Source organism: Tachysurus vachellii, chromosome 15 (assembly GCF_030014155.1).
Source record: "Tachysurus vachellii isolate PV-2020 chromosome 15, HZAU_Pvac_v1, whole genome shotgun sequence".
Taxonomy (NCBI): Eukaryota; Metazoa; Chordata; class Actinopteri; order Siluriformes; family Bagridae; genus Tachysurus; species Tachysurus vachellii.
Window position 1 is genome coordinate 6,372,057 of NC_083474.1, and position 144,179 is coordinate 6,516,235.

General features: G+C 38.1%; 8 protein-coding genes and 1 non-coding gene across 12 annotated transcripts in view; 2 read left to right on the top strand and 7 right to left on the bottom strand.

Annotated features, from left to right (window-relative positions):
• The window catches only part of med13b (mediator complex subunit 13b), a 22,617-nt gene extending 15,530 nt beyond the window's left edge, over positions 1–7,087 (top strand). Inside the window, exons 20-30 of the mRNA XM_060888819.1 lie at positions 429–795; positions 912–1,128; positions 1,246–1,437; positions 2,065–2,288; positions 2,368–2,510; positions 2,600–2,758; positions 3,096–3,254; positions 3,339–3,499; positions 3,941–4,105; positions 4,326–4,426; positions 6,209–7,087. Coding sequence (XP_060744802.1) covers positions 429–795; positions 912–1,128; positions 1,246–1,437; positions 2,065–2,288; positions 2,368–2,510; positions 2,600–2,758; positions 3,096–3,254; positions 3,339–3,499; positions 3,941–4,105; positions 4,326–4,426; positions 6,209–6,341 — 2,021 coding nt within the window. The 3' untranslated portion in view covers positions 6,342–7,087. The remainder of the gene's footprint in view (positions 1–428; positions 796–911; positions 1,129–1,245; positions 1,438–2,064; positions 2,289–2,367; positions 2,511–2,599; positions 2,759–3,095; positions 3,255–3,338; positions 3,500–3,940; positions 4,106–4,325; positions 4,427–6,208) is intronic.
• A 15,531-nt stretch (positions 7,088–22,618) lies between these two features.
• On the top strand, positions 22,619–35,329 carry auts2b (activator of transcription and developmental regulator AUTS2 b). Of its 2 annotated transcripts, none has more exons than XM_060887773.1 (13): positions 22,619–23,303; positions 30,304–30,617; positions 30,726–30,955; positions 31,184–31,228; positions 31,400–31,495; positions 31,774–31,845; positions 32,080–32,109; positions 32,201–32,272; positions 32,443–32,584; positions 32,861–32,941; positions 33,031–33,114; positions 33,240–33,426; positions 33,978–35,329. In XM_060887773.1, the coding sequence occupies exons 2-13, from the start codon at positions 30,524–30,526 to the stop codon at positions 35,074–35,076; spliced, it is 2,232 nt and encodes a 743-aa protein (XP_060743756.1). In that variant the 5' UTR covers positions 22,619–23,303; positions 30,304–30,523; the 3' UTR covers positions 35,077–35,329. The 2 variants fall into 2 exon arrangements, with proteins under 2 accessions (XP_060743756.1, XP_060743757.1); XM_060887774.1 differs by having other exon boundaries at positions 30,726–30,934.
• A 51-nt stretch (positions 35,330–35,380) lies between these two features.
• On the bottom strand, positions 35,381–44,278 carry zgc:112083 (uncharacterized protein LOC550461 homolog). Of its 3 annotated transcripts, none has more exons than XM_060887775.1 (10): positions 44,131–44,278; positions 43,588–43,744; positions 41,571–41,797; positions 41,191–41,302; positions 40,938–41,090; positions 40,350–40,424; positions 39,770–39,890; positions 39,527–39,665; positions 39,294–39,421; positions 35,386–36,188 (listed from the first exon to the last, which is right to left on the bottom strand). In XM_060887775.1, exons 2-10 carry the CDS (start codon positions 43,736–43,738, stop codon positions 35,786–35,788), a joined length of 1,509 nt encoding a protein of 502 aa, XP_060743758.1. In that variant the 5' UTR covers positions 43,739–43,744; positions 44,131–44,278; the 3' UTR covers positions 35,386–35,785. The 3 variants fall into 3 exon arrangements, with proteins under 3 accessions (XP_060743760.1, XP_060743758.1, XP_060743759.1); XM_060887776.1 differs by lacking the exon at positions 44,131–44,278 and adding an exon at positions 43,945–44,107 and having other exon boundaries at positions 43,588–43,768; XM_060887777.1 differs by lacking the exon at positions 44,131–44,278 and having other exon boundaries at positions 35,381–36,188; positions 39,294–39,418; positions 43,588–43,781.
• Positions 44,279–47,157: 2,879 nt separating this feature from the next.
• map6b (microtubule-associated protein 6b) lies at positions 47,158–57,338 on the bottom strand. The gene is made up of 3 exons (XM_060888219.1): positions 56,414–57,338; positions 54,104–54,323; positions 47,158–48,515 (listed from the first exon to the last, which is right to left on the bottom strand). The coding sequence occupies exons 1-3, from the start codon at positions 57,088–57,090 to the stop codon at positions 48,309–48,311; spliced, it is 1,104 nt and encodes a 367-aa protein (XP_060744202.1). The 5' UTR covers positions 57,091–57,338; the 3' UTR covers positions 47,158–48,308.
• A 1,402-nt stretch (positions 57,339–58,740) lies between these two features.
• thap12b (THAP domain containing 12b) lies at positions 58,741–64,331 on the bottom strand. The gene is made up of 5 exons (XM_060888433.1): positions 63,982–64,331; positions 62,327–62,447; positions 61,651–61,758; positions 61,064–61,100; positions 58,741–60,975 (listed from the first exon to the last, which is right to left on the bottom strand). Exons 1-5 carry the CDS (start codon positions 64,068–64,070, stop codon positions 59,111–59,113), a joined length of 2,220 nt encoding a protein of 739 aa, XP_060744416.1. The 5' UTR covers positions 64,071–64,331; the 3' UTR covers positions 58,741–59,110.
• A 230-nt stretch (positions 64,332–64,561) lies between these two features.
• Positions 64,562–64,633, bottom strand: trnap-cgg (transfer RNA proline (anticodon CGG)). Its single transcript has one exon. It is a non-coding gene; the product is annotated as a tRNA-Pro (tRNA).
• Positions 64,634–66,430: 1,797 nt separating this feature from the next.
• Positions 66,431–91,402, bottom strand: dyrk1ab (dual-specificity tyrosine-(Y)-phosphorylation regulated kinase 1A, b). Its single transcript, XM_060887898.1, has 11 exons — positions 90,615–91,402; positions 78,525–78,721; positions 76,871–76,963; positions 75,721–75,909; positions 75,118–75,265; positions 74,753–75,039; positions 74,517–74,663; positions 73,943–74,083; positions 73,558–73,861; positions 70,428–70,552; positions 66,431–69,879 (listed from the first exon to the last, which is right to left on the bottom strand). Exons 2-11 carry the CDS (start codon positions 78,642–78,644, stop codon positions 69,286–69,288), a joined length of 2,148 nt encoding a protein of 715 aa, XP_060743881.1. The 5' UTR covers positions 78,645–78,721; positions 90,615–91,402; the 3' UTR covers positions 66,431–69,285.
• A 5,302-nt stretch (positions 91,403–96,704) lies between these two features.
• alcamb (activated leukocyte cell adhesion molecule b) lies at positions 96,705–117,337 on the bottom strand. The gene is made up of 16 exons (XM_060888549.1): positions 117,128–117,337; positions 106,654–106,760; positions 105,118–105,334; positions 104,961–105,025; positions 103,866–103,953; positions 103,599–103,775; positions 103,065–103,189; positions 102,248–102,380; positions 101,654–101,766; positions 101,446–101,572; positions 100,467–100,582; positions 99,739–99,871; positions 99,293–99,322; positions 98,958–99,066; positions 97,604–97,719; positions 96,705–97,413 (listed from the first exon to the last, which is right to left on the bottom strand). The coding sequence occupies exons 1-15, from the start codon at positions 117,180–117,182 to the stop codon at positions 97,632–97,634; spliced, it is 1,683 nt and encodes a 560-aa protein (XP_060744532.1). The 5' UTR covers positions 117,183–117,337; the 3' UTR covers positions 96,705–97,413; positions 97,604–97,631.
• Positions 117,338–143,096: 25,759 nt separating this feature from the next.
• The window catches only part of zpld1b (zona pellucida-like domain containing 1b), a 5,555-nt gene continuing 4,472 nt past the window's right edge, over positions 143,097–144,179 (bottom strand). Inside the window, exon 10 of the mRNA XM_060888455.1 lies at positions 143,097–143,266. Within this exon, the coding sequence (XP_060744438.1) occupies positions 143,097–143,266 (170 nt within the window). The remainder of the gene's footprint in view (positions 143,267–144,179) is intronic.

The window sequence follows — 144,179 nt, forward strand, 5'->3', positions numbered from 1 at the left end:
TCAAGGTGTTTTGCCATCCTGACGTTGACCCTGTGTTCAGAGTAACAAGCAGCCTGTATCTTGTCACACAGTTTATCTCCTGAGAGTGTATCAACTGCTTCTATTGTTGTGTGGGCACTTTCCAGGAATTTAGAAGCAGCCAGAATACATAGTTTGCAGTCTGTTATATGATGTATACAAATACATGCACTAACAATCCCCCTTAAGTTTTTTTTAATATTTCTATACAAATTTAAGAAGTGGTCGTATATGACCGTATAAGATAACCCAACATTAAATTTTAATTTATATCTCATTTTTATCGCTCAAATTGTAAGAAAATCTAAAAGGAACTTCATACAAAATGGATAACCAGCTGTTGTCTTGACACTAGCTAGTGTGAACTTGAGGTATACAATTTGTAATTATTTGGATTCTGTTCTTTTCAGCTCCATACCTGGCAGCCCAGTCTTTAGACAGCTCTTTGCTCTCTCAGCGAAACCCTTCCTCCTCCTCTTCCTCCTCCTCAACATCTTCACAACCTGCCAGCTCCAGCAACACCTCCACAGGCCCCCAGAACACCTCCACTGCCACCAGCACCTCCACAGCCAGCAGTAACAGCAGCAACCCAGCACCCACCTCTGCCACCTCCGCTAACTCTCAGGGTTTGGGAGGCATAGGATCTAATAAGGCCAGTTCTCTCCCTCCCTTTGGAGCTCAAGGAATTCAGCATGCTGGAGCCCAAAACACTGGCACCATAGGGGACAATACATCAGCCGCTAGCCAGTCACAGACTCACCCTGAACCCCCTGAGAGGTATAATGTTGGCATAAAACACTGCTGCAGTATAGATAGAACATGATAAATATGACATGATTCAGAATATCTTATTCTCTGACATACCAACTGATAAGAGCATTGTCTTTTCACAGCACTATGGAAAGGGACAAAGTGGGAGTGCCAACGGATGGAGACTCCCATGCTATTAGCTACCCCCCTGCTATAGTGGTCTATATAGTGGACCCATTTAGTTATGAGGACACAAGCAGAGGCTGCAACGCTAGTGTGTGGAGTCTAGGACTTTTGTATTGCTATATGGAGATGCTGCAGTTTTTACCTCCACATATAAGGAATGCTGTGTCCGTGCAGGTGAGTTGAATATTTTGGTCTGTGTGTGGTTTTATTATTTTTTATTTATTTATTCACATTTTATAAACAGTATTTTTAAACACTATAAAACTGATGACATGCTGTATTGTCATTCAGGTCGTTCCCTGCCAGTACCTGCTGCAGCCAGTACGGAGTGAGGAGAGGCATATATACGCTCAGCATTTGAAGTCCCTGGCTTTCTCTGTGTACACACAGTGCAGGAGGCCTCTCCCTAACTCCACCAACGTCAAAACACTAACAGGTTTTGGCCCTGGACTTGCCATAGACACTGCATTACAGAGTTCTGAGGTACGTTGCTTCTGATTTCCCATTTGGCTGACTGGAAATTTCTTTAAAGACTACAGTGTCTTTATAATTGACCACATTTGTCTAAAAGTGCTAACAGGGTCTTTTATATTTGTGTTTCCTGTAAGCAAGTTTCAAGTATCCATCAATAGGGGTGCATACTTAATCACATTTGCATCAGGTTCCTTATGTTTGGCTTTCTCTAATTATTTATTAAAGTTTATTGGATAATTTGCTTTCCTTCCATGTCACTCTTTTTGTTAGATTTAACTTTGATTACGTTCTGGTTTGACGTTTGCTTAGACATTTATTTTGAGTCTAAATGTCTTTGAATTCAGTGGCTTCAAAATATGCTTTGATTCTATTTTTATAGGTTAGTTTGCTTGTATTATTATGTTAGGTTTGTTACTTTAATTTAAAAAAACTTATAATTACTTTATAAGTTTATTGTTTCCTTCAAGGGTGCAGATAGGCTTATAATTAATCTGAAATTAAAATAATTCAAGTTTCAAGTGCATTAAACCCATTCTGTTAAATTAAATTTGCTAAATTGTTGATTTAAAAATCATCATAATTTTGTTTTTTGTAAAAATTGAGTATTGAGATGAGTTTTCTGTTTTCATGTTATAGAGGGCAGAGTTTATTCGTCTCTACACACCACCATTTGTCCTGGCTCCAGTTAAGGACAAGCAGACAGAGCTGGGTGAGACCTTTGGTGAGGCAGCGCAAAAACACAATGTTCTTTTTGTGGCCTACTGTTTGTCTCACGACCAACGCTGGCTGCTGGCCAGCTGCACCGACCAGTACGGAGAGCTGCTGGAGACTTCTATTATCAGCATAGATGTGCCCAACAGGTATGTGCTTAAACGTGGCCTTTTTAGATTTGAATTTCTATAGTTAATTCTGTGCAACTGAGAGAACTACTTTCCACAGAGCCCGGAGGAAAAAGGGCTCAGCCCGTCGACTCGGTCTTCAGAAGCTGTGGGAGTGGTGTGTAAGCCTGGTCCAGGTGACCTCACTGCCTTGGCGAGTTGTGATTGGCCGGCTTGGTAGAATGGGTCATGGGGAGTTACAAGGTAGGTAACATTTTATATCACATACTTTGGTTCTGGTGCATGGTATGGTTGTTCACTTTTTAATGTATGGACTGCTTAATTTCTAACAGATTGGAGCATCCTGCTAAGCAGGCGAAACCTGCAGTCTCTGAGTCGTCGCTTGAAGGAGATGTGCAGGATGTGTGGCATCTCATCAGCCGACAGTCCCAGCATTCTTAGTGCCTGTTTAGTTGCCCTAGAGCCCCAAGCAACATTTGTCATAATGCCAGGTGGGATCTATATGAAGGATTCAAGCTGAAAGGAAAATAAATGCTTATAATTGTAAAGGTTTCCAAGTCTGCCAGAGTAGCACAAGCATAAAACTCAGTGGAACTAAACTCAGCTAAAATAAGTCGTAGATTAAATCCATGGGTGGATTAAGTCCCATGCAAAGCATGTACTTTCTTTTGTTGTTTTTCTCTGGTTTAATCATATAATAACTTAAGGTGAAGACTCTTGGAACTATATTATTGTTATTAAGGAAAACATTGTGGAACTGTTTTAATGACCTATGCTATATAATTAGACACTTCTCTGACTATCCCATCTTTTTATACCTATGCATAGACTCTGTATCTACTGGTTCCGTGTTTGGCCGTAGCACTGCTCTGAACATGCAGACTTCGCAGCTAAACACCCCTCAGGACACCTCTTGCACCCACATTCTGGTGTTCCCCACCTCTGCTGTAGTCCAGGTCATCGACACACCCTTCAATCCCATTCATGGTCAGTCCCATTTGTACTCAAAGCCCTCAGAGGTCTAGTTGACATTGTTCTTGTTCCAGTCCTTAATCATTTCTCTCTTCTCAGATGCATCAGACGCTATGGGTGGTATGGATGGAATCCTGGACCTGCTTGTATCAGAGAACGATGTGGACCCTGACCTCATTAATATATTACCCAATTCTCCTACCACCTCCCCAGTACACTCACCTGGCTCACACTACCACCATGGAGGAGATGGCAGCAAGGTTTTTCTTTTCTTAACTTTAATATTATGTTATGAAAAGTGTTGTCTTTATGTGACAAACAACCTGTTAGTCATTACCTGAAAAGGGTTGTTAACACAGTTAACAATTTGCAGCTCAAAGGTTGCTGTACACAATCAAGAGCTATTTTGTATTTCATCAGTTATCAAAAACAAACATGTTTCTGCTCAGAGTGTCATCCTCTGGAGTCATTCCTTCACGTATATCAGAAGAACTTCTATTGTGGCTTTGAAGCAGTGCTGATAATGATGAATAAATGCAGTTTCATAAATTAATTGTATGGTGTCAACCGTTTCAAACTGCCAAGTAAATGGTGTATGAACTTTTATTTTGCGCATTCTTATTAAAGAAATGAATTAAAAGAATTAAATGTACGCGTTATGAAACACCATTTTGCTCAAGGTTTGTGTGTGTCTGTCTCAGGGTCAAAGCACAGATCGCATGGAGTCTCATGATGAAGCACCCAACATCCTGCAGCAGCCAATGGCACTGGGCTACTTCGTGTCCACAGCTAAAGCAGGACCATTGCCTGACTGGTTTTGGTCCTCTTGCCCTCAGGCCAAGAACCAATGCCCCCTCTTTCTGAAGGTTAGGCATTATGCATCTGTTTTCTCTCAGATTAAGAGCTTTGTGTAATGTTGTAAATTTTTTGTGTCAATTTTTACAAATATTAAGAGGCTTACATTTTGTTTAGTGATTGCGACACCCCTCAGACACAGCTTTGGGATAAACTTGTTTTGTCTCAATAATTTGCAAAATATGTATGTCATCAGTAGGTGTATGTGACTTGTGCTGTTCTGTTTTTCAGGCATCCTTACACCTGCATGTCTCCTTGATGCAGTCCGATGAGCTGCTGCACAGTAAACACTCCCACCCTCTTGACTCCATCCACACCTCAGACGTGCTCAGGTAAGTTAACATTATGTGTAAATTATCATGTTAGACTCCTGATTATCTCACTCTTAAACTATATCATCTAATATTACTGAGAAAAAAAGATCTGTCAAGCAGTAAAAATTTTACAGAAATAGCATCAATTAAATTTAATTTAAGTAGGTTAAGTTTCTGTAAAGGAAAAAACTTAATACAGTAATACCTCGAGATACGAGTTTAATTCGTTCCGTGACCTTGCTCGTATCTCAAATTGCTCGTATCTCAAAGCAAGTTTCCCCATTTAAATTAATTGAAATCCCATTAATCCGTTCCAGCTCGCAAAATTCCACTTCAGTTGTTTTGTTTTGAATATGAAAAATGTACAGTACCTGTATTTATACATGACAAATATTGTATAAAAACATACAGTAATAAAAGAAGGTTAAAAAAATAAACTGCTTTTACTTTACGGAAGATGCGCACGGAGGTTGAGGGAGGAGTAAACATGCGGAGGAGTTAGGAGGAATTACACTTTCACTTTCGTTCGCACTCTTAATGCTACTTTACACTTAAATGGAACTTAACTAAACTTCACTAAAATTAACGAACTTAACTGAAATTCTCTGAACTTAATTGCTACAATTTCTGTTTTCTTTACATTCATTTTGCTTAATTTTCTTCATCGCTTTTCTCTTCACTTGTTTTTGCATTTTTTGACACTCTTTCCTCACTAACATCTGCCTTTCATTTTAATAAAAACCTGTCCGGTCGGCATATCAGATGCGGTGTAGTCGCACAATTTAGACTTTTTTAACGGATCCAACGCTCAAAACGGATCCGCAGCTGGCCGGCACCTCACGCAGCGCCTTTGCGACTCTCCATAGGAAATGAATGACTTCCGGTTTATCGGCCGTCGTTTGTCGTGTGCAGTGGAAAGGCGGCTTTAACCGAGTGACACGCGGGAAGCTGAGGCGGGGGAAACAGAGCGCACGTGGTTGTTGGGGATCTTTGTTTCGGTGGCGGATGCTCGTATCTCAAAAATTTGCTCGTATCTCAAGGCAAAAATTTGGTCGAATCTCTGCTCCTATCTCAAAAAATTCGTATGTTAAAGCACTCGTATCTCGAGGTATCACTGTATAGCCAAAGATGCTTCTTTGTATCTGCTCTGGTGAACAAAAGATATATAGAGGATATTAAAGAGTTTAGTTTGCCGTAGAGTACTCTGAACATAAATGTTCTGCGATGTGGTAATTCCCTTGCTGGTATCCCTTCTTTTGTTGGTAAATTATTAAATTTTAATATTTAAATATTAAATATAAATTATGTAAAGAAATATTCATTTTGCCATATAAAAGTGTTCAACTGTTTATGATAATCAAAAAGGTCACCAGGTTTTAGAACAAATGTATTACTTTTCTACTATAAATTCATAAATATTAAGGTAAAAGGGTAAATATATCATTTGTGAGCAAATAATAATAATTGTCGTTATACATTTTTTATTTAGTAAATTTAGCCATTTATATTCTCTAGGAAGGACCAAAAATTTACCATTAAATTTATTTTACTATTTTATCAGAACAAAAAAACAAAACAAATGGATGCCATGTTCTGCACATCTTTCCAAATTCTTTCCACACTAGGAAGATGGTGTTACAGCATTTAATTATTAATTTTTGGTCAAAATTCTTATCCTATTGGAAGCTAATTTTATATAATCTTTGTAATGTCTTGATGGATCTCTGTGGATTTTTATTAAGCTGTATATTAGACAGCTGAGAGTAATTTTTTTTGTGTCTACTTTTTTCTGCTGTGTAGGTTTGTGCTGGAGCAGTACAACGCCCTCTCCTGGCTGACCTGTGACCCTGCCACGCAGGACCGCCGCTCTTGTCTCCCTGTGCACTTTGTTGTGCTTAACCAGATGTACAACTTCATCATGAACGTGCTGTAAAATCATCACTTGTGCTGCACTGCGACTGCAGATCATAGCACACATCAGACATTCTGGGCACTTGGGAAGTGCAGGGATACATTAGCATTGCCAAGAGTCCATCTCAAAAACAACTGGAGCTAAAGGGACTAGTCTACTGAAATGTTCTTTTTATTGACCTGATATTTTGGTCGGGGTAAGATCTTTTGCAAATGAAATGCCTGCATATATCTTATTTATTGTACGTTTTTAAATGTGTAATTTCTTAATCTTTTATAAATATATATATATATATATATATATATATATATATATATATATATATATATATATATATATATATATATATATAATATCTGAAGGTACATGTTGCCTTCCTATAAAATTAAAAATGCTCTAACATGTATGTAATTGTCTTAATTGCAAGGCAAGGACTGACAAGTGTATTTGCAGTAGGTTGCTTTTAGAGAAGTATTTTCTGAGAGTGGACAGACAATTTTTATTGCCATGATGTACAAATGAAGTATGCTGAAGCTGTTCTTAGCCTTGTGTGGTGAAGACTGCAGGATAGGCTGTAGTTGCAGAATACCTGTACAGCGATTTAATGTGTTCAAATAAGAGAACAAGAGATACATTGTCAAATTATATATTTTATATCAGATTTAGAGAACTGTGTGTGTAAATATCTATATAAAATGTGTACATACAATCTTGTGCCGCTATGAATGGTGCAGCCAATTTTAGGAATAAAGTGCATCAACCTAAAATTATTGTGGTTTTCATCATGCTGTAATTTTATTGTTTGATGATCTTTTTGAGATGTTGCAGAATGGCTGTTCTTTAGCATCAAACTTATTTTGTTTGTAACATTAAACTTATAATTTAGGTAAAATTCCTCTTCTTATTCCTCCTATAAATTCTGTTTGTAAAATGTTAGAAAGCCCTGGTTGAGAGGTAAAACATATCTTTCATCTTCAGCATTCTGCAGAAGTCTTTACAGTGGGTATAGTGCTTTAGGAGTAATTATGAATAATGGTGTTTGGAAATCTGCACTTAACTTGTTCACACCCCTGTAAAATGATATCCTGGGTGTTGAAGCTTTTTTATTAAGCAGCTGTTATTGCCATCATGTGGTATCTCATTCTCTGATGTCAAGAGCTACAGTGAGTCCATAACTGAAGTAATGTGACTTTGCCTGGGGCTCCATTATTGCTCTCCATTATGATGCCTGAACTAGTGAATCTCTTGATGCATTTTCTTTTACTGCTGTAGTGCATATGGCTTTTTATGGCCCTCTGTGGGTTACTACCAGCATAAGTCCATAAAACCTTTAGCTTTTTATACTAATGTAGGCCTTTAAAATGGTGTGGTCATAGTGATGTAGGTGGAATTTTAACTAAACCTATCATATGGCCAAACGTATGTGGACACCTGAACATTATATTAGTTGAACATCCAGTTTCCATGGCTGTCCTCTTTTCTTTTTTTTCTTTTTTTTTTTTTTTTGTGCTGCTGCCATCACATTCTGCACTCTTATGGAAAGCTTTCCTCTAGGATTTGGAGCATGGCTATGAAAAGCTCCCATTCAGCCACAAGAGCATTAGTGAGGGGTTGAGGTCAGGGCTCTGTGCAGGAGAACTTTCTGGCAACCTTGTCCTGCTTTACAGGGCCTGGGTCACCTCAGTGTGTTCAGGTTTTTTCTCTCCACTAATTGGGTGTATTGAATTGATTACAACTTTACATAGTCCTTTTTTCCGCCTCCTCTCATCCTTAGAAGCTGCAAGACATTAAATCTTAAACCTGCTAATTCATTATTTTGTAATGATTTGAAGAAACAACTTACAGGTTTGGAAGCGACGACGAATAGGCATGTTTAATTAAAGACTTGGCATGGAAATGATGTACATAATTGTATTAGGTTTATTTCACACTCCTTTTAAATGTGGGAGGATATTCCTTCCAAGTACAAGAAAGAAAACCAGTATAAAATTTAATTCTGAACATTAAAAACTCTGACTCTTAATTTCTGTAGGTTTATGTTACAGAAATGACTAGTGCTTTCAGAAGTGAGGCAGACATATATAATAATAAAAAAAAAAGATAGAGTACGTAACTTTATAGTGTTCCCACATTAAAGAACCATGCCCAAAATTTCACATTTCTACCCACAGGTTTCCAACCTTGGTCCTGGAGTACGCATTAGTGTTCTTGCTCTAACAAAGTGGAAAGGGTTGTTAATGATCTTATTGACTGCATGAGCTGTGTTGAATGACAATGTAAAAGAAGGGATGTTATTCTGGCACCATGGTGGGGGACAGTAGAGCTTCACCTGTGATAAGTGACAGCAGATGGCGCTGTTGTACCTGCTTTAAATTTCAGTTATATTTAACTAGTTACCATTTGGTTAAAAACAAAATGTCTTGGTTTTTAAAATTGAACGCTGTCTTATATAATAATAATAATAATAATAATAGAAGAAGAAAACTAAATGAAACCATGAACTTATGTTATGAGCGTATCAGTGAATGAAAGAGAAAAATACTGCATTTATTTGGTTATCGATTATATAATTGAATTCTTAATACAGCTTTCTATGAATAGTGTCAGTGTGTCGTTACTCAGGTGGCTTTAGTAGTAGAGAACCGCGTTTTCAGACATCAGCGCTCTGACAGCTGAGCGGACCCAGGAGAGCGCAGCCTATCGACCGCGTGTCACTCAAACCTCCGGCTCGCTGTTCGTACAGAAACTCGTTAGGCCTTTAATAGGCGGGTTCATGGCCTTGGCTCCGACCCCGGGGGAATATTACCTTTGGCTTCTCGCCGTGCCGTGGGCTTGGAGAATGGACTGATAGAGGAGAAGGAGTAATCCGACTCCTATAATTGCCTGTCTGGGCTGACATTTGTAGTTAGAGGAGAAGGGAGGGCCTCCCAGACCGCAGGGATAACAAAATCATTATCTGCGCGTAATGCTACTCTGCTACAGGGATATGTCTCGTCATTTAACGTTAAAAAAGGAGAAAAGAAAACGTGACGCTAATGTATTATGTCGCATAGAAGCATCTGGCTCCCTGCAGTCCGTAGCCTGTAGTCTGTCTATTCAGCCTCTTTATGAGCCTGTTATGAATGTATCTGATTGAGGGACTAATTTATCTCTGCCGAACCGTTCGCTTGAAAAGAAACGTTTTTGCTGCCTTATGAAATGTAACCCGCTTTCTTCCCGATTATCTTGAGAAGGAAGAAGGGGAAAAAGGCTTTTTCTTCACCCTTAAGCCATTGACTTAACATCTGGGTCGGTATTCATCGCGCATAAGCGACCTCTGAATGGCCACGGTCTCTGTGTGTGTGTGTGTGTGTGTGTGTTCTCTCTCTCTCTCTCTCTCTCTCTTTCTCTCTCTCTCTCTCTCTCCCTGTGTGTGGTGTGCTCTCTCTCTCTCTCTCTGTGTGTGTGTGCTCTCTCTCTCTCTCTCTCTCTCTCTCTCTCTCTCTCTCTCTCCCTGTGTGTGGTGTGCTCTCTCTCTCTCTCTCTCTCTCTCTCTCTCTCTCTCTCTCTCTCTCCCTGTGTGTGGTGTTCTCTCTCTCCCTCTCTCTCTCTGTAAGTGTTCTCTCTCTCTCTCTCTCTCTCTCTCTCTCTCTCTCTCTCTCTCTCTCTCTCTCTCTCTCTCTCTCTCTCTCACACACACACACTCTCTCTCTCTCTCTCTCTCTCTCTCTCTCTCTCTCTCTCTCTCTCTCTCTCTCATGTTACAAGCCCCCGCGCGACCTGGCGTTAAGTGGCTCAGGAAATTGCTCTGACTCCCCCACATCAGTCAGCCTATAATGGCGGCATCGTGTTGCCTTCGAAAAAAAATGAATGGCAATAAAAAGGGGAGATGATAGCTGTCGAGGGTGAAGAGGGAAGTGGAGTTTTATTGAGCTTGGCTGCCTCTGGGTGGATGTGACCTGGCACGCTTCAGGCAGAAATGTGCTTTGAGCTGATAGATTAGGACAAAATGGCCGCAAAGCAGAGGCTCGGGAGTTTAATGAATCGCCTACAAATTTTGTTCGCAGTGGGGGAGACGTGAACTCAACAGTCACGGGTGTTTACTGGAGAGGATTAGACAACGTTTTTAATCACGTCAGGTTTCTGTGGCTTGTCCTGAAAGTCGACAAGCATTTCCCTGAAAGAAAATGGCCTACTTTCATAAGAAAGTCGAATTTATTTCAGGTCGATTCTTGTTGCAGACTAAAAAGAGTGAACCTTTAAGATTTATGGGATTTTTTTTATCAATCTCAATTTCCTGCCTTTAGAGAAAAGAAATCCATTTTTAAAGACTTGGATATAAGGTTTATAATCAGTGAATAATCTGATAAAAATCTGATATATCAAAGATATTTTGGTTTAAACTTCTTGCATCCACACATTGGTAAACGTTTTCCTACATAGCTGTGTCAATGGTATTAGTCTTTGCTTTATCTCTAGGGATGTGGTAGCTTAGTGGTTAAGGTGTTGGAATACTGATCAGAAGGTCATGAGTTTGAATCCCAGGTCCACCAAGCTGCCCCTGCTGGGCCCCTGGGCAAGGCCCTTAACCCTCAGTTGTATAAATTTTAAGTCATTCTGGATAAGGGTGTCTGATAAATACCGTAAATGAAATCTAACTAAAGTGATCACCTCGACAGAGCTTAAGTCCTTTTTTCCATCATTTTGAAACAGAGGGTCCAGGGAAGAATAGCCAGGGGTCTTTGTTTTTCTTTATTTTGTTATAGATTGAAATCACATCATAAAAGTCGTTCGGCCGTTTTTATTAGTAATTCTTCTTCTTGCATTGTATCTGCACTGTATTCTGTAGTCTAGTGTTACTATGTCGGATTTCTCTTTCATGCGATGAATGTTATTTTGAATGTCACTTTTTGTTTTTCGGAGAAAAAACCTTACATCCATCCCTCGTCACAGTGACATGGCCTTTAACTTCTCACGGAAAATTAGAACCAGAACCTCTAAGGACATCACAGATATTTGAATATAAACATAGTTAATGTGTTTAGGGATGGAGGTTATCTTTAACATACAGCTTGGTTAGCGAGCTGCAGAGCTCTATATACCTAAAGAATGCTGTAATGTTTTTGAGACAACAATCTGTGTGTGGCAGGAAGACATTAGCATCCTGTTGAAGAGTCAGGACAGAGCAATCACTTAGGGTTCAAACATTAATATGCTACATAATGTTGCTATCTGTTAGACTGAATTCTGATAGAAAAATTGGATATTTCTTGCAATTAACTAAAAATGTATTAAACATACTGGTTTAAGGTCATTGGTGAAGTGGTTGGTTAAAAAAAGGCTGACATTCATTTTCTGGCATTGAAAAGAAAGTGCAGTGATAATGTTGACGGATCATGTTTTATTAGCTATTTCCTGAGGGAGAGGGAGAAAACACAACCTTCCGGTAAATTGGAACGATTACAGTCAGAGTAACGATTTTTATCAGGAGCAACGTTATGTGATATTCTTTTGCATCAGCAGAACCTGAAAATGTCTTTCATATTCACTTGTGGTTGAGTACACGAGCCGTAATTGGGTTATCAATAGGTCATGTTTGGAGGTTTGTATTATACATCTGTGTCATTTGTAAGCTATTTCACACAATGTGTGTGTGCGTGTGTGAGTGAGTGTGTGTGTGTGTGTGTGTGTGTGTGTGTGTGTGTGTGTGTGTGTACACAATGTGCCAGCTGTTTGGTGACCCATGAGCGGCGGGTGGGCAGAGGACCCCATTAACCCAGCTTGAACTGGGCTCAGTTTTGCAGATTAAGCAGGTCAGAAAGAGTGGAATTAGCTTCTCCTGGAGAACATCTGATCGCAAAGCCTCATCCAATTACAGACTTATGTCCAGCAAATAAGATCCGTGAGTAAACAGACACCGAGTACTCTTAGCCAACAGGAGCCACTGGATAAGGGCATGGTAATTAAATTTTGATGCCAATTAACAGGTAATAATAATGCATAATTAATCAAAACAGAAAATGTATGCAATTTTTATTGTGACAATGTTTCACATCACTGATGCCAAATGACAAGTCTGAAAAAGGAAAACAGACATAACGAGTCGGTCAGTATTATGGATATCATGAGTATTAATGTATGATTACTGTCAATTACGCTCAAGCTCATGACACAAATTAACATATAGTCCATTTTTTTAACATTCTATGTTTTTTTTGTTTGTTTGTTTGAATGGTACTTAGCTAATAAATGGATGATTTAATAAATGGATGACGTACCATATTTCACTTTATAGGACTTATATTGGACTTTAATTGAGCACAAGAGAAGTGTTGAACCCAGATATTGTCCATACTAAAAAAAAAAATCTTTTCAGAAACTGCAATAAAATTGATCAGAAAAAATACTTTTGGTCTAAATACTAATTGAAACGGTGAGTTCTCAGGGTCTATTCTGATATTTACCAAGGTTTAACCTGAAATATTTTTCAGAAATTTCGCAGAAAGCCAAACTTTGTAGGGTTATACCTTGTCCTTGAGGAGCAAGGCAAATAATACATCAAGGTTATAGATAGATTTAAGTCTATACTTGTGAGTTTACTTTATTAAAGTCCTGCTGTCTTTTTGGTACATGTAGGTAGGCTCTTAGAATTTAACAGTATGCTTGTATTGTAACTAATAACAGTAAAATTGTTGCCTGCATTAGTATTAGGCAATAACTAAATATCACACTCAAGTTAAAACAGAAAATTACAGATTACATGTAATTTTAGGAAATATCTGTGTATATAATTACGTGTATAAAATGCAGCTTACCTTACCTAAATGAGACAAATGTGAATAAACACTATTAGACCTCAGTGCAGCTAAAATAAAAAAAATGTGATTAGTTAAAAGGTGTTGATTATTTTTTATATATAACATATAAAATAGTAATGCACTTACTCCAGTATATCATATTTGTAGTAACACCCATTCACAGGAGTGAATTATATTATTATTAATATTATTGTATTAATAAATTATGGTTATTATTTTTTAACAAAGGACCATGTATAACCGTGGAAATGTGTAATATATAAACGAAATATAAAAATATTATAAAATGAAATATAATTATGTGGAAATGTTAAGGAAACTCTGAGTTAGTTTTTCACATTCAAGCCATTAGGTTGTTGATTATTTTCCTAAAACAATACACCACTTCATTCATGTTTTATTGCTTATATAATAAACAGTTAGTATGAATGTGACAAGATAACATCCACAGATTAATTTCAGTCTTCTTTGTTTAAACTTCAAGTTCAAATGGGATTTTCTCTTTCAGGAATCAGAACCGTTCAATGTTTCAGATTACTCACTGTAATTTTAACTGGGTAAGATCGTAAAAGAGTGGAAGTGACAATGAAACATTTATTAATCAAGTCCATATTTTGAATAAAACTGACAATCAACCGGTCTGCTGCTTTTCTGTAATTGGACTGAATGTTTTTTAGTCGCCTGTGACACAGCTTGTGTGGGCCTAATTTGTCCTCTCTCATCTCTGAACAGCTTGAGCATCAGTGTTATCTTAGACATTTCCCTCCTCCGCTTCTATCCTCCCACCACGTTCCTTCAAATTCAGCTGACAGGCTAACCAGAGCAACCTCAGTGATCTCCTTTGATGTCGACTCCTTGGAGAGATGTGAAATGGGGGAAAAAAGGCGCTCGCTCCAAAGCACCACTGATAAGGACCTAATCAGCTGCCGTGGCGCCTTCCATTTAGTGCACCCTGTGAAAAAAATCATCTGTCACTGAGCTAGCATGCCGCTCGTGTCAGACTCCATATTCTCCTGTCGAACGGCTAATTTCTCACGTGGCGTAGAATTTATCTTCCTGCCGAAGCTGTCCTGACAGGTTTGTTATCGGTTGGCCTGCTCGCCGAACCCTGGGGAGATGAGGCGTAGCTATTAGCCGACGGGAATCGGAGTGCGTAAATGTCAAGTAAGCTGTCATTGCTATGAGGGAAGCCAAGAGACTGTGTTAAAGGCTGACATATTCAGTGTGGTAAACACCATGGCGAATCTCACCTGTCACAAGCCATTTGTAATATTCCATTTTAGTTGTTGGTGAAAGCAAGAGGGAGATAATAGCTTGTGATGGACCATTCCTCATGAAGGATGTGCACTGTTCTTATGAAATTCCACTCTCGTCACTAAAACAAGAAGAAATTATTTGTAAGATGCTTTTTATCATTAAGCACGAGAAAGCTGTCACAAAAAAGTGCATAAAACCACAACAGCTGGCGAATATATAAACAGAATATATATACCATTCCATTCCTGTGTGTGTGTGTGTGTGTGTGTGTGTGTGTGTGTGTGTATATATATATATATATATATATATATATATATATATATATATATATATATATATATATATATAGTTTTTTCCCATTTGCTGATACCCATACTCATCACTTGCTCTTTTGGTCAGTTCATAAACCTTTTGTTCAATGAGTAGAAGCAGCTCGTGCCACCCGCCTCTGAGCTAATGGATGACCCTTCAGGGCATCTTGCCTTGGCCTCTGTTAGACTGCAGGTCCCTGATGGACAAACACTGAGAGCAGGGTTAATTGCTTCTTGCAACACAGAATTATCAAAATGATTGTAAGTAAGGTCCTACTGGACCTTCTGACCATCAGTCAACAAGAGCATTGAGAATGATCAGAGTCAAGTGGCTGGCACAAATTTAGCTACGTTCCCATTTGGGAAATTATTCCAGTAATTGAGGGAGAGAGATACATTTATTGTTGTCCCAAGGGGAGAGTACACATTTATTCATTCCTAATTCAAAGCTTGTCAGAGCATACTATAATTGTCAGTGTTTTTGTTCTCTGCACCGATGTGCAGTGCTGGATGTCAGCATCATCAGATTGAAAGGAGTAATAGTAGTGACTTTTCACCTTTCCTGGGGAGGACCTTCAAAAAGCCTGGACTAGATATTTTGTTTGGAGCTTCAGTTTGAAGTTTCTAGATAAATAGAATAATAACTAAACAAATATTAGAATAGGAAATTGAGTAGACTGAATTTTTCATCAATAAAATATATTGGTAGTCATCATAAATATGCCTTTCCTTATGAAAATAAGTTGCAAGGAAAGAAGAAAGCATGAGGGGAAAAACAATTCGTAAGTAGTTTCTTTCTAAAAACCACCCGATCCTAATTTTTTTTAGGGGGGGGGCAACCCTCAGAGTATCTCCATATGCAGGCCCAGAGTTTTGTGCTATGCTGTTTCTGAGTGCTGAGAGTCTTCTTCAACGCAACATGTCTGAGTGCAACTATAGAGCTGACAGATGGTAAGCATCCCAAGGACGTTGGCAACGCCAAGCCTCCCACAGAGCTATCACAGAACACAATTTGTTTCGCCGCGACTGTGTGCCAAGGTGTCCTCAGCAGTGGGCCAGCTATGCTCTGTTCTCTCTCATAAGCATGCAGGAGCAGAGCAGAGAGAGGTGCAATCTCACCAGGCAAAGAGCCTCTTCGGCGAGAAGCTCCAGGCTAGCAATCAAGGCGTAAGCCAACACACATATTGACAGCATTTCTAATGCATTCCTGATTATGCAGCTTCTTCCTTCACAGTTTGATGGAAAAAGTATTTTGGCCAAGACAGTTTTTGGCATCTTTATAGGCTCCAACTAAAAAAGAAATGAGGCCAGTGCCAAGTTGACTATCTTTTCTATGCTACACACTGAGAGCTCTTGCCCAGATTTTCAGTGAAAATTACCACTCCACATGCTGACAAGGAGAGTTACAGTTCTGCGTTACAGATATCTGTTCCATATTGGCATCCCAAGCTGCTTTGCTTCTTTCCGGTCGGAATGGCAGAGGGCGTTGGTGGCCACGTCCCGATCTGTCTCCATAATGTATGAGCTGCTGGAGAGGCTCATCATTAGGCTCCGGCGGTGTGTCTCGGCCAGGCTGGAGACGGCTCCTGGACAGAGCTGTAAATTGGATGGGCTGCCCCTGCTGAGCTGAGCGGCAGAGTCAGTGCTGTGCGAATTAGGGAGCTGTGCGAATTGGCGCTGCTGTCAATTATAGCGTTGGCACGGCACTGCCACAGCAAACGCACCCGCTTCACCGTGGCTGTCATTACCAGCACTGGCAGACTCCCAGCCCTCTGTCATATGCGCACAGTCAGGGCGCCTCCGTCTGCTCACCACGCCGGGCATTGGGGAAGGTGGGGGTAAATGGACCTTGAAATTGATATTGGGCGGGAGGACTCACAAGCTCTTTTATTCCCCCATCCACCCACCTACCCAAAATCCACAGGCGAAACGCAGAACTAATTTCCAAAGGGGTTTTTGTTATTTCACATATATCAGCCTGCTATTACGGTAAATGGCATGCCAAAATGGATGCCCAGCTTTTTGTACTTGTAGAATCTATCATTAAGTAGCATTAAATCTGGCATTGAAGTTTACATAATTCATTGAACAGAAAGCGTGTGAATGGAAAAGTTCAAGGTCATTTATAAGATCTGGTTAAAGTTGATCGATTCTTGTGTATGTGTATAAACTGCACCTAAACAGGCCAAAACTGGGAACACCTTCAAGATCAATATGTTAAACCTTCTGAGATTTACAGTGAAATATAGAGATGTCTGCTCCTATCTGGTCAAAACCATTTTGTGTGTGTGTTTGTTTGTGTGTCTCAGGCTTCAGTTCACTGCTGCCAACCGAGAGAGGGTAAGAAAGAGCTTTCCCAGTCTGTCAGTTCATGATTTCTCCCCTGTGTTTTCATCGACAGTACACCAGAGGCCATTGTCACAGATGACATATCACCATTTGCATGATTTTGTTTTTTTTCTAGGGCTATTTGAATGTACTTGGACCGTAATTTGTTCTTGGCTGATAATATGACCCTTAGCGAAGCAAGATCATGGGGCGACTGAAGTGATATTTTCTGTTAATGACGGTCATAGATCATTTTTGACGGCAAGGGTTTAGAGGCTAGCACATCGCCGTGGCCTCCTCAGGGACTCAGCTGCCATAAAGCAGCGAGACATAAGGACCCTGCGGAGAGCAGAGCAATTTCACAAGCTTATCCGGAGACCTCAGTGGCTTGAGGCTGCGCCTCTCACTGTCCTGGTGATTAATACCTCCCAAGTCCCATCATCTTTCTTCATGCTCTCCCTGGGCTGGTGCACTGCATTAGCGCTGGTCTAGATGTCCTCAAGGTGGAATGCTGCAATCATTTTCAGCATATAGGGCTACTAGCAGGGGAGTGTGCTGTGATTTGAAATATGGAGAGATCAAGCCATAGCACTTTAACTCTACTGGTGGAAAAGGAAGGGTGGGCCACCTCTATATGCCAAAGAGCAAGGGTACATAGCAGTCCAGATTGAAAACTGTAGGATGCAAAGGTGAGGGTTAACTAAAAAGCTTTATCACAGCCTGCAGCAACAGTTGCTCAATCTGCAGTTTACAGCTTTCCACTGATTGATGATCAAGCCGAAACTGGATTTAATGTGTGTGTATGTGTGTGTAGGTTTGGGTTGCAGAATGGATTTAGCTGCAAAGCAAAGGTGAAGATGTACCTTCCAACCAAAGTGACATGAAAATATGACATGGTTGATAGTTTGTCTAGGTCCTGCCTCTTTTTTAAGCGTAAAATCTCTTATTCTGTATCTTTCCTTATCCTTATTCTCTATTGTGTTTTTCTGAAAGATTTCTATGTGACGAAAAATGCTGAAGAATTTCACCTCTTTGCTGTCTCTCCACTTCTATCTGCACTCATGACTGCAATGGGAGCTGCGTGATTATGATGGAAATCTCACAAGCCATTACCATGAAGAGGCCGGGCCCGATGCAGACAGCTTAATGGGCTCATTTGTAATTGGTAGGGGGCAATGACTAAGCTACCATGCTCTTTGTCTGATGGAGTATAGAGGCATGCATGCAAATGTGACAAATGAATAGGGATGGAGCCTCTCAGGTTTTTTCCACTTCTTCATCTTTCCAAGCCAGCAGAGTGACCTTGAGAGACTATGCAATAGGTGTTAAGAATCAGCATAAAGGGCTGTTAACACTGGGGGTAATGAATGGAAAGGAGCAATTCAGGACATCTAAAGGGCCATATTCATTAGCTGTCACATGTATTACCTCCAAGAAGAAGGGTGATGTGCAGAGCAGCCAGTAAAACATGATGGTAGTACATTTATGTTCATACCCACATGCACCACCAGAATGTAACATAAGCCTGCTGCAACATGTTTCCAATCCGTTAGCAAATTCGACACTGAATATACAGTTACACTTGTCAGCGCCAACTGATGGCAAGAGAAACTGGGTGAGGTCCTTACAAAAGTCAGAAATATTTCACTTGTCACTGGTGCAGATAGCTAATAATAAGACCTGCATATTTTAGCATTATGCTCCAGGGACCTTATAACTTGATGAGAATATTCAGTTTTTTGGGTTTTTTTTTAAACTTCGTCATGAATAATCTTGTTAATGTCGTTCATCAGCCTGGCAGGCAGGAAAAATACGCTCCTTTGTTAGAGGTGCTTTTTTGTGTGTGTGGCATTGGAAGAGAGCCTGTTCATCACAGATGTCCAGGGAGAATTACACAAGTGGCTCGTTAATGAACGGCTGAGCGGTCTCGGGAGGAGGCCACTGAGGCAGCTCTTTAATGAGCTGGGAACCTAAACACTGCCAAAGTTTACCCTGACCCTGCCTCTTAGTCCCGGGTCAGTCGGAAGAGCGATTCAATTCAGGGCCACTGAAGCAGAGGGGAATGGCATCACGCTGATTTTCCCTTTTCAGCTCCCAAGGCAGGAATAATGCACTTTTGTGCCACGCATCCTTGGGAATTATGGCTCCTAATTTGATTAGGCGAGATTTGATTAACTGGAAAATGGGGATTTCACTAAAACTTTCACATGCTTAATTTATCCAAAGCGGAGCAGACGCAACATTGTATCATCCAAACCAAAGGGCATATGGGAAGCCTTTTCACTCGTTAGATGGGCTTTGAAATCCAAGAGGACTGGCATTTCGCTATGGTTCTCAAAGAAGTCCAAATTCCTTTGATTTACTTAGGCTAGCGTTGATAATCATTTGGCAGTGCCATTTTCTGTGGGCCAGTGATGCTTTGCAGTCATTTAGAATGCATAAAAGAACCTTTGCTGACCAGGGTCTTAGCATACATTCACTCCTGATGATGGATTGGGGCAAGAATTTTAATTTGTAGAGGCTAGAAAGGCAGGTCGTTTAAATCTTGACCTGAGTTTAGCCCACGCTTTACAATACACAGGGCTGATATACTTCTTATCAAGGCTGACTGGCCATTAATAATAGTCAATAAGAGTCACAGGCCATTACATCCGAGCGTTTATGGAGGACATGTGCTACTCCAGAGGGCCACTATGTCTATTAACAGTTATCTACTTTAATCAGCTCTCTGTCTCTTTGGGCCATCAGGCCAGACTTGCATGTTGAAATTAATAGCCAGACTCGGGCTGAAGGCTAAGACATCAGTTTACTCCTCCTCCAGACAGAAAATCGGTGAAAGCAATCAGGCCAAGCTGCACTAATGACTTTGCCTTTGAGGCAGGTCTATAAGATTTGCCTCATATTTTTTCAAAGAGATGAGCATGTTGTGTTTTTTGGTGAGTTTGAGGGCGTACTAAACTGCATGCGACATTGTTATGAGACCATTCTGGTTCATTATCATAAAAACATGATTTAGAAAGGATTCATGCAAATGGGCACTCGGCTCATCAAGAGACTTGCGCATTCTCTCTGCAGCTCAATTTCCGTGATTATGTGTGCCTCAGGTTTGCAGCCTTTGAGAATAATTACACATTTATTAGAAACTGACAGTTTTGAGACATGCAATTGTTTCCTAGAGGTATTAAAACAAATGTTGAAGAAATAAGGCTATTGGAAAGTTTTGTCCTTACGCCTCAGTGTCTAATGAATGAATTTAATCTTATTAAAGATCTAATAGCTAGTCAAAAGAAGATGATTTGAAAAACTGGTTTGGAAACCAATTAAGCATCTTCTCTACTTAGAAAAGAGATACAAGGAGTTATAAAGCCATGGAGCTTTATGTCTGAGTTTCTTAGCAGGCCAGAGTTTGGATGCAACACTAACATAAAGGACCATTGTTTTAGTTGCCAAATACACAAGTTGTATTTATTCACACAGTTTAATGTTGACTGGTTTATTTCCCAATTGCATTTCTTTTGCATACAATCAAAAACCAGTGCCAAAAACTGATTAAAACATTCTGCTTTTAATTATTTACTGACTTTAATGTTCATTTTCAAGTGTTCTTACACAAGCACTCTCTAGCACAGAATCTAGATGATGAACATTATCCACTTATTATCCAAATCACATGCAGGAGAACAGGAACACAGTTCAGCATACAATATTACACCACTGTATAACAGAATGTGTTTTACTGCCAAACAAACACTTGTATGTAAATGTGCTATGATAGTAGAAAATGCACATTCTATCAGAATATTTTTGTTAGATAGGTGTTAATTGTCCTTTTTCAAAGAAAATAACCATAACCCAGGTATTATCGGTATGTGACAGCTCTTATAAGATCCAAGCCTTGTTAATCCAACAGCAGCACACAAGGTTTTATGTACAGTATGTTTATTTATTGTCTTTATTTGATATTTAGGATTAAACTCTGATTACAGGGGATCTGATGATGTAGGACAGAATGGTTTTAAATCCCCTGTTGTCACTCTGATCTTTTCTACTCTAAAAGCTGAACAGCAAATCAACTATACCATCAGTCAAGCCTCCGGCAAATAAAATTGGAACCATTTTCTTTGGTGATGGAAGGAAATGGCAGTCGCCTGCCGTTCTCTATCCTTTTTTCCCCTCCCTTCTTGATCAGCCTCCCGGTGTGCGCCATCAGCCGAAGGAAGTGGAGGCCATTTTTCCTCAGGCCTGTCGACTCGCCGAGGCTCTGCGTCCCGCTGAGGAGTCGCGAATAACAGCCCCTGTCTCAGCGGGAGAGACCACGGCGCCTCCAACAAGGCCTCGCTCTGTTCAGGGCCTTGGTGAGATGCAATTAGACACCCCCACAGGGCCTGAAAGAGAGAGAGGGAGGGACCTCCCTGCTGGCCTGGACAGCCTGAGGGCTTTGAAGTCCTCCGCCATCTCTCTTCTGCTCTATGAGGGGCGCCGTTAGGGACGAGAAGCCGTGGGCAAACTGCTGCGCATGCAGCTTGCCTTTAATCTTCACCTACAGCCTTTTTTGGTTAGATGTTATTTGACCACAGGCTCATTTCCCTGTGGAGAAACTGGGGGATATTGTGTGATCATGGCCTACTTTGTGTTTTTATATGCAAAGTCTGGTAGGAAGAAATCCAGAACCTGTGGCCTGATCTTGTAGAGATTTGGCCACTCATCCGAGGAGTTTCATCAGTTTAGTGATGAATTAGATTAGTGGTCTTGTGTCTTCAACATTTCACCTCAAGTCCAATAGAAATTTAACCGTGTCATTTGAATAACTGCAGCCTTTATTAATAATATATTTATTATGCTTATTTATTATGCTCTTTTCAGCCATCACCATCACAAGCCGTACTGCAGTAAGAAGAAAGAGCAGTTGTTGGGTGTGGATGAAGGCTGTATGAGCAAGTGGTAAGGCTATATAGGAGTTTATAAAGACTACACAGCAGGCTTGAATGCCTTGGCAGTGGCCATCTTAGCACACCACTATTAATTATTATTGTGACGTTGTGTCACTTTACTGAGAGGTCTCTTTCTGTGTGAACCAGAAAATCCTCATCACCATACTGAGCCTATTCAAACTCCCCTCAGGCCATCACCTCCTTCTAATTAAAGAGGACAGACCTACAGTCTACAGGCTTGTCTATGGCCATGTTTCATATACTGGTGAAGGCCAAATATCCCCACAAGGATAGGAATATAACGATTTTGTCCTTGTGGGGACTTCTGACCTGTCCCAGTTCCTTAAAAAGGAAAACCTTCTTTTTTGATACTCAGTTTATGATTAGGGTAAAAATTCAGGTGTAGACGTAGCTTCAATTAGCTGCAGGTCAGAGACATCGACGATCCTCACATGGACGGTCCTCACAAGGATGGTAAGCTAAATAATGTGTGTATGTGTGTGTGTGTTATGTGTGCGTGTGTGTGAGGGATAAAGGGCATGACTCGGAGCAGGTGTCTGCTGTGCTGGTCGGTGTATTGCGCTGCCTTCACCCTGCTGGGCGGAGGGACGGAGTGAAAGAGGGAGGGAGTGAAAGAGGAAGGGAGGGAAGTGCACTACTGAGGGTGGAGATCGAGACGGAAGTGCAGAACAGCATTCGTTTTTCAGCGATCGATCGTTCGTCTGCGTGCTGCCTACCTGCGTGGCGGAGACGCGCTTCGGCGGGAAAAGCGCTTCCTTAAGCGTTGGACGCGCGCGCGCCCTCACGTAAAAGAAGGGCGGCCTCACGCGCTGCCGCTGCTGCTTCTTCTTCATCTTCATCTTCTTCAGCGGACCCGGATTTAATGTTTCACATGTAAGCGATCTGGGAGAAACCCGAGCCTGCGCCACTCCAGGGATCCTTTTTGTTGTTGTTGCTGTTTTTTTTAATGGATATGAGCTTTCTTAACAATGGACGTGGTAATAAACGTCGTTTTCCGGTCTTAATATCCTGCTAAATCCGAGGAATAAAAGAGCGGGGAAAGTCGTTTAACGGTCTCGTAGCTCTGCGGAAACTCTCCGACTTCTGAGCGGCTTCTTTTGTCCTTCCCAACACACCAACTTTCTTTCTCCACTCGTGGCTACGTGGGCTACAGCTAGAGTCAAAAACACGCACGCGCGCACGCACACACACACACATACACACACGGGAAGACGCACGGAAGGATTGAGAATAAATATATACTTTGTTGGAATTTGTTGTGTGTTTGTGGATTATAACGCAGAAGAGGAGCAGGCGGAACGTCATGTCCCTCTTTGTACTGTTTTGTCTGTGAATTCGGTAAGTAAACATCAAAATGGCTTCAGTCAAATAAACTAGACGGTAAAACATCGGGATTTTAATATAGACAGAAACACGTTGAAAGAAAAAGGTTTCATTGCCAACATCAGACCTGCAAACCTACTTCACTGTTTACTTGACATAAACTGTCATAACTACTAACCAATAAAGATTCAAATGTTCTATACAACAATAACAACAACAACAACAACAACAACAACAATAATAATAATAATAATAATAATAATAATAATAATAACCTCATATATGTCCTTTAACTCTCAACCTTCAACTGTATTTAATACCATTTCTTTGTTATTACCAGACAGTATGCTATCTATCTATCTATCTATCTATCTATCTATTCTATGCATGCCATTAGAGTTTTAATATCAAATGAATCCATGTACTTGGTTCTGGAGAATGCTTTGAAACACATTTCTGTTTATTTCCCAGACAGGACATCATTTGGATTTTACTTAATGCGACAATGCATTATATTACAATAATATCTGAACTAATTGTTCTGAGGTTTCTCTTCGATTTTCTGCATACAATCAAACCATGTGATAAGAAAGAACCCTCAGTTTGCTTTTTGATAGACTGAAATACACACAACTCGTCAAACTATCATGTTTATGTGGCTTAAAATATCACGTAAAGCCAATTACTTGAAATTGTCATAACCTCCGCAGTCAACATTAGCACAAATTTTCACACAGCAGACAAGAGCCCTGTTATAACCTGAACATCCATTAATGGCAAGGTCATTTTAGTAGTTCCTCACCATGATGAGTTCTTTTGATTCTTTTTAACCAAGGACAGCTTAGCTGAGATTTAACCGTAAATAAACTCACAAGTTGACTAAGTGCAATTATTTACCCTGTTCCTTTCAGGATGTTCTTTTCAGTGTAATTTATGAGGCCCTGAGCACTCACTAAAAGCTGTAAACATGGTGCTTCTTAGGATATGTGATGTGTTTTATAGAGACATTTAATATTCCAGTAGCTTGTGAAACAAGTCCTAGTGTGTTGACATTGCTATAATAACGTTCCATTAGATTGATTATTCGTTGGACAGCTTATTAAAGTCTCCCAAAGTTTATAAAAAATGGGCATACTTGTTCTGATAAAAAAAGAAAAATCAAACTCAGACGCCAGACTTTACTCCATTTCACTCAAATCATCTCAGATCTGTAATGTTATTGTGTGTCTGAGTGCTGCTGAAATATAGAAACGTTATATCTCCTATTAGCTTTGAGCAGATGGCATGGTGAGAAATCCCCAAGGACCAAGGAGAAGACTGCAAAATGCAATATCTTGTTAACCAATTAGTGTCCTGATAACTTAAGGAAGTGTGTGTGGTAAGCCAACTGTGTGCTAGTAATCGCTAAAATAATTGGATTGGAAGACAGAACCATTACTATGAATCATGTCAACATTAGTGAAGGTTACAGAGACTTTGTTACTCATGACATTTTGATAAATGCAGTTACTAAAATGCATTTAATAGACAGTCATAAGAGGTAAAATACGACCACTGAGGTAATACATTAACATTTGCTTTGTGTTGCCTTTGCTCTTTAAGACTGTGAAAACCGAAGCACTTAAGAACGTAAAAAGATTATGGTTATACGGTCTCCAGTGTTGGTTAATGGTATTTAGGTCTTTAAATTAGAGACGGTGCTTTAAAAAAGGTGCTGTCTAGCACATGTGTCAGCAGGAGACAAAGCCTGGCTTGTGACCCCAAACACTGAAAGCAAGGCCTGCTGGGATTCCAGGGTCGGGGTGACCATCAACCTGCTGAGCCAGAGCTCCACGTGAAATGCTAGTGAATGCCGATACCTTCCTTTAACAGATAACGCCAGAGGTGTGAGGCATTAAAGACCTTCCTTGTGACTAAATGCCACTGTGCAGGATCTATAATTGGACGCAGAACCCAGACTGACTGGAAAGCATTTTATTTTTTCATAGATTTATCCAGTTGCATCATATGGTATATTTGAGTCTTGCAACGCCTATGGGCCATCATAGTGCACTTGAGTTAAAGGGCATTTTCTTAAGTTACAGCCAATTTTCCTTAAAGTAATTCTTGGAATCCACTTTAAAAGGACAGCTGTGACGATTACCAAGCTTTAAACAGCAATCTATAGAGAACTATTTTCCAAATATAGTCTTATGTGATGTAACACTTACTGCCTGTATGTTGTATGACTCCAGTTTGATTATCCCTGGTTTATGATATCTAATATCACATGGTGCAGCCACTGTAACAGCGTCACTGAGCAATGTTAGTCGCTCTGTGACTGATAGCACTGATCTCTAAAGCATGTAAGCTTTAAAAGGTTTAAAAGTCATGGGTTCATGCTCTGGTTGGTGGTGGCCTAGTTACATTAGCATTCTGTTGATATGGGATATGTGTCTGTGCTGTTGGTATGGCGCTTCTGCTGAGGTACCATTTAAAGTAAGATAAGGTCCCAGCAGAGCTAAACTGCAGCTCATCCACTTGGCTGAAACCCAGCTGTCAAATGCTGACAGCTTCCCTCAGCGCAGAAGTCTTACCTTGTCACTGCCTGGAATAACTGGAGCGGCTATTTGTGGAACTGTTTTTTGGCCCCAGCTTCGGTATTGCTCACATTGTGTGGCAGCTGGCCATGGACGAAGGTTTTTGCACCTTTGTAACTACTGTGATCTATGTTTATTAAAAGGACATGCAGAATGTATCCATTCATGTAGGCTCACATGGGCTCTACATGATGTACTGCTTAAGGTGTTGAAATCTCATGTGTCCTGACATGGACACCATTAATGTTGTTGCAACCCAATGGTAGCTTGTATATTCTATTTTTATTTTAATACTTTGTCAACAGAAAACTCTTTGCAAAGGACTTTTGGAAAGCCTGTTATAAAATATGCCTGAAAGCTTTTGATACAAAATCCATTTCCTGCACATTCAGGGCTCTAAATTTTCCAAGAACTATTGTGAGGCATTCCAAGAAAGTGAGGCATTTGGCCTCTACAGATTCATAGCCAGAGCTCTTAATGCGGAAAAACCAACATGCAATGGAATGTCAAACCTCATTTAAAGGCTATGAATGGCCTACTCATACTGGAATCGGTGCAAATATGTACAGCAGTAAAACTGTTATGTTTAAATGTGTAACCTGGAAAATATATATATATATATATATATATATATATATATATATATATATATATATATATATATATATATATATATATATATATCCCCAAATATCTCATGATTTCAAGTTTGTCCTGCATACATTTCAAACACTACATTTAAAAAAAAAAGATATGATACAGGGCACAATGCCATAAATGTCTCTTTTTTTTTTTTTTTTAACCACAACTCTAGAATAACATCTATTTTTAATTTAATATTAGGGATTTCTCACAAAAGCTTTCTGTTGCCAGGCCAAGAAGGCAGAGCTTTAAGTGCAGACTTAATTGCAACTGGCTCATAGATGATGCATAGGAAATAACCCATCCAAGGCCACTGCATGATATATTAATTCTCAGTCCAGCAGAGACATAGGTATGAATGTTAGTACAGATGGATCCTGAGAGACTGCAGAGCCTGCACAGGGTTCACATTGTTCTCGTGGTAACCTGAGCTGAGCCAGGCATCAGTGAAGGGGAGGGAGCGATGGTGTGCAGCCAAGGTGGACTCTGTTGAGAGATCAGCAAGACAGCTGCTCATTCGGGAGCTTTCAGCGCGGCTCAAATAAATACTTTGACTACCTAACTTACGAGGGTTAAGATCCCACACACACGTTAGAGCCGCAACTGCAGCAGCTCGTCATGTTGGGCCAGTGGAAGCAGCCCAGCCCTTTCTCATTTGTAAGGTCATTCTTTAAAGCCATCCATTATAAGGAAGGAGTGGAGGGAGTCCCTGGGGTCCTCTGGGCTGCAGATTGTTATACTAGCGTACTAGGGGGATTGGTTTCTAGGAAGCAGGCGGCACGACACATCCCAGAGGCATTGACAGCTATTGTGTGCATGCCCGCCCTACATCACTGCCGCTAATCTCTAACTGAGAGAAACCTGACCGCTAAATAATGGAAGAGCTCAATGCCAGCGCACTCACCTATTTCCTGGCATGGACCAATTTGCTTGCTGCAATTCATGTGTTCTTTTCAAAGTCTTCTGTCTTACACAGTACATTGAGAAAGGGATTATCTTCGATGCCAAGGCTGTTTTGCTCAAGTAACCCAGTATGTTTTATTGAATGCAGCCAAAGTTTTCTCAGGTCTAGATAGTCTGTTAATAACAACAGTACAATCGTGTTGAAAACGATGTTCGAAAATTCTTATTTAATTTGGTGTGTAAGAACTCAGTGCCTTGTAAATTGTGATTGATGTTAGTAATGTTCTGTGGTGCATTCGACATCAAACAGACTTAGTGTTGGGGGAGTGTGTTTTCTTGCCAGAGAGCGAGAGAGAGAGGCAGAGACATAAGGGAAGTCTTCGCTTAGACTGTGTGTTACCCTACACCACAGACAGTGAACTTTCAGACAGAAGTAGAGTATACAGAAAGAGCTCCCTGGTGCCTTATTTGAGAGACATAGAAATCCACTGGAGGAAAATTTCATTAACCCAGCTCGTTACACTCTAGCTGGACTGCAGACGTTCCGCACTTAAAGCAGCAGCTCTGCAAAGATGTAAAGTTTGCATTGCAGTAGATATCTGTGGAGGACTCAAAGGTATAGATTTTAACTAAATTAAAAACCTTGTGTGTCTCATAACATATTCTCCTCTTTACCTTCTGATATATTTCGTCCTGTTCTCTAAATATTATGAACTGTAGATCAAAGGTTATTTTATTGCTTGTAAAATAAATACTGGAAAGTTATTCAGTTTAAGTGTCTGCTGCACTGGAATGCAGTAACTTCATGTAATACTCAAATGTTGGACATATGTTGCTGTATATGTGAGAACAGTTCTGGACCAGATGCCCCTTTAGCTGACTGGGCCTCATTCACAGCTAAACTAAAAGCAACACGAGAAACTATCAGCGTGCAAGAACAACTGTTTCTCTGTTTCGGTCATTTGCCAGTTGCACTTAGGCAGTTCTGTCCACAAACCACCATGTAGCAGGAGATTTTACAGGCTGTCCCTTGTCCACTGTTGCCAGCGTAAACACTTTTTTACTCTCCTCTCCGTCTTTACGCAAGCTTTACCTCAGACCATTTTTGAATCCTCTGAATCTTTTCTTTTGTGTACACAGAAACCTCTTGCAATGGCTCCTTCACAAGATTTTCCTGTCACTCTAAGCAAGACAAAAATGTAGAGAACAAGAGTATTTAACCTTCAGCTAATCTCACCTTTGTGTGATTGGAGGGATTAGGCCATTAGACTCAGCATGCCTGGGAGGTTTAGCTCAGTAATGGGGTTGATGAATGACAAAAACTGCTTGGACAAGAGAGGCGCCGATTGAAATAGGAAGACACATTTGCTGGTGGGCTGACAGCTTGAGAAGCTTAACCCTAATACCTAACCTTCATCAAAGGAACATTAATGTACCATGACTCAAACTGGAAATAAGCACTTAGAGTCACAATCAGGAAATTCAGTAAAGTGGCAGCATCAAATTTTCTAAACGTCTAAAATGGTTGTAGTAATACTTCAGTCAGTATTTGATTTCAGAAATAAATGCAGAGAACTGAATTTAAAAGGTTTAAATGGTTTGAACAAAGCAGAAAAATGCAGCTCATCAGCTCACAATGTATTAAGTAAATATTCTTTTATAAAAAAAAAACCCTGATTGGGTTTAATTAAACATGCAAGAGCCAAAACAGAACAATATATCATTATTTCTGTACAATCATCTCTTTTATTAAACCTTGGAAATGCCACAAATCAACCAGCTCCACAATTACACAAGCATCACAAATCCACCAGCTCCACACTTATACAAGCGCCACAATTACACAAGCACCACAAATCCACCAGCTCCACAATTACACAAAGGTGCACTAAAGATTATTTTGTGGTCTATATCTCAAGTGCTTTGTAGCACAAAGGCATGTTCCTTGAGGCAGCGGTGCTCTTGTCTGCTGTTCTTCCTGGCGTTACCATGCTCACCCCCCTGTGGTTGCATCACCCCGCTCAATACAAACTGTTCACCAGGGGAGAAGCGACGCTCTGCAGAGGAGGAATAAGCTGTTCCTACTACTCCCTCCTCCATGGACCCCTGGTGCTTCCCAAAAGGAGCTTTACTTTAAGAGAGCCTAACCATCCATTATGGACCTCTCAAAAGACCTTTCACTCTAGATACAACAGGCTCCAGGAGGGAAAAAGGCCCGAATTGACAGCCCTACACAAAAGAGATTTACTGCTTATCTTCATGTGCATGAGTGGCATTCAAAAAGAGGTAATTGCAGGTTGTATACATCGGCAATCCTCCTGGGATTTCAGGCCTCCGCCCCATTTGCATTCACTATTGCCGCTCCCCTGGGAAGGTCCAGTAAATGTCAAAGTGACACCAACATTAGCCATTAAATGCTAGGTTTACTTTGAGTGCAGCAGAATTAAAAGAGCACGGCAGCGTAATGTCATGGAAAAGGTGCCGCAATAAAAGCAGAAAGGCTCGCTTTTATTTTCCTTAACCCCTGCTTTATTAGCTCTTTCAAATGACATGGCCCTCCCTGCCATACCCTATTCTGTTGCTTTTGTCCTGGCTGCATTACTGCAATGTGCTCTGCCCTGTTTAACAACATTAAACAGATAGCATTATACTAACATCCTTTCTTGGAACAACATGTTATCAAATGTAATTAGTGGATTATTAGTGGCCTCATCCTAAATTAGGTTATTGTCCATAATGCAGTCTCACTACACTGAATGAATTTATGTTCCAGTACTAGTCCACAGAGATGGGCAATAAACACTAGGGGTATAAATTGTGATACTTCAGCAAAGTTGCATTAAAGCATGGAAAATGTTTGTACTGACAAGATTTCATTGTGTCTCTTGCAGATATCAGTGATGTTAATGATACTACAGATAAAAGTCCAGACGAAATTGGGTTTGGAGATTTTACGCAAGGAAGACTAAAGTTCGGTCCTCTTTCCTGGTAGCAAAAGAAGGCACAGGAAAACATAAAACATCTTCACACACTAACTGTGCAGGAGAAACTTCCGAAGTAAAAGCTGTCATATAAAAGCCCCTGTGCTTGTGGGATCAGCAGGATTGCACCATGTTTTCTCCAACTGCAGCCTTAGCTCCTCCTCCACTCTTAACAGGAAATGCTCTAGCCGTGCCCGGTTCTTCTCCTGCAGGTCCCTATACAGGTACATCACAGCATGCTTTCATTTACATGTTTTACACTCCAAATGTGTGGATATTTGTGAAATATTGCGTTTGTCTAAGCTAAGTGTGCATTATTGTTGAAATTACAGAGCAGGACCTTCTGCGCCAAGAGCTGAACTCACGCTTCCTGGCCTCCCAGAATGTGGATAGAGGAACTCCTGTGGCTGCTCCATCGTACCTGCGCACCGAGTTCCACCAGCACCAGCATCAGCACCAGCACACACACCAACACACACACCAGCACACCTTCACCCCTTTCCCTCATCCGGCCATCCTGCCAGGTCCTGTAGCACCCCTGGTGCGTACCACCACCAGACATGTGAGGATGAGCTAACCAGGCTGTGTTTTCTTCTCCTAATGGTCACATTTCTAAATGTATAAATTAATTTGATTGCACTGGAGGACTAATGTGACTATAGTTAGTGGTTCTGTATTAGGACCAGATTTGTATTACAAATCTAGTGGATTTGTTGTTGCATATCTAGACCAAAAACATTGGATTTGAACCTCTGGTCTGTAAAATAACATTTTCTTCTTTTCTCTCCAGTTTGACAAATACCCACCAAAGGTCGACTCCTTTCACAGGCACAATGTATGTCTTACTTTTCATTCTACACATAGTGGCTTTTAACTTCTGACTAGATCAGGAATTTTTTCTGTTCATTCATTTCAGTTCATTATTAAAATCGTATTTGTAGTTAGAAAAATTGCATTATCACTCACCTTATGGACTAATAACCCACTATTCCACCATCTTTCACAGTTACTTCAGTCCTATCCTTCAGTAATGCCGGGAATGCCCCCCATGGTGCCCCCAACAGGGATATTCAGCTCTCTGCAAGGAGCCTTCCAGCCCAAGGTAATGCAGCTCCACATACACATACTTACAGACCAAGTTATCATTTTATTTCTTTATTTATTTTTTATTTATTATTAAAAGATCCTTTTGCTCAAAATTACACTTGGCTATATTTATCTTTGATAGTGTTTATAAAATATTAAATATTAAAAGCCTTTTCTGTGATGAATGCTATAGACTAGCTGACTTTGCAAATGATTTACTTTTTTTTTTAATATATTTTATAATACTCCATGATACAGTGTGCTTTGTGTGACCTGTGTGATTTGTTATAATAGGCCTCCAACCCGATCGATGTTGTTCCCGGACCAGGGGCAATGCCCCGTCCACTAATACAGAAGGAATCCAGAGTAAGCTTTCAAATAATATTATTGTGTATTGAATTATAGCTTCAACGTTCTGATGGAATTGGCTTGTCACATAACTAAACTATTTAGATGGTTTCTGGTCTAAGAACAAACTGAAACGAATAAACCGGCTATTACACAATGTGTATGCTGAGGAACATTTCAGTCAAGCTGATATAAAGTAAATAAAAAAAGTGAACAGTAAGTAAATAATATTTTATGCTTATTGTTTTCCAGTTGATGGACTCTGCGTGTCCTACACCAAAGGTAAGAGCTGCACGTTTTCCCACAGATAAAGCATTATTCAGCCATCTGTACAAATCGGAAATACAGTAATTTCCTTGTGTTTGCTATACAGAAGCCAGGGAAATGGTGTGCGATGCATGTTCACATTGCATGGCAGGTGTACCACCATCAGCAGAAAATAAAGGTATGTTAGCAGATCAAACACAGGCACTGTAGCATGACTCTTATCATGTTTGTTTTGGAAGCTATTGTTCCTTAAGCCTTTCTCCATCTGTGTTTACCAGATCACTGATCTTGGGCTTCTGTCATAGCTACTAGAGCACTAAGCCCCATTCTTGTCTGTGTGCATTTCAGAAGCAGATGCAAAATGAGCCACACAAGCTAGACTTTGGGTTGAAGCCAGAGTTCCTGAGTCGACCTTCTGGTTCAGGCCTCTTAGGAATTATCCAGCAACCGCGTGACTTGCCCCGCCCTTCCACTATCTTTTCCAATGCTGGTAAGTCATGAGGCTCTGTTAAACGCAGTGACACAAAAGCAGAAAAGAAATTATGGACATTTACTATATAGCAGTATTTAGTGGAGATCTAGGAAGTCTATAACAATTTTCACATTAGCTGTGCAACATTTCTAGATCTCATGATCAATTTTCTGTTCAGTGAACCAGACATGGAAAATGATCTGGGCAAAATAAATAAAAACATAGAATATTTATAGTAAATATATATATTTTTTTAAATATAATAATTATGACTGACAAGTGTTCTGTTATCAGGTTCCACACACCCTTCGGTCTCTCCCTATGGATACTTACCCCACCCTCACACCAATCTCCATACCCCCCCCTCTCATCATGGTAAGACTGGGTTCCCATGTAATTATTGTTTAATTCTCAGGTATCATTGTGAACACACATTTAAACATTGTATTTGTCTGAATATGTAGACCCCCTGAGTAAGCCACCAACGTATGGAGGTCTGGGAATACTGAGCTCCACAGCATTCGGAGGGCTTGGAAATCCCACAATAAGTAAGTAATCAAAACCTGATTTTTTTTTTTTGTTCGATCCTTCTTTTTATAGGCCTTTCTCGGTGTTGTAAGATGTAAGTCTGCAAAACCACTTCTAAAAATACTGAAATCTTTGCTCCAAACAGCAAGTTCTGCACACGGTAATAAAGACAGTAAAGCAGCGCCATCTTCAGCAGGACCTCAGGAGCCCTGGAACAGGCTGCAGCAAACACCTTCTTCTTTTCCTACACCCCCTGCTTGGCCCCAGCCCCCTGAACTTGAAAGAGTAATGGACAAGAGAGACTTTGGGTTGAACAAAGAAGAGCACGAAAGGTCTGAAATTATTTTTTTTCTTTCTATTTATCTGTTCTGTTTAATGGAAATAGACACCAAAGGCACTCATACGGGCTTGTTGAACATCCCATTCCAGATTTAGTTCCCCTTAGCTGTTATAGTAATCCCCACCCTTCTGAGAAGGCTGTCCACTAGATTTTAGAGCGTGGCTGTGGGGATTAACCCATTCAACCACAATACCATTAGTGATGGATAGTCAGGTGAGGGAGCCTGGGGTGAAGTCAGTGTTCCAGTTCATCTTAAAGGTTTTCAGTGGAGTTGTGTTCAGGGCTCGTTACAGGCCACTCAGGTTCTTCCGCTTCAACCTTGAAAATATGTTTTCATAGGTGTTGCTTTGTGCACATGGACATATTGCCTTCAGGTGTCCACAAACATTTGGCCACAGTGTTTTTCATTTGTTTCCTGCATGCACCTTTGAGACAAAGAAACATACTGCAGTAATACAGAATATTTATGCATATAAATATTTTTATGTAAAATAAATAGACTTGCTTCCCGTTTGCTTACAATGCTTTACCTCCTTTCTGCAGGGACACAAAAGAGAAGTTAAACATGAGACACCTGTCACCTGCTAATACAAGCCCACAGAGTCATAAGCAAACAGTACAGTCTTCTATAGACACTCCTGAGCCAAAAGACAAGGACAAAGCCAGAGAAAGAGTACAATCTCAAGAACCCCCCACTCAGAGTGGAGAAACAGAGGATCAGAGGCACAGGGACAGCCAGCAAGAGAAGAAGGAGAAACCTGCTAAGGGTGACCAGCGTCCTACAGAGGAGAAGTCTACTTCTGAGGACACTTTGTCCCAACAGCAACAAAGGGTTCGAGTTGAGAGGCGCAGTAGTGATGGATCACAGTGGGAGCCAGATGCAAAGAGAAGTAGACTGGAAACTGAACACACAAAGAGTGTCCAAGTTAAAGTGAAGGAGGAGAGGAGAGAGAATCAGGACTCTCCTGAAATCAAACCACCTTTGAAAGTCTTGGAGAAACCAGTGCAGGACCGAAGAACCCCAGGCATGCATCCTTTGCCCATGTCATCCATTCCTGTGCCTCTAGGAATGACAGGATTTCCACATGGCCTGGAAAGGACTCGTTTAATGTCACCGCTTGTTGGGATGAGCCCACTGTGTGGTGCTGAGCGATTTCCATATTCTCCACAGCATTGGGATCCGATTCGGTGTATGAGCCGTGGTCTGGACATATCTCAAAAAGACCCTGTTGCCAAGGAGCTGCTGCTGAGGGGCGACCCACTGCAGCGTGTTTACCCACGCGAGCCACTCCTCCACCCGCTGGCGCTGGAACAGCAGCAGAGGTGCCAGCTGGAGGAGCGCCATCGCCTGGCACTGCTGCGTGAGGAGAGCGAGAGGAGCCGCCTGCTGGCACTACACCACCACGCCACCCTCGAGACCCAGCTGGCACATCCCGGCCTCCTGCCCGGACCCTATGCCAGCCCGCTGTTCCCGCGCCTAGCGCTGCCTCATTCTGCACCCTACGGCCCTCTGAGCAAGTCTCTGCCTCCTGCAGGCTACATGCATGCCCCTCCACCCCCTCTGCTGCCTGGAATACCCATCCGGCCTCCTTCTCCCAGACGGACTGCGCCACTGGCGGACAGAAATATCGAGGCACCATGAATGGGACATAATGCAAGCCTCGCTGAGGCTGAGCCAAGCACTTCATGTCAAATATGTGATAAATATGGAAATGTACAGGGGCAAAAGCATCTGGGCTGTTGCCTGGATCCAGATTAAGTCTAGATTTTCATTTAATTGCAGTGTCAGTGGTGATTCAGAGTTCTTTTTTTCCAACGTCCGCTACTCAATTCATTACCAGGCAACTGGCGCATCATTTTTTTGTGAAAAAAATTAAAAGAATTTTAAGAAAAAAAAGACTTGTTTATTTATTTGGTTTGATTAATATTGAGTTAACAACATTAGACAACTGGTGCAACATTTACAATACAAAATAAATATAAATAAATAGTGTTGTCAGCTAATGTAAACCGACTACATGTTCAATTTTTTTTTTTCAAAACTATTATAAACACTGTAAAAACCCATAAATACAACGCGTCATCTAAAACAACTGCAAAACAATTTAAAAAGCAGATGGATGTCAACAATCTGAATCTACAATCAGCATTAGAAACAAAAATTCCCAAGTGGAAAAAGTAATTTATTATAATAAAATCAATTGTAACGATTTAAAGAGGAACTTTTAAATAGCCTAAAGTTGCTAACCTGCTAAGAAAACCCAAATATTTTGCTTTGCTTGTGTAAGACTAAATTAGATGCAGTACAACAGTAATGGTGGTTTGCAGTGATTTGTGGATGTAACATCTCCTCACACTACATCCATACCCAGCCCTCGAGCTACAGCCGCCAGAGCTCTCACTGCCCCTGACTCCATCCCTGAGTCTGACGTGTTCTCTTGATCCCTGTTCATCTCCGTCACTGTGCTCAATATACAGTACACTGGTGCTCTGTCCTTTACCGCACTGTCGTTGTCGTTCATAAGCACCGTCATGGAAGAGGAGGAGGATGAAGACGAGGGGTAGGAAGACTGTGTTGGAACATCGTTCATGCTTTCTGCCTGTAGCGCTGGTCTCTTAGTCTGAGAAGTCGAGCCCGAGAGCTTGCGAGGTGTGCGTTTTTCTGCCATGTTCTTTATTAGCTCTTCTGTTACCTCAACAGTCTCAAAGCGCACCATGTTCAGGCGCAGGTAGCCGTCCTCATCTTCTTTATACCTGCTCATCATAAAGAGATATTTAGTCAAATACAGGACATGAATATACGATTTATTACTATATAAAAATGACAACACTGCAATGGGTATTCTTTATATAATATTTCTAATATATCTAAATTGTATATACAGTAAACAAGGAATCATCAGATGCAGACCAGGTCCGGAATACAGTAAAGTATTGAAAAACATTGTATCAGAGCTGATGAACATTTTGGGAGAGAGAAAAAAAAAAAGACCATTTTGTATTATCGGCTTATTATCTAATATGTTTATGTAAACTCATCAGAACAAAGATAGCTATAGGGCTAAAGCAACAAGTATCGATATTGATAAATATCCATCTATACATATATAGATAAATGTGTGTGTATAGATGTGGCAACAATGCAATTCATAAAATCGTGTAGCTACAGCTCAAGAGCTTCAGTTAATCTTCACATCAGAGTGAGGGGGAAAAAAAATTGTTGTTGATGGTTGAGTATTTCACAAACTGCTGATCTCTTGGAATGTTCACCCACAGCGGTCTCTGGATGATGGCGCAAGAAACAAAATGCATCCTGTGTGTGAAAACTTTGCAGGCTGAAACACTTTATCGATGAGAGGGATCAGAGGAGAATGATCAGAATTCTATAATAACTCTCCATAAGGTCTTTTTTTCAACCATGGTGAGCAGAAAAGCATCTCAGAACATGCTACAAATCAAACCTGAGGTAGATGGGTTACAACAACAGAAGACCACATCATGGCCCACTCCTACCAGCCAAGAACAGGAATCTGAGGCCATCATGAACAGAGTCTCATTAAAAAAAAAAACAGCAAAAGACAAGGTGATTTTTTTCCCCCCAGATTCGGCAAGTGTGTGCCCATATTAGTCACAGATGCTTGTTCTTATCTGCCATGCACTGCAGGTTCTGATGTTGTGCATGTTGAGATACTACTCTTCTCAGCACAATTGTAAAATGTTATATATAATTCCACCCACAATACTGTTGCTCACTCAAAGTTTCTTTTTTCCTTTGCACCATTCTGTGTAAACTCTAGAGACTGTTGTGTGTAAAAATCTCAGGAGATCACCAGTCAGCAGTTTCTGAAAAATTCAAACCAGCCCATCTGGCACCGACAATCATGCCACAGTTGCCAGTTTGTCACGGAGATCACTTTTTTCCCCCATTCTGATGATTGATGTGAACAGTAACTGAAGCTTTTCAGCTGTATCAACATGATTTTATGCACTGTGCCGCTGACACATGATTGGCTGATTGGTTATCTGAATAAACCTGCAGGTGCACAGGTGTTCCTAACAACGTTGGTGGTGAGTGAATATGAACGGCATAACAAGTGAAGGCAAAGTGTCTTTGACGCCCTCTAGTGGCTAAGTGCAATATAATTTTAACTCCACCCATTCTCCAGTAAGTGAACTGAGAATGACCCAAATGTATTTCAAGTTACAACCCCACAAATTACTTACATGAATCGATTTGTCTCAGTTATTTTTCCAAGAAGGTTCTGAATCTCTTGAGAGCTCTGTAGCAAAGCATTGTCTTGTTCTGTTGTATACTGTTCTAACAGACCCTCAGTGAGAAGGTCCTTGTAGTTTTCAGTATCTTGCTCTTTTTGATGTGCTAGCTAGCTTCAGGGCTGTCAAGTATCATGCATTAAGAGTGACAGTCACGCATTTTGGTCTTTTGTCACGCTCTCTCGCCACACATTGTATTTCTCACGCAGAAAAACTTTTTGACTATTTATCATACATTTGATATGCCGCAGCCCCCAAAATGTATCTGTCCGCACTGCTGCCTCTATGGAACCGGCAGGAATCAAGCGCGTCTCCCCTGGAGCTCTTAGCCGAGCCTGGCACTTATCAGCCAATCAAAAAAAGAGGCTACAATCAGAAACTACTGATTGTTGCCAATCAGATACTATTGTTTCTGGGTAAGATTTAACGCAACAACCAATGAAAAAAACATGCATTAGAGAGGGTATTTTCGATGGGGGGGGTGGAGGTTCCCACTCTTGCCTGTCTTCAAAACTTGAGAGCCCTGTAGCTTATTATTGCTATTTACTAGGAATCCATGTTCTACACAAGTGAAATCGCATAAACCAAGGCAGTTAAACACAAGATAACGATCTATGATTTACTGTGTGTCCTTATCTCATGCTTGAAGTAGCTTGGTAAAATGACCAAGTCTCTCCTTTTTAAACCAACACCGCAGACAGAATTAACACTGTATAAAAGAGCACTTCTCTATTCAAATGGGTAACCTTCTGCTTAGAGCTAAAACAAATAAACTACTAAAACATGGAGACCAGCAGAAATGAGGGGAAATGTTTACCAGTATATTTGTCACAATACATCAGTTACGTCAGCTAGCTAGCTAGCAGACAGGAGCTTATTCAGTCAAAGACAACATAAAAAAAAAAAAAAAAGAAAGATTACTTGCTTGGAATTTACCATTTTATATATTAATAACTTTGTACTTTGCTCATGTGTGCTCCCAGTATAAAAAAGAATGACCAACTTGTTAGCTAAGAGTAGGACCTAGTGTCTGATTAGCGTTGTGTACTGCTTATGCTTTGGCTCCAATTTTGACCTACTGAGCAAACACAGTTAAGGTAGCAGCTTTCAATACAACTAAATTTATGTTTCAAAACTGCAAAACTTCAGCCACTGGGCTCGAGACATGAAGTCAGAAAGAGGAACGTTTTCACAGACTGTTTTACTGAGTTGGACTTTGGTCATATCAAACTGATTACATGACTTATTAAAAAAAAATAATCAACAAAAAAACAGTATATTTAAATGTGAATGGACTGAGAGGTATGATTTCATTCTCCCTGAATCACGTTCAAAACTAATGCCTCATCTTTGGTGGTGGTTGTGGTGGTGGTGGTGATGTGCCACTATAAAACTAAATATAGCCGATTCAAATTGCATTATTTATAGCCGTCAATGAATCATTAATGGTAAAGCGTTAAAGGGTAACTGTTGTCTCCATTCTGTCAGGTTAGTTATTTGTCTGAAGGATTTTATGGACCTGTACTTTCATAAATTTTTACTATACTATACTTTATACTATACAAACAACTGAAGCAAATGACATACCTGAAGCGGGAATGTCCTGATGGCCATTTGAGCTGATGTTTCTTTCTCAAGTGAAGGGTCAGAGTGTAACACCATGAAAAGTTCTTGTCACACAGATGACATTTATACCTGGACACCATGTTCCCCTGCTGGAACAGTAATAACACACCGTGTTTAAAATCCAAACGTCTTGAGATGTGAAATGGCAGAAAAATGTTTTGTGTGTGTGATTATGGTGCCCCCAGCTGGCTAACCTCGTGTACTCTTTTATAATGCTGTTTCATGGTGTGAGCCATGCGAGAAGAGTACCCGCATCCCTCTACCGTGCAGTGGTACGCCGCTCCTTCGTTGTGGGTCTCCATGTGCTTCCTCAGATCATGCTGATTCTTGAAGCTGAAGAGCAAAAGTAAAATATCCACTCCAGTCCTGTTGTTTTTATAGGTTTACAGGGTAAAAAAATAGAAGGTGTGGGAATAAGATGAACATAATCAGGCTACCTGCTCTCACAGAAGTCACAGGGGAAAGGGCGCTCGTCACAATGGCGAAATTTGATGTGGATCTTCAGGGTAGAGAGGGATGTACACGTCATGTCACAGAGTGGGCATTTTATGTGATTCACTTTAAAAAAAAAAAATGGGGAGAAAAAAAAGGAAATAAATAAAAGGACAAAGGCTCACACAATGCATGCCCATTGAAATGTTTTGATACAGTGGTTCTCATTTCTGGTTCTGAACTAACAATTTAGCATTTTTGCCTATTGTTACACAGACAGGAAACATAACACTTACATATAATTACAAAACACTCCGGCAACACCAAGGAGACTATAATAACAGCAGGAGATAATTACATCCTCAGTGTTGTCTATTTGAGTACTTATTAAGCGTGCACTGTCTTGCCATGTTCAATCATCATATTAATTCTCCAGACTCAAAGCTCAGTTGTTTAATCTCGAGGTCTGTAATACCGTATTTCTACCACAACCCCATATGTCTATATACTATTACTTTGATCGCCGAGAAAGTTTATATCACGTTTTGGATTCTAACGGCTAACATGCTCTGAAGATGAACACACCGTGCTGCCGTACGTGGTCTCTCAGCAGTCTTTCATTAGCAAAGCCTTTATCGCAATGGGCACACGTAAGAGAATCTGAAACAGAAAACGTTATTGAGCAACCAGCACATTAACATCAAATTAACATTCAAACTGTCAGAGTGGACTTCAACAATATCTGTGCATGTTTCAGATAAATAACATTGCACTCGCTGTCTTTTATATAACTCTCAGAACTTCATGTTACCTTGGAATAGAATCATTAAAACAACAACTTGTTATATTTACCTTAACTAACATTTCACTCATTGATTAGAAACTATGAAAAATGTAATATTAGCTCCGTAGAAGGCTCTCAAGCCAATAAAATCTGGAATATTCTAGAGGATTTTCTGAAGATCATGGGAAGAAGAAAAAATAAATTATTATTTCTCTCTCTTATTTCTAAACTAATGTTGTGAAATTTACACACAAGCTGTTTTTGAAAAGGACAAGCTCGTTGCTCAGGTTGATATTTTCTGGAGAAAAAAATCAACGACATTTTAAAGAGTTATGAGGCTTAATTTGTACCTAGTTGTGGAACGGTATAGTATGCTTGTAATTACTGACCCTCTGGCTCAGCTTGTCTTTGAATGTGATCAAAGAACTTGGTGTTGCTGGAGAACATGCAGCCACAGGTTGGACAGGCCACCAGACGCTCCTGAGTGTGACTGCGTAGGTGCTCGCGCAGCCGATACTTGATCTTAAAGAAGGCGTCACAGCCTGAAACGTACCAAGCCTCAGTTAACTTAAGAAGAAAGCAAATATAATAAAACAACACGATCTTCTGCTGATATTTCCCTGTCTGATACATGCATGTTACCTTTCCAGCTGCAGAAGAGAGCCTGCTGTTGATCGGGAAGCGGCTGTAACTCCGTGCAGTGAGCATGCATGTCCACATGGCGATAAAACCACTCGGGATTGTTAAAAGAACTCTGCAGAAAGAGACAATTTGCTTGAGTACGTAACCACCTCTACTTTTTTCTTAATGAGTTTTGAGTTCCGGTTTTGTCTTCCTCATATCGTCTCAGGGAGTTTTCTCCTCGCCACTGATGCCCCTGTCTTGCTCAATAGGAATAAATTAAATATTAATCTTCATCATTTTGATTCTGAGTTTTTACATTCCAGTACAGCTCCTTTGCGACAACATCCGCTGCTCTATAGAAATAAAATTGAACTAATGAAAATTTAGCTCATACTAACATCACAGTGTTCCCACTGACACACGAAGCCTTCAGAGATGTCTGTGACCAGGTTGTTGCTGTGCAGATCCTGAGAGCAGCTCGGAAGCTCAGGATGGGACTGGAGCAGTTGAGTCCCGATGAACTTCAGTTTGCTGTGGAAGTTATGGAAGTGTGCATGGGCAATGAGCTCATTAGGACTTCCCATAGCAAGGAACTCACAGCCCTGCCACAAACACTGATAATCATCTGAAAGAGAAAAAAGACCATGCGTTTTGAGATTTTTCTGGCCAAGAACATCAACAACTTCTCACCTGAAGCCATGATATGTAGAAAACAATGGGAGAAAAACCAGAGGGTAGAATATTGCTTTTTATTTAAGTTCTTAAATGAAAAACGCAATACCTATAGCAAGCATCTTGCTAATGCAGCGCTTCACATGTAATCAGAGTGTAACTATAACAGCATGAGACCTGTGATGAATCAGTTGTAAAAATCTACTCCTTTTCTTGAGAAAAAGAAGCAACAATGTACAAAATTTATTTTCCATATCAACTTTTTTTTTTTAATTAGGCCTCTAATGCTAAGTTCTATTCAATATTTGGATGATTCCTTCCCACGATCATGAAGCTTCATGTCCATGATCCACAGCAGCATGAAGACGAAGTCTATAGATGAAGTCTATAACATGACTTACATGAGGCAGCTCGACACAAAAATACAGGAAATCCTCTCAACAACACTTTCTACACTTTTACTGAGGCCACAACTTAAATGCTTTGTTAAATGTGTTCCACATTTCTTCAGGTTATTTGTAAGAAATAACCTTTGCACCTTTGAATTAGTCTCTGAATGAGTCTTTTGATTGTTCACTGTTTAAAGTGGTATACAAATAAAATTGAACTGAACTGAATTGTTAAGTAAAAGTGGCAAAATGTGATGCATAAAAAACCTGCAGCCACTAACACACTAATTCTGTGCTCATAAAGGATGTAATCTGGTTAATGATGCATTCTTAAAGACATTAAACTTAATGCTACAAGGAACACCACAATAACAGCTAACTGATCTGATCTAAAATGTAAGACAGCATGATGTAATATATGGGTTGAAAATATAAGAAACCTGTAAAAAATGTCTTAGCTGATTGCTCGGCATGTGCTGATTACATTAACAACAATATCACCGGCTTTATCTGTTTATCTTTCAGGCTGCTGGTCTGTTTGCTCAATCACACAATCAACACTATCAGCCAACATCTTGCATAAAATTAATTTTCCATGGAGTTGTAACAGACAAACGCATAGCAACGTGAATATAAACTAATACCAATAACACTATTTTTTGTTATGTTAAACTAGAACTTAATTGGCGTACAGAAGAAAAAGACTTATGTAAGTGTTGCTGGAACTAATTATCAGGTTGTTCCACTTTTTTTTCCTGAACTTTCCTCCTTAACGAGTGGTGTAGGGAAGTGATTATTATGCTTTATACTCTAGTCGTGTATGATTTAGCGAATGAAGTAAAAAACACGCTTGCTTCGTGTGGACAGCGTTTTACTTTGCCGTATAAAAGGACCATGTAGAAATCCCTACACACCTGAGACTCCTACGGATTACAAAACCGAATAAGTTGTTGGCACACACGGCCAAAACATCTGTGATGCTGTGATCAGAAACTGGGCACTGATAAATAAAAGACAATAAAAACGCATTTTTCAAGAGCTATGCACCTGCATATGGAACATCAAGAGGATGTGTTGATGTAGACAGTAAAATAAACATTGTGCAGCTCAGTTAGAACAACTCAACAGTAAGAACCAAATGCCCCTGATTCGTTAATGACATCACTAATACCCTTGCTCAAGGGCACCTCAGTCGTGGCCAGCCCCAGACTCGAACCCACAACCTTAGGGTTACGAGTCAAACTCTCTAACCATTAGGCCACAACTTCCCCAGCTTTACCCAGGTACGTTCCCAAGGTAGGTTTACCTACGAAGACGCAATTTCTGTACCATTTCTTGACTTTAATTGACTTACCCAGCTCTTCCATGGTGTCTCCATCCCCAAGATGCTCCTTCAAATGTACAGACATGTGATCACTCAGCTCCTCCATACTGTGGCCCTTAAATGTGCACGATGACCACTCGCATGTAATCACCATGTTGGAGAGGTTTATTTTTTTTGCCATGTTAACCTAAAAAAGGAACGAGGTAACTTAGTAACGAGGTATCTTGGTAACGTGGTAACTTAGTCACCTGGTAACTTAGTCACGAGGTAACTTAGTAAAGTAGTCACGAGGTATATTAGTAACAAGGTATCTTAGTAACGAGGTATATTAGTAACGAGGTATATTAGTAACAAGGTATCTTAGTAACGAGGTATCTCAGTAACGAGGTAACTTAGTAACGAGGTAACTTAGTAACGAGGTAACTTAGTAACGAGGTATATTAGTAACGAGGTAACTTAGTAACGAGGCAACAACTCAAAGATGTTCTAGGCATATAACATAAACATATATGCAACGAGCTGAACTAACAACCTGAACCATATATTAGCGCACTAATCAAATTCAATTCTTACCGTTCATGGGCTAAAGTAAAATGTTATTTATTTATTTATTTTTACAAAGATTTTGTTAAAATTGTATTCGATAGTATGAACCGAACAGAGCAACTCAAATCTACTGTACACTATTATCCCTTAAAACTGAACTTGGGCGCGGGATAATGGCCGAATCTCAATTCCCCTACATTTGGATAAGAAGTGCACTATTTTGAGTAAATACGTTATCATTGGCTGTCTCATATAGTCCACTAATATAGGCAGCCGCAAACGATTTGGAAAACGGTCGGATTTTTCGTCGCAGTTTGATCGCGTCATCAGGCACAAAAACAAAATAAGAGTCCCCTGCTTCTTCTTCTTCTTCGTTTTCTTCTTCTTCTTCTGTTGTTTTTATGGCGGGTTTAAATAATAATTTAAATAAGTTAAATAAAAATAAATAAATCTAAATAAGTTAAAAGCTAGTTATACGCACACAGAAGATCAAATGCCAAGCCTGTCCTGCGGTATGTTTTTCCTGCTTGAACACACCTACTGTTATATTTGAATCAGGTGTGTGAGAGCAGGAAAATGCTGTGTGCAGGACATTTACTTTTAGACTAAACTTTATGCTGATTTTTATTTCATTTATCATGGGTTTAATTTAATTCTATTTTATTTGTATAGCACTGTTAATTATGGACATTTTTTAGCTTTACAGAACATAAGAAATATAGTACAAAAGGTTTAAGATTATTTAAAAAAAAGCCAATATTGTACAAAAGATCAACAACAAAAGTTCAAAATCAGTGCAAAAGAACATAGCCTGTGCAGTAACAATAAAATAAATACTAGGCAGGACACTACACCGCACACACTGACTATAAAGGACAGAACAATCAAGTGGCTCATTTTTAAATAATTAATGTGTCAGTACAAATTAATTTAAATAATTAGTTAATGAGGGGGCACGGTGGCTTAGTGGTTAGCACGTTCGCCTCACACCTCCAGGGTTGGGGGTTCGATTCCTGCCTCCACCTTGTGTGTGTGGAGTTTGCATGTTCTCCCCGTGCCTCGGTTTCCTCCGGGTACTCCGGTTTCCTCCCCCGGTCCAAAGACATGCATGGTAGGTTGATTGGCATCTCTGGAAAATTGTCCGTAGTGTGTGAGTGTGTGATTGCGTGAGTGAATGAGAGTGTGTGTGTGTGTGCCCTGTGATGGGTTGGCACTCCGTCAAGGGTGTATCCTGCCTTGATGCCCGATGACGCCTGAGATAGGCACAGGCTCCCCGTGACCCGAGGTAGTTCGGTAGAAGATGAATGAATGAATTAGTTAATGATTAATTTAATTAATTTGTCAGATTTACCCTTTAGAATTTCACTGGTTAAAAATCTATATAAAATGCAGAAGTGCAATATTCAAACTGGCCACAAGATGTCCTCGTTTTCAACATCACAGAAGGCGCATACTATATTAAAGAGGTATATATTATTAAAAATGTCAATTATTTTAGACGTCAGAGGATAGAATTCATTACCATCTTTTTCCCTGCCCTAATGAGTAGAAATAAAAAATAAAAAAAATTGCAGTGGATCTGCTTGTTAGAAATAATCCGTGTAAAAAAAATATAAGTTGGTCTAGTCAACCTTAAACTAGAAGCTAAGTTTAATTAGAACTGAATTTAATTGAAAGTATTCAATGATGGCTATGATGATGACAATTTTGATTACATTGTTAAGAATGGAGAGAAGTGGATGGACCGTTATGAAATCGACTCTTTAATAGGAAAGGGTTCATTTGGACAGGTAATGTCCCTAACAAATATTTTTCATTTGTAGATGTCAACATTGTCATTCTTTTACAGACTTACTCATGTTTTTAATGTCACTTCTATTTTTCGACAGAACTAGTCAAGTCCAACTAGACACTATACATTATAGACTCCACATACAAGTGTTTTGATTGCTGACCTTTAGATATAGATTTTGCCTTGGTTTATATACCAATTTAATGAGTTTGTATAAATTATATATTCTTTCTTTTTATACATGTATGTTTTAACTGTTTTGTTAATATCTCTCTCTCTCCCCTTCTCCCCCTTCTACCCCTCTCCCTCTCTCCCACCCTCTCTCAACCCCCTCCCCCCTCTCTTCCACATCTCTATGCCACGCCCAAGTCTCTACTCCCCAGACAAGCCCTAATCCCCTCTCTTTCCCCCCTACCACCCCTTTCTCTCCCCCTCCCACTCTAACCCCCCCTCTCTCTATGCCACACCAAAGCCTCTTCTCCCCTGACACGCCCTACCCCCTCTCCCCCATCCCATGCCCAAGCCTCTTCACTCCAGACAAGCCCTACCTCCTTTTTCTCCCCACCACCCCTACACCCTTCTCTATGCACGCCCAAGCCTCTTCTCCCCAGACAAGCCCTACTCCACCCCTCTATGCCACACCCAAGCCTCTTCTCCCCAGACAAGCCCTACCCCTCTCTCTCCCCCCACCCCCCTCTCTATGCCATACCCAAGCCCCTTCTCCCCATACAAGCCCTAACCCCCATGCAACACCAAAGCCCCTTATCCCCAGACAAGCCCTACCCCCATGCAACACTAAAGCCTCTTCTCCCCCAACCCCCCCCCCCCCCCCACCGCAACATCCAAGCCTCATCTCCCCAGACAAGCCCTACCCCTGTTTGAAGTCTTGTCACTTGTTGGTGCACGGTTTACTCTCTTGATTATATACGTGTTAATATTCACAGATAACCCTTGGTTTATTTCATTTTAGGTTGAAATGAATGTTAAGTCAGTATTAAGACATGAATGTTATAAATTCAAATCTCAGACCTGCTATTGGGTGTACTGGGTTCTTAATCTTCAATGACTCAGCTATATCCTTGTAGATTATTATTCATCTTAAATCACCACAATTAGCAATTACTAAAATGGAGAGATGGAAGGCTGAATCCACTTTGTATATTTAAAATCAAATAAATCAATATATCACAGACACTGCTTTAGTGATTTTATTCAAGGCAAGCGAACACCACAAGAACATCACACATACAAATACATCGCAGTTGCAGTGGCATCAGGTGGTGTGTTCAGGCACCAAATTCTCTAATGGACAGCATAGCTTGAAGATAGCACCCAGTGAAGTGTACACAGCATGTTTAAAGAATGGTGAAAGAATGTGCGCCATGAAGTCTACAGGTTCTCCCATCTTGTGACCTACATGGCTGGGATGATAATGACAAAACAACGGTTATCAAAAATTAAAGAGGCATACCAAAGCCATGCATCCTCCTGCAAGACTCTTTCCACCATTTTTATTGGCAATTTTAACAAAAATGGCTTCAAACATCATATTCCTTAAAAAGACCAAACAGTAATGAGGTTATAGCAGGTAACTTTAAGCCTAAAAGAGTTGTTTATTTCTCATTACACAGCACACAGCAGATCACACTGGTATGTCGACACTTTTGAAAATTTCAGTTTGAAAGAGTTCGGGTTTGATGCTACAAGAACACAAAAACACAGCGAGGCTGGGTGACACTCACATTCTTCAGACTGATAGGTGGTGTCTGTATTTTATAACAATCATTTCTTTAGTTTTCATGTATATACGGAAAGATTTCATAATGATTTCTTAATGTTTCAGCAGCAGTTTTGATGACATGATGAAAAAGCAGTGCACTGGACAATGAATTATGACTGTGGAAATTCATGCACTAATAATTTTATCGTGTGATAAAAGATTCTAGAAATCTGGCTCGTTGTTAGTGTTTGTCGATGTATTTGCAATACCATTTTAATAATTAGTTAGTGGGATGCTTGGAAGATGCTAGGAGCCAGATATATGTGCAAATTAATGAATACCTCTTATCAGTACATATTATATATGATTTAAATCCAGTTGGGGTATGTAATAAGTGTTTGTATAAATATTACGTGATTAAAGCCCAATGGTAATAACTACAAATTTCTTATAGTACACTGCTAATCAAACATTTATGGTAAGGGCAAATTTCATGCAGTAAAGCTTAAGGCTTGTGTAAAAAGATTGGTGTGAATTATGCAGTGATGCCACATTCAAGGCAAAGCAAGCTGTCAAATCCAAATCCACAATCCATACGTGAAAGCCTAAAGACTGAAATTGGGCTGAAATAAAAGTGAGTCTTCTAACAGCAGAGCACAGACTACTTTCACCCAAATCCACACAGAATTGCATTTATTTTTTTCCCTCAGCCAGTCTGTTAATCATTTCTTTACTTTTCTTGGTGACACCTCCATCTGGCTTTAACTCCAACTTGCTCACAGAGCTTTTCTTCTTGGCAGGTTGGGTGCCAGTGTTCGGCCTTGCTTTAGCTTTACTTGCTGTTTTACTATGGCTTGTCATCTTTTTGGGTTTGGAGTGGGACGCGACAGGCTTCTCTGACTGTAGGCACAAAATTCAGATATTTAGCACATTAGCTCTAAACACAAAGACATGAGTGTTACTTTAATTATTAACCACATACTGCACTAGTAATATAAATATATTACATGCATTATGACTTCCAAATTAAATACAAGCAGCTTGTTTTTTCTTTACAAACATCTATTTATGTATTGTGATCACATACATGAAAAAAATCTGTAAAAATTGGTAAAGATAAAATGGGTTATAAAAGTGTCTTCATGTTAGAGGTGTGCATTGGGATTAGGATTCTATGGGACCAGAGCAAGCATATATTACTGTCATGCGGGTGGGTGCAGGCGGTCAGAAAGTTTGTGGGACCAAGAAAAGTAATGTTTATTAACATGAGTGCAAATTAGACAAGATTGTGTTCATTCATTCAGTAAATGATTTTGTTGTTTTGTTCTTGTAGAACCAACTCAATTCAGTAGAAAATATTACAGTTGGGTGTGAACAAAAGTAGTGGGAATGTGTAGGATTGGGATTTTAATAACAGCCCAGCACACACCTCTATCTTGTGTTCAATTAGCTGTATATCTCACACTAAAATATATGTTTTGTTATTTTAACAATTCTACATGTGCTACAAATATTGTCACCCTTGCTTCTTATTTTTAATACTACGTGCACTTTATGTGCAACCTTCCTTTGCGACTAAGTCTTCCCCTGTAATGTTTGATGAGACTAGAGAATACAGAGCAATGAATCTGAGTCAACTTCTCATTACAGAATGTCTCCAGATACTCCAGAGTCCCGGCTCCATTATCGTCTCTTCTGGACTCTCTTCTTCATTTCACTTCAAAGGTTTTAAATAGGTGTACAGGTCACGGGACTGGAATGGTCATGTCAAAAGCTTGATTCTGTAATGGATCATTGTAAAAATCATTTGTATGGATTTGGAAATTATTTTGGATTATTGTCCTGGTAGAGGCAGGTGGAGTTTCATTTACAATCTCTTGTTACATTATGGACATTATTATTAGGATACATGGACATTATGGTGCCATGTATCCTAACTAGTTAGTCTCAGTGCAGCTTAATTAAGAGAGTAAAACCACAGGTACTCCATTATAACTAGCCATAGTGAATAGGTTCCTATCTGTATAATCAACCTCCTTTTTACATTATATCTACCCTGAGAGTTTGCTGTCAATAAACCTTTTTTATCCTAACTGAACAGAGCAGGTCAGATTTATGTTCACAGAAGAGAGACCACTGGGATTTTATGAATTTATTATCTGATGGAACTTTAATTGAAGCAAGAGTGTGCAGAATAAAGTTACTGACATCAGGACAATCTAAAAATTTTATGGGCATCCTTAGGACACACCAATGGACACCAGTGCTGAAAAAACCATCAAGCTGATGAAGAAGGCTTTTTGACTAGTGTTCATAAAGGATCTCAGCAAAAACAGTTACAGAAATGAAAGCTTGAGCTTGATAAGCTTGAGTTGGAAGAGACAAGTTACGTAAATCGACTTTGGGCTGGGCCGAAAGATGCTCTGACCATTCGTTCAGGAGAATTCAGGAGAGTTCGGGGGGGGTTCTTTCACTTTAAGAAAATCCCTGCATTCCCTTCATGGGGCAGTATTAGAAAGCTCCGGTCTACACTTGCTTCTTTAGTGTTGCATGAAGATCTTATTACAGGGATTGGAGGGTGTGTTGCACATATAGGGGAATCTCACCCCTCAGCCTCCCCAGACAAGTCTATGCCACGGTTCTGAAGGAAACAGAAGAACAATGTGGAAAAATGGGCCGGTTTTAAAACTACCCACTAGGAAAGGTAAAGGCTAACACATGCTTCCTCCTGGATGCTAGCCAACTGCTATTACATACTTCCTTAAAAAAGCTAGCTTCCTGTATGATTTCTACCTGCTGCTCATGGCAGGGCACATTCAGAAGAAAGCACGATCTGCCCTATTCCACACACCTGAGCTCACATATGCCAGTCACTCTGTTTGACAAAATTGAGAGCTTGTACTTCCTTTCCCACCAGGCCACCTTGGCTGTGGCCATGGATGGCTCCATCTTGGATCCCCACAAACACTCTTCAGTTGTGTCAAACCGTTGACCCAATAATGTCTTATTAATCTACATTTCTATTCTCACCTTGAGCTGCGTGTAGTGACTGAACAATGTGAATTCAGACAGTTGCTGGGTTTACTCTCTGTGATAGTTTGAGGAGATCAGTAAATGTGAGAGGCTACAAATAGAGCTGCACTTCAAATCAAGAGAAGATTGTTGAGTTGGTTCAGACACCTTCTAAAGATCATACGTGTCCCAGGGGCTGGAGACCATGGTGCAGACCCAGCAGCCAGAAAATATCTCAGAATTGGCTTTTGAAAGTCTGTGAATCCAGGGGGGCACTGTGGATTAGTGGATAGTACGTTTTCCCCACACTTCAGGGTTGGAGGTTTGATTGTGTGTGGACTTTACATGTTCTCCCTGTGCCTCATGGATTTCCTCCAGGTACACCAGTTTTCTCCCACAGTTCAAATAAATGAATTGAAGGCTGATTGGCATCTCTAAATTGTTTGTAATGTGTGAGTGTGTATGCAATTGTGTGTGCAATTGTGCCCTGCGATAGACTGGCAACCTGTCCAGGGTGTACCCTGACTTATGCCCCAAATCTCCTGGCATTGGCTCCAGGTTCCCTGCGACCCAGTATTATAAGCAGTCTAGACAATGGATGAATGAATGTCTGTGAATGCCCAGAAAAAGCTAGAATCTGTGGGTGGGGTTAGAGTAGTCCAGGCTGACCATATTAGCTTGCTGGCCAACCCAGAAGGGTAAAAGGAAAATAAATAAAGGAATGAATAAATTGTTTAGCTAATTAAGCAGAAAAACTATTTTCCTGAACATTTTTACCCATCTTTACCAAGGGTACCAATATTTCTGTGATTAACTGTAAATGTGGAATAAACACAAATATCCACACAGAATAGTTCATTCAGAATTGTTTCATTCTGATTTGTTATTCTCTTGTTAGTGAAGATATGGCAGTCATCTGAGTAAGAAGCCCTATTTCAACATGCATTTGCAGATGGCATTTTTGTCCCAAGAGACAAAAATGGCTGCACTGCATGTGTCATGTAAAATCTAAGATGAAAAACTGCAGGATAACATCTGTAAGTATGAATTAACCACTACAGAGGTACTGATGAAAAGGAGTAAATACATAAATAATTATATATAAATAATTAATTTTTTAAAGATGTGCATTATGAAAGTTTTGTGAATGTGCTTAATTAATTATTGCGCTATTCATTTGCATTAAAAGTGGAAAAATAGGGCCCATTCATAGTGAATTTCATTTTGGTGACGTGCAAATAAAGGAGTGGCCTTTTCATTGTAAAGCTGAGCATTCGGAATGTGTGCATTCAATCCTCCCGCATGACTGCTGATATTCATTTCAATCAAATTTAACAGCACACATGACTACTGCTAAAACCTTCCATCTGTACACTTTCCATTCATACATTCATCCAACCACTTAGTATTAGAAAGATCAACCTATCTATCCATTCACCAAGGACGGAATAAACTGACTATTCATCAGCCTGTACTTGCAGTTTTGTGTATAAATCTGTGAGATATTTAGTCACATGATTAGCCAGTTTTGGGCTGTCTAACTTGCGGAGGGATTGAATTTGACCGACAGTGAGAAAGGTCTAATCATCTCAGCCGTGGTGTCGGTGTGCTGGGCTGAGATGCTTCATGTCCTCCATGCTTTGTGTATAAAATATTTTTTAAAAAACCACACCTGACTAGAACAGACTTACAACAGAACGTCTGTCACTGTCTGAACAGCCCTATGAGGATGAAAAGATGGGCTGCATAAATACAACTACACACATATATCAGATCTACTGTACCTGTATGTGCATTACACAATTTCACACCTAGATAGTAATAATTATATACAATCAATTTAAAATTCTATACATCACTGTTAGTGCATAAGTGTGTATACATTTTTGCTTCATCATCAGCTGTCTAACAGAGGCCTACAGGTTTTGTGCCAAAATAGTTTGGTATTTAGAAATATCGATGATTCCCAGGTGAAGGATCCATATACAGTATATATAGCATGATGCTATATGATTTACCATGCGGTCTTGCCAAACATGTCTACAACATTTTTCACAATTATTCTTATACTTTTTGACACATTTTTGTTTAAATCTGTGGTTAGGGATAGCAAGGGCTGGGCTGTCCATGCAATAATTCTGGAGCTGACTGTAATATTTAGGTGGGCTTGGATTGTTTTTATTTTTGTGAGACAGGGCTTTCTTCTAGCTTACCTCATGGCCTAGATATGTAAAGGATACTAGAGATTGTTGCTGTAGGAATTGCCCAGCACTTGACAGATATTTCTGCAGGTTATATAGACTTTTTATATCTACTGTATTTGATAAATCTTAATTACTAAATATGGTAAGCTTTGCACAACAGTATTAATAAAACTATAACTAAATCAGAAAGAATCTAACAGAGATATAAATCTCCTTTACAGAATTAGTTTTGGCACAGAACCTGTAGCAGCCCTACACTCAGCAAATGGCTTGAACTAACTTTATATGGTTTAATTACGCAATAATAAAATTCAGTACATATGTAATTTTGAGTCAGGGCTGGCTAGTATAAATAGGCTAACAGGTATAAAACCCCAATCTCAAAAAATATATACTATATGGCCAAAGTTTTGTGGACAATGACACCCATGTGTGTTTCTTCCCCAAACTGTCACTGCTTGTGATTTTTTGATTGTCTTTGTTGTTTTTTGTACGGTGATCTTGAGTGTTCAGAAAGGCGCCTTTAAATAAAATGTATTATTATAATTATTATTATTACTGCAAGTCTGGAAACACACACAATTGTATAAGATATCTTTGTGCCTCGGAGGCTAATCCTATACATGTTCCATCATGACAATGCCCCTGTGCACAAAGCAAGGTCCATGAAATTATGGCTTGCCAAGGTTGGAGTAGAAAATCTCCAGTGTCCTGACCTCAACCCCAAAGTACACATGGGATCAACAGGAAAACCCCACAGCCATGCTCCAAAGTCTAGTGGAAAGCCTTCCTGGAATCGGTGGAGGTTATTACAACAGTGGGATGATCAAAAAGTGTATATGGGTGTGATGGTCAGGTGTCCACAAACTTTTACCATTAGTATATATATAAATATATGCTTTCACTCTTAGCTTTGACATTTCTTTGTGTCTTAGTGTCAAATTCTTGTTGACAAAAGGCTAAAATCAGAATAGATTTTACCACTGTGGAACAAGCACCAATTAGGTTCATAAGGAAAATGCACAGTACGGTGTGAAGGACTGTGGCTGGGGCTAATTTCTTTCTAGCCCAGTCTGGAGATTTAGACATCCTATCAATGAATCTCAAAACAAATATTTACTCAAAGTAAAATGCCCACCTGGATTTGTGTCTATATTCAATATTGTGACTTAGAAGTAGAGTTATTTGATTATACTTAGTAAACAACCTATTTGCAGAAGCTATTAAAGGTGTCCTTAATGTTGGACTGACTGCACTGTACTACTTGCATACCTTGCTGGATTCTTTCATGCTGGGCTCATTGTACAGGCTGCGTATCCTTCGGCGCTCCAGCAGTTTGTTATCTGCAGCCTCTGGTTTTGACTGTTCTCCTTTATAAGTGGCGCTGTAGCTCGTCTCCAGATTAGCCTTCTCCTCCATTGACAATTTGTACTGTGACTTGGCTTTGATCGGTTTTACAGGCTTTACATCAGTGTACGCCTTGAATTCCATCCTGAAAAAAAGCATCGTATTCGCTGTACATTTTCTGACTTTGACTTCCCAGAAACATTGCAATAAGATCAAGAACAATTGTTGCAGACTTTGAGACAGAGGAGAGCTTGAGAGAGCTTGACACAAAAATAACATGTAAACTTGTTTTGGTATTGTGTTTTATGTACCTCATATTTCTGACTGCTTCCTTTCTTTCCATTAGTATGTGATATTTCATCACAAGAGCTTCCTGAAGTACAGGAGTGACAAATCTGATGTAGTATTTTGAGACAGTACACTGGTTTCTATTTACTAAAACAGGCTTACATTAGGGCTGGGCGATAAAACGATAACGATATGTATCGCGATAGATCGATATCGATAAAAAACGTGTTCGATAAAACGTTCAATATTTTTTATTCTTCGTCAGAAGAAAACAGAGGTTGCGAAGCAAGATTGGTTGCATTAACAAAGACACTCACTCTCTGGTAACCCAGCAACATAGGGAGTGACACAGGGATGCACTTATTTCCAGGGATTTCAGAACAGCGTAACAGATATTGCATCATCGGGTAGGCGTGGCCTATTTGATAATCTAACCATAACCCTAACCCTAACCGTAGTTTTTGGTTGTTTATTTGTTTCATAAAATAGCTTAACTGTAAGATAATAAAGCATAATAGATATTAAATATAAAATCTACCTGTACGTAGGTATACGTTTTTTTGAAAAAGGGCATTTTTCCAAGACCTCCATAAACACGCCCACTTTACAGCATGGTAACGAAACCCCTATAATATAGTGAATGCTGGAGTGACACTAACAGCCAATCATGTAACAATAATCAAGTTTGGTTGCGCCATATCGTGGTCTCGTGCTGGTCTGCTGGATTCCTCTTCAGTAACTGGAGACTGAAAATGAGCGCAGCAGTGAGGAAATTGTAAATAAAAGAGGAAAAGTCAGCTCGCCAGTATGGCAGTTTTTTGGATATTATGTCGTCTGCAAATTATGCAATAGCACTAAACTTGCACTAAATTCTCAGGTTTCTCTGTTTATATTTAAAACTTTGCACAATTTTATTACACTTTAATGCATTTCTTACATTTTCTTTCATTTTGCACCTTAAATGTTAAGAGATAATTGTTAAGTGTTCTGCTGGAAAAAATATCAATAATTATAAAAAATCATAAAGAATATCAATAATTATTGATATTTTTTATGACCCATTTAAAATAAGGACCAGGAGAAAAATATATAACCTTTAAACATTTAAAATAAAAATGTTTAAAGGTTATATATTTTTCTCCTGGTCCTTATTTTAAATGGGTCATAAAAAATATCAATAATTATTGATATCGACCGATATGAAACACTGATATCGTGATACAGTTTTCAGCCATATCGCCCAGCCCTAGCGTACATACTGTGCACAAGGCAGTCGAAACTGTAGTCAAATATGCAGTCAAAACTGTTTTATGTCATAATATATATTTTAAAAGTAGTAGTTAGTATATTTTAGTCATTTAGTATTTAGTCATTTTTCAGCTGTGATAGTCTGATAGTCTGTACTAAATATTACAACAGACTGAACCTTAATGCCATTTAAACCACTGATGTAGGGGTAGAATAGAATCTCAGGTTTTCATGTTGTACTGACTGTAAATAGTAATTGAAAAATTATACATCCTAGAAAATGATTAGAATAGCTGAAAGTATGTAAAGTGAAATAATATGCGAATATTATAATAATATTTTTCTTTTACAAGAAATAATACTCATTTGCATAGTGCTGTCAGAATCTCTAACACTGCTACACAATCCCATCTCCTGTGCGCTTAAAGCAGTTTTGGTCTTCTACTATTCTTAAAAACTTAAGTTGCTTCACACACATGCAATGGTCCTTCAACTTAGAGCAGAGAGCCTCACAGGTTTGTGCACAGTGGAGCCTTGTGCAATGGGCACAGCCTTATAATCATAGTGTGAAGTGTATGTGAAAGAGGTGTATAAGTGTTGTATACTGTTAGTTAATCAATTTTTAATTAGATTTATAAAAACGATACAGTAGTGATGTAGAGTAAAACTATTCAGAGAACCTTTGCAGTCAGCTTTTACCTGTATGAACTTCCGGAGGTTCCCTCCTGCTTGATCTGCCTGTTCAGAGCATCTGCAGCTGACCTTCCTCTGGATCCTGCTCTTTGCTCTTTCTTCTTCTCTCCAGTCTCAGCATCCTTCTCTTTCTTCACCGGTCTCTTCTTTTCCTCCTTTGCATCTTCCTTCTCTTTTACTCTCTCCTCGATCTCGCACTTCTCCACGCCTGTGTCCGGTTCTGCGGTCATGTGCTCGGGCTTCTGGCTTTTGCTGTCGATTTTGGGGATCCAGGGATGATCGCCGCGTTTCTGAACAGGCCACGGTTTATAATCTTTCTGGTACTGCGTCTCATTATTGAACGGTGTCTGACACGGGCGGTACTCATTTTTGGGTTTGCAGCTCGGTTCCGGTTTGACTGTCCACGCTTTGAAGTCCTGGCGCGTGACGGACGATCCGCGCGCTGCTGAAGATGCTGATGCTGCAGCCGACTCTTGTGGCGCGGTGTGGGCGGGTTCTGTTTCTATGGCGACCGCGCTAGGATGATGGGCTTGCGCTAACGGGCCCGGTTGCGGATGGAGATGCCGCACCTCGGCCACGTCCGAGTACTTGGTAAAGACGAGGGGCACAGCGATGTCCGCCTTATCCAGTTCGCTCCAGAAGCGGTTGATGCAGCAGGCGCGAGTGATGCAAGGCCACGCCATGCCGAAGACCTGCAGCAGCGATTTATAACCAGGAAAAATGAGGCAACGGGTTTTCACCCGCTCCCCTTTAAACGGATAAAAGCGCGACTTTTCCTCTTGTGATGGATTTACGCTCAGAAGGCGAAGTCCACAAAATCCTGCAGTGGTGTTCCAATCCAAAATAGTTTTCTTTTAAATTACCCCTAACCTCTTCGCAGAAAAAATAACCCCAAATATTAGTTTTGAAGGCCTGATGAGTGTGAGCGCGGCCCCGCCTGGTTGTGGAGGATTGCTGCGTAAAATCGCCCGTCACCTGCAGACGGCTGCGGCTGGACAGCAGCATCCACAGGCCACGCCCCCAATTTAACCACTTCATGTCCGAGTCTGTATAACATATTAACATAAATCACACTTTTACTGTCCGTACTGTCTAAACCCTCACTTCAATACATTGTAAACATCGGTCATATTCTCTTAGCCATTGGAATACAGTGGGCTTTCTTAATGTAATATTATACTGGCTTTATGTACTAATATTTATACGGACTATAATATAATTTGCTTCAGAAATGAATGTAAAATTTGGAAAAAATATCTAATGAGAAAGAAATTGCAAGCAAAGAGCTTTATACAAGCCATTATAGGTCTATTATAGTATATACGAGACTTATAGTATACTATTTACAGTATGTAATTTGTACAGGTCACAAGTACCTTGTACTTTGGAAATCCCTGTCCAGTCATGAACATTTTAGCGTTTATTCCCTGCTATGGCACACCCACTTCAACTCGATTAGATGAATGTATTATAGCAAATATATCAAATCTATTTTTATTTTAATATATTTTTTATATATATATAAAAAAACATAAGTTTGTCCTCAGTGTACTAGGTTCATTAGAGGAGTGTGAAAATCTCAGTTAGACAAAGAAATCTAAAATGAACATTTCCCTAGGTTGTCATGCAAAATAGTGACATGCCTTGCATATGATCAATGTAGGTTTGGGTTGTGTGCATTCAATTCAAGTATTCCCTCTAATCCAGAAGTAAGCTTGTGCTCTTAAGTAAATCAGAGCTCTAATGTTTGCTGGTTTTGTAACACTTACACATTTAGTAAACCTAGATGTAGTAACAGATGACTATAATGACATCACATTTTACCAGATTGTGCTTTGAGGACTGGAATTTTGAAACACCGTCTTAGAGAAACATGTTAAGTTCTTGGAAGACTTGGCAGCTGATGAGTCACACCCATGTTCCTTTGTTTCAAAGCTTCTAAGAGAAACATTAAAGATACCATCTAGTGGCCATATCAGAGAAGCAGACTGGAAACTGGAGACAGAGAGAAAAGATACATAGTCATGGTTCACATTCACAATATTTACCAAAAATGATAGACAAGGACCGAAGAGGACAGGTGGACATTCACATTAAAATCAATCAGATTCAGTTTACTCTGTCATTTCTCTTTCTGGGTCCTTTCAGCATTTCATCATCATATTGTTTTTCATGACACAGTCACTTCTGGCTTGTTCAGTACAGATCTAAATATATATCTGAATATCTATAAAGATGCTTTATAACTCTATAATGTCAGTTGTTATAAATAGGCTCTATACAAATTAATGTATTTAATTGATTTTTATACAAAAACATCTGAAATATGAGAATAGTCAGAATGCCATCATTTATTTACATTATATATGAAGTACAGATAAAACAATGCAACATTTGCCATGATGTTTCAGACCATTAACTATTTCACTTTCACATATTTCAGTCTCACACCAGTGAAATTTATAACACGCTAGTTTATACACATGATTAAATGCATTTAGGTTCATAAGGTCTGTATAATATAAAACAGTATAAATACATTGAACATAGTATCTACTATGTCTACTGGACACAAAATAATAATCCTGCAAATTGCCAAATTATATACACCGTTTAGAAAAATAAATACTTTAATCTACCCTATGCTCACAAGCACAGTGTGATTTAGAGAACATTTCCACTGTTGAGTCTCTTTGAAGGCTATTATTTATTTGGACTTTCTTCTTCTGGGTAACTTTTGATGTAACATTCAATCATTTCATCTAGATCTATTTTAATATGGTAATTGATATTCAGCACAGCCAAACTCTTAGACCTATGCCTCACTGGTGTGTCTGAAAGGTAAGCCTGTAGGCGTTTCTGTCCAGTGCCTCCCTGACCCCCAAACGTCAACACAGGAAAAGACGCCAGAATTCTCAGGAACGCGTTAACGTTTGGGAAGAACTTGACGTCTGAGTGCTGCAATGTTTCATGAATGGTGCATGGCAAGTTGACTTCCTTTCCTCTGTGTTTCCATTTGATCCTCCAGCAGTGAAGCTCTGCAGGCAGTGTGTCTGGCTGAGGAAGATCGCTTCTGAATATGTCCGCATGGGCTTCTTCTGAGGTGTTAAATTTCATATGGCCCATAACTGCTGGAACAAGAGATAGGCACTTAAGAGCTCTGATATGGTTATCTGAGAACATGTCCTTCACTTCCTGAGTGATGTGCTCCATGAGCGGAAGAGTTAGGTATTCTTTGTAAAAGGACTCGGCCTGTATTTCTACCATTTCAATTGCCCGTTGCTTCCTGACGAACAGTCTGGGCACTTTGACTGGGATCTCCATCGATGTGGCCAGATTTACAGCTTCCTCAAACCAGAATTCATGGTAAACTTCAATGTTGTCTAGAACCTCATGCAGAGAATGCAAGACGGCTGTCAGGCTGCTGGCTGCGAAATACACATCAAGAGTCTCTCCTTGCAAGTTTTTTCCAAAGGCTCTTGTGAATGAAAGAGCGTTCTTCATAACGACCAGAGTGACGATAAACTCGAAGTCAGCCAAAGCCTCGGAGATGGCATAAGCATCGTTGGTAATCTGGTCATTCCATTTCAAGTCTTCGTTGTCATGTATGCTGTCCATGCAGAGCAGAAGTGGCTCTAACATATCAACAACCATCTCAAACATATTATGCAGCTCTGTCCAGGTGGCACGACAGTTCTCTTTGAGCTTGTCTCCTTTATCTGTGTTGCCCTGAGAGAGGATGCAAATGGCGCTGTCTAGCTCAGCCTGCAGTAGTGGAGAAGCCTTAAAGAAGGCATCTGTCTTTTTAAGAACCGACATCACAACTTGAACGCCAGTCAGTGAAACACTGTTTGCTAGGTGTGTGTTAAGTGCATAGGTTGCACATGGTGTATTCATGGCCATTGGGTATTTCTCCATTAGTTGGTTGGCTATGGCTTTCATCTTACATCCAAAAACACCGGAGCCTGAGTGTGCCTGACCTCTGCAGTGTTCCATGTTAAGATCCCATTCCTTCATGATGTGAGACTCCAATCTGTCTGCCATAGACTTCTCCTCTCCTTCAAACAAGAGAAACTCTACAAACTCCTCCCTGAGAGTGTTGCTTTGGTCCACAAAACGCAAGAACACTGGGATATGCTGACCTTCTGGAAATTCCACCAGCTCCCCAGTCACCAGTGAAAAGAAACGGCTTTCTCGTACTTCCTGCAGAAGTTCGTCGCGAACGCATCGCTCACAAACATCCAGCATCTGCTTCTGCTGTGTTCCTGGACAAAATTCCTCATTAACAGCTGCTGCTTCAAACCGTCCTCGAAGAACTTCGTCGCCAGCGTTAATGCGGTTTTCCAGCAAAGCCTGAAATGTGCTCATGTTTACCGGCTCTTCTTTTGACTGGTAACTTGATGGGATGTTTTGTCTTCCTATTAAAACAATCACTTCAAACAAAGACCTTAGGAACTCTCTTAGTTCTTTCTGATGCGCAGTCAGCTGGGGTACATCTTCAACCTCTGCATCATCCTCACCGGGTGTTTTATCCTTTTTTGAGAGCAACTGTTCAATTGAAGACTCCACTGAAAAACAATTAAAGGCAAAACACATTTTAGATTCTTTTAATCCTGGCATCCGACAGATATATTTTGAGATGTAATGAATACTCACATCTTCGCTCTTTGATTTTTCGTACCTCTTCATCTGTCTATAAATGTAAAAACAGAAATGAAATGGGATTAAACATGACCTAATAAATAAATAAGGGTATAATTGTGTGCTTCCTTACACTGGGAAAATGACATTTTTTAGCAACAGATAGCATTATTTACAAAAGATATTCTACATAATTTGCCATTTCTTTGCAAACATAAAGGTTTCCCATTTCAGAATTCCCTAGTCTGACTTTCGGATTCAGAATGACTCATCATTTGGTGTTATGCACGTGATCATCTTCTATGTTTGGAATAGGTTTTTTTAAATGATCGTTTTCCTGTGTGACCTTTTATCAAAGTCAACCTTAAAGGCTATCTGAAAAAATATATACAATATAAACTGAAACATTTTTGAATTGTTAATTTCCCCTATGTATGGAGACATGGTACAGTGTGGAAACAGAAACAAATATACTGCTGTTGAATAGGATAATTAGCCCATCTTGTATCTACTATATATGTTAGTAGAGAGGATAAAGACAATATAATACTAGTGTAGATTAAGCTTCATTAAAACTTTAATAGTTGAAAAGAACAGTGTACCAAAATTTTAATCCGTTTTCGATGTCTGCTGTGTGGGTTACTGAGGTGGCTGGTTAAGTCAAAAATGGTCGGAATAGCAGTATCTCTCAGCACAGTCCTGTAAGGGCTCTGTATTAACATAGAAAATTCAACATTAAGCCGTATGGTAAAACGGCCAAGAACAACCATCAAAACATGGCAGTTAACTCATCAGCATGTAAACAGCAAGCAGAGTCAGTCCTGCGTTCACAGGGTCTGTCCTGCGTTCACAGGGTCTGTCCTGCGTTCACAGGGTCTGTCCTGCGTTCACAGGGTCTGTCCTGCGTTCACAGGGTCTGTCCTGCGTTCACAGGGTCTGTCCTGCGTTCACAGGGTCTGTCCTGCGTTCACAGGGTCTGTCCTGCGTTCACAGGGTCTGTCCTGCGTTCACAGGGTCTGTCCTGCGTTCACAGGGTCTGTCCTGCGTTCACAGGGTCTGTCCTGCGTTCACAGGGTCTGTCCTGCGTTCACAGAGTCTGTCCTGCGTTCACAGAGTCTGTCCTGCGTTCACAGAGTCTGTCCTGCGTTCACAGAGTCTGTCCTGCGTTCACAGAGTCTGTCCTGCGTTCACAGAGTCAGTCCTGCGTTCACAGAGTCAGTCCTGCGTTCACAGAGATCTACAATGATACAGTAAATGAAATAAAGTAACCACACTCACTGTTTTACAAATCATTGCAGGCTCAAAATGCTTCGCACATAGCCTGTAATGTTTATTTAGCTGATCAGGAGTTTTCTCTTCGAGATCTGCACGCCGACAGTTCTCTACCCACAACCTGCATCTGCCCACAAGAACAAGGAATTAGAAAAGGTGTTACACTCATTTTCATTTCCTGATTTATTTCCAACTGGCAGAACGTTAAATACTAATACAGTGACACCCCAGTCTTCATTCTATGACATAATAAGAAGCATTAGCCACTTTAGTGGGCACATAAACCTTGCGTCTAATCTGACTAGACCTTTTATTATGTACCCTATTAATTCCTGATGAATTTTCACCATCTGGGCAGTTCAGAGTTCACACTCCAATGTGGACCAAAAAACTGGTCCAATCTGACCAGAAAATGAAAGAGATTTTACAAAATACAGCAAATATTTTGTTGTGAACACATGCTAAAGCCCATCCACTGTAACTCCTCATCTATTACTGAATGTCCATCAGTGAAAAAATATCACAACAGAAACACCACTGAGCGTTCAGTCAGTGTCACTGCAGTGCTGAGAACATTCCACCACCTGAATACATCACCAAAAGCATGAGGAACCCTGAACATCACACACGGGCTGGTTTCATCCCTTTCCAGACTTTTAGAAAATCATCAACTCTTCTGGGAAGGCTTTCCACTGGATTTTGGATTGCAGCTGTGGGGATTTGTGCTCGTTCAGCCACAAGAGCTTTTATGAGATCGGGCACTGATGTTGGGTGAGAAGGCCTGGTGGTTAATTTATTTCAAAAATGTTCAGTGGGGTTGAGTTCATGGGTCTGGGAAGGTCACTCGACGACTTCTACTCCTGTCTTGGAAATCATGTCTTCATGGAGCTTGCTTTATGCACACGCTGGAACATGTTTGGGCCTCTCAGTTCTCGTGAAGGAAAATTGTAATTCTACAGTGGGCAAAAACAACTTACACAACTACGTACTTCCCTCTTTTTGGAAAAGCTCACTTATGGGTGTGAAGGCCATGTGTCCACAAACTTTTAAACCATTGGTGCTCACTATATTAATAATGAGAAACCCTGTACAATGGACTTACAGTAAGTCATTGTTTACAAAGTGCACCTACTGTATAGGGTCTATGAGTACATTCTTAATAAAATGTTAACTGAAGTTTACTCAATGCAGCAAAAAAAAATCATAAAGACAGAAATCATGACGCTCATAATTACAACTTTACTTTTTTTTTTTTTTGGTGGATTCTCTTAAGGTTACTTCCTCAGGTCGTCTCAGGCACTGCTTACTTTCATCAACCCATTGATCAATCTTAAAAACCTTTTATCCACACCCGTATTCTGACAGAACCCGCGTCCTCGGACGTGATTTGCTGACAGCATGACCAAACAAATTATAAGCCAATTAAAAAACAGCATGAGAGCGCGAGCGAGTTTTCGGAGTACGGGTGGTAAAACAAATAAGCTATTTAGCTTAGCTTAGCTTCTCTAGCTAACACGTACATGATTCGTCTTCCCTGTGCCGACCTGCTTACTGAAATGTGTTTGAGTCTGCATATAACGCTTATAACGTTTCTTATTAGCATGCTGGTGTTCGGTTTATTGATTTAAACGTATTAGTTTGCTAACAACAAACACACTTACCTCTCAGGATCTCTTGGAAACCTAAAGAAAGCCAGATCAGACTGAGTACTTTTCCGGGTGCAGTTTGGAGCCGCGCAAAAATTTGGCATTTTTTTGTAAATAAAACTAGTATGAATAAGCTGTTACTGTTCACCGTCTACGCATTATATCGGGCGTATTTAAACGGGACGGTTTGTATTTCCCCCACTAAATCAGCACCCACATACTACACAGCTAGCTAGCAAAACAGCTAACAAAGCACGGGACTGCTATCCCAGAATGCATTTCGACACGCGTCCCAAAATGTTACCGTTTCTGTAGAGATCGTCTTAAAATGAAACAAATCGAGGAAACAATCAATATTATGATTGAACCTCATAGACGGTGTTAGATTTTAGAATGAAAACGCATCGTATTTTGCTACGTTAGCTCTGGTATTAGGTATTAAACGTTATTAGCAAGGTAATTACGGCGTTTGAGCTACATAATGTTTGTTATTTACATTTAATTCGCGATCGCGCTGTATCAGTATAACAAACCAGCTCGATTCTTTCACTGGTCCTTATTTTAAAAGAGCCTAAAAAAACAATGAAAATAAAGTGGGCTCGTCCGGGATTTGAACCCGGGACCTCTCGCACCCGAAGCGAGAATCATACCCCTAGACCAACGAGCCACGTGCTACAATCAGGCACTTTTTCTCAATACATGTCTTCATAAAACACCCATAATGCGTTTCAAGTCTATTGTTTTTAATTTTGATGCTAAACATGGCCAAATGTTTGTAGACACATTACCATCACACCGTTATGGTTTTGTTGAACATTTCCTTCCAGGTTAATTTCACTGTTGTTACAATAAACTCCACGCTTCTGCAAAAGCATTCTGTGAGGGTTGTGAGGAACTACAAAAACATAAGGGCACGTGGTAGCCTAGTGGTTAAGGTGTTGTGCTACCAATCTGAAGGTTTTGAGTTCGATCCCAGGTCCACCAAGCTGCCACTCCATGAGCAAAGCCCTAAACACCTCAGTTGTACAAAAATGACATAATGTAAGTTGCTCTGGATAAGGGTATCTGCCAAATGCTGTAAATGTACAAGTAAGGTTAGGTACTGATGATGGTTGAGGAGATCTGAGGAGCAGTTGGTGTTTCAGTTCATCCTAAAGGTGTTACATGGGATTGTGGTCAGGGTTCTGTGCAGTTTTTCTACACCAACTTTGGAAACAATGGACCTCGCTTTGTGCAGAGGCACGCCCATTAATTCCAGTACAGGGAAATTGTAATACTACAGCATACAATGATATCCTATACAATTGCATGCTTTCAATTTTGTGGCAACAGTTTGGACAAGTTTTGGGTGTGATGATCAGGTGTCCACATACCTTTAAGCCATACAGTGTACGTAGCTTACAGATGAAATTAGTCATTTTCTTGTTATAAAATCTATAACGTATATTCACCACCAGCTCGTTAGAAACACCTTAACACTTACTTTTAAAAAGAAATCATACGGCAGGAGCACAAAGCAAAAATAAATCATGCAGATATAGGTCAAGAGCTTCAGTTAATGTTCAGATCAGATTTAGAGGAAAAAGTGACCGGTCTTTGGTGACAGATGGGCTGGTTGTAGTATTATAGACACTGCTGAGATTTTCTTAGGGGATTTCCATAAACAATAATTTCTATGGTTCACACAGAATGGTGTGAAAAACAAAAGGCAGAAATACGTTGTTGATGAGAGATCACAGTGGAATGGCCAGAATGGTTCAAGCTGACAGAAAGGCTATGCTAACTTAAACACCCCTCTACAAGAAAAAGAGCATCTTGAAACGCACAACACAACAAACTTTGATGTAGATTTTACATTCATGGCATTCTGTCAGACACCCTTATCCAGAGTGACTTACATTTTTTATCTGACTACGCAGTTGAAGGTGAAGGGTCTTGCTCAGGGGCCCAACAGTGGCAGCTTGGGGGACATGGGATTCAAGCTTACAACCTTCCAATCATTCCAATCATCCAATCCAACCTACAAGAGCATAAAACCACATTACGTTCCACTGCTGTAAGCCAAGAACAGAAATCAGACACTACGGTGAGCACAGACTCACTAATACCTGATAGGTAAAGAATGAAAAAGGAACAGATGATGAATGTTCAACTGTCCAGATTCAGTACTTTTGAAAAAGAGTGGTTAAATGAGCTACTGTAGCCTTCCTGTCAGCTCAAAGCAGAACTATTCACAGGATGATGATTATACGTCATCCATTCTGTGTAAATTCTAAAAACTGTAATGTGTGAAAAGCCTGGTAATCTTTCCCATTACATTATACTTCAAATCACATTCCTCATTCTCATGTTTGATGTGAAGATTAACTAGAGCTCTTGACGGCATCTACATGATTTTTATACCCTGCAATGCTGCCACATTATTTGCTGATTGGATAACTGCATGAAAGGGCAGATGTGAGTATTTATTTACACTTCCCTTTATTTATTTATTGCATCTTAACACTTCAAGGACCGTCAAATAGGCATTGGTTCTCTTTGTTAAAATGACTTGCTCTTTAAATGAAAAAGCCAACATAATTTTCATCTCATTAATAGGTAGGGGACAACATTACTTGACCAGGCTCCGCCAGCATTCAGAGCTGAGTTTCCAAAAAAGATTACAGCGTGCACACACACACACAAACTTAAATGGTAAGAATAACACGCTACAGTGGGTTTGGGATCCTGGACCATCAACACAAAGTACCACAGAGTAAAAGTGTGGATTCAAGACCAAATTTGTTCCTCATTTATAGTCAGATCAGCATTCCTACTGTTTTTTTTTTTTTTTTTTTAATAAAAGGGTGTAAGATGGTGAAAAACATTTTTCCCCTCTATACTAGAACAATTTAGATGAAATCTAATGCTTGCTGAAAACATTTTTATACTTATGACCCAAGGAAAATACCTCTTAACAGTAATAGCCAAACCAGTTGTAATTATATACCAGGAGAAATGTAGCGAATTCTGTATTTCCTTTATTAAAAAATATAAATATATATATACATCAAGTCTATTTCAACTATTAAAAAGGGGCTGCATTTCAGGAAACGACACTAAATCCGAGAGCTTTAACAGGTAGACACTTAAATATGTTTAGTTTTTCCAGGTTTATTTTGGAATGTTTTGAGCTCAGCAAATTGCTGTGTTTCCCACTCAAATGGGATCATTTATAAAAACTATTTTAAAAGCCATTTAACATTTATATGAAGCATTTTCTCATCACCATTACTCTTCTCAGAATACGTAAATATAGCAAACATTATTTGTTTTATAAGAGGGTAAAGATGCCTTCAGCAAAATAAACACCACTTTCATGTTCAGTAGTGTCCTGTTAGCAGATTCTGAAGCAGGACACTAAAGATTCATTGGTAATACGCATGGAGTTGGTCTTAGTTTAAAACCCGATGCAAAATTTTGAGCACGGGTGAAGAACAATTCACAACCTGGCATACTATAAAGTGTGGGTGAGATTGCTTATGCAATTAATTAACAATTGCTTCTTTTGACTGCAAAGTGATCTTGAAAACTCTTGGAAACATGCATATGCCCATATGCCCTCAGTGCCATATTTTGAATCTGTTTAAACAGTATATGGGAAACAAGCACCAAATAAATGTTCGACAAACTCAACTTGTAGCTACAGTAGACTGTCTGAATGTTTGAGCTAAAGTATGGTACTTCGGTAAAAATCAGCATGTCATCCAAAGTAAGTAGAAAAAGTAGCATCACCCACCAACTGACAAAAAAAAAAAACCCTTTTCCCCCTTTGCCTCCCACCCATTTTTAACAGCTACTCCGTAGCCTGCAGAGCAGCAGTGTTGTGCCAAGCTAAGCTCCCAAATGGTTGATGTTTAAAAGAATTTAAAAAAAAAAAAAAAGAAATTATAAACAACAATCATTTTGATTTTTAACCAAACAACAATTCAACCAAGCTTTGCAAATTTCCATCTTGCAAAAGTAGTTGATAGACATTTAGTATGGACAAAACTGATCATTTAATAAAACACTGTGTTGGAGTGGTGAACTGCTACATTGTTGGTTACAGAACCATAAAAAAACCCAATTACTTTGGTATTTAAAAAAATGTGTAAAGTTCACAGCATAATTCAAGAGGGGAGAAAGGCAGTCACAAATTTCAGCAAAAATTTCTGTACTAACAAGTGAATAAGCAAATTTAAGTAAACAGTGTTCAATGGAAAGTGTACAATCAAAAGGAAAAAAAAATGTAATAAAATCAAGCATCTCATATAGGGCTGACTAACTCTGTTGTGAAATCCTACTTTGATAAGAAAAAAATTATAGGAATTCACAATTAAATATGACCCTGTAATTATGAGTCCCTTAAGTCCTTTGTTTAATAAAGGCCTCTTTATAACCTCTTGATTACTTTTTAACTCTACTCAGAATTCCTCTAAATAATTATCATTTATGTTAAAAAGAGAGGAAAGTTGTTTTTATCTGAACAGTTTTGTCCATGTTCTTTTCATTCAAATATTCATATTCAAAAAGCATAAGGCCAACAGGGCTCTTAACAAGAACCCTTAATCTGTATCTGACCCCGTTCAGTGCATCTTCTCCATAACTGGAACACATAGTGAGATGTGTCTCTCTGAACACTACTGCAGCTCGTTCTGCTCCCGCAGCCTGAGCACACGCTTCTCACAGTTACACAATACAGACAACACCAAAGACCACTGCGAGTACTTCTTCCTGCACACACTACAGGTTTTAAACACACAGCTCCTTTGAGAGGTTTCAAATAAAGGCTAAATAAATTAATAAGAAAAAAAAAAAAAAAGCCAAAGTTTCACTGTTGGAATGTAAAATGGATTTTTTTGCATTGCTTTACATGTAGAGAGCTATGTGGCAGTTCTTGGCTTAGAAATACTTAAAAAAAAAAAAAAAACAACAACAAACAAACAAAAAAAAGGATTTTATAAAATTAATGAACAATAAGTGGGACATGAGTTCCATGTATAGTGAGTGAACTGGCAGATGCAATCTTATGATGGTCATTTTGCAGTATTACAAATGCGTGTATTAAGTGGAAAAAAAACCCCAAAACAAACAAACAAAAAAAAAAAAACAGAGAGAGATTTGAAATACATATACTTTAAATACTCTTCAGTTGTAGCGTTTCAGTGATATCTCCCCTAAAAAGTGAGCAGCTTTTTGTTCTCTATGCACCATTTAAAAATAGGAGAAAAGGAAAATATCACCTAGAAAAAATAGTCATAATAACCACATACAGAAAACAAAACATTTTCAGATTAGTCACGAACTAGCCATGGAGCTCGGCTGAACGCAGACTCCAGTCATCGGAGACTCATCTCTATCAACGCCTTGTCTCATTCCCAAATGTCCTTCTGTTATGAAGTGCCCGGGTCCCGTGTTAGAGGGAACAGAGTACGGTGGATGTCCAGCAATGCCAGTTTCTTGGCGGGGATTTGAGAAGGCACCCAACCCCATGCTCCCAATTCGACTAAAGTCCAGGGCTGTGGTAGGCCCCTGGCGGAACTGGTACACCTGGTGGCCATGGTTTCCTGTGGAAGAGGAAGAGGTGGAGGAAGAGGAGGCAGAGGAAGACAGCGATGTCATGGACAGATGGCCATGCCCAACCTCCATGGAGTCCTGTGTTGAGGCGCTGTTGGTGGGCGAGTTGTAGAGCCGTGACCGAGGGAACGCTGTTATGACCTGTCCATGATGATGATGATGATGGTGATGGTGGTGGTGATGAGGGTGTAATGCTTTAGGATGCTGGGGAGGCACATGAAAGGTTGTCTCCTGCACTGGATGTGTCTCTACAGTGACAGCTTCAGAGCCTACACCATCAGTCCATACTAGAGGAGGATGGTAAGGCTGTCTTTTCTGTAACAGAAAAAGAAAAATACAGGCACAGCCATTTACACACACACACACAAAAACAGAAAGAAATAGCACTGTCAAACACAACAGATTACAATACTACTAATTAGAAAATCCTAGCATGCAGAAAATACCCTAGTGTATTACTTGGTTTAAAATATTTTGTTTGTTATTAAAAAAAAAAGCAAAAAAAAAAAAAGCAAAAAAAAAAAAAGCTGAGCTGGTGTGATGTGAGCCAATACAAAGCTGTGCTATTGCGGCCACCCTAAATTGCTTATTTTCCGACACCAGCACATAACGTTTTAATTTCCAAAGATAAAAATTGAGAATCTTTTGGCTAAACTGTAGATCCTGGCTGCTCTGTAAATATGTAGCTCGCAAATTCTTTAACAATTAACTAGCCTGGTTTGAATCTACACATACAGTAAGATGTACAATTATTTGAAAAGTAATTTCATTGTTATTGCAATATTCTCCTCGTAACCACTAATATATATATATTTTTTTAGTGTTCACATGTTTAAGAGCTGAGTCCTTCTTCAAGCACTAACCTGAGCACGGAGGTTGTCACAGTCCATGCTTGGCATTGCTGTGCTAAAGTGCCCCCCACTGTGCCGATGATGATGAGTGGGATCAGACCTCGCTCTGCCACTGGTGCTTGTTCCAGATGATCCTCCTGAAATCACAGAAAATGTGCTGTGTGAATTTTTTTTTTAATGTTGACAAGGAATTTGCAAAGCTTGTGATGGTATTCAGATTGTAGTAGATTTTTTTGTAGTAAAACATAAAATAAACATTGAAAACATGTAAATCACATTTTTTTGTTTTAGAATGTACTGTCAAATTAATTTTCTAATCAAATTTATCATTAAATGAACAGTAATGAAGATAATGTGGAATGACCTAATTGCTCTGGCATAAATTTGGTGTTTGTGGCATGCGTACTTATAATAGAAATTAACCAGGAACCTTTTTACTATTTTATGTATTTCGATTCTATTTTTCTTTCATAGCACTCATCATAAGACTTTCTTTTTATTACTCTTACAGTCAATCAGTTGTAGATTTTCATTCATTAAAGGTAGGGTCTCCATTGTTGAGAAATGCTTCAGAAAACTGAGTCGGGACGACAAACTAAACAAAAACAAAACAAATGTGTAGCCAATGAGCAGAAAGGGCCGGGTCTTGTCAATATGGGCGGAGAGAGTGTTCAGTGCGCATGTGTGACATTAGCAGAAAGCGGTTTTAACATTGACATGGATGATAAAAACAAAAAGAAAAGGAAGAAAGGCTTACGATAAGGCAAGAAGTACGACCCGTGTTAATATAGGATCAGCTTTCCAGTGCTGGAGAGAACTGAAGGAGCAGGAAGTTGGCTGCATATTCACAGATTCACTGAGCGTTTAGCTCAGGAGTTATTGACTCGGGAAACTCGAATCTGCGAATATGCGGCCAACTTTACTTAAGACGCCGAGGCGCTTTTTTCCTTCTTGATACGTGAGTAACGTTGGTTTTGCTTTGTTACACAGAACTAATATGTGCCGTCCTTTGCATGATTATGCTTGTGTCTCATTTTTGCTTGTTTGTTTATCTGCAATCGTATTGTTCTTCCCTTCAGCTATGATAAAGACACATTTCTTTCCATTAGTTGCCTGGGTTATGTATGTATGTGTGGGCGGAGCTATTTATACAGGGGTGGTTCCCATTTGGGTTAGGGGCGTGTTTGTTTTGGTGATTTCAAATGTCAACATTGGCTTTCAAACATCGGAGACCCCACCTTTAAATCAAAACATACTTACGCACATACAAACATACACACACATGTATATACATACATATATATACACATCTATATATATATATATATATATATATATATATATATATATATATATATATATATATATACACACACAGTTGCAATCATAAATATTCAACCCCCTCACCTCAAAAGACATTATAGTGATGTTGATAAAAGATAATTAAAATCAATGAAAAAAAAAAACCTCGTGAAATAAAAAATATTTATTGATACATACGAGTTAATTTGACAACAGTAGTTGACTTAACTTTGAAGATTAAATGAAAATTGTAACTAGTAACACAAGCATGTGTAGTATTATTCAACCCCCAGCTTCAGTACCTTGTGGAGTGTCCTTTATTTTTTATAACTTCTAACAAACGGTTTCGATAAGTGCTGACAATCTTCTTACACCTCTCGATTGGAATCTTTGCCCATTCTTCACATGCAAAAGTCTGTAACTCAGTTATGTTTGATGGCTTCCGTGCTGCAACTGCCTTCTTCAAATCCCACCAAAGATTTTCAATTGGCAAAGATTTTCAATTCAAGTGACTGAGAAGGCCACTCCAGCATCTTTTCCCCAACCAAGCATTAGTTGATTTGGAGGTGTGCTTGGGATCATTGACTTGCTGGAAGATCCAATGATCACCAAGGTTTAATTTGTCAACAGAAGGCATTACGTTCTTCTTTAAAATGACCTGGTATTTCTGGGAATCCATGATGCCAGGTACACGATCAAGATTGCCAGTTCCTGCCGCAGAAAAACAGCCCCACATCATCAATGACCCACCTCCGTGCTTGACCGTGGGGATGGTATTATTTTTGTCATAAGCCTGACCTTTTGCACACCAGATGTAACGCTAGTCTATATGTCCAAAAAGTTCCAGTTTGGTTTCATCAGTACAAAGAACTGTCTCCCAGAAGTCTGTAGTTTTATCCAAATTCCTCCTGGCATATTCTAGTCGACTCCTGATGTTCCTTGAGGTCAAGAGTGGAGTGCGTCACGTCTTATAGTTGCCACTGAAGCACTTGTACCAGCTCTCATCAGGTCATCCTGTAGCTTTCTTGCAGTCACACAGGGGTTTTTCTTAGCTGTCCTGACGAAGTTGCTAAGGCCCTTGATGAAATTGTGGGCTTTCTTCCACGGCCTGGAAGGTTTGCAGCTGTTCCATAAGTTTGACGCCCAATGGTGTCTCTTGGAATGTTAAATATTTTTGAAATCTTCTTATACCCAAGGCCCTTCAGATGTGATGAAATAATCTCCTCTCTCAGCTTTTGTGGAAGCTCCTTTGTCTTTCCCATGATTGCAACTCACCTTGAACACCTTGGGGTTGGGGTTTATATATGCATCACAGCTGAAGAAAATGTAGGATCGTTATAGAGTTCCCAACGGCTTAATGATGTTTCAGCTCCACATCAGGCCATAAAAAATGTCAGAAAGCTTTAAAAATAACAATATTATATAGGGGTTGAATAATTGTGACATGGCTATCTTAACAAAATATACTGTTACACGCAAATACTACATCATACATTTTCTGTGTTGATTTTATGCATCACTTATGTCATAAAGAAGTCATCCAAAGCAGTTTGAAAAGATTTTTCTTCATAAATCCTTAAAACTCTTTGGGGGTTGAATATTTCTGATTGCAACTGTATATATGTATATTGTTACACCAATCATTCACACCTTATACCCTTAGCCTTAGTGGAACATATTGTAATGCAGGAATAGGCTTCTGTTCTTTTCTATGAAAGCTGAATGAAGATGCATTCTGATGTTTTCATTCTCATATTGAGGTGAAAACTCTTAATAGCACTTATTGAGTCACTTGTTTGCTCTAAGTAGGGATTACAGAGTAGGCAAAGTGGAAGTGCACCTGAACTTGAGGATGTACTAGAAGTGGTCCCTGAGGACTGCGAATGCTCAAGAGCAGGACTTGTTGAAACACTGCTGCTTGTGTTCGTTCCCTCTTCTGCAGTCTTCTTAAAGAAGCTGTGCTGGAGCGCATAATAGGGCTGGATTCGAGTCTTGGGGTCATAGTCCAGCATTCTGAGCACAAGGTCCTTGAACTTCAAGTAGTCAGCCACTGCGTGGCCAGATTCGCCGGTTCTTCGACCGCCAGGTCCACCAGCCTCCACCCCCAAAATGGTATGAAGTTTACGAGAAGCTGGGGGTTTGTACTGTTGGCAGAGAAACAAACAACTAAGTAACGGACATATAAGCTCACTACTGTCCATAGAAAAACGTGTCAATAAACACACCCTTTTCCCATCTTTGGTCTTCTTAACGCTCCACGACCCATCTGACAACTTCTCAAAAAACTTTCTGGCTTTTGGTGCTAGGTCCATTATGTGACTAGGTGGGATACCAAGGACTTCAACAATTTTGTTCATTTGGTCCACCTGGGTAGAAACAATACATTTCATTTTTTTCCTGTACACACAGATATACATTTACAATAAAGCACAAAATACAATCATGAAATTAAACAGTAAATACTGTACACTGCCATTCATATACATTTGCAGTTCCCTACTTAGTGTTGTCACTCTGTTTATAACTTACATATCTGTAAGATTTTCTGACATAATCAGGCAATCCATGATACACTTTCATGCATTTAGTATAGAACACCGCAGCACTTGATGCTTAACTTAATGCAATGTAGATACACTATTATAAAGTTAAAGAAATCTTAATTTATCATACGATACATGTATTGTTTTGTGAACAAATGTGTGTATAATCTAATAAAGCAATGTTTGTATAACACATTAGATTACCAAATATTAATTAGAAACTGCATTTTACTGACTCAATCGTGATGTTTCTCACCTCATTGGCTCCACTGAACAGAGGCTCTCCTGTATGCATCTCCACCAGTATGCACCCCAGTGACCACATGTCTATTGCCAGATCATATGGCATTCCTAACAGCACTTCAGGGGAGCGGTAAAATCGACTCTGGATATACTGATATATCTGAAACGGATACGGTTACATATAAGCAAACAAGACAATGACAAAAACAACAACAATTCACCAACATACAGACTCAATGAGAAATCTACCCTCTGTCCCAGTTGGCAGGAGCTTCCAAAATCCACTATTTTAATGGCGCTTCTCTTGGGGTTACATAATAGGATATTCTCTGGCTTGAGGTCACAGTGGATGATGCTGAGTTCAGGAGTGGCAAGAAACAGCAGTGCAGTGCAGAGCTGCTGGGCAAATTTCCGGGTCAGGTTCAAAGAAACCCCTCTGAAGTTTGTGTTTCGTAACAAGTCATACAGGTTGTATGACAACATTTCAAACACTAAGCACAGATGATTCCGAAACATGAAGTGCCGCTTCAGATGAACTGAAAAAAATGAATAAATAAGTAATAAATAAGTAAATATAAATATACAAAATATAAACAGTCTGGATTTTTAAATACCTATGTAATATTTCATTTCTGTATCATGTTTGTTCATGAGCTCCAGCAGCCGCACTTCAATCTGAGCTTGATTCAGAAAAGCCTTTTTGTTCTTGATGATTTTGATTGCTACCCATTCCTGCTCAGCTCGGTCATAAGCTTTAACAACCTGCAAGAAGCCAATTAAAATACATTAATACACATTTAACGATGACTATTGACAAACCAAAGAGGCCTCTGAGACGAAGATTAAGTGATGTCAAGCATGAACACTACTTAGACCTTTCCCCAAACTGTTGACAAAGGTTCATGCACAGAATTGTTTAGAATATCTCAGTATGCTGCAGCATTAATAGTTCCCCTTTAGTAGAACTAAGGGGCTCAAACATGTGACAAATCTCCACAGATACACTACAAAATCTTGAGTGAAGTCTCACTACAAGAGTGATGATTACTATACTAGCAAAGTGGGACTAATGTTATAATGGAAAGTTCAGCAGACACATGGGTATGATTGATCAAGTTCTATCAAAAAATAGAAGTGACATTAAAAACACAAGTAAGTCTGTAAAAGAATGACAATGTTGACATCTACAAATGAAAAATACTTGTTAGGGACATTACCTGTCCAAATGAACCCTTTCCTATTAAAGAGTCGATTTCATAACGGTCCATCCACTTCTCTCCATTCTTAACAATGTAATCAAAATTGTCATCATCATAGCCATCATTGAATACTTTCTTCTCTTTCTTATGGCTGGAGTCCTCACAATGACCCTGTTGATGCCGTCTTTTCTTTTTTGCATAATACACCTAAATACAGGAAAATTAAAAAATGTGTCATACAAAATCAGACTAAAATGTAAAATAAGAGTTAAACTAGAAATACTTATTTTTGCATTATATGATTCTTTTCACCATTTGCTCTACATGTTCATCCTTATGTGCTACACATTTTCTCAGATGCTGTATCACCATCAGATTGACATGTTTGCTCAATATTTTCCCATTGGTTCCTGACTTTGACACATGAAACATATTTGTGACGTCAATCTGTGACATCAATTGTGCCGACAAGAAAATACTAACTAGTGAAATAGGAAGAGACAAAAACCTGTCGATTTTTATGTGCTCACATAAATTAATGCCCCAGGAAAAGCCAAGCTGACGTTATCACTTATATATGACTCTACATGTTTAAAGCTACTGTACCAAAAATCTTCTGTCTATAGGAGACACAAACACAATGTTAAAGTAAGTTAAACTTTCTGATACTGGCAACTCCCTCAATAAATATTAAATAAACTTATTCTTAGAACTATTATAGGTATTATATGTTTATCTTTGTAATAGCATGGTTTTAAAGCTGTTTATTATTAGTTGTAGATTAAAGAGTAGCCATACAAGTCACTGTGAATTAACTCTTACTTTAGGAACGGTAACATTAAGATGTGCAATAATATAAACCTGTTGTATTTGCTTTCAGGATGTACACCTTCTGACCTTTATTGTTTAAGCTAAAATATTCATGAAAACTATTGGCTTTTAAACTTGGTGCTTTAATGTATTACTTTGCATCTTACAAAGTGAACGAAACCATGAATCCAGCAACTCCCAGCTCAAGCGGACGCAGTATAAAAAAGTTTAGGTTTAAAAGACTAACATTACTAAACAGCACTAAATAATTACATTAAGATCTGTACTTATTGCACTCCATGAGTTTACTTTCATTACACATTATTAAACATCAGTCAGTTTTGGCAGCAGATCGTACCTCATTAATGTGTTTGTAGGTTTTGATTAAGTCAACAGAGAGCTTCCTCAAAGGAGCTGCAGTTGGCACACGGAAACACTGGGGCATGTGCCTCTGTATGAAAAAACAAACAGATGTTTAGGTTGAGGTATAACAGTATATAACAATTCACTTATTGTCATTCTTCTTGAACCTGCATTACATCAGCAAAACTTGGAGCCTGCAGGCAAAGAACACATGATTATTGGGTTGTTATACTATCATAGTAAGTGACAGATATTGATGTGCCTCATGGTCATGTCACTGAGAGCACATGAGGGTGTAATAATATCAGGCATGGGATCACGAGTGCTCAGGTAGACGGTGGATTTTTAGGAGATTCTCTGATTAAAACAAGTCAACTTTTTGATGTAATCCTCTTACAAATCAAAGTGTTTAAACAATTTCTGGCTTATAAACATTGTTTGATCACTTTCCAATTATTTATTCACCATCAATAATAAATCAATAATACATTATCATAATGTAAAAAAATGAACAAGATGTATTAGATGTACACTTTTTTGCAAAAATGTTAACGTGCAGATTTTGTCCATTATCAGACTTTAAGCTTCTAGAGTTGACAAGGTCATACTATACTATGGACCATGAAGGTAATGTGGACTGCTCCGAAAACCATTTGACTGTATAATCCACTACCGTTTTAAACATGTTACACTACTGCCTCCACTTCCACTAAAACCATGTTCTGTCAAATTCTATCAAACACACTGAAAACATAGATGATCATAACTTAACAAAATGAAAAATCTACATTTGTCTAAACAAAACTGCAAACTAGTCTTTTGAACCATCATCCTGTCATGTCATCCTGAAAAAAATAACAGAACCTTGAGCTGGTTGTAGTTACAATTGCTAATCATTAGCCCTTTTTTTTTTTTTTTTACATTTTTTTGGATTAGTTACCCATTAACAAGGTCAGGAAGACTTGCAGACTGAGGTTGGGACTGTAAATAAATATCAAGTTATTAGCTATATTGTTCTTTGTTGTTGTTGTTCTTTCAGCTGCTCCTTGTTCAGGTGTCTCCACAGAGTGTCATTTAGTCCGCATATATTTGATTTGACAGGTTTTACCCGGATGCCCTTCCTGATGCAACCCACCCATTTTATTTTTATCAGGGCTTGGGACAGTCACTGAGAGTTTGAGACAGCCTAGGAATCGAACCTGGCCCACGGCGATGGAAACGCCGGATTCTGCTGCTCGGACCACCAGGAGCCAACTTATTAGCTATAAATAAGTTAATTATAAAATTTAACTAAAATAAACTATGTGCACATGTTCTCTGTGGTGAACAGCAATTCTTGCATAGGGTATTTGCCCTAATAAACAAGACACTCATTTTCTTAATATAAACCTTTAATAACAAAGGCAGACAGGGGGCCATCAAAGTTTGTCAATGTAAAAGGTGCAGACAACCCAATTTCACGTTTAAAATCTTCCTATAATCCTCGATTGCACTGCAGTATTTGTGATTTCTCAATCGCACTGACAATCTAAAACAAATAAGATGGAAAATTCATTCTCAAAAATTGCTAAGAAGAACAATGATGGAACTCATACACTCCTAATGGATTGTACATGTTTTGTATGGTGCACATGAGCACTCAGTAGTACCTGATTGGCAGTGAGCGCTTGTGTCTGGTCACTGTATGGTAGTACAGTGCCAGACTGCTCTGTACTCTGCTGGTGACAGTCACTGTGCTGTGGGTGTGAATGAGGCATCGGAGCAGCCATGTGAAACCCAGCAGCATTGAAAGAAAAAGAGTGTGCAAGCCGGCCAGACCAGGGTTGGCATGCTGAGGTCTCTCCCCCTGGAAGAAAAGTTCAAATATATATAATATACATAATATATTAGTACAATAATAATAATAATAATAATAATAATAATAATAATAATAATAATAAACAACCACACACTAAAAAAATGGGTTTTTTATTTTAACAAGTATCACAGATCACAAAAGGATTTTATTTCACAAAGACATATCTGTTTATATACAACTTATTCCTATATGGAGGATAAACATGAGAATAGAATAATCTTGAAATATGTTATATACAAACTTGAATGCCACAGTGCACACTAAACCAAACACGAAGTGAAAGAATATCTAATATTTAGTTTCTGAGAAACTTATGGGTGATTGTAGGGCAGGGATATAATAATAATAATCATAAAATAAATAAATAAATAACCGCAAGAAATAACCGTGATCCCCCCAACAAATCCATCCTCATTTTAAGAGTGAATTCCGATAATTATTAGGAGAATGCTCGTTTATGAGCATCCCTCAGCAGGCAGCACAATGCGCCACAGCCACACTGAACCACACCACTATTCAGAATCCCAGCAACAGCACCCAATTAGCATAGCCTATCACCGCCAAGATACAGTGTGATTTGGCAAGCCCATCAATGTTCAAGCCAATCACGGCAGAGTATGCAAATAGACTACTTTTGTTGCCAGGGGAGAGCTTCTGACATTTGCCAATAAGAAAACAAGAAATAAACAAGAAAATAAATTGAACTTTGGTACACTTTGAGGTAACATCCAGCACATGGGAGGCTGAGAGCAAACTAAAAAATCTCATGGAGTGAGAGAGCGATTTATCTGAACGAACTGAGATTGGGCAAAAGAATTCACCCAAACCAGTAACAGAAAGGGCAATCCCGGCATGATCGTCCCATCACTGTGAATCAGAGAGGAATATAACCTAAAAAGAGAAGGCTAGCTTGATTTTATTTTATTACAGATTTATTTACAGTGCAGGCTCATTTAACAACAACAAAAAAATAATAATAAAAAACCTCACAAAAGGTGCTTTACTCTCAACATGAGCAATTTTTATTGCTGCTTTCACAAAAACTTTTTGTTCCGAGTTGTTTTTGCTTGACCATAAAAAGTGAGGACAAATGTATAAAAGCTTATATAGAAGCTAATATATAACAAACCAAATGGCATTGTGCTTTAAGAATAAAATGAATAAAATTCTAAATTTCTTTCATTTAAAGATTAAAGTAAAACACAGCAGTCTTCATGATTAAAGACATACACTCTTAAGCCTTATTTGGTTTGAATTGGATTGGTTTATCCTGGAACATGTCTGTAATACTTTTTTTTTTTACCTGTCTCCTCAGTGCTAAAACTCTTGCATCCAAAGAGCAATTCAATTTCAACAGAGGGAGAGTGTTTTGTAGCAGGTTGTATTTCTCATGCACTCAGATGTGCGTCACATTATCACACTCTATTTGCAACATGGCATCCAAACAGACTAAGAGGTACTGGAGTAGAGAAGAGACGCTGAATCATAAACCACAACTCAATGATAGGATAAGTATATACGCATGTATGTATGTATACATACAAGTATGAAACACAAGTTCATATAAGTATGAAATGTTAGCTAACACTTGGGCAGCTAAGAATGCTAACACCAGAGGTGATCGTCAGCTTAAAAACTCATAAGACTTCATTACAAAAAAATAAAGACAGTGAAGGAACTCTTGACCATTCCCAATAACTAACACAAGGAGAATTTTGCAGGTTTATATTGTTATAATGCCCATCAAACAGCATAATAACGCTACAATGCTATAACGGTGGCTCCAGCGGTTAAGGCTCTGGGTTGTTGATCAGAAGGTCAGGGTTCAAGCACTGCCAAGCTGCCACTGTGCTCTGACCCCAACCTCCTCAGTTGGAATTTGTGAAGGAAAGAATTCCACTATGTTGTAATGTAATGTGGCAATAATAAATACTCCTATGCCCCAAATTCAATTTCTATGACCCTTGGCAACAAGTCACTTAAACACCAACAGGTAGCCTGCACATGAAACCGTGATGGCCACTGCTGAAAAAGAAATAATTCTTTACACAGTAGTCACTTTTCATAAGAGAAATGAACATAAGTCAGAATCACACATAACTAACACATGCCTCCATCTGCCAACCCATACGCATAAAACTAGGGCTGGGCGATACAGCCTAAAATAAAAATCCCTGATTTTTCCCCAAAAATCTGATTTATGATTTAAATCGATTTTCTGCCTCCTTCTGAAAAATCAGTCTGCAGATTGCAAAGAAATTGTTCAAAACAAGTTTTAACTTTATTTTGTTTTGATTTTCCCTTCTGGGATTCTGATAACCCCTTGGGGTTGAAGTGCAATCATAAACAAAAAGGCAAAATGACAAGATGGAACTTAGCACATACCTGGGGTCCAAAACTTTCAGCATGTGAATAAACCCCGGCTTTTCCACAGTATATATTGGCACCATATCTTTAGCAATATACATTCTACTGCATCCGTGATCGCTTTCCAACGGGCCCCCTTCTTATCATACTGGATACAGTTTGTAAATGTTTCTAAGAGGGTAGGTTGTTTTTTGGCAGTGTGCTTGTGCTGCCGCGGTCTTTTTCATTTCGCAGTGCGCAACATCTCTCCCACTCGACAGCATGCCTCTGTTTAAGGTGCTGCAGTACTGTAAATTAGTCGTACTGCTACCTTTGCTAGCAACAGACTTTAAACACACTTTGCAGCGGGGTGTTGTTTGTTCTGCATCTGACGCTGCAAAACCGAACCAATTCCAAATGACCATATCCCTGCTCGCTGCCATGTTGTTTGTGTATCTCTATGGCAAATGTGCGGGGGGAGGGCTGAGCCCATTCGAAACTACGGAAGCCCAGAGGGGATTGTCAGCGGATGTCAAAGAGAAAACCGATTTTCATTCAAACAAGTCGACGTAAACTACACATTCAAGTAAATCGATAAAATCGATTTATCGCCCAGCCTCACATAAAACTGAATGAAATCTCTGAATAGGGCTTAGGTCTTTATTTACATCAGGGACCCGAATACTGGGGCATGAAATTACGGTATTAAATACTGCTGCACATACATAACTCAGCTTTAACTATCAAAGATACTCAAAGATTAATTCTTCATTTGGTATTTCGGTAATCTCCTTTATGTTTTTTTAAGAAACTTCACTGTTAGCCCTGACAAATATGGCACCATTTTTAATAACTTCCAATGATGTTCTGAACACGCAGCAGCTCAACAGCATTAACCAGCTGCAGAAAATCTCCATTGTTAAGTTTCTTTTTAAAAAGTTATCTACAATAAGTAGATATTGAGATTTTTCTAAATGAATGCATGTGCACTTTTAGGGTAAATGTCATAGTAATCATAAGCTTGTAAAAGAACTTTTATACCATCTGAGTAGCCAAGCATTACTGATAAGCACTACACTGTTTCTCTTCTTTAAAAATATACATGCTTTTAACAGATTCTGTTATTTCTTAGCCAAAAACTCACCCAATTACTGCTGCTAATGAGTCAAATCTCATTATTTTACTGATTTTTAATGGGAACAAATGCTCCATAACACTGTGCATCCTCACATTGAACGATCTGTATATGGATCCATGAGTGCATTTTGTGTGTGCACATTTATGATCAGATGGTTAGTGTGCAGTAACCGGTAATTCAGTAACAGTCCACTCAATTTTGCAAGAAGACTATAAAGTTTAGCAGACGGGAGTTGGAAAAAAAAATATTCAAAAACAAACTACCTTTACAAAATATGTGGTAGTGGCCCAAGAAATTTCTTCATCATTTTACTGGACTCCAGCGTTACATAGTCATTTACTTTATTTTATTTTTTAACTCTGGTGAATTCATTAATCTACTAGACTACGTGATTAAGTGTTGGCTATAACCCAAAACAAAAAAAAAGTCCAGGTGTTTTAGGAATATTTACTAATATATATCTTATTAAAGACATTAAACAAGAATGTGTCGTTTAGGTCAAACATATTTTTGCGTTTATTGATATTTTTACTTTAAGGGCATCACATCAGCGAGGCCCCAGATTTATACTCACCCTGCTTTTATTTGGAACGTCACTTGTTCACATAATTAACATGTCCGAGTGGCACAATACCAATGGGAATAATTGTATGGCGGGAAATAAGTGTACAGCCATGTAACAGTGTTTCTGCAACTGACTAAACAAACTAACACTATTTCTCTACAGGCATATTTGTACTCTTCTAGAGCAGTTTTCCTATGACAGCAAGTATTTGAATTTTAAAAGCCTTTTTTGTACTGACCAAAAATCTGCTTTGAGTACCACTTTTGTGGATTTGCTAGATCAGTAAATCCACTTACTGAGCACTTTATTAAGAACACCTGTACAACTACTCAATCATACAATTATTTAACCAACAAATCATATAGCTGGAGTGCAATGCATAGCATCATGCAGATACAGACCAACAGCTTCAAGGAAAATGTTCACACACAAGAAAATTGAAAGAAAAAAAAAAAGAAAAAATGTGATCAGTTGTTTTTGACTGAACAGCACGAATCCATTGACCCAACTTGCACTGGGTCAACAGTCCGTGTTAATATAGGTGGTGTAATGGTCTGGGGAATGTTTTCCTGGAAACTTTGGGCCAGTTAATACCAATCAACCATCGTATGAATGCCACGATTTAATACAGACTATCTGAGTATTACTTCTGATCATGTGCCTCTGTTAAAGCGCATGAAATCTTTACAGTACGAATTGAAAAACTGGATGTTTCAGACATTTTATATACTGGATGCTACATTTAGTCCTCCAGGTGTACATAACATAAAGCAAGCATTTAAACAATGCAGCGCATGTAGCACCTATGTGCATGCACGTATGCACAGTGAAAGTGAAGTACATACACATCTTTAAGCTAACCATTCATCAGGTACACATGCAGGCACCCCAGCTCTGGGTGGTAGTGAACAAAGTGGCATGTGGAAATTTACTTTTCCCACTTTTGCAAAAACATTGGAAAACAAGACGCGTACGGAACCAGCACAGTACTGCATGGATATTTCATGATGATTCAATTCAACTACATTTTATTTGTATAGTGCATTTAACAATATCAGTTTTGCAGAAAGCTGGATGTAAATTTAGAGCCGTGAAAGAAACTGTGAGCAAGATCGGACTCAAAAGGAAACCAGTCCTATCCTGGGTTACACCAGATAGTGTATTAGCAATCATTACAGAATACAGCTGTGCTGAGAGGATTATCAGTGTGAACAGATTGTGAATGGGAGTCTTAGGATTTACACAGGATAGTCTTTATGATTAGAGCAGCAGTTCTTTCAAGGATGAATCTTGAACTATAAACTGTCTACAAAATGCACATTTAGGACATTTGGGAGTATCCATGGCAGGAACGTTTGAGTGACGATATAGAAAGTTCTATGCAGAAGTAAACCACCACAACAAGGACCTCCAGATATAATTATCATCAATAGTAAAATATGAAAGTCAGGTAACCGTTTGTAGTTTGTGTGATTTAAGCATTACGTTTCTGAGGGGCAACATCATTTCAACCTCTGCAATTTTTTTTTGTTAATAAAGCTTTCTGTAAAATGAGCATGAATATACATGTTGTAACAATTTTTTTAGGATTTTGTTTTAACAAACAAAGGCTGAACTGCATTTTCTACAATACCTTGCAAACAAGCTGCCATATACAGTAATGCACGCAAGCATTATGTAGTGCAGTGCAAGAGAGCGAAGCAAACAAACTGTGTTTTATATTACTGTCCATTCTTAATTGCCATCAACATAATTTGTAAAGTAGTAGATTTTCAAATTTCTCTCTCTTTCAGAGTTTTAACTCAAATATTATATAGAGAACTGATGTTATGTAACTAGTAAGTAATGATTGTTAAGGTACACACACATTGTTAGACTTTTTCACAAATAAACTAAAAAAAATTCTCCATTTATTACGACAGTGATGGTACCACAAAAACACCGGTCTAACGGTCCCTCATTACACTCTCATATGTGGACTGGATCATCTGCAGTTTTTTAGGGAAAACTGAAATCTGATACACATGGGGGCAACTATTTCTGTGTTGATTTGGGGTGTTGTTGTTGAAGGAGGCATCTTACAGAGGCACAGTACAAGACTAAGAGAGCAACAACTGGACATTCAAAGCTCAAACTGTGATAAGTGGTTTGTATCTATAACATTCAGTACATTCACATACCACTGTTAAGCTGATCTTATATTTGTTGCCTACAAGTTAACTCCATGCAATATAATGCAAGAACATAAAAATAATGCAAGGATGATCAAATATTAGTGTTCAAGTAAGCGGTAAACATGCAAAACACCATCATCGGAACCGATTATTTAAACCTGCATATGCCGACCACATATAAATGTGTCTCTCTATTCCCTCCGACTTAAGACTTTATATTTGTAGAATTTTAGTAGGAGTCCAGTTTGCAGCTTTGAGCCTGCTCTTGCACACAGAAGACCTAGAGGGGAACACAGTCTAGCATTCAGAAGTGGTGAATTGAGCATAAAATGCACTTTGATTGCATGGACAATGCACCCCTTTCTGTCCACATCTTTGCACCAAGCTGCCTTAAAAGTACTTTTTTAGCTTAATAACAGTTTTGTTTGGTGTTGTATAAGATTAGCTATACCTATAACTGCTATGATTAATCATTTTACACATATTTATGGGGAGAACACTGAATCTGAGACCTTAAATTTTGTAAATAATATATAATAAATAACATGTAATAAACCTAAATCAATTATTTAGTTACGTTGATCTCCTTGTTTTTAATCAATGAAGAACACTATAAATTCAATAAATTCATGGAGTCCATTCCCTAACACTTTTGCGCACTCTGCCTGGGAGCAAAATATGCTTGTGCCTTCTTCCAATCTCAGGTAAACTACAGTTCCAAGTGTTTGAGAGTTCTTAAGTATTGCTTTAACTGTGGATGACCTGTTTCTGAACACTTGGGTGAACTTTAAACAAAGAAAAAGGAACACAATTTATATGCAAAAAGAAAAATTAAACATTTCCATCCAACAAAGGATCTTCATCTGGAAGTAAAGAACACAGTTTATTGGTAATTAGTTGGTTTTATGCTTGGGTACATACAACGCTACATAACTTGTTGGGTCTTCTCTTGCAAGTAAAAGCTTTTGAGTCTGGATAGCATCAATATAATGTTAGATTTTGCTTTTGTTTTGGATAAACTAAAAGAGATTATGCACAAAGGTGTTTTGACCACTAAACAGAACTTAAATAATCACGAATGAAAAATTAAAAGAGGTCTTCATGTCTTAACTCGGTTTTACACTGTGCGATTACAGTGGTCTTTTGCGATTCTTAACTAACAGTGTATGAGATGATCACGATAACAGTTCTATAATAGACTGTGCAATAATGTGTTCATGTCAGATTAAACAATGAAGATAGTCACTATGCTCTGTCATACTGGTTATGCAGTGACACAGCACAGGTTTGTAGCTCTTCATCTAGAAACCAAATAGTTTCATGTGGTAATAACAGTAAAATAATGCAATGAACAGAACTTCTGCAAACTAATTAGCAAGGTAATTCACCTGAGATCTGCAATGCATCCTCTGTCCATGACAAGTCACTTTTTGTTCTCTCATGAAATAACTGATTTATAGATGCATTCTTTCTGCTGCACTTCAAAAATTTTCAACGTTTCACCATCACTTTTGGTTGAGTTGAGTGGTTAAGTGTTGTAGCAGCAATCACACTCAGATTCTAATCTAATTTTAGGTTGCATTGGCAACTGTATCAGCAACAGCAAATCAGACTAAATATTGTACAGTGTAAAACTGAAATTAATAACCCAAATTTTTCAGCTCTGTGACTTTATTTCCATTCAGATGACCACACTGATGTTTTTCTGTCCTTTGCTGAGAAAATTACAGGTTGAATTAACTACAGTTTTTTGCCAAACTCAGCGATTGGCTGATAAGTTGTGATGGTGAGAAAAAATGTGTTTGACTGTTGCAATTTGGGGTCTTTAGTCTCTCTTATGCCCCTTTTCCACCGAGGCAGTTTTGCCCCTTTTCCACCGAGGCAGTTTGAGTGCTGGTTCGGAGCCAGAGCCTAATTTGGTTCTTTCTTTTTCGAAGAGAAAGAAAAGTTCTTTCTTTTTCGACAGCCAAAGCTGTGTTAGGAGCTGTGGGCGGGGCTACTGTTAGCGCATCTGATAATGTACCTTAAGTTTACTAATTTTTAATACACTTTTACTTTACCGCGATATGATCAGCACACATGATAGTAAGTAGCTACATGCTAAGGCTAACTTTTTTCTGTGTTAATGATAAAATAACGTTATGTACTTTCTCGATTACAACCTCCGTTTATACAGATTACATGGAGCTGCACATACACGTTGGATTCGCCGCGTTTGGATGCTAATGTATGTTCACAAAGCCATGAGCATTAACAGTAAAGCAACATCCGCCATTGTTGATGTGTTAAAGCGCTAAAGTTGTTGGGACACGTGACACGTATACAGTGACGTCAGAAAGGCAAACCGGTTTTTAGAAGGATCGCCAGTGGAACCAACTTTGAACCAGCACCAGCACTCGCTCCAAACCAGCACCCGGTTCTTTTTGGTGGAAAAGGGGCATTAGAATGCATATCAGTTACCCTGCCCCAAACTTGAAACACTTCCTGTAATGAGAAACAAACATTGTATGCTATTTTTTTTTTGGTAATTTTGTAATATGCTTAATTGTATTCTGAAACTGTTGCTAAAACTTTGGTTACCCCAAACTGCAATAACCAAATGAACCTTCTTATTCTTTTTTCAGCCATATTGTGAATAAAGCGTAATCATATGATTGGGTGATGCAAATGTTCGGGTTTGAAGAAATTGCAAACCGCGAGAAACTCCCTCCTCCTCTGGAAAGTTTATTGCTGTCTAAATTCAAAACTATTATCACTTGAGGAGACCTGTGAAAAATGTAATACACATGTAAGGTGTAAAATGTAATATCACCGTGATAAACTAATCCAATCTGAAGAGGACATTTATTTACAAAATCATCCACCTTAAAAGTAAAGCCTCGTCAAAATAGTTTGCCATCCATCATATAAATAGTTTGCGACTATTTACCATTTACCGACTTAAACATTGGAGATAAACACGGAATCATTTCATTTTCAAAAAAGGAATGTGTTATGAAAACAAACTAATGTACTGTAGTTTCAAACTTAATTTAAATGGAACCCATCACAGTATGGGGCAGATTAACTACAACAAACACTTTCTATGAGAAGGGCATTTGAGGAACAGGAGTGAGTCTGAACCGTCACTGTTTTCTGCCACTTTTCTTGTTACTATTTTCTGTTTATTGACATGTTTCTGCTGACTAATCAGTAGAGGTGAGCAGGAAGTCTGGATACTTTAAAATGTTGACAGTTTCCAGACCTGCCACACTCTGGCCCATCGGAATTGCAATCCTGACACCCTGAAGGCACCAGATGCTTATTTAAGTGCAGGTATAAGTGAGTCTTACCTCAAGAGGAACTAAATATGGAAATTAAGTTATACTAGAGCAAGAGAGCTGTTCTACAATATTCACTAGGGTCCATGTTGTATTGTGCATTACATATTGTACACATGAATGCATTAAAAATAAAAAGGTGAAAAGAAAAATATTAATTAGTCTAAAACAAAAGATGATCTTTTTACCAAAGAACTGGGCAGATTGGTGTATCTACTACAAATATCACACTAGAAATATGAGGAAAAAAATAGCACAGATGTTTCATGGTTAAATAGGAAAAGACCACCAGTGTTAACTCCTATTGATCACTTCATATCTTCCTTGAATAAAGTTCAACTTTATTCAACTTTTTTTGCGTCACTCTCCTGGCCAGTTTATGTTGCTAAAAGGCAAGCGGGTTGAGCTTTCAGGATTGAAGTGCATGCAGAGTTGTAGGTTATATCCGTGCTACAGTGGAATGGAGGATAATCTGATTGGTCAGACAATCTGCATTATTCTCGTGTAGCATCACGGTAGTGTGACAGTCATTCTGGCTGTAACATTAACAAAAGTTTAAAAACCAATGTGCTTGTACTAACACATTCCCGTTAGAATATACTACAGTAACAGCATTGTACAATAGAATTTGTACCGTAGAAGCCCCACATAACCGAAGACTGATTTAAAATAAAACGTTGCCTAACAAAGTGAAACAATTATGAAAGGAGTTTGTAGTATAAGTGCTTTCAGAGTCATCAAGACAAGCTTTGTTTCGGTTTACCAGCATAAAAACATCTTCAGGACAGAGGATTTTACATTTTCTGCTTCCTCAGTAAACTGACATCAATATAAAAATATGCTGAAAACATGCAGAATGTTTTGTACATTCTTAATAATGATTATTATTACAGCATGGACTGAGGTGTGCTGCTTTTACTTGAATCTCACTACATGTAAATACTTTACATTATTAACCAATATATTTATCTCCTATTCAAAAGTGAGTGTTTAAATATTGAATACATTTTGGTAGTCGTTTTTGCAGGAAGAGTTGACATTATTGATATGCTACTGTAACAGTGTATTAATTGAGCTGCCATGATGGTGGAGCTGGACCATGACGATTGGCGTGACTATGCGAGCAGTCTGACCAGCAGGCAATATTTGCTTCTTATTTGCATAAAGTTGAAAAATTCTATTTTTTTTCTTGCCTGCTGAACTCCACTCACTCCCACAATGCTCTGCACTGGAATTCTCTTTAGAAAATGAATAGTAGGTGATATGGAAAGCTCTTTGTGTCAGACTGACATGAATAAACTCACAAATGTAGAAACGTTCACACTTTACGGACATACACAGATCATAAACTTTCTGAGAAATGATATCTTATTGTTCAATTTTCATCCTGCATCATGCAGAGACATTTAACATTTGACCGAATATGACACTGACTTACTAAACCCATCAATTTATTATCAGCTTCAGTAGCTGGTGAATCAAATTGTGCTGTAGCTGTTCTTTCTGTTCTAAACCACCCCAGAACCCCTTACTAGATGACTTATTCTCAGGTAACACTTGATGGACCGACATCACATTGTCTCATGTGTTTGCCTGCCAAGTCCAAAGTCAGAGAGGTCCACTGGATGATCTCATATACGACCTAATCAGATTAACGCAGTTAACTGTCACGCATTCTATTACTTCTGCTTTATCAAAACAATAATAGTGTCTTTATAAAAGCTAAAAGACAACTAGCACTGCTAAAGTGTACACTAATTCAATAGGTCGCTGATATTCTTTTAGTTAAAGGCTTCTAGCTGACACTGTGGGCTACTATTACTGACTGAATATTAATGGATAATTGCTTGATTGAAACAGCAGTTATGTCAGCCGTGAGCAAAATACTGGTTTGACAGTTAGTTACCCAGGTTAGTTATAAGCATATAAACACTATCATGTGTTAATTGTGATTTACAATTCAGCTAGTAACCACCAACGAGCTAATCTTCCTCTAACACTGTAGCTGGCGAGTATCTGGCGGTCTGTGCAGCTAACACCGTTTAGCTTAGCTTACCGATTCAGTTAGCATAGTAGACAGAGCTAACTAACTAGTGTAACGACTACACTTTCAGAGTACAGCACGAGAACACTGCTTAACACCTGAAGACGAGAACTTTTCTATGTATGCAGCTAAGCAGCAGTGTGTTAGTCTGTAGGCCAGTGTTGTATAGCAGTGCAAGCTAGTGAGAGCCGCTTAAGTAGCTAACCAGCAGCCGAACTAACTATTCTCTCTCTCTCTCACACACACACACACACACAGAGTTCAAGTGTTTAAGAGGAAACCATTTCCACCTACCTTTAATGATGTGATCTTCATTTAAAGGCCCAGATCCGGAAAAGTAAAGCCAATGATCCAGCTTCTGTAACGTTGGTTACGACGCGTTCACTGACTGAGGCACTCCGAAACACAGCGTAGCTAACAAGCTAAGTGACAGGCGTCAAACTGCAAAACCAATCCAACGTCACGCTGATTGTTAACATCAGCCATAGCGGGACAGACAAACGACCGCTGTATATAGTACACTAATGTTATTAGCTAGGTATCGTTAACCGTCGTTGACTTGACAAATGTAGCTAACCAGCTAAAGGCTAGTGCTCCTGCTTCCGCTGCTAGCTTTCGTTCAAAAGTGAGAACGTTTCCGTGGCTATCGTTCAGGCACGGATTAGAAAAAACACTTTCAAAAAGTGCGCCGTTAACAACGGTAAACCTGCTGCGCGTGCACATACATCGTGCACTATGAACATGTCGTTATATTTAAAATTTCACTTTTCCACCAAGATTATATGTCAATTTTCACAAAATGGCGCGCGCTCCAAACCTGCGCAGCGGACCGGCCCGGCGGACCCCAGACACGGCTACTAACGTTAGCCAGGAGAGCTCCGTGCCGCTTAATCTACCTCGAACATATCCAAACGTTTGTTCCGAAAACGCCTTACTCCATAACAGTCGAAAGATTTCTTCACCCAGAGCCGTCACTTTGGATTATACGACTGTATTATTCCGGCGGGAAGCGAAAACATTTGAAAGGTTCAAAAAAACCTGCCGACAAAATGGCGACTGCCTGTGATGTTTCTATGGAAACTGTCAATCAAACGGTAAAGTCCCGGATGTAGCAATGACGACCAAAGACAACGTAAGCTTCTGTCATAATCTGTCAATCAACACCATAGAGCCTAAACCTGACAGTCCTCTCTTCGTGTCCTACTTCATTTTTAAGTTAAAATGTTTGAAAAAAAATTTTGTTAAAAAAATAGATTTTTTTAAACGTAATATTGTATTCAGATATTTATGTATTTTTTATTTACCTGTGAAAAATATTAAAAAAAACCCAAATTAATTTAATATATAAAATTTGTTTTTGTGTTTTATATATATATTTTTTAAAATTTTTTTTTAAACTTAAAATATTTATGTATTTTTTATTTACCTGTGAAAAATAGATAAAAAGCAAAAACAAATTATATATATATAATATAATTTATATATATATATATATATATATATATATATATATATATATATATATATATATATATATTGTTTTTTATATATTTTTTTCTAAATTAATAGTGTAATTTAACTTTTTTAAATTAATAGTGTATTCAAGTTTTGAGTAAATTAGATTCTAACTGCATTTCATTGTTTTTGCACAATGTTGACAATAAGGATAAATCTAAACTAATCAAATGTGGACCTCCATCAAGCTGTTGCCACAAAACTGAAAGTATACAATTGATAGAATGTCTTTGTTTCCTCTTTCCTACACTGAAACTAATGGGACTGAACCTGTTCCAGCATGACAGTGTCAACACAACATTGCTTGCCATGACTGAGCATTGACTGATTCTCAGGACTTTTCTCCTCATCTCATTAATGCTCTTATGGCTTGATTGGAAATTCCTAAAGCCAAATTCAAAAATCTAGTAGGAAGCTTTCACAATGGAGAGGAAGCTTTTATTGGTCAGGTGTCTGATACTTTTGGTCTTGTAGTGTATGCAAATTAGAACTACTGTTGTGAGAGAAGTTTGCAATGTTATACGAATATACTGTAGACTAAGCCATTTAATCAGTAAAAAAAAGATCCACATGTAGCCTCAAAATCCTCAAAATATGATAAAGTTGATATAAATTATAAATAATCCGATTACGTTATTATTCTAGAAGGTATTTATAATCATTTCATATTCTAACAGTTAACATTGTGTGCTGTGTTTATGTTTTTACATCCATTTGATCAAGACCATATTATGATGGGTAAAAGTGAAACACATAATAGCACATATCTATTTATCTATACAAACATAAGAAAGAAAAATCTATAGAATTTTTATTCTCTTGATTATAATTTATATATGTCTTTAGTGGTGTATAATGTAACTGACTATATATTAAGTACCTGATGAACCAGGCTTTGTATCTCACACCCACCACAGGGGGGAGTTAACACACAAGTATTTTTTTCATTGACTGGGCAGTTTTATTTTATGCTTTGTGAGAAACTACGTATTGCTGTCAGATATCAGATGGGTAAATTCTATTGCACAGGGTCTTGCTTAATAATTGAGTAAAAGTATGAGATCCAATCAAGTTTTAAATAAAAATTTGTATTGGATGATGAACTGGAAATCAACCAAATTAGGATGAGATTTGTTGTTGTCTTAAATTAAATTTGTATGAGGACAGGTAAACGTCTCCCAAATGACCAGCTGTAATCTGAGAAATTTAGTTCATATGGACACAAATGAGCTGTGTAGGTATGTTAGCTAAAGTAGCTAACAATTGTGAGGTCCTCACCAACTTCTTTTAAACAAACAAATAGATTCAGGTGACAAGACAAATACAAGAGGTTTGAATATGCAATCATTTATTTCCAAAAAATAAATCAACATTCAGATTCCAAAACTGGACAGATATGTTCAACCTTCCAACTTCCATAATCAGTAAGAAAGTAAATAGCTGCTACATGGTACTAATGAAATGGACAACATTAGTTAATTATGAAGAAATGTAATGATCTATCAAGGAAGAACATTTGCCAGTTTGGTGTTCAGGAGCACTCAGGTGTGTGTCCACAGCATACCATGAAGAAAGAACATAACCATGACCTTAGAGAAGCAACTGTTGCTAAAATTATTCAATTATAAAGGCTAAATTTCCATATAATTTGAAATTCACCATTCTACAGTGAGAAGGATTGTCATCCAGCAAATTCAGCCGAAATTCATAACATTTAATGCAAAGCAAACAATCAAAATCACCTACAGGCTACAACACATGACCTACAGGCTTCTGTAAGTACATTTAATATTTAGGTTCATAAGAGCACAATCAGATAATGATTGAACAAGTAAAAACAAAAAAGAAACTGGAAGCATGCTTTCGGTTTCCAAAATTGCTTCTGAGCAAACCACAAAACTTGTGGAACAATATTATTTTGACTGATGAGACCAAGGTGGAGATGTTTGGACATGCACAGCACTATGTTTGACCACAAACATCCCATACAAACCGTCAAGCCTGGGGGTGGACTGATGATTTGGGCTTGTTTTGCAGCCATAAGACCTGCAGTCATTGATACAACCATGAGCTCCACTTTCTAGCAAAATATTCTTGAGGAAAAAAAGACACTTTCTGTTCAGCAGCTTAGGCACACCAGCAAATGGCTAAATAACATCTGAATGACCTCAAATAGTAGAGATGCATTGGAGGTATCAATGTTGAAGCAATGATAAACAATGGTTTGAAAGATTGATGAATTCCTAGAAAATATTTATTTATTTATTTATTGTTGTTTTTTTTTTTTTTTTATCAAATAATTGTTGCTAAATTTGGATCTACATGTTACTGTATTACAGGCTCTACTTATTTTTTTCCAATTGGCTTTTGATGTTGGTTTATATTGGAAAGAATGACATGTTGAAATCTGTTGTTTTATTATTGTTGTCATTTAATGTTTTTTTTTTAATAATTGTATTAATAATTTAATTAATTAATTATTGGGGGGCACGGTGGCTTAATGGTTAGCACGTTCGCCTCACACCTCCAGGGTTGGGGGTTCGATTCCCGCCTCCGCCTTGTGTGTATGGAGTTTGCATGTTCTCCCCGTGCCTCGGGGGTTTCCTCCGGGTACTCCGGTTTCCTCCCCCGGTCCAAAGACATGCATGGTAGGTTGATTGGCATCTGGAAAATTGTCTGTAGTGTGTGATTACGTAAGTGAATGAGAGTGTGTGTGTGTGTGTGTGCCCTGCGATGGGTTGGCACTCCATCCAGGGTGTATCCTGCCTGATTGTGGCATGGTTGAAGGTAAAAGTTGGGTTTGTTTTACGGTTTCAGAAACTGCTGATCTAGGATTTTCACGCACATTTTATATAGTTTACTTAGCATGATTTGAAAAGTAAAAAACATTCAGTTGTGGGTGGAAACACCTTAATGATAAGAGATGTTAGAGGAAAAAGGACAGATTGGCTTAAGCTGCTAGGAAAATATAAAGGTCCTAAGCACTTTATTAGGAATACTATAATAGTACTTTGCATTTGCTCTCAAAACAGCTGGGATTCTTCATGGCATGGATTACACAAGATGATGGAAATATTCCTTTGAAAGTCGGGTCCATATTAACATGATTGCATCATGCAATTAGTAGATTTTCAGGTGCACTTTTATATGTGATTCTCATCTTTTACCTCTTTTTTTTTGGATTCAGATCTTGTGCCTGCAGAGATCACTGAGGAACACTGAACTCATTGTCTTGTTCATAAAACCAGTTTGAGATGACTTGATTAAAATGCTCAAATAGTCTTTGGCATTCAAACAATGATTGTTTAATATTGTGTCCAAAGTGTGCCAAGAAAATATTCCCCACCATTACACCACTTTCACAGGCAAAGACTGTTTACACAAGGCAGGTTCATGCTTTTGGCTCCAAAATTGGGCTCTACAATCTGATCTTTCCTGACATAAATTGAACCTGACTTGGTCGTCTACTGTTGTGCCTCAATGTGTATACTTTTTGACTTATAGTATTCTTAGTATGTAACCTAGTGAACCTGTATTTATTGATTTATTATATCAAAGCATTCTGAAAGTTACTTCTGATCAGCAAATCTGCAGAATACCTATCATTTAAACGTAAATATCGTTAATATAATTTCCTTAGAGTTTCTTTACCGTTAAAGCACAAAAATTCAAAAGTCCTACCAGTAGATTAGTAAACATCACTTTTCATCACAGTACTGGTTGTCTTTACTCTTCTAGTCCTGTATACTGTAATAATTTATAATCCTTGTTTCTGCCTGCACCCAGAAGAGTATGGGTTCCCTTTTACGTTTGATTCTTCCCAAAGTTTCATCCTCATAATTTCTTGCTTTTCCTTACAACCTAAACCCCAATAAGGCAGTGTTCTGTGTTGTAAAAAAAAAAAACAGAAACCAAGATAAATACAATACAAATTCTAATCCACTAATCCAATACTGATTTCAGTAAAGCAAATGCCACCTGTTTTTTTTTTTTTCTTCTTTTTTCAAAAATGTACACTTTATTTAAGCAAATGCCAAAAAAGAAAAATGTATGTACAATACTTAAAAGACTACCCTCTTTGGTCTCAACCATGACTTAAATGGAAAAAGGCAGAACCAGGCATACAAAGCATATACAATATACATAGCAGAAGAATAGCAAACTAGATGGCAACAACAAAATAAAAACAATCAAGTTACCATTTGACATCTGCTGAGCATTACACATATAAATCAAACACATATCAACAAAAAACTAGCATGAATTGAATACAAATTGTTTTTAAACAAACTGTGAAAGAACACACTGAAAACACAAGATTAGGCTGTAATTCAACTCTTAGTACTGCAATGAGTTTCCAGAGATTAGCAAATCTGTCATATTCCTACTAACTACCTAAACATGTCATGTTATTACCATTCTTTGCTCATACATCAGATTGAATATATGAAGTCCACGGCTGCACCTTGAAGCCCTACAGACTACAAGTGAATCACTAGTACAGTTAGAAAGCATTTTGCAGTAGCAGTAGCAATGCAGTAGGTATTTTTATGTACTTCTTTTTCTAGTCATACATTAGCAGAGTTGTGAAATCAGGATAGTAAATCTATATGACATATTTGACATGACATATATTTATATAACACACTGTTATACAATGGTATGTGAAATGCTATCAAACAAATAAATTGAATAAAATATGTTAATCTAAATCAGAGTTTCTATCAAAAAAGGGACTGAATTCAAATAAAACACTATTGGGTATAAATTAAACAAATTTATTACAGGCAACACATCAGTAATGTAGTTATGGTCAATATAGTGTTTTCAGTGAAATTTTAAAACAGACCAAAGATGGAGCATTCAGCATTTACATTTGTCCTTATTAGGATTTTAATGGTTTAACTCAACATAATTTTTCCAATCTGTAAAAATTTATATTTTAAATGTAGCATTTAGCATATTGTAACATCTTAATGGAGCTTTCGAGTCTCGTGCCAAGGAAATCTGGACACTGGGAATGGACATGCGATCTTATTTTAACTTCCAAACTAGTTTATCTTGATGAAAATCCAAGTGCTGAATGAACTAAAAAAGAAAACGTACTGTAGTCACATGTATATGTGGATCAGAGAAAAATAAAAAAAAATAAAAAAAAAAGTAAAAAAATCTCTCCAAAAAACCAAATGGCAGGACAAGCTTCTTATCCCAAACCACAAATGGAGTCACAGTTTACTGACTAGTGTTGAGGTAAATTGACATTAACTAAATAAATGTGTTCAATACACAACAAAAAAGACAACTATTATGTATGTCAAATGCACAAAATAATTAAACAGCAAAGTAATTAACATTTAGACTTTGAACAAGTTCATTCCACATTGGATCCACAGTGCAGGAGATTCACAATTATACAACACACATCATTTATTAAATCTCCCACTTGTATGGAGGATGGCAATATACATTACACACTGGATCAGATAATGGTTTATCAACCAAATGAGATGGTCTCCTTTCAGCTTCCCAAACGTTTCCATAGTTTGCAATACAGACTACTACAATATTGCCTCCTCTCCTAGAAAACAAAAAAGTTATTCAAACAATAACTCTTCTGGGACAATCATACCGAATGCCACTAAAACCAATTCCACCAAAGTAAATAGTTTTTAAAGTATTTAATATAGAGAATTTTATGCATCTACAAATCTAAGTAGTGTATCAGTAACAAGTACCAGGATGCTAACAAGCCTGAAGGAAACACTCACCTTCTTACTCTGAACGTATCCTTTGGTTTTAGACATCAGCTTTTTGAGTTTCCTCCAGTTTCTTGCTTTCCTCCACTGTGCCATTCTCTTTTTCTCCTGTTTTCCAGGTTCCTTCCCTAAATAGAGACCAAAAGTTCATATTTCAAACTTTAATCCTTATAACCCTGTGATTTGTCCATACATATATTTGAAATACATGTGTGGTGGCCTGGGAAACCCTGTCACATGACAGTGTGTACAGTGTATTGACTTCCCATGGAAAGTTTGCAGTGTTCCAACAGACAGAAGTCAACAGACACAATACTGAATTAGAAACGCCAACCTGGTTGGACAAATATATAGTAGGGATTGCAGAAGACTTGATCCTCTAAATTATTACTGGTGTTATCAGTTGTTAAAAGAGGTGTAATTTGTTGAACTGAGGCACCTTTAACCTTTTGGTTACATCTTTAACTAAAGACATTAACTCCTATAGGCAGTATAGAACCTCCTATATGTGGTAGGTAGGTAGGTAGATGGATGGATGGATGGTTGGATAGATAGATAGATAGATAGATAGATAGATAGATAGATAGATAGATAGATAGATAGATAGATAGATAGACAGATAGATAGATAGATAGATGGATGGTTGGATGGATAGATAGATGGATGGTTGGATATAGATAGATAGATAGATAGATAGATAGATAGATAGATAGATAGATAGATAGACAGATAGATAGATAGATAGATAGATAGATAGATAGATAGATAGATAGATAGATAGATCGAACAATCTATCTGGAAGAAAATTCAAGTATCCAGTAGCAACAAACCGAGAAATAAGATTATCACAAATACAGAAACACAAAATTTTCTACAAGGCAAGAACTTTATTGTCAACCATCTTTATTCACGGCTGAACTAAATAAGCCACTGTGGAACATGAATTCAACTCCAGACCAGAGATATGTTCAGGTGGCTCTATTTCTTTATGGAACATAGCTACTACAACTTAATCAAAGTGTGGCATTTACTGCATGAAGAATTCACAGTTATCTAGCAGAGTTTATGACATGGCCACTGTGTTTGTTAACCTGACTCTTTATCTGATATTAACTTTGCAGCCAGAGAAGAAAGTTAGAAACAAAGCCTAAATTCAGGTTGATTTCCAGGCTGCCACACACATATGTTGTACTACATTCATTTTGATGATCATCAGTACATCATGTAATCATGATATATGATATGGTAATACGTGGTTCTAATAATCTATATATTTTACGATGATTATAACTTCACTTGAATGAAATTTCAGTTTAATAGATAAATCAAGGTTTGAGTCAAGGTTAGCTGTGAACTATGTTGTTACCTGGTTCTCTTCATGTAGACCCAGTAGGCCAGACCCAGAATGACAGCAGCCACGATCAGGCCTATGACGACCCCTACTACTACTTGTGTTTTGTCTGTAGAATCTTCCGCTGTGCAAAAAGGTAGAATTGCATTAAAACACTTAATAAAAAAAGAAATCAAATTTGATAATATCGTTATTACTTTAGCCACATGGTTTTAAAAATCTGCGCATTTCCTCAAATTCAGTTGAAGTGAAGTGGCTAGTATATCTGCAATTTCCTGCTTTTTTCTAATCAGTGAAGATCTGAATACTCTTGATGACACAAGAGTATTCATGAAACTTTTTGAACTCACCCCTTTTCTCCACTGTTGAATCTTCTGGCACTGTAACCAGATCAAAAAAGTATAATTTGTGTGAATTTGTGGACAGTACATTGAAAGTGTAAACACAATACTCATATTAACACATAGCCTACTATATAGTGTATATAGAATAATATTTTAAATATAATTTAACCTAGCAGAACATGCTCCAATATACTGATAAATGATACATTTATTCGCTATACACTTCTTGGAAATACTGTTGACATAGCCACTATTTTTAGAAGCAGCCAACTAGGGATCACACCGAGAACCTTGGAGCTGGGACGTGGCTATACCACCCATTATGCCAGTTAATGCCAAATGATTATTTATAAGTTATATTATATATAGGTTAAATAAAACGATCGTCAATTATTAGTGAAAAGGCATTAAGTGAAAAACATCCATAATGCTGTCGACAGAAATATACTTACAGGTGGAAATGTCTATGCTCTTCGTGAAGGTGCCTAGCTCATTAGAAACTGTGCAGTTGATCGTGAGATTGGCTGTTGGAATCAATGTGAGATTGTATGTGATTATTCCGTTCACATAGGAACTCTCTGAGACCTGCAACAACCAAAACAAAAAACACATACATTACACCATGCATACTTTAGCACTAAGATGGAACTACATTTGATCAGGCTAGATTAATAATACAGCATCATGGTTGGGAAAAGTAGGTAAGTAATGGACAGTTCTGAAACGGTTGCTGCTTCGGTTTGTTAACGTCTAGCTGTGCTTTCACTATGCACCACTTAAGGGCAGTATAGTACTATGTCCTACTCTACAGCCACTTGATCCACTAACAGCTTCATGGAGTGTGTTCTAGTGACAATCTCAGAGCTCGAGATTCACAACTCAGTCCAATCAACTGTATAGGTGATAAGTGAAAGTGTGCATGTGCATCGAAAAGATACAACATGATCACTTTAATGGAAGTTGTAATAAAGATAGAATTGTAGTATTTGACATGATATAAGCAGCTTTTTGGTAATGTAAGTAAATTAATCAAAAAAACTTACTCATTAACTACACATTGACTAATTTCATGCTGTTTAATATGTTGTAGCTATCTACAATATGTTCTTAATTTGTTTTGTCATACATCATGCCAGCTGCAGTCTCTAATAAAATTGGAGGTTCATGGATCCGTGCTTACGTTAGTGCCGTTGATGCTCCACTGCACGGTGGGTTTGGGTGAACCTTCAGCTTTGCAGCTCAGAAGCTTGGCTCCATTACTTTGTAACTTAGTCAGCATAGTGATACTTGGAGCACCTACAAGTACAACAAGTCATCAACAGTCATCAACTATACAGCAGTACTTTAAAGATCTTTATGAGGTGAGCTCAGTGACACAGCTGACACAAGAGGATCCACAATTCTGATTTCACTACCAACAAGATGGATCCATCCATCCATCCATCCATCCAGTATATACCTGAATACTTTTTCGGTAATTAATTCCATTTCTTCTCCTTTTTTTATTATGAAATAAATCACAATTATGATTATGTTTGAATTATGAAAATGTGACGCAACCTAGAGTTTACTGTTGTCACCTGCTTTTGTTTGGTGTCTGTTATTACTGTTAAAAAAAAAAAGGATCTCAAAATCATTTCTATTGTATTTTGTAATGGTTACTTTGCAGTGGTAAATAACAGTAAGATCATCTTTACAATATATAAGAACATACAGTAGGGTCCAAAAGTCTGCTAGTACCACTAGTATAAATGCTTCTGCACAGAATACCATTTCAATTTAACACAGAGGTTTTTTGTGTAATGTACATAGGAGCTGACAGACTCCATTTTTTTGTCATAATTTGTGTAAAACCTCATGCTCCAGTCCAAATCAAATCCATTGGCGTGTCACTTGAACATGCACTCCCACGGAAGGGATAAGACTCACAGAAACTCAGGAACAGGGTCAATTACACAAACATACTTGTGTTTAAATAGTGACCTAAAAATTGTGCAACCTACTGAATATTCAGTTATTATTCTTAGACTTTTTGGACACCGCTACATCTATGCAGTGGACCCTACTATATGCATACAGCTTAAGTTGAAGGATGTTTTATATGAGATGAGATGTGCTAATAGGGTGTTGTTGTAAGATTAATATTAGTGCACACTTACCTCGGACACTCAGCTCAAATGATGCTTTTTTGACAATTCCTTCCAAGGAAACCACACATTCATACACTCCAGAGTCTGAGTACTTCAGCTTGTCAAACTTGGGCTTATGGCTCAGTTTTACATTGTCCTGTAACAGCAGTAGGTGTTAGAAACGACGAAGCTGATTACAAATTAAAATAATATGCAAAACTGTCGTTCTTTGATTTACCTTTGTCCATGACACTTGTGTACCTTTATAGGGGTCCACTTCTAATTTTGCCTCAAAGCTCTCAGACAAAAGTTTAACAATCTTTCCTTTGGTGACGTTGGTGATGTCCATGTCTAAAGCAAAACAAGACATGAAGAAAAATCTTAGCTTTTCTGTATTTTATTGGCCATGTCCATTTCATCACCCATAGCAGATCTCTAATGCAATAAGTACTTTCCATGAAAGTGGGCAAGACAACAAAGCTGTATTCACACCACAAATCGTTTACCTTTTCTGTAAAAAAGACTAAACAAACCCACATGCACACATTTTCCATATCAGTGAACAAAGACAAAACTGTCTTTCTACCGAATAGCTCATTCCTGCTGAACAACCATCATTTAAAAACAGACTTGCAGACTTCCTGGATGTGTGACTGCGGAAGAGACACCAGCACTGATATGTTCATGCACAGTGAAGTGTGTAAAAAACACATCTTTCAATCTACTTGTTATTAAGATGACTGCTTTCCCATGTATGAGATATGATGATTCTGATCTTGGCCCACACATTAAAGTGGCTCACATCTAATCTAGAACGATCCAAACGACTTACACACTACGGTAAAACTGGCAGAGCCTGCCTTTGCTTCGTCGTCCACCAGGGAGCACTTATATTCTCCGCTGTCGGCCCGGGTGACGTTGGGGAAGCTGTAATTGTCCGAGTTGTCAGTGGTCACCTTCTTTCCCTGCACATTTAAATGGAAGCACATTTATTGGGTTTCAGCACAGAGCTCCTGAGACTTTATAAATTAACAGAATTCTGTCACACATTTTATGCAAAACTAAGTCTGTGTAATAACCAGGCTATTTACATACAGCTAAATAAATGAGAGGTGAGAGGTTTAACATCAAAATATTGTTTAATAGAATATAAATTATATAAAAGCATATGCTTTGACCTGTGCTGAAATCTTATAATCACAGAAATATTAGAAAGAACTAAATAACTGGATTAAAAAGCAACAGTTTCTTTCATCAGAAGTTCAAGACTTATGATTTTAGTTAGAATAAAGGAATACAATAACAGGGTTAGAAAACAAAATATTGTGAATGCCTTGATGAAGTACATCTGTTGGACCAAAACAAGTGGTATTTGTTCCTATGCCTTTTTCTTTCAACAGAACTTAGACTGCCCTGTAAGGTTGCGTCTCTGCATCGTGGCCCAACTAAAAAAATCGGCTACTGGAGAAAATGGAATGGAAAAAGGAGCATATGGACAGTACTTATGCTTTTTTCTATTTCTAATAGACACTGCATTGTTGAGTAATACCTTAGTATGTATAAATTATGCAGTAGCCCATATGACCCTCAAAAGCTGCCTGACATTAGAGTGAACTCGGTATGAAAAGAGCCAGACGTGCTCTACTTACCTTGATATAAAAGTTGTAGCTGGTCGGTGGGGGGTTCCCATCAGCTGCACATTTCAGGGTCACGCTGGCTCCCTCCTTTATCGGGAGTGCAGACACAACCTGGAGGGTGACCTTTTCACTAGGGTCTGTGCAGGAAAGAGGTGTGAAAGCGAGGGATTAGCTCATATGGAGGGCTACATACGGGGCAAACAGATCAAGCCACTAAGCAGATGGTCATAATGAGCCATTGAGAGGTTCTCAGTCTGAAGAGCAGAGGTTTTTCTCGAGTGAGGAGAGCTTTTGAGAGTAGCAGCAGGGACAGGCTGGCTGTAATCATGCCCTGAGGCACCCAACAAAAAAAAGCCCTATTCAAGCTTCACCATCATTGCTCTGTGTATTTCTGAAAGCAGTTTATCCAGTCAGTAAACGCTGATATTACAGTGTAATCGGGAATTGATTGACTTATATATAAAATATTATAGAAAATATATAGAAAATATATAATTAATCTGAGTAGTTTGTTTATTAACAACGAAGGTGAGGATGGAGACTTACAGTGAATGACGAAGGTCATAGGAGCAGACACGAGGTCCGAAGCGAGGCTCTTATGCTTGACGGCACAAGTGAACTTGGAATTCATATCTGCCTTCATAGCTGAATATTGCAGCTTGGAGGATGTAGTCCAGAGCCCGGTGACTTTGTCTTTCTGTGCATCCTCTTTGATGGCGACCACTGAAATGATAAATAACAAGATTATCATATTTATCAGATAATCATATTTCTTAAGCCTTATTTGTCACATGGACCTGAGATGATTCATACCTTTGTCAGTTTCTACCAGTGTAACATTGTCCTTCAGCCAGACAATGTGAGCTGCTGGACTGGCATCTTTAGTAGTACATTCTGCCAGCTGGAAAAATATAAAAACAAACGTTTAGCAATACTAATACATTTCCAATGTATCCTACCTACACTAGTTAATCACAAAAGAGCAACTCAAAGATACTATTCATGCTTTTTGTTTAAAATATACCATCGATTCTGAACTTTAACATTATATTGAGTCGAAAATTAGAAGTAAATAAGATGTTTAGTTGTACTGTGTCTTTAAAAGAAAAAGGGTAAGGAGTCGGGAAAGGCAGAGAGAGAGAGAGAGAGAGAGAGACAGAGACAGAGAGAGAGACAGAGAGAGCGAGAGAGAGACAGAGAGAGAGACAGAGAGAGAGACAGAGACAGAGAGACAGAGAGAGACAGAGAGAGAGAGAGAAACAAAAACCCTGTTGATTTTGCTAAAGTGATAGTAACAACTAGACAACTAGTTGCTTTGTGCAGGTGTATTTCTATATATATACACCTACATATATATATATATATATATATATATATATATATATATATATATATAAATATATATATATAGATATATACACAGAGATAGATAGAGAGATAGATAGAGAGAGAGAGAGAGAGAGAATATTCAAGTCCGTCTAATCGACTTGTTTCAATTTCGCATGGACATAGTAATTAGAGCTTTAACCAAGAAAGATAAAAGCTTCTGCACAATATTTGAAATGACCAAAAATTGTGCATTAAGCTGTAAATGTCATACTAATGTGTTTCAATGCTTTACCTGTAGATAAAAATTCAGAAGAAGATAAAACTAGTCAAGTCTGCCACAAAAGATAATTATCAAGTACAGAACAATTGTAGGACTCCACCCTCTTTCACAACCCACTCAAACTATTCTGGTTTAACTGTTTTCAGGAAGAAATCGTAAGCTAATGTAATTCTGCTCCAGGCTTCTGGGTGGATGCTGTTTTTAAGTCTATTTGTGTATAGTTATTGAGTATATCTGTATAATGCCACACCTTTAGAGGAATAAAAACAAACTTTAAGTGCATGTAGTTTATGACATACCGTTGTTAGATTGCCAAGCTCTATCACTTTGGCTTGATTTGTGATTGTGGGTGGAGACGGAGCCTCTGCAGGAGAAGAGTGGATTATATCATTTAATAAACATATGATTACTTCAGCATGATGTGTAGTGTTCAGTGTTATTCGAGCATATACTTACTTTCGATTGTCACATCAACTGGATACTCATATATGTCCGTTCCTGCCACCACCATACAGGTAAATGTCCTCTGATCAGCCATTTTGGCCTGGGAAATTTTTAGGTTGAGGTCCTTTGTGAGGACGAGTCTGCCCTGGTACTCCGCAACTGGGGCAAACGAGGCATTCTGTGTATATGATTTTGTCAGAAGATGAACGTCGGCGCCGCCCGCATTGTTCTGTGAAGCAGAATTTTGCATTTCTTAGCATAGCTATAATCATACATGTGCTTATGATCGAGAGACTCAGAGGTTGCAAACGCGCAAACATGCACGCAATGCTGCTAACTGCTAGGTGCAGATCATACCAGCAATATTTACACGGGGACAGTTCTTTGTTTTCCGAGTTGCATTACGCAAATGGTTAACTTAAATTTCTGTGTGTAATTTTAAAATATTTTTCTAGAAATCCAGACTGGAGTCTTCCTGTCCAGCGCCATACTTTACAACATAAAAGCAATGCATTTTAAAAATTGAAATTAAAAATGTAACATGATCATTTTCAAATGAGAAGAAGGCAAAGATTTAAGGAACCCTTTTGTTTTGAAGTTATGTTCATTGCAAATTTCTCAGTTTCTCAAAAAAGTCCCAAGTTCTTTCTTCTATTTTATGAGTTGTCTTAGTATTAGTAATATAAATTCAACACACATTAATGTTACAGGTAGAAATAAAATTCATCATGAGGCCGTGTGTGCAAATAATTCACTTCTTACATGCTTTTGGTATGCAAGAGTAATATCATTCATTCATTCATTTTCTACCGCTTATCCGAACTGTTCTCGGGTCACGGGGAGCCTGTGCCTATCTCAGGCGTCATCGGGCATCAAGGCAGGATACACCCTGGACGGAGTGCCACCCCAAGAGTAATATTTTTATATTTATTACTATTTTCTCTGCAAAGTCCTCTATATTTATAGCTCACTGAAGTCATTTTATTGTAGTAACATGCATATAAAATCCTTGGGCTTGAATGAAAGAACTCATTCATCTTGTTCAAGCTTATAGGTGAATCCCATTTTTAAAAATAGTATCAAGAAAGATGATTTGTGTGACTGATTCATTCATTCGTGTCATAATTATATAATTAATATTGACCTGAAATGGAATTTCATCATTTTTCAATGTATAATGGATAAAAAAATATGCTATGCTGAACAATTATGGTTACAGTAAATAGTCAGCATACGATACACGACGATAGTCCGAGCATGCAAGTCTGTAGGCTATGTCAGTGGTCTCAATACCTCTGTGTGCGGTTTCTTACACTCACTTAACCCAACCATATCTGTTCTTAGAATAATTCTCCATCTATTACTTATGGTTTCTGCTTCTGTATCTACTTCTAATAAATTTAGAAGATCTGGAAGATCCTTTTATCTGAAGCAAGCTGATCCATTCAATTTTAACCCACAACCAGGTTACAATCACACGACTTCATTTTTTTTGAATGACTAACCCCGATGAAGATAAGCTAAGACTGAATATTGGAATATACTTACATATTTCCATTTAGCTATCATGATGTCCTCTACTTTGATGTTTCCTTTGTCGCAAGGCACCTCAACAGTTTCACCATATTTGCCCACCACGGCTGTGTTTGCACTCACTGAAAAAAAAAAGAAACACTTATAGGATGCTTGGGGACAGTAAGTTTATTTCGTTTACCAAAACCATCTATTGTAATAGGTGACATAAATAAACAGTATCAAATATTTCAATTGTATTTTATTTCCGGCATCGAAAGACGTAAGTTTTAATTTCTCCTATAAAATTTGAATCCTGCTGGATCACGTTGAATGACCTCGCCTGCTTGTCAGGCAAAGCAGTCAGATATTTTGTATATTCAAATAAAGTCAAATGCCATCATGGCTTTGAAATAAATGCATGGCTCATGTTCTCCACCTAGACAACACCCCAGGGTTAAGGTTGTTGTGGCTTTGTATAGAATCGTCGAGTAAGTAAGCTACATACGGAGGCTGAATATATTCAACTAGACAGTTTGTTGTGGGTGCGATTTATTCGTTCTGGATGCTATACAGTTGAAACCAGATATTTACATTCACTTCAGAAAAAAAACAAAAACTTTTATTTCTTTACTGTCATACATTAAATCAGAGTAAACTTTTTCTGTTTTAAATCAATAAATATTAACATATTTTTTGCATTTGTTAAATGTCAGAATCGAGCGAGGGAGAATTTTTATGTATTTTTATTATCACTTTCATCAAAGTCAGAAGTATACATACACTAAGTTTATCGTGCCTTCAAACAAAAAACCTCCAGATGATTCCATTCTGAGCTTAAGAAGCTTCTGATAGGTTAATTGATTCCATTTGAGTTAATTGGTGAATGCATATAAAGGCACACCTCAAACACAGAGCCTCTTTCTTTGACATCATGGGAAAATCAAGAGAAATCCACCAAGACATCAGAAAAAGAATTGTTGACCTCCACAAGTGTGGCTCATCCTTAGGTGCAATTTCCAGATGCCTGAAGGTCCCATGTTCATCCGTTCAGACAATAATAAGCAAGTATAAAAAACATGGGAATGTACAACCATCATACCGCTCAGGAAGGAGACGGATTCTGAGTCCCAGAGAGGAACATATTTTGGTGCAAAATGTGCGAATCAACCCCAGGACAACAGCAAAAGATCTTGTGAAGATGCTGGCTGAAACTGGTAAGACAGTGTCGTTATCCACAGTAAAGCGAATCCTGTACGGCCATGAGCTGAAAAGTTACTCTGGGAGGAGAAAGCCATTACTTCAAAACCACCATAAAAAAGCCAGACTACAGTTTGCAACTGCACATGGGGGAAAATTTTAATTTCTGGAGACATGTCCTGTGGTCTGACGAAACAAAAATTTAACTGTTCGGCCATAATGATAGGAAAAATGACATTCCACCCACATTGGAGGAAAAAGGACGAAGCTTTGAAGCCTCAGAACACCATCCCAACTGTGGGGATGGTATGGGGGTGGTAGTATAATGTTGTGGGGCTTTTTTGCTGCAGAAGGGACTGGTGCACTTTACAAAATAGATGGCATCATGATTAAAGAAAATGATGTGGATATATTAAAGCAACATCTGAAGACATCAGCCAGGAAGTTAAAGCTTGGGCACAAATGGGTCTTCCAAGTGGACAATGACCCCAAGCATACCTCCAAATTAGTTACAAAGTGGCTTAAGGACAACAAAGTCAAGGTATTGGACTGGCCATCACAAAGCCCTGATCTCAATCCCATAGAAAATTTGTGGGCGGCGCTGAAAAGGCGAGTGCGAGCAAGAAGGCCTACAAACCTGACCCAGTTACACCAGTTCTGTCAAGAGCAGTGGGCCAGCAAACTATACGTGATGTACTATACGTGTATCCTATACTATACTTGCCTATCCTTCCACCCTCCATGACCTAATGCCATATCAATCCCAGCCTTGATCTCTTTTACATTCCATTAGATAAAACATTTCACTAGATAGATCAGTAGTAAATGTTCTGACACCTCTAAAGTATTTCAGGCACAATGTCTTAGAATAGTTCAGTGTCTGACTCCTTCTGTCCATTTACAGCATGTCCTCCCAAACCTTACCCTGTCCTACGTGCATCAATTATATAACAGTAGTTACATAACAGCAGCCAAACCTGTCAAACTATCCCATAATAACCAGAGGTTGATGCAAGGATATGAGTTAAGTTCCTTAAAGATTAGGCCATTTTCTAATAATTATAACAAGTCCAAGCCATCGAGTCTATTTTATGAAGTAACTTAACCATCCCAAATGATCTTTTTTTAAACAAAGGTACAGGTACCGGGATATAATATAAGAAAAATAATTGCACAGAATATCAAAATACATCATCAGAATTAATAATAGGACAAAAAAATGGTTTAAAAGCCTCAGATTTGACTACAGGGATGCTTTAAGAATATAAAAAATGTCTTTACTTGAGTGGTTCATTTTTCTCAGCACAAGACGGGAGAGAGAGAGAGAGAGAGAGAGAGAGAGAGAGAGACAGAGAGACAAAGAGAGACAGAGAGACAGAGAGACAAAGAGAGAAACAAAAACCCATTTGATTTTGCTAAAGCGATAATAACAACCAGGAAGTAGACAACTAGTTGCTTTGTGCAGGTGTATTTCTATTTATTTTAGGCTTCACACTACAAATATTATATATTATATACCTCTATTGGCATGTATATTTCATCTGCTGATCTGTGTTCTTTAGTGGAAAGAGACTGTAGCATTAATCTTATATTATCTAGCAAGTTAGAGTTAGAGGGTTGGTCAATCTAATTTCAGGGTTCTACTTAACCAAATTTAGTCTGCATGCCTGTGTCTACATTCATCAACGACTCTGCACACAGATGCAGTCGCCTGTCATATCTGTCAGCAGATGCCTCCGTTGTAGTTTTACGACCTGCCCAGACTTGTTGTAAGACAGATTTTTGTCTCTACATGCGCAATTTTTAAAAAATGCACCACAAAAAAAAGGAAGCAATAACATTTTTTCTTTGCTTTCTTGACTTTATCGGTTAAACCATCCTACAAGACAACACTGACAAGACCATGTTTTAAAATGTTCACACAAAGGTTTTCTTAGTAATCACATGAAAGCTATGTTGACGTTAGAAGCTTCTGGTGTATTTGCTCACATCCGATCTCTGTCTTGCTGGTTCGCATTCGTGACACTAACTACCCCATATATATCTTTAATGTGAATACGACTATCCCCTGAAATGCCCTTCCTACACAGATCAAAAGCAATCTTGCTCTGTTCGCATGGATCCCAAACCGAAAACGAAAACGTAGTGGACAACAAATAATTGTAAGTACACAGCATGTCAGCCGTTTTGGAACAGGTTAAGAAGGTCGGTCTAAATATCAATCTCTGTGCGTCACACTCAAGGTAACCAACTTGGTAATGAATGTGGTCCTAGACCACAATTTCTTGATAAGATTAAGCTTTTTAACTTTTTCCAATCTGATCTTTTCTGTTTTCTTCTTTTTCAGGCCATAGCTTGAAGGTATGAGGGCAAAATGGGTAAAAGACATCTCATTTGGCCCAAATTTCTAAGCAGCAGCTGTGTATTTTATACAAAAGTTTATGACGGCTTTTATGTTCCTTGGACGCCACAGGCAGTGCTGCTTTAAAAACCCTCTTCATCTAATCTCACTCGACAAAGAGGACACGCCGTAACACCTACATTAGGGAAGTGAACACCAGATGAGCACACAAAGAGAGACCGGCGAGTGTGCTGTGCTGATTCCTCCGAGCTGATGACTGTGGACCAGGTGAAGTAAACAAATCCGCCCCATCCCCCATGTTCAATCTTCTTTTGTAAGCAAGTGCTTTGTTTAAACATTACGCTCACAGATCACTCATCTGTTGCCAGAGGATCACACAATGCTTATTTACTTTTGTCATAGTTATAGTTAACTGAACCTGTACTATACTTTCATACAGCTGTACCTAAATCACATGTTAAATGATCTGGAAATATCAATAATTATAATATAATCTAACAGTAATTGTATAACAGTGCTTTATTACTTCACCGGTGTATAAATGTACTTTATTGATCTAGCTAATAAAATGTTATGATTTAATTAAAAATGTTATGTTAATAATTATTTTGATTGGATACTGATTAATATATACATTAACGGGACAGCTATTATGAATATTGGTATAATTTCCTGTCTTTCAAAGATTTAAAGTTTCATTTTTGGGTCAATGTAGATAAATGTGTGATATTTTATGGAAGCAAGCATGACAGAATGTGGTATGAAAAATAAACATAATGGCATGAACAAGCAAAGCTAGGGCTTGGGCTCGCAGCCAGTTCACACAGTCTGTCACTGACAGTCTCAGAGAGAAACGCCCTGCAGATCTGAGCTTCGTTTGGGCTGATATTTTGCGTCCCAGTTTGCTGATGAATACGAACGTGCAAGTATAGTACAGTGGCACAATCAAATCAAAGTCAAAATTACACAAAAGAACAGATGACAGAACCATAGCTTGTTTTTTTTCCAGTTTAATAGAAAAGGGTTACAACTGATCTGCTTACTATTTTTATTTTAGTGGATGAAAACCGCATTATAGATTTGAAACACCTATTAATGTGTGTGTGTGTGTGTGTGTGTGTGTGTGTGTGTTATTATACCATTGAGGACCTGTGTTAAACTACGTCATGCTTTCTCCATCCTGTCTAATATCATGATCAGTCGCCAAAGTACATTATATCATATTTGATTAAATCATAAACATTTGCTTCTAGGCCGTAATCAGCTCATACTAAGAGGAAGGGATAGCTTTTAAGAAGAGACTTAAGTGTTCAGTAACCGTTAACTATTAACCTTTAGGATGAGGCAGTTTAGTAAGGCTGTGTCTTGAATAAATAGAGGGCACCATTTACTAAAGCCAGTAGGCGGAAATTGATTTTGAGCCCATATTTCTTTCCCAAATGTCTTCCTGTCAATCTAATGAGCAAGTGCCATTATAGCTTTCTGAATCTGCCATAAAGCCTGTCAGTGAATGTCTGCATCAGGAATAGGCTACATAAAAACAAAAGTAATTTTGCAGGTTAAGAGATAAGTGCACTCCGGAATCACATCCATTAAGTGCTAAATTATGAATTTGATGGGAGACGACCCCCGGGGGCCAGAATGCATTAAAAATCCAACAATGTCTCCCAGTAATGAGCAGTCATTAAAAACCAGAGATAGAAAATATACTTGGCTCCTGGTGACTACATCGGCTTGTTCACAATGGCTACTGCATCAAAAAATAAGATGATGGTTTTTCAGCATTGTTTTCATCTACACTACAAATGCATTCACACATAGCACATTTGAATGGCCAAGGCCTGCAGGGCTGCATGTGTTCATACTATCAGCATTTGCATGTAGGCCATTCAGAACTGATGCCAAAACAAGAAGGTCAGCTTACTTGTTTTTTTTTTTTTTTTAGAAGGACCTTCTTTTCTAAAAGAGAGGCAGTAGTGTGAAAGAATAAAAATGTTGTGGATATACAACAGCACACAAATATCATGAACCATCAGAATAATGGTGTTCACATTACGGCCTTGTGGTATCCCGCCATACCTTTATTCTTACCTTCACATTGGCACGTGCTTCAGTGGTAATGCATAACAAAAATCCTTCAACATGACTTAAAGTATGTCATCTGAGAACGTCTCGGTTTGTATGCTGTGCATTCAATTCACATTCCTGCTTGTTCAGTGGCCTGTCCGGAACAAGAAGTCACAGGTCATGCAGGTCTTAACCTGCCCTCTACACCATGATCTACCCTGCCTTTAGGATTCGCCCTGTAGCATAAAGCCCAGCTACCATATTAACACTGGTGCACTAGCTTGTTCTCTTCTTAAGCGTTGAGTTAAAACAGACCTATGTTGCGCTTTATGCACTTTATTTCCTACTGGTTTATTCATAACATTTCATTAAGCAGACATGATTCAACTTGAGTTCATCTTGATTACAATATTGTAAATGAATAACGTTTTTATAGTCGACTCTTGACCCCATGTAAGGAAATACCCTGTTCAAACTGTGTTCTTTGGCCTAACCCAGACGCTAAGAGACAATTGAAATGCTGGAAAAAGAGACTTTCAAACATCCTATGCTATGGAAGTGCACACCTGGAACAGGTGTGTCTGCTCCAAATTGCTGCGGCAATCTGTGGTGGCTTGTACACTCAAAGCAAAGCAACATCAAAGTTTGCCTCAATGAAAGATCACCCCACCTAAAACCTATTCTTTTTTCTTTTTTTTTTTTTTTTTGACCAACTGCATGCAACCCATGTCCCATATTTACATGTTTGCCTTCAGTTCAGTGTTGATTCTTTATAGAAGTATAGAGCTGTATTATGTTGTACTTTAAAGAACATTGAAAACATGGCAGCAATGCCAAGAGCCACACTTCTAGACCAATTACAGCTATCAATATTGATGTACAAGTGGGCTGTTTTGGTGAGTGGTGTTGGTTGAACGTTTGCCTTTATATAAAGCAAAGTGTTTATTTCTCCAAACCAGTTGAACAGGAAGTAGCTTGATTAGTTAAACACTGTGGTGGCTCAGGGTTTTTTTTTTTAATTTAAGATTCTAGCCCGAGAGCTCCGTCTGACTGATTTATAGACGTTAGTCTAGAAAATATTTCGTTGCGTATCTCGTTTAATTTTGGGTGCACAAAGATAAAAGAGTGCAGTCAATTAAAAATAATTAAAAAATTAAAAAAATATATATTTATTTGTGACTGCTACAAAAACATCTTCATGAATCTGGAAAAAAGAATACTTTTTTGTACCTCTATGTACGGAAAATAATTTCTAAGACAAAATATCAACAGCCAGCAGAAGAGGCACTTGAAGATTACTTTAGGGTAAGAAAAAGACATTCTCTGTCATATATTACTGTAAGAACTAGCTTTATGTCCTAAACCATGACACACCCTAAGTGGGATTATGAGCTCTCAAAATCGTACCAAAGCCCCTTTGTGTTAGGCAGCTAAACAAAGGCACTAAATAAACATATATCAAGATGATTATATAAAAGACAATGGGAATAGATCTCACTCTCTTTCTCCACCTAATCAGAAAAAGGCACAGTAAGACACGTGGAGTAAGCATTTTTTGGATGACACCAAATTACTGTAAATCAGAATGGACAAATCTGCTCCAGTCACTTCACTCTCACAAAATGTAAATGGACCTGATGGCATATTTCAGCCTGCAGCTGCATGAAGGGTAGTCATTCATATGAGACCGGGCTCCTCAAATAAAGGACACAGAACAGATAAGACCCTCTCCATGGGGGTGTATGCACTTGTGTTAAATTCAAGAGAAGAACTCCTCACTAGCAGATATATGCACCGGTTAAGAAAACCCCAACAGACAATGTAGCCAGTAGGGGTAAAGTGCATAACAAAAGAAGGGGAACAACTTGACTCATTGTCCAAAGCAGGGTGGACCTCCAGGAGCACTGGAGCTTCTAGAAAGCACCTTACGCGCATTTCAATAGGAGCCATTCCTGCATTGCAAGAGCGTCAGAGCTGTTCTTCTGTCTGTCGTAAAAAAACAACAGGTTTCCTCCTTTTCGAATGCAGAAAGAACTGTTCTCTTGTTTTGCCTGATGACAGATAATGTAGCTCTTAAGAATACCTGCACTTATAGGGAAGAACTCAGAAATATTGCCTTGAAGAGGCTGTAAAGTTCTCGCTCCATTTTATTTAACATATCTCTCATCAATAGCTGAAATAGCTTAACGCAGATCTTTTAACGCACCATCAATTTACTTTTGTGATGTAGGCCACAATTGTTTGAAGAAATGAAATCAACTGATCCAAGCACAGGATTAAAGAAACATTACAAAAAAAAAAGAACTCACTAACACAATTAAATATCTGAACATTTTAGAAGTTTTCTGCAAAGACACAAAGACGTGTACATAAGACTCGGTTTCAGAAGGGGATGTTCGAATGAAAGCAAACTAAGAGAATCCCACCAGATAAACAAGTCAGACCAGGTGTGACTCTGCCAGCGGTGTGTGTGTGTGTGTGCCTGCGCATTTGTGTGAGGGTGTTTGTGTGTATGTGACCAGAGGGGGTGGGGGAAAACAGGAGCGCTAAAGGAACAAAAACCAGATGCCTCACTAAGGCTACTTTTCTGTGACTCCTTCAATGGCCATTAAGCCCTATTTGTTCTGGAGGGAAAGTGCTGTAGTCCTTAAAGAAAGGTTTTCAAAGTTAAAAGATTACGACTAAAAATAAGCATCAGAAGGAAGAAGGAACACTGGCCCTGGAGGAAGGTTATTTTGTTCCACTGTGAACTGTATCAGCTATATATGGTATTAGAAATGATATTAAAAGCCCCTTTACTCTTGACTTAAAACTCAAATATATATATACATATAAATATAAATATATATATATATATATATATATATATATATATATATATATATATATATATATATATGTGTGTGTGTGTGTGTGTGTATATGTATATAAATAGATAATTAGGTTATATGCCTGTATAACTGTAAAATGATAATAGAAAAGTCTTTGGCATTTGCAAGATGTTGGCACTTCTTTATCAGATTAAGTTCAAAAGATTGCCTCATTTGCCGCTTCGAAAGAGCTGCTGGCTGTTGGACCTGAAAAGGCACTGAGGTCACACGTGTTCACACTGCGTCCTTGCAGGACAAACTGTCAATCTTTCAGCACAAGGCACATTGTTACCAAACAGACATCTTCCTGCGCCTGTATCAGTACTAAATGAGCAACAGTCCTGTCCGTTCAATACACGGCAAGTACTGTACTCATGAAGCCTCGGTTTCTGACGCAGAACACAGATGATGAAGATGTACAACTGAATATTCAGAATGCAGGCTGTTCTCAGCATGACACATTTCATCACCTGGTGAAGGCTGCATTCACATGCAAGCCTGAGGGAAAGAAACCAACGCCTTTCACCCCAACCCCCACTTCACACTATCTTACCGTCTTACTCACAAGTATGCATACACAAATTCGTTAAAAAACAAAACAAAAAATAAAACGCTCAATAATGGTACAAATTAAAAAACTGCATGTTAGACAATGTATAATCTGCCCTGCAACATGTGCAGACTTTTCCTCAGATTTTAAATGAGCACTCAATGAGCACACTCCCCACACCCAAACTCCATAAGAAGACGGTTTTCAGACGGTTTATCACTTAGCTTGATCTCTTATCAGAACAAGCAAAGCAAGATATATCCTAGAACCCCAACACTACAGGGGTATACAGAGGATTTGTCGCATATACAGAGGATTTATCTACAGCTTACATTAGGGCTTATACAATCTCCCCTTACATTAACGCTACGAGTTAATTCAGTGCTGCAAGAATTAATTTATTACTGAGTTCATTCAGAATTCTAATTCTGGGATAATTCAGTACTGTAAGGATTACCTTATAACCCTAAAGAGTTAATTCAGTACTTTTACTGTAAGGACTACTTTATAACCCTAAAAAGTTAATAAAGTAACACTTAATTCAGTCCTGTTACTGTAAGGACATCAGTAGTCCTAGAAGTTTATTCAGAGATGTAAGATTTAATTCAGTACTATAAGGAATACTTTATAACCCTAAAGAGTTAATTCAGTACTTTTACTGTAAGGACTTTGGTAGTCCTAGGAGTTAATTCAGAGATGCAAGATTTAATTCAGTACTATAAAGACTAAAGAGTTAATTCAGTAGGTTTACTGTAAGGACTACTTTAAAACCCTAAAGAGTTAATTCAGTACTTTTACTGTAAGGACTTCGGTAGTCCTAGGAGTTAATTCAGAGATGCAAGATTTAATTCAGTACTATAAGGACTAAAGAGTTAATTCAGTACTTTTACTGTAAGGACTACTTTAAAACCCTAAAGAGTTAATTCAGTACGTTTACTGTAAGGAATACTAGAAAAGGAATCTCTTATTCATGAACTGTTCATCTTAATGTAATGTCACTCTAGATGTATTCAGTTCATTGTGTGCTAATTCACATTAGTATTTCAATATGCAATGTGCTCAGCGAGACAGACATGGCAGGCTTTAAATGACCATTTAACCCTAAATTTACCATTACAACCCTAAAGAGTTAATTCAGTACGTTTACTGTAAGGAATACTATGTAACCCTAAAGAGTTAATAAAGTAACACTTAATTCAGTGCTGTTACTTTAAGGACTTCAGTAGTCTTGGGAGTTTATTCAGAGATGTAAGATTTAATTCAGTACTATAAGGACTGGATAGTTATTAATAGACTAAAAGTTTATTAAACATTATGCTCTGCTCATTATGCTTTCTCGTTTACCTTTTTACTTATTGATTCAATATCAGTTACTTACAAAACTTACTTACTTCTAAACTTAAAATGAGTATATATATATATATATATAGGAGTATAGACTACTGCATAAAAGGACATTACCTTGGTCCAGTAGGGATATGAAGAGGACCCACGCAGAAAAGACAGTCGCATGCATTCTTGAAAAACAATCAGTGCTGGTCCTCTTGAACAAAAAAAAACAACTCAACTTTCTGAAATAAGTCCTGAAGCGTTTGTACTCGACTCGAGCAGCGTCATACACAACGAGCTCCTAATTCAAACTGGTACCGCGTGCGCTTCTTGTTCAATCCTCTGCAGTCCGGAGTGCGCGCCACACAAAACACGCCTTAGGTCTGTTCATGACACACCCACAAGAAATCCTAGTCTCCGCCCACAATCTAGACAACAATTTCAAACTAGCTGGATATTTAGTATTGCCGCCTTTGTAGAAGATTTCTTTTTTTAAGAGACTTTTTTTAAGTCTTAATAACTAACTGTAGGTTAGGACACAACACTAGGCGTTTGTTTAATTTCATTATACATTAATTCACTATGACTAAAAAACTGTAATTGGTGTAATTATTAGCATGACTGCTAATAATGTTTATGTTCAAATGTGGCATTATTTACACGGTCTACATATCTATCCCTATACTAAATCTATCTATCTATCTATCTATCTATCTATCTATCTATCTATCTATCTATCTATCTATCATAAGGCATTATATCAAATTTTCAATACCATCAACAGTGTATCTATGGCAATATTTACATGATCTTCATATCTATCCCTATACTAATTCTTCATATCCTTCTATCTATCTATCTATCTATCTATCTATCTATCTATCTATCTATCTATCTATCTATCTATCTGTTTGTCTGTATGTCTGTCTGTCTGTCTATCATAAGGCATTATATTAAATTTTCAGTACCATCAACAGTGTATGGCATTATTTACATGATCTTCTATCTGGGATAATTCAGTACTGTAAGGATTACTTTATAACCCTGAAGAGTTAATTCAGTACTATCTATCTATCTATCTATCTATCTATCTATCTATCTATCTATCTATCTATCTATCTATCTATCTATCATAAGGCATTATATCAATACCATAAACAGTGTATCTATTGTTTCTTATAACAGTATAACATTATACCTGTGTATAATCTCACCCCCGGTGTAATACACTATAATTATGTTTACATAAGATCAAAGAATCTTAATATCTCACCAGGGACAAAGTCCCTTCTATCTTGTTCACTCTCTCTTTTGAATTTACATTTTATAGCTGTTATTACCCCAAAGTGTCCCTGCTGCTTCACTATTCTCTCACCTCATTCACATTTACATTGTCCTTCCTAACACCTCCTATTGGTCTGCATGGGAGCCTGAAAGCCCCCCTTTTAAACAGAATGAGAATCCACAGCAGTGCAAGATATAAGAATCTTTACTTGATTTTAAAGCAGTAAAATAAGGAAAATCTTATGTTTTCAAATCCAACACTCAGCAGAGACATTTCTGTATGTTTATTTGGCACTGATGAGTGTGGTTTAGGTTGATATGTCACCTGTTTGAGCAGTCTGACCAAGATTTTAGGTGAAATATAATGTCTTTGAAAAAATCCAGAAGTTGGACATGACTTGTTTTGTTTTGAGAAAAGGCAGAGCCAAAATCGCAGTTTGTAATTAATACATAACTAAACAAAAAGAAGACCTACAGTCCTGGAGAGTTTTAAACTTTAATCTTTTAATCTTTAAAGCTAAGAGACATTTTACAACATAAGCATCTTCTGGTATTTTCCAATATTGCTATTGCAAAAACAGAGATTTCAATATAAACAATATTCTTGCAAATTACTAATAAAAATGGTAGAATATTTAAACTTTTACTGACTATTTCCCATCCAAAACCTGAACTAGTAAAAGTGACCAACATTCTTGCATGGATATTTCACTGGTTGACCAAAGTGCATATTATTATTAAGTCCATATAGACTTACAAAAAAAATAACTGAACTCATAACTACATATGTGTATAGTAGCAGCAAATCTGAACACTTCAATTAGTGCAATTACATCCAAAATTTAGGGAACACAATCATTCTAAAGAATATTACATTTTCTGAAGACTTTCCAAAGAAATATTCAGAGACTCTGTTATCCAGCGTGCTCTGAAGTACATGAAATGACTCACTCCACAGAGAATGAATGGTGAGGCTTGGCTATACAGAAGGCAGCAGAGACCTCATTATGTTCAATATAGAAAAGAAAAGGGCAAAGAGCAGAGGAGGAATCTAACATACTGTCATGGCAGGAGGTGCAAATGCCCTTAACAGCTTTCCCAGTGTCAGTCGATGGCTAAATCTCCAATGTGTGAGTGCTTCATTAGTTCATGTAACTGGGGATTCATCACTTTAAGACTGATGGTTTATGTTTAACATGAATCTATAAATACACTGCATTCCTTATCTATACAGTTGTTGGTGCAGTATGAAAATGTTTCTAATGTGCATTATATTTTGTATTTTGCATTTATAGCTATAAAGCATTTTTATCTCATGCCGACATTTACATTTACATTATATTTACCTAATCTGTCTGATGTTCAAGGGGATTGCTCAATGTTCCAACAGTAGCAGCTTGGTGGTGGTTGGAGTTGAACTCTTAACCTTCTGATCCATATCTCAATGGTTAAACCATCAGGCAGCAGATTGGAAGGTCAGTTTGTATAAGAATTAGACAATCGAAATATCATTTTATGACTGCATGGCAGAGAGGCACAGCAGGTAACATTGCTACCTCACAGCAGTAACATGGGTTCCCGGCTGTTTGGAGTTTTATATCTTCTCTGTGTTTCATGTAGGTGTCCTTAGGGTTCTCCATTTCTCTCACAGTTCAACAACAAACCGGTAAGGACTGGTAAAGCTAAATTGCCTGTAGGTGTGAATGAGAGCATAATTGTGTGTACATGATGTTTTGTTGTTTGGACTGCCTTACAATGGGAGTGAATTCTCTAGAATAATGCTGCAGTAAAATACACAAAATTGACATCCTAGCATTTTCTATAAGAGGGCTATCAGTACGATTGGGTTGTAGTTATGTTCAGGTTAAGTCGTAGGCACGTGAAAGGCATGCTAATGTAATTCAGTCTAAGTTATATTCACTAAGTTATATTGTATGTCAAAGAATTTTCATGAAAAGTGCTCATATTACCAAATGTTTTCAAACAAAGCTGTAATGCTTGCTAGGTTTTCTGTTATTTTTTTTAAATGGACACTTGACCATAACCTCAAAGCTGTTTCTGAAATAACTGTCTATGAAAAATTCTCATTAGAATGATACTATATTCTCCTCAAATGCACAGTTATATAAATTAAACTGTTGTAGGTGTTTGTAATGCTGGATGAGTAGATGTCAGATATGTCAGGATGTGATGAAATATGCCTCTGGGACCTTATTACATCATTATAGTGAAAATTCAATTCAAGCCTCTCTGCCTACATATCTGTGAGTCTTTTGGCTATACTCCTGCATGTGAAGATTATTTTGGGAACTTTGGGTTGATTCTGTGCTGATTATTACAAATGAACTTGAATGAAAATGACCACAAGTTCTTTGTATTTTATTCACCGTAAGATGGTGTTAGCTGAGATCCATGCTACAGGGTGTTATTAGTAGAACTTTTTCTGAACAGTGATATATGAAATAGGGCTTTGCTAGGCTGATTATTCATGTACATCCCCAAGGATCTGAGAAAAGGAATCTCTTATTCATGAACTGTTCATCTTAATGTAATTTCACTCTAGATGTATTCAGTTCATTGTGTGCTAATTCACATTAGTATTTCAATATGCAATGTGCTCATCGAGACAGACATGGCAGGCTTTAAATGACTGTCTGCACCAACGATGAGCTCACTAATTAATAATTAATCACATCAATAGTTAATCGAACAATTTTTTTGCTTATAGCAACTCATTTGGATAACCATGCCTAAAGCAAGCACAGCGAATAATGGGTCCAAATTTGCACTTACTGTTTAACATTAATTCAACCCAAACCTATTGTCATTATTGTGATACATATCGTTGTACATACTGTATACAATGGTGTATCAAATGTTGAAATCGTGAGCTGATATACAGTGGAGTCACAAAACTTGAGCAAAGAAAATCATTATTAAATAGTATTTAAAGTATCTGCCACTCAATCGACATTTTATTGCAATCCAGATGATATGAAATAGAATGTACAGTGAGCAGGTACGGACTTGTGGGGTGATATAACTTAAAACTTGATATGAAATAACAGTTTAAGAAAGTACCTATTAAGGTAGACCACGATATTCCTTCATAAGTATTGGATGGGTACAATTCAGAATATGGGAAAAACCAATGGCGAGTCAATACCCAAAATAGTTAAATCAACATTAAAGACTACAGTAGACAAAATAAAAAATGGGTTTAAAAAAGAAGATGGGGATGTTACCAGTCAACTGCTGATCAACAGATGAATCTCTCTGGGGTGAAAGCACAATTCTGGTTTTCAAGATGTCACAGGAGCCATGACCCACATTTGTAATATTGTACATACTGTAATCTGACCTTGTTCGAAACACAACTGATGTAATTTCTCCAGAAACACAGACCAGCAATGACTGAATTGAGTTGGCCGATGGAAAAAATGCAGAAACATGGCATATGGTCTTATATTCTTTACCAATGCTACAATGAATCTCCACCTTACCCACTCAAACCTAGAAACATGGTGATAACACTCAGTTTGACAGGCTGTTAGAGAGCTAATTTTTGAGTGGAAATTCATCTGCATTTCCTGAAAATCTGCACCACAGGCAGACATTCATTACATTTAGCAGATGCCCTTATCCAGAGCAACTTACATTTATATCTCATTTTATACAACTGAGCAATTGAAGGTTAAGGGCCAAGCTTGATTCAAACTCACAACCTTCTGAGCATTAACTCACAACACATTAACCACTAAGTTAATACATCCCCCACATTCTGCAACATGCTGAGCACACAGAAGACCAGCAGCATGAGAAAGAAACGTACAAAGGATGTTCACCAGAAGTTAGAAGAAGTTCTAATGTTTTCAAGCTCTCAGAATGTATGTTTCAGGCAATGGAGAGCTCTTGTGGGAAAGGAAATGGATGCAGCAGGAACCAAGGGTGTGGCCGTGGCAGAGGCACGTGTGTGGTCAGCATGACATTGGTGAAGAGAGAACCCCTAATCCAAAAATCAACAGGCCAAGACATAATTTCTGCAGTTAAACTCAGAGAAGGAGATGGATTAGTGAACCCTGGTTATGGACCAACTTGCACAACACAAACACAATATAACACTTGGATATGTCACACTCTCCATTTCATTGTGAGACAGTTATGTATGCTCAAAACCACACTGAGGCTGTAATTAATGCACACACCATAATTAATCCATCACACTTTTCCTAGTCTCAGGAGCAACACTGTTTTAAATGTTTTTAAATCAACTTTATTAAAACCCCTAAAGAAAAGTAGTAGGACATGAAGAATGGTGGGTGCTGGTGGGGTTCCTCTCATAGAATCATACACCATGCCACTGTCATACACCATATATGATGCCATAATTAAACACTCACAATTAAACACTCATTATTATCATTTGCCATTATGATATAATTGTAATATTTAAATACCATTCATATTATTTATGAATTGTCTCCGCAGCCATATAGCATTGCACACGTAACATCACAACTCATCTCAATCTTTACACTACACCATACATGCATTAGAAGTGCCAGACAGAAAGTTTGATAATGATAGGTAAAGAAAGCCAGAGGAAACAGAAAGTTTGAATTTGTTGCACATCTTTTGGAAAAAGAGACTGCTACTCTTATCTTTTTCATCGTTGTCCTTCTGAGTCTGCATACTGTCTCTTCTGTTGAAGCTGTGGTTGCGTCACGAGACAATGATGGTTATGGGGATAGTTTTGGTACCACATGCAGTTGCATACATTCTGAAACACACAGGAAACCTCTCACCTCTCTGCACAGTAATGGTTATCATGCAACTTTATTTGATATTACTGTGAAAAGATGTTCTTAATCGAGCAACTCCCCAAAAGCAGAGGATGGTGAATGTCATCACATTTGTCTCTAGATTCATGATGAGGTTTTAAATTTAAAACTCAGTGTTAAATTACCTTTACACTTCTTGGCACAAGCTGCAGAGCTTGTGATATTAATTTAAACCTCTAAGCTTGCTTCTGGCAGAAATGTGACATTGACATTATGACATCAAATTTTGATTGGCGATCTTTGGAAACACTGAAGCTTTCTTACTTCACTTTCACTTCACTTATTAAACTTGTATCTGCTCTGCTAGATGCCATTCTGTTTCTGGCTTTTATTTCTGTAATAAAAATGTATAGCTCATACAAACAGCTCTGTCTCCACAGGAAATGCTGCAGCAGATGTGGCTACTGTGGTACACCTTTTTCTGTTAACTGTTTCATGTCGTCTTTTCCCCAGAAATCCAGCCATTTGCTTGATTTGTCAGTTCTCCACCACCATCTACACCTTGGTGCCAAGTTTACAGACTCTATTGAATGGTCCTGATGGTAAACAATGTTTGCCACGTGCACTTTTCCACTGTTACTGTGATAAAGATTACTTGAGCAAAGGGGGAATGTGTGCAGCCATTAAATCTTCTTAGTACACGTGTTTTCACAAGATTTTTGTAATAGATGTATAACCTGTGCAGCTAATTATGCATCAGAAGCCACCTTTAGGAAAGTATGACACCTGTCAGCCATCCAGCACCAGACAAACCATTTGATCATTTTTGAACATTGCTCTTGCTAGGAAAGTGAAAGTGAAAAAGTGACATGACATACGGCTAAGTATGGTGACCCATACTCAGAATTTGTTCTCTGTGTTTAACCCATCCAAAGTGCACACACAGCAGTGAACACACACACACCATGAAGCAGTGGGCAGCCATTTATGCTGCGGCGCCCAGGGAGCAGTTGGGGGGGTCAGTTGTGAGCAGTTGTGAGCAGTTGGGGCCGGCCTCAGTTGTGGCCGGCCCGAGACTCGAGCCCACAACCTTAGGGTTAGGAGTCAGACTCTCTAACCATTAGGCCATGACTTCCCCCACGGGATGTGTATGTGTTGTAAGGGCTATTTTTTCAGTCTTGATTCATCTTATGTACATTTGTATAAAATATTTCCTCACTCCCTTTGTACCTGTCTATGAACTCACTATGTCTCACATAATGCTAAATAAACATCAATTCATTTAATACCTCAAGAACATTAAGACTCTAAAAACTCTTGTCCTAATTCTAATTCTCCCATCCATGGTGTGGTTCCTGCAAACATGTCACCGCACTGCTCCTGATGACCTGCTATTCCTTATAGCCGATTGCTTTCAATGACAAGCTCCTGGTTTGCCTCCGAACTGAAGCAGCTTTGTCATCTCTGTGGTTGCCCTCCAGAAGCTTACACCGCACTCTCCTTCAGAATCGGCACGGCAACCTCAGCTGCTTACACACAGGCACACACACTGCAGTATCACCTGCAGGATCACCGCTGCCTCAAATAAAAGTTAAAAATCACAAAGGGCTGTTCAGGTTTCTTCTACTTAACTTGCAGCAGCAGCAGCAGTATGTTTTTCAACACCTGTGCATTATAGCAGGCACCCATGCAGTCTCAGCACTCAACAATAGCAGCAGCAGCATAGCAGATCTTTCCACCAAGACAATCAAGCCTACCTACATTCCATTTCCATCAACAATTGCTTAAAATTTACTTCAGCAGTTGTCATGACTGAACTTATTTATTCTATTTTTGTCAGTTCCGCAGCCCATCTCTCAACTCACCTTCTGTATAGAAGAGGAAGCCTTTATCTTGTCACATATACATTACAGCGCACTGAAATCTTTCTTTGCATATCCCAATCTTGGAAGTTGGGGACAGCCATGATCCAGTACCCCTGGAGCAGTGAGGGTTAAGGGCAGTTTGGCAGTGCTAATGCTAGTGGCTAGTGCTTGAACCCCAATCCTCTGAATCGCAACCCAGATTGAAACCATTAACTTATTCTGGTGTATGTTGCAAACATCACAATAGCAGAGATCTTTACTATAAAAACAGCAGTTTAAACTATTTTGTTAGACCTCTGTCTCAAAGTATGGTGCATGTTTACTCTCACCTAAAATTGACTACTCTGTAATGTTCTCTTAAAGTTTGTCTTTAGGTTTTTATTCAATCAAATCTTCATTTCACTTCTTGCTATTATGTTATAGTTTAAATTCTACAACATTTGAGCTCATTTGAGTTATATAGCTTTTAAGACTTGTTGCCTATGTATGCAAAGTACACAGGAGAAAATGCATTCATAGAATAATTTCAATACTTAATCTCACAATGCCAGATTGAAAAAACTCCCCACAGCCCCCAGGCGATATTACTGTCTACTTTGCATAAAAAAGATTTGCTTTCATATGTGTGTATCCCACTTCAAATGTGGACATTTTCCATCAGTTTGACACCTTGTTTGTTAACTTGCTGTAACTTGCTCTTGCCTCCAAGCAATGGTATAGCACCAGATCAAACACTGAGAACATCAAAATCTGTGTGAAAGTGTTACTAAATATTTACAATGAAAAGAGACAACTGGCTTAAATTGTGGATCCTTTGAAATTCAATATACAGAAAGGAAACTATAACAAAAAAATATGACTGGTTCATATTTAAAGTTTAAACAGCCTACAGGAATGATGAGGTTTAAGACAAACTCGTTTTCTCAGAAAAGCTGGTGTCTTTAGACCCAAATGCAGGGATTGCAAAAAAAAGGTTTATTAAGAAAAACAGCCAAATCTACATCCACGAGAAAAACAAAAGGCAACTGAAAAACAAAACGGAAACCAGGAGGACTTAACAAGGACTTAATAAACAAGCACAAGACAACAGGTATTTATAGAAAGGACAATTTCACACATTCCTCTTAAACATTAGTCTTGTTTTTCTCAGAGCGGGAATCATAGTATAAATTGCACCAGTGAGAACCACATATTATACATTGGGTTACATTTTTAAGATTGAAGTTGTTAGGTCTGGTTTGTAAGTTGATTTATAGTTGATTTTCATACATCTAAATGAAAGATTTAATCTCAGTTTTTACAAACACACACATTTCAGTTTACCATGCATTTCTTTAGACAAACCAATGAGAGCATTTGCTTTGTTAAGATCACGGATACTTATCAGCTAACAACAGGATCAGTTAACTAGAGACAACTGTTAAAGGCCATTGAAACTGTTAAGAGCCATTGCTTATCTCTTGCCCTTAATACCATTGGAAAAGCCAAAGAACTCAACCATGACCTCAGTATGGACTTCCACAAGTTTAGTTCCTTCACAGGCACAATTTCCATATACCTGAAGGAAGCACAAGCTTATGTACAAACAATTGTATGCAAATATAACCAGCTTGGGACCACACAAACACTGTGTTATGAAAGAGGCACACATTTCCATCCAGAGATGAACTTTCATAGTTCTTCTTGTATAGTCCTGTGTACTACAAATTATTTTTATTAGTTTCAATACATTTACTTAATAACATGGCCTGGAATTTCCAAGATTATCCCTTTTTACCAGTTTGCTGGCATTCTGTTACCAGGAAAATGGAAATTGACTTATCATACATTTTGAATCAATATAAACAAATTAATTATTTTATTGCTGCATGATTTAAATGAGTCAGATCACTTTTTGTGTTGTCACACTTTCAGTGTGAGATGTTTTACCTCTATTGGAATATGCTTACATAAAATTTTAGAGAAAAAAAAAACTTTCAAATTTCAGAAGCTTATGAACAAGCACTTGGGGCATTTCAGAGAGCAGAAATGGTTTGATATCAACATTTACTTTGAAGATTTTGAAGATAAACTTTGGTTTGTATAAAAATATGAATGTAATGACCCTACTAGGCAAAGGACTACAAATTGTTAAAGCTATTTTTATATGAGCCATGAATCACCACTGTGGAGAAATTCCATGGTGTATAGATAAATTTAAAGGTAAACATGGAAACCTGAATGATCTCAGGTAAAAAGAGTTAAGATAATACTAAAGAACAAAACAAAACATGCAACTTACCAAAAATACACACATGATCTTACTGATATCATCAATTTAATTCATAAGGTTTCTATAGAACCTTCATAATGTCTAAGATGAAATCAGAAACCGAAAACAGGACTTTGACTTAAGAAACACAAAAGATAAAATCAAAGGGCAGCTGTAAAAAGGACTCCTCCAGATGCTGCAATAGAGCATATGCATTAGAATGGTGACAGCCCTCATAAACCCAACCCCCAGAAATGGATGATTCTTTAATGACAATGATACTGTTACACAGAGGAGACATTAGCGCTATGCAGTGAACTGTTTTGAGATTTGAGTGAAAGTTTTCCAAAGACCAACCCAAATAAAGATCTGAAACATTAAATATTAAATGACGTTCATGACTTCATGGCCCTCTGTTGCATTATTTTAGTGAGCATTGAATAAAGTCTCAATGAGTGAACGAATGATCAGGATACAATGTTTATTGAAAATTAAAGTAATGTGTTAAATTAAAATAAATGTATGATTGCTTCTGAATTAGCACCCAGATCTGTGAAACTCTCACAAAGCAGAATTCAGCGATATCTTTTTTGGTCTGGGATGCAGTGGATCTGAAATCTATCCTGGGAACACTGAGTGCGAAGCTGGAACACACCCTGAAAGAAAATGCCAGTTTGCAGAACATAATGTATAGTACCCACATTCACAGATTTGTTCACATCTAGGGTCCAATTTGTCATCGCCAGTTCGTCTACCTTCAAGTTTTTCTGAGGTGGAAGAAAACTGGAGAAAATTCAGATGAACATGGAAAAAATTTCCAAATATCTAAACAACAAATCCAGTGAACCTGAATGACCTGAACCTGAAATGAGAATCCCGGGGCTGTGAGTCAGCACCACTGCCTGCTGCACCCTGTGCCACTCGAAAGCTTATTTAGTTATTATAATTTGCTATAAGTTGTGTACTATGTCTAGCGCAAATATTTCACCTCATCAAATCAATAAGACATAATATTAGTTAAATATCATTATGTTTTAAACACTATCTCATTTTAAATTTGCTTTATTTCACTAGAGGTGATTTTAAATGTTTTTAGCAGCAAATAGATAAATGCAAATCTTTTAAAGCTCTGTTGTAGGACCACAAAGGACTATTTAAGAGCTTCAATAAGCCCCTCGGCAGACAAAACTGTGTGATTGCCCTTTCCAACGATGCTCACATTCCAAACCAAGGTCAATACCCAACCTCTCAAATGTCTACATTCAAAACATGTTCTCATTGAGAACCCCCAGCACTATCACCACCCCCACTATCTCCAAAAGAAGGCACACACACATACACACACTCACACGCACTCTCTCTCTCTCTCTCTCTCTCTCTCTCTCTCTCTCTCCTACCCACTCCCAAAACATGTGTAGTGTTCCATTGGCCAAACAGACTACATTTGTGTTAGATACATGATACATTAATGTAACACAATCATAAAAAAAGGTTGTTTTTGGAAATGTTCAGATTCTGCAACACCCAGAAACTATGTCGTATGTTACATTTACATAAATGTATTAATATTGTAAATAGATTCAATTTTGCATTGATTATAGTTTTACTTAATAAATTATAACCACTCTTTTAAACTATCATTTGGTTTAAACCTATTCAGTTCACATAACTTGTTAAACAGGCTTAAGATCTTACATAAAATACATATTTAATAGCTTTGCCCATAGTAGGCTTATTTTTCCAAATGCTTGCGCTTCACTTCATTTTGAAAACCATGCACAGTATTATTATTATTCAGTACTGTACATTCAGTATTACTCAGTACTGCTTACACTGTTTATACTCTAAAAAGTCTATAAAAGAGATATTTTGTGATATCTGGGAAACGTTGACCCTAACCCAACCAGATGAGGATACGTTCCCTTTTAAGTCTGGTTCCTCTCAAGGTTTCTTCTTCATATCATCTCATGGAGTTTTTTCTCATCACTGTCACATCTCTCATGCTCATCAGGGATGAATTGATAAATTTGTTGTCCAGAATTGTTGTATTTTTTTAAAAACATATTTATGAAAAGCTGCTTTATGACATGTCTATTGATAAAAGTGTTCTAAAAATAAAAATAAATTGAATTATAGACTTTATACAGGCTCCCCGTGACCCGAGGTAGTTCGGATAAGCGGTAGAAAATGAGTGAGTGAGAGAGTGAGTGAGTTATAGACTTTACTACTTTTATGAATAATACAGGATTTAAAAATAATAACAATAACTTTCCAATACATCACGAAATTTTACAGAACTCAAAACAGGTTTATATTTTCACCCAAAATCTTTCAAAGGGCAGACCTTTGCTCTGCTGGAACAGAGCCTGTCCCATGCATAATGTAACACTGTAGCCTGAAGGGAGTCTACGTTGTGTTTTGGGATGTCTGATCCCTGTTATGAATTATAAAAGGGAGTGTTCCCCTTAGGCTCCAGGAGAGCAGTGAGGGTCAAGCACTCTTAGACCCACTCAGAGTAGTAACAGCTGCAGAGCTGCCAAAAGCTCTCTAACTGCCATTAACAGGGCCAGTGGGCCACACATTTAGAGGAAGCCCTCCTGTTCACTTCCTGTTTTCATAACCACTGCCCTCAATTCCTTTATCAGTCTCACCTGTGTCTGGATTATTTTAGCTGCTTCTTGGTGTTTCTTGGTATTTTGATCCTTAATTCCTGCATGTGCATAATCTGTTGTTTTGTGGTATGGAGCATGAATTTGGATATGGAAACGTGACACAAATGTGTATTCGCTTGTGAGATTTATACATGTGGAATTTAGACACTGTGTCAATGCGAATATTCATGTGTGAATATTACACGATTCATTCATTTTCACAAATTATTCCCCACATTCCTCTCGGACCACATCTCCAGGGCGATGCATACCTTCTGACTGGTAAACTACGCCTTAAATTTAAATTTCAATAGCCATCCTTCACCTCAACACATCGATACAAATGCACACATACCTCTCCCCATAGAAACTGTGTCTGTTCCCCGAGCAGTGAGATTAAAAAATAATTATGTAAGATGTTCTCGAAATAATCTTACTGTAATTAGACCAGAAAAATGCCAAAGAAACAAACAAAAACAGTTCCTAAAATTTGGGCTTCTGAACATTAGATCACTTGCACCCAAAGCACTTATCATAAATGAAATAATCTCAGACAATAGCCTTACTGCATTGTGCCTCACCGAAACCTGGATTAAACCAAATGACTACATCGGTCTAAATGAGTCTACACCATCAGGTTATATCTATAAGCACGAGCCTCGTCAGACTGGTCGTGGAGGTGGTGTCGCCACTATCTTTAGTGATTGCCTTACTGTTACCCAGAGAACACAGTATAGATTTAAGTCTTTTGAAGTGCTTGTCCTTAATGTTACACTATCGCACACGCACACGAAAAAATCCCTGATGTCTCTTGCGCTAGCGACCGTGTATAGACCACCAGGGCCCTACACCGATTTTCTTAGAGAATTCACAGATTTTCTTTCTGACCTATTGGTTAACTTCGATAAAGCATTAATTGTAGGAGATTTTAACATTCATGTTGACGACACAAATGATGCGCTAGGACTCACATTCATGGACTTACTAAACTCACTTGGGCTTAAACAAAACGTCACTAGAGCAACTCACCGTCGTAATCATACACTAGATTTAATAATATCACACAGAATAGATGTCACTGATATAGATATCATTCCTCAAAGTGATGATATCACAGACCATTATCTCATAATGTACACACTACCTGTAGAACAGGCTAACTGCGTTTCACCACATTATCGTCTCGGTAGAACTATTATTCCGACCACTAAAGACAGATTCACAAATAACCTGCCTGATCTGTCTGGACTTCTTACTGCACCCTTAAACAGATGATCTAGATGAAATTACTAACAGCATAGGCGCTATATTCATTAGCACATTAGACACTGTTGCCCCAATCAGATTACAGAAGGTTAGAGATAAAACGCTTGCACCGTGGTATAATAGTCATACTCACACCCTCAAGAGAGAGACCCGTAACCTTGAGCGAAAGTGGAGAAAAACTAAATTAGAGGTTTTTAGAATTGCATATAAGGAAAGTATGTCCAACTATAGACAGGCTCTAAAAGCTGCCAGGGTCGAGCACCTGAGCAAACTCATAGAAAATAACCAGAACAATCCCAGGTTTTTATTTAGCACAGTGGCTAGACTAACAAAAAACCAAAAATCTGAACAAAAGTATAAAAATCAAAAGTATCAGGAATAAAATAGGTGACGCTCAACATATGAGAGCAACTAGCGTCCCGGTCTCACCTAAGGTTCTAAACACACAACTACATTGCTTTACAAGTACAGGTCAGGAAGAGTTAGTTAAACTTATTACTACAGCTAAATCAACAACTTGTTCACTAGACCCCATTCCAACTAAACTACTGAAAGAAGTGTTATATAAGCCGGTGAGCCTCTCCTTAATATCATTAACTCCTCGTTATCTTTAGGTTACGTCCCTAAATCCTTCAAGTTGGCAGTTATTAGGCCACTCATTAAGAAACCTAATTTAGATCCTAATGGACTTTCAAATTACAGACCGATTTCACACCTTCCGTTTATGTCTAAAATACTAGAAAAGGTTGTGTCTGTTCAACTGAGCTCCTTCTTACAGGAGAACAATATCCTCGAAGAGTTTCAGTCAGGTTTCAGGCCCCATCATAGCACAGAAACTGCTCTTGTTAAAGTTACAAATGACTTGTTCTTAGCTTCGGACAAAGACTGTATGTCACTATTAGTTCTACTTGACCTTAGTGCTGCATTCAACACTATAGATCACAACATTCTCCTAGATCGCTTACAAAATTACACAGGTATTCATGGACAGGTTTTAAGTTGGTTTAGATCCTACCTGTCTGATCGATACCATTTTGTAGAATTAAATGGTGAATCCTCCAGTTTATTACCAGTTAATTATGGGGTCCCTCAAGGATCAGTTCTAGGACCTCTGCTTTTCTCTATATACATGCTTCCATTAGGGAACATTATTAGAAGACATGGGATTAGCTTCCATTGCTATGCTGACGACACACAGTTATACATCTCATCAAAACCAGATGAAATAACTAAATTGTCCAAATTAACTCAATGCCTTAGAGAGATAAAAGACTGGATGAGCTGTAATTTTCTGTTGTTAAACTCTGATAAGACAGAAATACTACTTATAGGCCCAAAAACCAGTACACAGAAACTCTCACAACTTAATTTCCAATTAGAGGGATGTACTGTTACTAGTAGCTCGACAGTGAAAGACCTGGGTGTTATATTAGACAGTAACTTGTCTTTTGAAAATCATATCTCCCAAACCACAAAAACAGCCTTCTTCCACCTTAGAAATATTGCCAAGCTGAGAAACATCCTGTCTGTATCTGTTGCTGAGAAGCTAGTTCATGCTTTCATGACCTCTAGACTGGACTATTGTAATGCATTAGTAGGTGGTTGTCCTGCATCTTTAATAAATAGGCTACAGTTACTCCAAAATGCAGCTGCCAGAGTTCTCACTAGGACAAGAAAGTATGACCATATAACCCCAATTTTATCATCTCTACACTGACTACCTGTTAAGTTTAGAATTGATTACAAACTGCTGCTACTTACGTACAAGGCTCTTAATGGTTTAGCTCCCATGTATCTAACTAGTCTTCTAACACGTTACAATCCTTCACGCTCTCTGAGATCACAAGACTCAGGACTTCTGGTAGTCCCCAGAATATCTAATTCTACTAAAGGCGGAAGAGCGTTCTCTTATTTAGCTCCCAAACTTTGGAATAGTCTTCCTGATAGTGTTCGGGGCTCAGACACACTTTCACAGTTTAAATGTAGATTAAAAACTCATCTCTTTAGTCAGGCATACACATAATACATCCCATAATATTGTGCACTATTACACTAGACTTGCACATTCTTATGAACAGCAGATATGTTAATCCCTCTGCACTGCTCTCCTCTTCTCTTTTTCTACCCATGCTGAGACACCCATGCTATGATCGTCTTCCGTGCGATGAAATTTTTGGACCTCCACTGAGACAAGGCTGACTCTGTGAGAACCCTGAGACATCTACAGATCTACCAGCTCCAGTTGGACTCTGTGATACTTGTATATTTGTAACCACACCATCTAGTGTCACCCATATGAGGATGGGTTCCCCTTGAGTCTGGTTCCTCTCAAGGTTTCTTCCTTTACCAATCTAAGGGAGTTTTTCCTTGCCACTGTTGCCTGAGCCTCCTCAGACTTGCTCATTGGGGACAAATACATATACACACATACATACATACATACATACATACATACATACATACATACATACATACATACATACACTTTATATTACTCCTTATGTTTATCTTTTGTTCTATGTTTATGTTCTGTAAAGCTGCTTTGTGACAATGTCCATTGTAAAAAGCGCTATACAAATAAACTTGAATTGAATTGAATTGAATTTGAACATTTCCATCCACTTATTTATTTATTGTTCACATGTGCAGTTTCAGGGCGAGATAATAACATGTACAACATATGAGCATGTGAAATATATGTGATTTTATCATGAGGATTGTTTCTGATAATACCTACTATGCTGTCTGATAATGGTATTTCAACATGGACTAAACAGAATGTGCTGCTTTTATTATATCGAGAGACATATCAGTTCAATGGGCCCAACTCGAGATAATGCATCCATACATGGTAGTCAACATCCTTCCTACTCAGGAATTTTTCCTACAATATTTCCCTGATGTAACCTGCATTACTGCACTAATGATGTGCTCAGCCTAATCTAAAATGAACTAAAATACATGCATTGAATTATTGATAGGAATGCTCTTTCTTCCTGAGTTGTATATAAGGAGAGGAGTGTGTATTGCCATTGCTCACTGTATTAACAATCTTTTGTTTCCTCTTCTCACACAAATCAGATAATACTATTATTAATTATTTAATAGATCTTATATATGATGGAATAACTAAAAAACAGGATATTGAAGAGCATGGTTTCTAAAGGCCTTTATTATGTGAGTGTAACCAGGAGAGTTGATCCGAGAGTGAATACAGCTCAGAATAGGATCAGGTGTTTCTTTACAGTGGAATTCAATGGATAACACCTGTAGAAGTTTCAGCTGGAAGTTTCCTCTGTTCATGTGGAAAATAAAATACACAGTTCGGTGTTGCAGTTCACAGGCCACTTTAATAGAAAAACCTGCATACATGGCCATTCATGGAAATATATAATCGGCCAATCGTGTGGCAGCAGTTCAGGGCATAACATCATATAAATACAGGTCCAGAGCTTGAATTACTGTTCAAGCCAAACATCAGAATGGGACAAAATGTGATAGCAGTGCTTTTGACCATAGCATGGTTTTTGGTGCCAGAAAGGCTAGTTTCAATAGTTCAGGAATTGCTGGTCTCCTGGTATTTCTTGCATAACAGTCTTTAGAGTTCACAGAGAATGGTGTCAAAAACAAAAACATCAGTGGTATGGAAATACCTCGTCGATGACAGAGGTGGACTGAAAGATTGCTTTCAGCTGATAGGAAGTCTTTAGTAACTCATCTCATCTCAAACATGGTGAGCAGAAACAGGTTCTACTTCTATCAACGAATAACTGGAATCTCTAGTCATTGAGATTAGATTTCTGTTGCAAACTTTAACTAAAGCTCTTGGCTTTTCTGTTATGTGTAAGGTTTCACGCATTGCACAGCTGCCACATGATCGGCTGTTTGGATAATCGCATGCTTGAGGATTGTTACTAATAAAGTGGTCAATGGGTATTATTCTGTTTACAGTAAACTTCAATATGTTTCATTTGCACTTTACAGATTTTCATAGACTCTCCATATCTGAATGAATGAATGAATAATTTGACATAACCAACTTCTGTGTGTGTTCATGTGAATGTTGTTCACACAAGCCAATTTATCTGAAATGATCTCATTTGATTTGTAGTGTCCCATTTCTTGTGTGGTGGGTCTGTTAATGGTTATGGCTTCAGCACTTTATATGCGCTTCCCATCATGCCTTCCTTGGTATTGACGTTTAGATGGAGGAAGTGGTCTTTGCAACAAAGAACAAAGCTGTTGATTGTGATCTAGGGCTCACCCTTGACACAGACATGTCTGCAAAAAGCACATCATCTGAATATGTGAAGAAAAGCATCTGGCCTGTGGGTGCTACTGCATGAAGGACATATAACAGATTATTTTTTTAAATTTGACATTAAAGCAAAGAAAATCAATAAAATGTAGTTAGTATTGCTAAACAGAGTAGGTCCCATCTGTCTAGAATATGACCTTCTCTATAAATGCTGCTTAGAACCATCATACTTGTACACAAAGAGCACAGGCTCTGTCCCAAATCATGATGCACTATTGGTGCAATGTAAGGAATTGAAAAGGTGCAAATTTTACAAATGGTAGAAATGTTAAAAAAAAAAAGCAGTAGATTACTGTTCAATGTATTTAAACATATTTTTTAAGAAAATGTTTTGAAAAGTAGTGGTGTGAAGAGCAGTTTTCTGTTTTTTTGGTGATATGCATATGACCATATGAATCATAATTCATTCCTCTGTTAAAGTGACACTCAAATACAAGGTAAATTGCCAGAATTTTAATCCAGTTTTCTTTAAAAACACAGATATTAAAGGAAAGTAAGTGCTGAAGGTTCCTGTAATTTATAGTACATTAATGTCCTTGGAATTGGAAAAAAAACTAAGTATGTAAAAGCTAATTTACTCTTTTTTCCAGAGGTCTGTAATGGAATTTGCACCTATTTTGGGTGCCCATGTTTAGCATAGAATATTATATAGAATATATATAATAGTTATATTCCATATTGACTATAGTCCATATTGATGATAAAAGGCTCATATGAAAGTAGACACTCAGCACTCAGTATTTCTATTTTTACCTAGCCTAAAGTTACTGGTAACAATTTTTTTATACAGATCCATTTTCTGACATTATTTAACACATTTGTTATTATATTAAAAATTAATTAACATTTGCATTAGCTTTTTTTTTTTTACTATGACAAACAAAATAATCTAAATAATCAGCATCTGCTTTAAGCAATATTTATACCATCAATGAATAAAACTAAGCCCATAAATCATATCATTATGATCCTAAACCTTAATGAACATAGAGTACAAGTGTCCTGACTCATTTTATAGCAGACTTGCGGTGATAAAATAATTCATTTGTTTATGCCAATTGAAAATGGTTGATAAATTGATTCCTATTACAACAGTGTACTGGCAAAATGGTAAGTCTTCAGGTTCAGATTCATACTATGATTTATGGGCTTAATTTTACTCATTGATGGCATAAACATAAAAGCAGATGCTGAGTATTTACTCACTAACTCTCTCTCACTCATTTTCTACCGCTTATCCGAACTATTCGGTGCATCAAGGCAGGATACACCCTGGACGGAGTGCCAACCCATCACAGGGCACACACACACACTCTCATTCACTCACACAATCACACACTACGGACAATTTTCCAGAGATGCCAATCAACCTACCATGCATGTCTTTGGACCGGGGGAGGAAACCGGAGTACCCGGAGAAAACCCCCGAGGCACGGGGAGAACATGCAAACTCCACACACACAAGGCGGAGGTAGGAATCGAACCCCCAACCCTGGAGGTGTGAGGCGAACGTGCTAACCACTAAGCCACCGTGCCCCCCATGCTGAGTATTTAAATTATTTTAATTATTATTAAAAACATCAGCTAATGCGACTGTTGTCTAATTGTTAATAGTAACTAATATGTTAAATAATGATATTTATTCTAAATTGTTACCAGTAACTTTTCATTACAGCAGCTTAATAGAAATAATAGGAACGTTCGATCTAACACTGATGTACAGCATTCAGAGCTACATGATAAATACATTTTTGATGCTTGATTAAAATATTTTTGCTGTCTGCTCAAAATGGTCTTTCATCATGCATTATAGTTCACTGCGAACCAACACGACAGGTCTATGATGAGTAAAATCTAATAAATGGGAGACACTCAATGCAGTGCTGATATCTGCACTTGGTTCTCCTGAGCAGACAGTCTTCTCCTGGACACCACTTCAATTTCAATGCTGTTCCCTTCTTGTGTGAGGATTTTAATATACCTTTCAAACTCTGCTCAAGAAAAATCACTTGTGTTACATTCTTCTCATAAATCTGCTTAAGAATTTTCTATTAGTCATCAGTCATCACCCTTATTTTACAGTCAATCCCAGTCTATCACAACACCCTCAGCTTTGAGTAAACCTCAATAATCAATATTGCTTTTTCATAAACAAGGTTTTTTCATGGAATGACATTTAATTATTCATGTATGGTGACTGCTTTATCCTGGTCAAGGTTATTAGGGTAATTTAATGTACCAAATCCACCTGAACGACGTTTTTAAGAGATGGGTGGACACCAGAGATTGAGGATAAAACACACACAGAAGTGCAAAGTGGCTAATAACTGCCCTTTGCTCAATCAATCAATCAATCAATCAATCAATCAATCAATCAATCAATCAATCAATCAATCAATCAAGGTCTCTAGATAGAACTCTTTATTAAAGAAAGTGATAATGATCCAGTGGTACGTTACACTTACAGCATCTTGTCTGATTATACATTCATGTAATTCATCAGGAATTAATGATCTTCAGGTCATTCCCTTCATTAATTTTTCTTGCCTTCATTAATACACTCTAAATATTTAATCAGCCCTGTCTCAAATATGATAGTAAATGTTACTGTAGAGTTTGTAGCCAATGATGATGATAATCATGAACATCATTACTATAGTGATATATAGTCAAATTATAGACATCTATCTATGCATGGTGATAAGAAAATTATAATAAACTACCATTTAAATAGCTCAGTAGACAAGCAGCTTCTTTTGTGCCATGTTACTAAATCAATAAATAAAACATAGCACATGAATGCATTTGAGTGAAAAAGCCCATGTCTATTACAATAAATATGTTGAGGATTAGCGTGGAAAAGAAGTACACTTTGTATTATAAATATTATTATAAATAACTGAAAAGTATATGTTTTATTTATAGACCTAAGTGCTCACTTTGATGCTCCATTTAATGCTTAGAAATATAACTATTTCCAGCTATAAACTCTAGAGAGATTGAACAGAATTAAGAAAAGCCTTTCTGGTTATTTTGATTTGACACATATTATGTTTTAATAAATACAATAAATTAATTATTAAGATATGAAAAATGAACAATTTCATTCTGGATAACATAAATTTTCAAAATAAATTGTATCTCTCAATACTTTTGAATTTTTATAATTCAGAAAAACCAACATGTCTACTATCTTTATCTATGCTAAAGTATAACAGAAATAAGTTCATTTTATTTATTCATTTATTTTTTATTATCATTATTTAAGTCTTTTTATACTGCATGGTTGTTTCATCCAGTTACACACTAGACAAAATAGATGCACTAAAAAACAAACAAGCATGTAAACAAACAATAAAACAATAAGAAACACGCACAAAAAAAAAAAAAAAAAAAAAAAAAACTAGACCAAACATCTGTTCATCTGTTTTTTTTCACAGTTTGGTCAATTACAAAGCAACACACCTACTAAACCAAACCGTGAACTGAGTTTAACTGATTTCCACCAGCTAGCACTGGATTTGCCTGGATATAGCCTAATGCTCCTGATTTCTGTTCAGCCATTGGAGATTGACCAATCATCTACATTTTGTCTGGAAATACTTTGCTAGTTGTGCCTTTTCTTTATTATTTAAATGAGCAAATATGGGTGATTTATTTATTTAAATATGGGTGATTTATTATCTAAATTCATTTTTAACATAGAAACTGTTAGCATGTCACCCCAATGTTTTTACAAGGTTATTTTACTTATACTGTCTTGTATTTAAATGAGTAACAAGGTTGAAAAAAAAATGCTGATGGTACATTAAAGGGGTCATAATTAATTAATTAAATTAAAAATTAATTTTTACTATGAGTTAAACTATCAATCATAACAAAAGAAAAAAAAATAAATAACAGTTGGTTATGAGACATAGTCTGTTGGACAAAGGTACACAAGACACATGGAGAAATATTATTTCATAGATGTGAATGTGTTCAGGTTAAAGTGTTGATTGAAACTAAAATTCATATTTACATTTTTCCTAATCTATAAAAGATTCTGTTGAAGCTGGTGTTTTTAATTCCACATTATTCTTTAAAAGGTATATTCTGATCTATTAAGAGATTTGACATGCAAATATCTATAACGATTCATGAATATGCATTTATGCAAATTGTGTCGTTTTGGTTTGGGTTTAAATGTTCCTCGATTTGTGCGTAAAAATTCATGCGGCGAAGCCATAGCGCCATCTCCTGGTATAAATTACATATACTAGGCCTGTTCTTTTACTTTCTTTCAAATCATATTACTCATAAAATGCAAATAATTTATGATAAGTCCATGCGCCCTCTGCAGTCAGGAATAACAGTGATCTGTTCCAGGATCTTGTAGCCCTAAATAACAGGAAGATCAGGATAAGTGACTTTTACTAATGTGTGAAAGAGACAATATGTTAGTAAGCCCGTGTAAAGGAACTGTTTGAAGTAACTGTCGAACTGTGATTGAAGTAATAATTGTGTTCAGCATTAAACAAGAAGTTCGCACCAAAGGGTTTTTAGGTTTCTAGGTTTTAAAATGGTCATGATTAGGTTATTCTACATTTATTGCACATCTGTGCACATATGGGGTAGCATAGGAGTGCATATAATTGCCACACTACCTCACATTTTTAGGGTCCAAGGAGCTTGTACTCTCATGCTTGGGTTCTTCAGTTTCCTCTCACCACTCAAAACCATAATGGTAAAACATAAGTGAACTGGATAGGATAAATTGCCTCAGCTGTGAATGAGTGAATCAATGGGTGTGGTGATAAATGATGCACTGATTGAAGGTGATAAGACAAATTTATCTTGATGGTTCTGGCCTACCCTGAATCTGATGGATCCCAGAAAGTGTTTGGCTTGAGCTAGCTTTATACTTATTATGAGATTAGTTATCTGTTTAAGACAGCCTGATTTATCAAAGTCACACCATTCCTGGTTACATCATTACCCTGTGTGCCACCCATACTATGCTGGAAAACGAAGGGTACAAAGGACCGTGTCTCCAATGATATTCAGTGCTGCATAGGAATGGCGGATAATTCTAAAATCTTCACTTGTGAGGTCTTCCAAAATCATGACATGTGTAGATTGGACTGGGATTAGACTGGGATTGGACATTGTAGGACCTGTTGAGTCTGGAAGCTGAGACTGCAGATATATCCTCACTCGTGTGCACTTTTACAGCAAGTAGACTAAAATTGTTTTCACACCCATCAGTCAATACTTTCCTGGCTATTGTTTTTAGCCACTGGTGAGTTACACTAGTGAGTTGTACAGGTCACATCCTGGGCTTTCAATGACTAGGATAATAAAACACATGTGGGATATGAACATCTCACTGTGTCTCTCTGTACAAGTCAACAATGCAGTGGAACACTGTAATAATATTCTCAAGGGCTGTGTCCAGAGAGCAATCCTGTAAAGTAAACTGTGGCAAACCCATGTCACAGAATTTCTGCTCCAATATCTCATCACACAACATGCTACCACAGGTATTGCACCAATTGAACTGCTCAAATACTAGCTGAGGACAAACCTACATGTGTCTCCTGCAATAATATCAACTTGGAGTGATGCAACATTGTGCAACTGGCTGGCAGCTCATCAAGCCAGGGTGCAAGAATACACTGACAAGAAGTGAGAACAAAGTTTCACACTCCAGAAAAAAGGGGAGCCCAAATTCAGTTTACCAAATACTGTGCTGGGACAAAAGGACAAGGTACTTTCATTCAAAAAGCAGTTCAAAATTTCTGAATGCCTCAAACCTGACACTCTGCAATGGACAAAGACAAATGTATATCGACAATCAAGGGACACTGCAAAATGAAAATACTCTGGTGGCCCAAAATCCTGTAAAATACAGACAGCTATGAGTGACTGTTTTGTACAATATTCTGGAAGCAACACTGTAGTGGCATGCAGGCAGAAACTCTAAACAATGTCAAGCATCAGTCTTATAGCTGAAAGGTTTGGCACTGTAGGGAAGAACAGCAACAGTCTCTCTATGTGGAGCTAGTGGCACTTGGGATGTGTTAAGGGTGCCTGTGGGACGTGTCACTGCTATAGTTAAAAGAGAGGCCAGAGACTAGAGGTATGAGTTAGAGGTAAGCTTCCACCCGGACCAGGACATAGATGCTGTATAGTATTTTATCTGTGCAAGGAACCTTCTTGACCTGTTTAATTAGACTTACTTTTCCATTAGATTAATATAATCTTATCATCTGTCTAGACACACTAGATAATATCGCAGATATCACTTTTTGTGTTTTTGTTGAGATTCATAATAGTGTTATTTAATGACTTGGAATAATGTACATGCAAATGAGATAATATTCATGTGTTAATAAATTCTCCTGGGTGTTTAGAACTGAGTATTTGGTCTCCACACTTAAATGTGGACACAAACCGTTAACTGCACTTCGCTCAACATCTCTGTGATTAAACCTTCCTCGCTTATAAAATAACTATCAATATCAAAATATTAAAAGCAATTCACTATAAACTGGAGCTGTCAGTTTGATTTAATACTAATGGATCATTGCAGACAACAATTAGTCAAACATAATGTGTTTATGAGAAACATACTTGACTACATACATAAATTTGCAATGCAATATAACTTTTTACAAAATCAATAAACAATCAAACAAAACTCAGGATATAATTGCATATGACATTTAAACAATGTCCACTAACTAAGAACTAAATAAGTCTTCTTACTAAATAAGTTTCTTACGGATACAAACAGTGCATTTTCACAGCATCAGCAAATTGCTACTCATACACAATGACATACACAAATGCATATAAAATTATTGCCATCCTTCATAAAAATGAGCAAAAATGATTTATAACATAAACAGTAACCACCGAAGCTCACTTTGTTCGACTCAAACTATAGTAGACTCTTATTTAATCACTTCTTTCAAACATATATTTTCCAAACTTATCGACACCCCTAGGAAATATTTTAATATTGAAAAAAAAGGTTCAGGTTATCCCAATATTATGTTTCACTATTATTTAAAATCTTTTGAACTGCACAGTTAATTTTTGTGTAATTTTTTATAATAAGCTTCCAGAGAGCTCCACTTGCAGTGGCTGAACTTTATGGAACATCATTATAATTGCACTTGTGTATTGTAGTCAAAGAGTCCAAAATGTTGTCAGAAGGGTCCTCTAGAAGTGTCTGGATCCCTCTAGAAGTGTCTCCAACATTGTTAGATATTGTTAGATACAGAGACTAAATGTTGTATTCTCTCCAGTGCACTCTTCATACTAACTGTTTATGTTTGAAAAAAATACGATTAAATAAAACCATACAAAGTCTGTGTAAGTTCAAGTTCAAAGAATCACTTATAATCACTAAACACTAAAGTGGAGTGTAATTACATCTAGATGAGGTAATAAACAATGTTTTTTCAGAAGTACAATAACCAAAGGCGGTATGAAGTAGAAGAAAATAAAAAAGAAATAATAATAACAGAATAATAATAATAATAATAATAATAATAATAATAATAATAATAATAATAAAAAACAAATCACATGGCAGACAATGGTCTCAATTCTGGTCCTGCCAATACATACTTTGTGGCAGTGACCCAGATGGAAAACTATTTAGAAGACAAGATTATGCAGCAGGATTGAGTGTTTTATTTAAAGCTGGCATTCCATATGTCAGTCAGAGATGTGGTACTGGACCTGCGCAGAAGCCTGATGGAAAGGATGAAGAAACTCAAGCTCATCAGGCCCAACACTGCCACTCCAGCAACAAGAGCACTCGTCACTGTGTCCAGTGGTGAAGAGGGGTCACTAGGTGATGCTATTAGTAAATCATGGACAGAGAAAGGCTTTCAGTAAGAAACATATTTATTTTTTTGTTACCAAATTACACTTTTTAACACAGAAGTACTTGTCAAATCAAAGCAGGAATTAGTATCGTACTACAACTCCCAGAAGACAACACCGATTACAAAAATACCCGTAGCAACTTCAATACCTCACGCAAACTAACTTTGTTAAAATTGAAGGTTAAATTTGAAGTGAGCCCTTCACCATCACTCATTGTACCAAGCCATTCACATTTCTTATTTTTATCATTGTCACAACCAAGTTCCCAATAGTGCTGGGATATCCCTGGATGCATGCACACAACCCCCAAATCTCCTGCACAAAATGAGAAATCACAAACTGTTCATCACCTTCACTGCCCATTCACTGTCTCTGACAGTGTATCAATATCTATTCTGTGCGCAACTTCAACCACAGTCAAGAGCCATGGAAAGTGGAGTATCATGACTTTAAAAGAAGAGAGCCAGTGGACTACCACATGTATCATGGCACATATGACTGTACTATTGAGTTTATGGAGTTCCTTGCCTTAATGTAGTTACCTTTTGTTCACTAAATACACCCAGGTCATGTACTTAAACATCCAAGAGGCTCAGATACAGGGGTAGATTTAGCCCTGAACTTTGCCCTTTCTTCTACATGAAAAAGAAACCTATAAATCAGGACTGGATTCCTCTCCCCTGGAAAAGTTATTAGAGGCCAAAATCTTTATTGGGGGGTCTGGGGGCATGGTGTATTTGTATATAGTACACATATTACTAGGGTTTAAAAACTTTAATACAAATTTAATCAGGATTCCCTGCATTCTAAAGGACCCATCACCATCTCATTGTATATCAGCTATAACCCGAGACATTAATTGGGAGAAAAAAAAGACACAACTA

Excerpts from the sequence above, each read along its gene's own strand:
- auts2b (XM_060887773.1), top strand. The coding sequence starts at position 30,524 with ATGTTTTCTCCAACTGCAGCCTTAGCTCCTCCTCCACTCTTAACAGGA. Across the intron at positions 30,618-30,725 it reads TCCTGCAGGTCCCTATACAG|AGCAGGACCTTCTGCGCCAA; the intron begins GTACATCACAGC and ends TTGAAATTACAG. Across the intron at positions 31,846-32,079 it reads TAATACAGAAGGAATCCAGA|TTGATGGACTCTGCGTGTCC; the intron begins GTAAGCTTTCAA and ends ATTGTTTTCCAG.
- zgc:112083 (XM_060887775.1), bottom strand. The coding sequence starts at position 43,738 with ATGGCAAAAAAAATAAACCTCTCCAACATGGTGATTACATGCGAGTGG. Across the intron at positions 39,891-40,349 it reads AGACCACGTACGGCAGCACG|TGAATCACATAAAATGCCCA; the intron begins GTGTGTTCATCT and ends TTTTTTTTAAAG. Across the intron at positions 39,422-39,526 it reads ATTATAAAAGAGTACACGAG|CAGGGGAACATGGTGTCCAG; the intron begins GTTAGCCAGCTG and ends TTACTGTTCCAG.
- map6b (XM_060888219.1), bottom strand. The coding sequence starts at position 57,090 with ATGGCGTGGCCTTGCATCACTCGCGCCTGCTGCATCAACCGCTTCTGG. Across the intron at positions 54,324-56,413 it reads ACCTCCGGAAGTTCATACAG|GATGGAATTCAAGGCGTACA; the intron begins GTAAAAGCTGAC and ends GCTTTTTTTCAG. Across the intron at positions 48,516-54,103 it reads GCATGAAAGAATCCAGCAAG|TCAGAGAAGCCTGTCGCGTC; the intron begins GTATGCAAGTAG and ends TTGTGCCTACAG.
- thap12b (XM_060888433.1), bottom strand. The coding sequence starts at position 64,070 with ATGCCAAATTTTTGCGCGGCTCCAAACTGCACCCGGAAAAGTACTCAG. Across the intron at positions 61,101-61,650 it reads GAAAACGGATTAAAATTTTG|ACAGATGAAGAGGTACGAAA; the intron begins GTACACTGTTCT and ends TTACATTTATAG. Across the intron at positions 60,976-61,063 it reads AAAAATCAAAGAGCGAAGAT|TGGAGTCTTCAATTGAACAG; the intron begins GTGAGTATTCAT and ends ATTGTTTTTCAG.
- dyrk1ab (XM_060887898.1), bottom strand. The coding sequence starts at position 78,644 with ATGGCTGCTCCGATGCCTCATTCACACCCACAGCACAGTGACTGTCAC. Across the intron at positions 74,664-74,752 it reads CCTGCCAACTGGGACAGAGG|ATATATCAGTATATCCAGAG; the intron begins GTAGATTTCTCA and ends TATCCGTTTCAG. Across the intron at positions 70,553-73,557 it reads TAGTACATCCTCAAGTTCAG|GAGGATCATCTGGAACAAGC; the intron begins GTGCACTTCCAC and ends CTGTGATTTCAG.
- alcamb (XM_060888549.1), bottom strand. The coding sequence starts at position 117,182 with ATGCATGCGACTGTCTTTTCTGCGTGGGTCCTCTTCATATCCCTACTG. Across the intron at positions 103,190-103,598 it reads TATGACCTTCGTCATTCACT|ACCCTAGTGAAAAGGTCACC; the intron begins GTAAGTCTCCAT and ends TTTCCTGCACAG. Across the intron at positions 101,573-101,653 it reads CACAAGTGTCATGGACAAAG|GACAATGTAAAACTGAGCCA; the intron begins GTAAATCAAAGA and ends CTGCTGTTACAG.